Below are 142,815 nucleotides of genomic sequence, written 5' to 3'. Positions count from 1 at the left end.
GGTATCAAGTTATTCAACATATCTCTGGAAATTAACTGGCCCCATGTCATCACAAGTGACAAGAATAAACCCCTCTGTGGGGGAAATGTGGTACCTGCAGGCAGGATATCTTGTGCCTTCAATGAGCTTACAGACTGTCATTTTGAACTTTGTCTCACTCTGGAAGCATAAAATGGTGGAATGGTTTTGGCAAGCCACCTTCTTAGGAGAAGTGCAAATGCTATTGATATTTCGAGGCCTCTCATGGATGAAGACGTGTTCCTTTTTGCAGGTGTTGTCAAGTTCCTTGATGATTCTTTGCAAGATCATGTAGTTGCAGTACCTTACAGGAATGTCACTCTGAGGGTAGTCCACATGCAACTGCTCTAAAGTCGACGCCACTCCTTCATCCTCCAGCTCGTTTTCCCAGAACAGAAGCAGCAGGAAAATTATCACCATTAGTATCATCAGGGGTAAGATTCCCTTCGCATCTTTTGCTCTAACTCCTATAGAGTAAGAGGAGACAGAAAGTAGCAGAGGGTAATCAGATTTCTCCAGCCCCACCCCCTGACTTTGCTCCCCTATCCTTGGGATATTTTATTTCCTTCTCTCTGCTAATTAAAATCCTGCTGCCCCTGCAAGATCCAGCTAGAGGTACAGATCCCCAAGAAAGCCCTTTCTGACAATTTCACCTCTCAGAGTTGGGCACTGAACAGTTCTCGAATTATTCCCTTGTGTTGTGTTTGTTTTGCTTCCACAAGCTCCTTGATAGCAGGTATCTCTTCTCCTATTTCTCCTGAATCTGTCAGAGTGCTTAACACAGAGCTGAATATACAGAAGATGCTCGAAAGTACCCATGCCTGATTGTTTTATTCCTATTGCTGAATGCCTTCCTTTCCCACAATGGTCTCAACCCTAAGTCCACCCAATTCCACGTGCCTTTAGTACTGTCTACTAATCCATTCTTCCCAATTCCTTCCCAATCTCTCCTCCTGTCGATCCTCCTTGGCTCTGTGCTAGCTCCTCTCACCTTTCCTTTTTGCTCTAGCTCTCACAGGTAACATTTCCTTGTGCTCACGGATCTGAGAAAGTCCTTTGTGTCTCGCTCTTCCCTGACAATACCTGGTAGGGAGCCAGCTGGATGTGGGGAGGGCCAAAGTGGATAGAGCAGGAAGGGAGGGGCCTGTAGGGGAGTGTGTTTGGGTGTCAGTGGGAAGGAAGAGAAGTTACCTTCAGAGGGAGAGTAGGGTACAGCAGGTCCTGAATGTGTCCTCATTAAACATGCATGGACTTTTCAAAACATTTATTAAAGTCCTGATGTGTGCCAGACACAATATTGTCTATTTTCCAAATTTTCAGTCAGTCCTTACTACAAACCTGTGAAGTAGCTATGATTTCCATTTCATTAATGAAGAAATGAGTTGCAGAAAGGTTCAGGTGGAGATGGGGGATGACAAGAGTAGTAAGAGTCTCACTTTCTCAGTGCTTAACACTTGAACTCCAGGTTCAGCAGTTTCATTCTCACGTGGTGTCCAGGACAGGGCAGAAACAATTCTCTGACATAAACATTAGTCTTCATAAAGCCCTGGACTCTTGGAGAGTATGGCAATCGTTCCCAAACTCTGCTGAACGCTGGAATCACGTGGGCATTTTTAAATGCCACCTTGAGACATTCTGTTTTAATTAGTATTGGGTGTGACTTGTGTTTGGGGATTATTAAATGATTAAATGATCCTAATATGCAGCAAAATTTGGGAACCACTGAACTATGATATACTTTGGGAATCTACATGGAAAATTAGTGGATGAAGGTTGGGTAAAAGACAATGACTCAAGGTATTGAGATATTAGAATCCTTTTTGTTGCTGTCATCTCCTGGTCATTTGACATAAGAATGGGAACACGGACTTAATTTTACTACTTGTTATCCTGAAATGATTTCTTTTTTGAAGAGACAGCTACATAGTCTCCTCTGTGTTTATCTGTGTCTTTCTAATTGGTATGAAGAAAACTATTTTGAGGTGAAAAATGGTCTAGGAGGGACAGAGAATCCTGGAAAAGGCTTCAAAGAACATGTGTCTTTTTATATACAACAACAACAAAAGCGTAATTCCAGACCATGAAAATGAACAACCAGGAGGTTGTTATTTACTTTCTGAAACTTTCATTCTGGCTCTCCTGTCAGAATTCAAACTGTTCTGCTTTGGATATGTGCTGCATAATGCCACAAAGGTATACATGCATAATTAATTGTTGACAAATTTTCCAATTAACAAATTTTGATTTGTACACCATCTTGCAGAAACATTTCCACTGTATAAAGAGAAATATATCTACATATTGTAAAATGTTCATTATTTCCTCCCAGGACCTCCAAGTAGCTGAATTAGAGATGTTATACTAAGTGTACAGGCAGGAGGCAACCCTTGTTACAAAATTTATCTTCATCTGAGGCAACTAGACCTGTCCCTACATTTCAGAGTATTACCCTCCAGAAATAGAATTGAGATTGGGTTCATATGTTAAATAGTGCTGGCAGCCATGGAGAAAATATTTGTAATGCCTAAAACCAACTAAGGATTAACTCTAGATACATCACATTATACGTGATACATCACTCCCTCATATCAGCAATAAAAAGATAGGAAATTCTAGAGGAGAAAAAATTGTCAAAAATTATGAAAAGCCAGTTTCAGAAGAGGAAGCCAAAATGGGTGATAAACAATACTCAATTTCATTAGTAATCAAATAAATGGAAATAAAAATAACAAAGAGATATCAGTTTATAATCATCAGATTACCAAAGATTAGAAAATCTAATATCAAGTGCTGGCAAAAATGTTAGTAGGCATGGAAATTGGTGTGGCGAAACTGGAAAGCAATCTGGAAGCATTTGGTGAAATTAAGAATGGGCAAAACCTGAGACCTTGCAAGCCCTTCCTGGGTATAGACTCCAACAGAGTTCCTCCAGATGGAGTATGCGCAAGGGTGTTCATCACGGCATGATTGGTGGTAGAAAAGAGCTGGAGGCAACTTAAATGTCCCTCATGAAGGGAATGGATAGGTAAAGGTGTGTGAGATACGTAAAATAAAATAGTATAAAGCAGTTTCAAATAATGCACTAGATTTACAAACAGCAACATCATTAGAACTCAAAAACATGGTGTTGTGTGAAAAAAAGTAAGAAACAGAAAAAACAATATTTTCAGTTTGTTTAAATTTAAAACAGGCACGCTCCACAAAAATTCAACGTATTTTCCAAGGATACACAATATCTAAACAGGATGGAAGAACATGGATTAAATACTCTAGGAAAGATGCCCATGAGGATAAGAGAAATAGAAGCAGGGATAAGGAATAAAAGGAAAAAATAGTAAAAATCGAATAAAACAAAAGAGAAGCCTAGCATGGGCCATAAACAGAATATGATAAACTCAATTCTGTGCATCTGAAGAAGGAAAGGAGGAGGGAAAGAAGGAAGAAAGGAGAGAGGATGGGTGGTAGTAGGAGGAGCAAGAGGAAGAAGAGGAGGGAGAGGAGGGGGAGGCAGAGGAGGAGGGGGAAGAAAGGAAGGAAAGGGAGAGAGAAACTGGGTCTATTTTCAGATTATCGCATTTGTCCTAAAGCTCCTAGAACCCTCCCTTTGCTGAACTTTAGGTCAACTCACAGAAGGAGACTACAGGAGGGAGATAGCTGCTGGAAACTAAAGTTGGTGTCAGAATGTAAAACACTGTTTAGTAATTCCTCTGATTACTCATATTCTACAGGATTGCTAGAGACCTACCCAGCTCCAATATTGTCTGATACTAGGCGATGGCCTCAAAGTGACAGCAGAGGAAGTGAACACTTACCCTGGGTGCCTTCCGCTGCCATGTATGAAGTTTGACTATGTTGAGGCCACCACATGGAGAGGACACATGGATAGAGAGAGATGCCCAGAGACCTTCAGCTGTTTCAGCTCTCCTACAGGATACTGTGGAGGTTAGTCATGTCCTACGGATGTGCTTGGCTACCCTTGCAAGACATCTGTAATTGCCCTTTGCCATGCTCACCTTAAGGCAATATAGCAGATTGCATTTTCCAAAAAATGGCCACAAAATATTTTCCATCGCATAGTCTTTTCCTGAATCTTGCCACTCCCCTAGCAAGAAGTAGAGTCTACGTCCTTTCCTGAGAACCTAGGTGGGCCTTTATGCTTGATCCCACTAATATAGTGTGGTGGAAGTGACCCTATGGGACTTCTGAGACTAGGTCATACAGCTTCCACCTGGCAGTGGTTCTCTTGGGACATTTACTCCAGGTGCCTTCAACTGCCATGAGCACAGTGTGACTGTGTTGAGGCCACCACATGGAGAGACCACATGGAGAGAGAGAGATGACCAGATTGCTGCACCTGTTTCAGTTCCCTGAGGCTTGAATCTTCTCAGCCCAGGTGCCAGATCAGTGAGTGAGAAAGCCTATGAGATGACCCAGCTCCAGCCACCACGTGAGAAAAACCACAGGCGAGAACTTGGGCGGGCACTGCCCAGCTGAGCTCAGTCAACCTCCAGATTCAGGATCAAAATAAATGTTGTTATTGTTTCCAGCCGCCATTTTGGGGTGATTTGTAAAGCAGCAATAGATAAACAGAATAGAGGGCTCGCCACTTTGCCAAATCTCCCAAAGCAAATCCAATTCCACAAAGTTTTAGCAAGTGATAGATACCACTCAAGTTTTGTTGGATATAGAGTATAGGTCATCACACAAATGATAATGCAAAACTAGTTTTAAAAATATTCATCTGCTGTAAAACCCCCAAAAGTTCCTTTTTAACTCCCCCATCTCTCTCCATAACCACCCTGAGAGACTCCCTTGCTCGGTGGTGCCAGCTCTTCTGTGTCTCCTGGATTCCACTTGCCCCTCCATGCCCCTACCTTCACAGCAAACAACCTGTGACCAAATAAAGACCCTTCCATCCATTCACTTAAAAAAATCAGTGAAGTATTGTAAGTAACAAATATTTTGCTATCATGCGGGTATAAATCTTATTCTACAAACTTGGGCAAGAAAATTTGCATTGCTTTATTGCTTCTCTATCAAATTAAAACTAATTCTGAGTCTTCTGCCCTATTAAGCTGTGGAGAAATTCAACTTATGCCATTATTAAAGTTTCCTTTTCCTCCCTAGCTAGGGGCCAAGGAGAATGTGGAGGGCATATTATTCTTGTTCCTTTTGACTATGGGACCTGTATTGGCCAACAGCACTAACCAAGGGACAAACATTCTTATTAGCTTCCCTTATAAAAACTCCTGGAGTACAGGGTTTAGATCCAGAATCTTGATTCATGGTTGTATTAAGACTTGATTTCTTCATTCATCTACTATATAAGATTTTTGTCAACCTCTGTAAAAATTTTTTATTTTTCACATATTATTCCCTTCAACAAATATTTATTGAACGCTTACCTGTGCCAGACACCATTTTAGACACTTGGACACATTAATGAAAAGACAAAGATCCCTATCCCCCTACTGGCTCTCAATCAATCCCTTAATATGAAAATTGGTAATTAAAATATAAGAATTATGCATTTATTCTTCCTTGCCTGTAGGAACTATGTTTCAGGGTAATCAAATAGCTTTCATGTGATGAGGGAAAGATCTTCTTTAGAGAAGAATAATAACTAATAGATATGGACAGAATGATAAAATTAGAAAAATCACCATTTTATAATCATTAATGGAATTATTAAGTTGGGCAAAAATTATTTGGCAGGTGGTAGAACTATTAGGAGAGAGACTAATGGGAAACTGCGATGGAAGATGTGGCTGCCATCACCCAACCATTACTAGAAGTGGAAAACTAGTTATTACACGCCTCTTAATATGACGCCATAGGAAGAACACAGCACTGGGGAAGTATCCTTGCCCAAAAATTGAGCCTAAATTTGTTAAGCCTTAGATTTAACTTCCAGTTTATAGGAAATAAAGGGAAATGAAGCACAAGTTAAATAATATCACGAGGAAGCAAGACAAATCCAGAACATGAGACACTCTACAGGATAACTCACCAGTTTTCTCAAAAAGTCAGTGGCACAAAAACAGAGGGTTGAACTGTTACCGATTAAAAGAATCTTCAGATTTTGATTCTTATTTGAATTTGAATACAGACCGGGCATTAGATTCTATATTTTTTTTATAATTTTATTTATTTATTTATTTTTCCCCCAAAGCCCCAGTAGATAGTTGTATGTCATAGCTGCACATCCTTCTAGCTGCTGTATGTGGGACGCGGCCTCAGCATGGCCGGAGAAGCGGTGCGTCGGTGCGCGCCCAGGATCCGAACCCAGGCCGCCGGCAGTGGAGCATGCGCACTTAACCACCAAGCCATGGGGCCGGCCCAGATTGTATATTAAGAACATATTTTTACTTTTGTAAGGTACAATAATTATAATTATGTAGAAAAAGACTGTTTTCTTAGATATGTTCAAAAATGTATGATTGAAATCACATAATGTCAAGTATTTTCTTCCAAGAAATAAGCAAAAAAAGAAAGAAGGAAGGAAGAGGAAGAAGGAAAGTAGGCAGAGAAAGAGAGAAAGCAAATGTGGCAAATTTTTGATAATTATTGCCTTTAGGAAGATAAGTGTAATGGGACCCATTAAATTTATTCTCTCTGTTTTTGTGTATACTTGCAGACAGTTATATAAAAATTTCAAAATTCTTTCTCTCATGGAGCTTACATCTAGTGACGGGAGATAGACAATGAAAAATAAACATAATCAACCAATCAATACTTTAGTGTTTTAGAAGATAATAAGTGCTATGCAATGTTAAACAGGATGATCAGAGTAGGCCTAGCCATTATAGGTTTCCCTTTCTTCCTTTCTAACCAAACCCCAATATTATTTAATAGTTGGGCATGGATTCCAGTGAGTATCAGTCAATCTGGGTAATCCTCTTCAAGTGAAGCCAATGAGAAAGGAGGAGTGTTCAGCTAGAAGTTTTGGAAAGAGTCTGCATAGAGTAAGGATGGGCTGCTGTAACAAAGACATCATCAATAATTCAGTGACTTAAAGAAGTTAAGTTATTTCTCTCTTAGGTAACAGTTCAAGGTGAGCACTCCAGGTTCTGTTCACACAGTAACTGAGGAACTCAGAGTCCTTCAAACAAACCTTTCCAAAACAAAACACTTTTTAAAAGAAATTATCTAAGAATTAATTCAACTATATCGTGTGGCAAATACCTATTAGGTTATCTACTCAGCCATTTTCTGATGTGGCTTTTCCTCTCTGGCCATAGCTTGGTCCGTAGATATATTCCTGATCTAACCTGACCAAATTCTCTTGTGACATGAATTTGTAACTCTGAACTGAGAGGCACAGAAACTGGAGTTGATAAGAGCCACATTAATGATGGTTTCATACCCTAATCCATATCTGCTCCAGCCTCGTGTGCTCTGAATAGGTCAGGCAGGCTCCTGCCTTAGGGTGTCTGCTCTGGTTGAGCCCTCTGCCGGGAACGCTCTTCCCTCCCAAATGCCGTGGCTCATTCCCGCCCCTCCTCCAAGTCTTTGCTCAGTGAGGCCCACCCAGACCAACTCATCTGAAATTGCAACCCCCTCACACACGTCTGACCCACACTTCCCTGTTCTACTTTTTCTCTTCTATTTCATTTTTACATTCTAATATATTATATAATTTACATTTTTATTTTGTTTGTTATCGTCTGTCTCCCCTTCCCTCACCATCACCCTAAAAGTACGCTCTTCAAGGGCAGTACTCTGAATGAGCAGTGTGCTCACCCGGGGGAAGAAAACATTTTCAGCTCCTTGGTCCCATCCCGGGATTCTGACTCACAACAGCAGTGAAGAATGCATTATGGTGTAACACTAAGTGCTGGTGTTTAAATGCCTTCCAAATAAGAACGCAGGAAGCTTGTCTCAAGATTATTAAGAAATGGGGAGATGGGCGAAGGAGGAATGAGGATAAGAGGTAACTCTGTTCACCTTATTGACTGGCTGTAGCTTAAGCAGTTGCTGAACATATGTTCTGAGCCATTCTGGACTCTGGTAACCAGAATTCTTGTGGTTGCCTTGATTGTACAGTGTGGCGCCTGAGAGCCAACAGCCTTGGGGATTATTTATAGTACTGTATTTGTCTTTGAAAAATGAAGATTATCAAAAGAAAAGCAGTTTATTATATTAAAATATATAAATCCCCTGGATCTACTGATAAGGGAAAGAGATCAAAGTTATATGTGTATATATGGAAACTTTAGACAAATACCTTCAAATAACCCAATTTATTATAATTAGCATACTTATTGTTAGAATATATGTATTGATGCTAAATGCTCTTAATCAGCCAAAGCCCTCACTTTATTCCAAGTGTCCTTTCTAAATATCCTTTATTATTTTTGTTGACTTCTATGTGAATTCCTAGGGTATGTGTATCCTGATACACAACTGGTTTTGAAAAAAGAAAAAGCAAATCTAAAGAGATTATCATCACGCATTTCCTAAATGGCTGCTAATGACAGAAAATTTAAAGTAACAGTAGTTTAAACAAGATGGAAGCTTATTTCTCAGGTAAAAGAAAGTCCAGGATTGGTGAGGTGCTCGAAGGTGCTGACTTCTTCTGTCTTGGCATATGGCTTCCACATCATGGTCCAGATGGCTGCTCCAGCCCTAGCCATCACATCTGCATTCCAGCCAGCAGAGAGAAGAAAGATACAAAAAGCGCATGGCACTGCCTTCTAAGGACACAACCCAAAGTTCCACACACCATTTCCACTTACATAGCATTGGCAATAAATTGGTCACATAGTCACATCCACCTGCAAGGGACACTGGCAAATGTGGGGTTTATTCTGGGTGGGCATGTGCCCAGCTAAAATCCTGGCTTCCTATTACTAAGGAAAGAGGGGAGAATCAACACTGGAGGACAACCAGCTACATTTTTCCTACTTGCCTTCAGGCAGACATTGTTCTGGAAAATGATAATGAGTGTCCTTCAAGTAAAAATTTTCATGATCAAAAGTTTGAGAAACGTTGTTAATTATATTCCTTCCCTTGTTGTTAATTATATTCCTTCCCTTGGAGAGTCACAAGATACACAAAGCACGAGATTCTGAGAAGCCCAGCCACAGAGAAGCTTGACTAATTTCATTTAATTCAGGATCTTACAAATTGATACATGCATGGAGCTTCATTTCAGGGACACCACTATTAACATCCACAGGAACAGGGTTCTATGGAATATCGGTGTGAAAAACACTGCAAGGGACTAGGAGCTATAGATAGAAAACTAGGATCCAGGCATCTGAGTGGGAGAAAAGGAAACAGTTAGCAAAGGAAATGTAACCTAAATAGCCCCTGTGTTTTAGATTTGGGGGATTGCCCTCCTTTTAGTATCCATATAACGTTAATCCAGGCCCCATCCTTCATTACTACTAGAATCCTAGTCCCCTTCCCCACGTTTTAGAAGCCCTCTGAGGAGTGCTTTTCTCTCTTGTCCAAAACTGAGCCTCCAGACTCCCTCTCTTTTCATCCCCGGCTTCTCATAAGTGGTTCTCCCTGGGGCTGCGGCTGTCTCTGGCCTGCTCACCCTCCTCCCAAACCTGGATGCAGGCCCCGCCTTTTATTCTATAATGCACACTACACGCAAGGATATGGGGTTTAACAGACTTTCAAAAAAATTTTAATTACGGAAGAGAAAAAAAAATCTTAACACTGATTCACATATTTACTGCTCCTAGCACCCGTCAGCAGGCCCTTCAGAAGGAGTCCCTTTCGGATTGTTCATTTCCTTGGCCATTCTGATGTGGGGTTTGCTTATTCGCCTTATTATCCTCTGCTTTATATCTCCTCTTCCTCAAGTCCTGGGCCCCCTGCCCATCTATCCTGGTCACCACAGAGCTTCCATAGATGAGGGCCTGGGAGGCCGTGGTCGTGCCACAAGAGGGCGCTAGGGGCACTCTTCTTAAAGATACATCTTCTGAGTGCTTTACATAAAACCGAGGAAACATGAATTGCCCATATCAAAAAATGGGAATGGAATATTGAGCTTACTGGGGGAGAGCTAATGACTCTACCACCAGCCCTTGACCACTCCCTAGTCTGCCACTGCCTGACTCCCACAGATTAAAAAAAAAAGGTGGGGAAGTTGGTTTCTAAGTGAAATCCATCAGAGTCTTCAGCTACTAATTAAAAATACAGAAACTTAGGCCTTACCCCAGACCTATTGAATCAAAGTCTCTGGAAGTGAGGCCCTGGAATCTGCATTGTAATCAGTAGCCCGACTCTGGTGATTATAATGCACACTGATGTTTAAGGATCGCCACAATAAATGAGCCCCGACCTGGTAAACAGCATAATAATTTCTAAAGAATTGCACCCATCCCACAACAAAGCTGACTTCTACATTATTATATGGAACACTCAGTACCCCAATATGAAACCGCTGTATCAGGATTACCGCCCTGGTTCAGAGCTCCCACAAGACAAAGGTATGCACCTGCCTTACATCACATGACCAAAGCAGATCCTCAGAGGGCTCCCTCCCTGGACACCAGGAGGACCTGCCTCCCAAACAACCACTGAAAGAGGAAGAGTTGGTCTGTATTTCTCAGTTACGGTCCTTAATTCCCTGTGTTCTTTCAGAAATTCTGGAAACCAGTTCATAGGAGATCCTAGAGATGAGCTGGAGTGATCTGGGTTCCACCAGGGAGAGAGGTTCCAGGGTCAGGCAGGAGGAAGGGGGAAGTGAGACTATCTCAGTAGGTTGGAAGCAGGGCCAAGGCAGGGATGACGGGCAGTGAAGAAGCTGGGAATACCTTGGATTCAGGAAGGTCGTTTAAAGCAGAGAGTGGTCTCCTTCCTCCACCATTCTCTAACCTTCTCTTCCTACTTCTCTACCACTCAGATGCCAACTTTTAGCACCTCTCTCAAGACTAAAAGGTTGGAAGTACTGAGTTGAGATCTGATTTCTTTCCTCCCTATTCATTTTCACTAAGGAGCCCCCTCCCAACCAATTTTCACCTCCTATCCTGGTGTGGAGAATAGTCATATGATATCTTGAGTTTCTTTCTAAACCTGGAGGTGGGCCTCGCCCATGAGGAAATCTATGCTGGTCTCCACAAATTCTCAGGCAACCAGCGTAAGCCCACATGCAAGAAATATCTCTAAGTGCAGTGCAGAGGCCATGGGACTTGATCAACTCCTCCAGGAATCCTTCTTCAAATTAACCACCTCCATCTCCTCCTTGAGTCTCCATAAGAAGCCCTCCTCCATGCTTCCTGCACACAACTCGGTCTTAGGGATTTCTATGTGGGGCGGCAAAGGGTTTATCTGGCCTTCTCTCCGCATACTGTGTGCTTCTGGAAAGCCAGAACATTGTACTTGTTTGCTCCAGCACACCGCCGGGTGCTCACAGGAGATGAAAAACATTTGAGGAGTGGATGAAAGGGTAAAGACTTCGGATCTTATCCTTCTTCTTCCATTAACCAGCTGTGTGATCTTGGGACTTGTCAGAGTCCCAGTTCCTTCATCTCTAAAATGGAAGTGGCCAAAAAGAATAAAGAAAGAATTTGGCTATCTATAGGGTCCCTCTGATGTCATAAACTAAGGTTCTGAGCTAAATTAAAATGATCCCAATGGCTATTAAGATGACAATTCTCTGGCTACCACTTCTATTTCCCCCCACACTGGGGGAGTAGGGAGGTGGTCTCTGCCTCCCAGCTGGAGTCAAGGTGAGCCATGGGGAAGAGGGGGGCTGGATGCCAGACACCGGGCCCAGAAGTGGGGAGGTGGAGCAGCCCTGTGAAATAGCCTAGGGAAGTGGCATTCTGGTCAAAGGGACACCTCCCTAAGTCAAGAAAACTTACTATTATAAAAAAGGCATGAAGCATCCCTATCCTGGCGGGGTTCACTGGCTACCTTGGGCAACTGCAGAGCTGTTTCCTAGACAAGCTGTTAACTGCAGGATGCGTGCAATACCTTCACAAGCCTCAGGGCACTCTTCCAGCTGCCCTCCCACTACCTCACCTGTCTCCTTGTCCAGGTGAGGTAGACAGACTGGGACAAGCTGCTCCTGATTTGTGCAGGACATGTTCAGAATCAGAGGCTATCAGTCTCAGCCTTGCAGTTACAGCCCCAGGCCATGCAGATGGAAGGTTCTGTTCTCCCTTGGGGACAAACCAAGCCATTTCTTTTTTTGTAACTTTACTTATATCTCTGAAAAGACTGCCACCAGGTGATAGCCCAGGGGGAGGCAGGTTGAGGGGAGGTGGACCTAAGTGTGTCTGTCTAACAGCCCCTGTCCCTTCGGTTTTCCATTTCTGAGAATGCTTTGATCATAGCATATCTGGTTCCTCATGTGTGTCCCCAGGCTGAGCCCTCAATAGTTTCCTTTGAATCTTCATTGAGGAAGGACCATTAACCCAGCCTACAGCACCTCCCAGGACATTCAAATCTTTCATACCACACTGAGGCTCTGCTCTCCTCTCCTGGCCAGTTCCAGCTTCCCTGAAAATCAGATAAGATCCCTTGAAAGAAGATGAATGATTGTCCCCTGACCCCAAATAATCACCAAGGCCCTAAAGAATTCAGATGCTTAAAAAAAACCCTCCCTTTTTAGAAGCACCTAGCTAGAGCAGAATGAGCAGTGGCCTGGGAGTCAGGAAAGCTGGGTTCCTGTCTTGACACTGGCTCTGCCACTGACGAGCTCTGTGACCCTGCGCTTAATTCCATGAGCCTCACTGACCTTCTTTAAAAGTGGCTGAGAGCTGGCAGAGTTGGTGGAATGCACGAGGTGAAAACAACTTACAACTTGAGAGTTGATAAAAAACATCCAGCCACAGCATCCCCTGATGCAGGGCTCTGTGCTTGCTTATTAGAAAGCTGAGACGGGGCTCCCATGACTTTTGTCAACCCTGCTGCACCACAGTAATCTCTGTAAAACACAGATCTAGTTCTGTGCCTGTGCTATCCACCCCCATCCCACTAAAATGTGTCAGTGGCTTTTCTTAAGTCTTGAAATAATGACCCCAGTCTGTACCTCTGTCTACCAGGCCTTGCATAGAGACCCCCACCTCAGACTACTCTCCCTTTCTATATCCTTCCATGCACTCTCATTTTCAGTTCCCTGAACTCATCAGGCTTCCTTCCAACTCAAGGTTTTAACATCTAGTTCTCTCATTATGGGGTGTTCCTTACTCCACTCACCCCTCCCATTCTGCCTGGTTAAATGCCATATGTTCCTCCTTTCCTTAGCCAAGCCTTCCCAGAAATCCCCGAGTCAGTGAACAGCCTCTGTTTTGCTTGCATAACAGTCTGTACTTTTCCTCTGTGGCCCTTATCACCAGCATAATGAAGTAATCATATTTCTTGTTTTTTAAAAACTAGCCAATTGTTTCATGAGGGCTGAGGGCACATCTGTCTGGTTCCCTGAGGTAATCTCTGTTCCAGGCACAGCGCCTGGAATACCACAGACGTCCATCCCACGTTTGCTCAATGAATATTTGGTAAATATTGACTGAATGGAAGAATGCATGAGTGAATGACCTAAAAGAACTATGTTTTGCTCTTTAACGATAGTATCAAAGAGCTATTCTTTGTAAAGCTCAATCCTTTTTGATACTTTTGGTGGGACCCTGTAGCACCATACAGACATCGGTTCAGAAAGATCATTGAAAGGAATAAAAAATGTTGATTCACTTCTAATCACTACTCAAGGCCTTAACTCTATGATTGACCCTCTGAACCCCTCACTTCAGCTGTTAAAGGCCAACTCCAGAATTTCTAGTGAGTACTAGCTCTGTTTTCTGCTTTCCCTCCACATCTATGGGATCCATTTACCTTAAGTAGTTCGGCTTAATTCCATGAACACCATCTCCCTGGACAGTACACGACTCTCTTCCCTATGAGTTCCACCTCCATATCATGCGCACAGAAGGATCAGCAAAAAGTCGTCAGGGCCCTAGAAATTAATATTTAATCTACAATCTCTCCTTTAAGACGTTAAAAGGAAGATCCATGGTAGTACCTGCTTTGTCCACAGGGGGCAGGTTTAATCTCAGAGCTCCCCGCGGGGCAGAGACACTGGCTATTCGTGTATGTTCTGTGACCAGCAGAGGTTCTCACGCCCCGCTCCGTATAATCTTCTTGGCATCCCCTCACATCCCAGCAATGTTTCCTTAGGACTCATACTTGCAGGGATCCCTCATCACAAAACCTAGTCAAGTGAGGTTGATGAAGTCCTGTTGGTTATCCAGGTCATTCCCTAACCTTAGTTTTCCTCTTATTTCCGGTCTTCCTGTTGTGGACTTCTGTTCCTCAGCTCATTAAATCAGTTCTGTTACAGACTCTCACAGAATGGCCCTGCTATGTGCAACCCTACAATGTGATCCCAAACACTATCTGGGTCAGAATTTTCTCAAAGCCAGAAAAGCCTGAAGCAGCCCTGTACTTAAGCAGCTCTGCCTGAAGCCAGTTTGCAACAGGAGCGGATGGCACTGATGCCCAGTTTACAGCTCCCAAGAGCCTACTCTTTGCCTTCCTTTATGTCCAGTTGGAAGAACTTTTCAGTGCTTCTTTAAAGCATTTAGAGGTCCTCACTGTGGCCCAGAAGGAGAGCTGCCCCAGAATATTTTCCAGACATGGACCCCTCAGCCCTACCCAGAGGATGGCACACTCCCCACACTGCAAGAGCACCCTGTTCACGCCCCCAGTACCTCCAGGCTCCTTATCTCCCTCAGTGTCACAAGGTCAGGTATTCCTTAAAAGCCCGTATAGAGCCGGCCCTGATGGCCTAGCGGTTCATGTTCCCTGCGCTCCACTTCGAAGCCCAGACAGGTTCAGTTCCCCGCGCAGAAGTACGCCACTTGTCTGTCGGGAGCCGTGCTGTGCTAGCGGCTCACATAGGAGAACCAGAAGAACTTACAACTATACATAACTATGTACTTGGGCTTTGTGGGGGCGGGGGGAGGAAATAAAAAAAATAAAAGGAGGAAGATTGGCAACAGATGTTAGCTTAGGGCAAGTCTTCCCCTGCAAAAATAATAACTTTTTGATTTAAAACAATTCATACAATTCATTAACCAAATATTTATTGAGTATCTATTAGGTGTTAAGAACTGTTCCAGCCTCTGAGACTTTGGCAGTAAAAACGCCTTGTTTTCATGGGGCCTCCATTCTAGTGATGGGGGAGGGAGAATTAATAAAAACAACAGCAGCAGCAAAAGTTAGTTGGTGGTATGTGCAAAGAAGAAAATTTAAGTAAAGAAAGGGGGATAGAGAGCAAAGGGGTGGGTGCTATTGCACATGGAGTGTTCAGAGAAGTCCTCTCTGATAGGTAACATCTGAGCAGAGATCTTAAAAGCAGTGAGGACTGAGCCATGCAGGTATGAGGGAGATAAACTCAAGGCAGAGAGAAGAGTAGGTACAAAGGCACTGAGGTGGGAATTTCTGAGGAGCACTCAAGGCTAATGTATTGGAATGCAGCCAGCAAAGAGAGAGAGTGGTAGAAGATGAGGTCAGAGAAGTGAGGGGAATCCAAGAAGTGGCAAAATCATGTAGGGATTTTTAAAGCCATAGCAAGGAGTTCTGATTTTATGCTGAATGAAATGGAGATGCACAGAGAGTTTTAAGCAGAGCAATGACCAGCTCTGACCTAGGTTTCTACAGGATTGTTCTGTCTGCTCTGTTAAGAATAGACTGAAGGGGCAGATGGGCTGACCAGGGAGACCTGCTCAGGGGGCTACTGCAACAGCACAGGTGGGAAATGGTGGTGCCTTGGACTGCAACAGAGGAGGGGAGAAGTGTTTGGATTCTGGAAACAGTCTAAAGGTACAGACAACATCGTTCGTTAAAGGATTGAATGTGGGTTAGAAGAGAGAGGACTAAAGGATGATTCCAAGATTATTTGTTCACAGTTCTTCCAAATATCTGAAGAGGTTCTAGAGGTCAAATATTCATCAACATGGCTAAGAGTGAAGTGAAAAATACCTGTGGCTTCTAGCTCTTGTTCCTACCATGGTGAATACCCAGCAGGGAGGGAGAGGGTGGTGGTGAAGGTCATGATCCCAGGGTCTAGCCCTTGAGTAGGGAATAAAAGTCACCTCCCCCTAAAACGCACATATCCACATATCCCCCTCAAATAAAGCAACTGAACCACTGGGCTGTCTCTTTTTTCTTGGAGTTTCCTGCTTTTAGTGCAGTCCATTTCTGTGGCTTGAGGAAGTAAGGAGGACCACAGAGACAAACTCAGTTTGGGACATGGTTGGACCCAGAACTAAACTTAACTGGGGAAGATGAAGTACCAGCCGGAAGGGGGTGATTCTGCGGAGGGCAGGGTGGGATCCAGGATGCCTCTAGTTGCTGGGAGCTGGGCATGGTCTTCATCTGTGGCCTGTAGAGCAACTGGGTAGCATCTGTAGCTCCCAGACCAACCCTAGTTACACCCGGGGAGCTTTTAAAAAAGAACCATGCCCCATGCTCAAAGAATCCAGTTTAATTGCTTTGGGGTTGAACCGCGCAGTGAATGATTAAAAAGCTTCGCTGGTGAGTCTAATACGCAGGCACACTTGAGCATCCCTGTTGAGAAGTTCGTTCCCAAAGAGCTACACCACCTGAGCCTCCCCTACTCCCACGCGCGCACACAGGGCCCGGCAAAGTCAGGCTTGAATGAGGGAGGGAGTCCAGGCTTTATGCGACAAGACGCCTCGCCACATTTGCTGGCCCACAGAGGTCCCAGAAGCCAAAGGGCCCCCATACTTACAGTGGAGGAAAATTGAGGGTTATGTGAAAATGTTGATATGAAATATGCTTCCCTAAGTTCTTAATGAACAATTCCTGGATAATAACAAAAACTGCAAAAGAGAAATGATAGTTGATTTTAGAAATAATGATTTTGTAGAAGAAATACTATATAAATTATACGTAATAACATATGTAATAACGTTTTTCCTTGTGATTTAATAACATGACAAGAAGTATTAGTCTAAAGATTAAGTAGATAAGTCTGAAATACTGGAGTAGAAAATGGTGCTCATACGGTAACATTAGCTACAGAACGCGTATAACATCAATAAATCTGAGGTTTTATTGGCAGCGCGAGGATGACAACTGAGTAGGTGACAAAAACAGGGCTCGTCCGGGATTTGAACCCGGGACCTCTCGCATCCTAAGCGAGAATCATACCCCTAGACCAACGAGCCTTCCTTAATATAGTTCAGATTTCTAAACTTTAGTAAAGAAAGTTTTAGCCACGTCCACAGTTGGATGAAAAGTTTTCTTTCAACAACTACGGGCACGGGGTGACCCCTAGTGGACAAACAAATCACTGCCGTCTCCGTCGCCTAAATTCAGGAAGGCGGAGCTCCTAGACTACAGATGCTTTTGGAAAAAATTTCAGGCATCAAGGAGAATAATTTCGCTGCACGTTTTCACTTCCGAGTGGGCCAAAGATGCTACGGGGATGGTGGGAGGCAATCGCATCAGGGGCAGTCACGGGCTGAGCATGATCCCGTGGCCGTGGGGAGGGGAGAGGACGCGCCTTTCCGGGAGGGCGTCTCCTTGGCCCGTAACCACCGCTTTGCCCGGGGCCGCCGGAGAGCGGGGCCGGTGGGGAAGCTTCTTTCGGCTTTGGCACTTTACTGCCCGGGTCCTGGGCTCGGCCAGGCTGAGATGTCTCTGGCCCTGCCTTGGACTCCGTGGAACTCACCGCCCAGAAAGCTTCCCCGTCTCCGCCCGGCAGATCCAGGCGCCCTCCTGCCGGCCCACCCCAGACTCAGCATGTTTCTCGTAGCGAAAGCTCTCGCCGCGTGGCGCCCTCCATGAGGAGACCCCCAGGCAGGAGAGACCCCCGACTGTCCCGGGTGACCAGCCTGTGCCCGGGTCAGGGCAGGCGCTCCGTACACGTTAGAGCCAACAAAGGTTGTCCTGTCTCTCGGGACGCCCGGCAAGACGTGTGTTACGGCTCTTTCCGCCAATCTCAAGTACTGTGGCTTAAAAGAAGAAAGCAAGCAATACAAACCTGGAAGAAGAGGGGAAAAAAGAGATGCGAAGGATCCGATAAAACTACAAATGTATGAGCCATGGGGTGAGGAGAGGAGGAGAAGACAGCGGAGAGTACAGAAGATGGTTAGGAAGCGCCATCAGCCGGGTAGCGTGGCCGAGCGGTCTAAGGCGCTGGATTAAGGCTCCAGTCTCTTCGGGGGCGTGGGTTCGAATCCCACCGCTGCCAGGTGTACTTTTAAAACCGTTTGTATCCGACAAGTGAAGATTGCACTGCTACTGCCACCTTAGGACACTGAGTATCTTCCTTTTCCTTTCGCGCCCAACTGCTTGTCTCTAGCTGGCAGAGAATCTGGATATAAACTGTTTTGTGACCTCTCATATTTTTGAGTCTTTCATAATTCAAAGTTCTCAATGAAAGACAATAACACCATCGCAAGATCGTAATGAGGCGTTTGAATCCATCATTTCCCAGAGGCAAAGTGCTAGGACTTCAATTTCATAAACCTGTCAGCTTTGCTTTGCCTTTCTTCACTCAGCCAAAGAGCCTATTTTGAGCACTTGTCTTGTTAGTGGCACTGTTGACTGTTGAGGAGTACAGAAAAAATGAATAAAACACAATGCCTGCCCACACCAGACGCTCACAGACCAAACTGCAAAAGTAAGCCATACAATTACAAAACCGCCTTAAAACATTGTAAGACATCATCAAGCAGAAAATAAATGCAGGATAAGGAAGGCAGTGCAGTGATGTGGGGAGGATGGTGAGGGCACGGTGTGCTCCGCTGTTAGAATATCGGAGTTCCAGTTCTCACGTTACTAGCTCTGTGGCCTTAACGCAAAGTTGCTTATCTTCTGTGTGCCTCAATTTCCTCATGTGTAAAATGGAGGTAATAACAGAATATACCTCGGAAGTATTATGAAAATTAGTTCACACATGTAAGGTGCTTAGAACACAGTCTGGCAGTCAAAAAATGTTAAGTGTTTTCATTACTTAAATACATATTTTGCCACATTTAAAACCATAGGACCTACCCTTTCTTTTCTCCCATCTGCATTGAAATTCCACTAGAGATTAGAACATAAAAGATCAAACATTGTCTACAGAAAGCTACAGTAAAAATATATACATGTGAAAGTCCTACTATTATCAATATAGATATTTGTAATTCTTGTGCCCACAGATAAGCAGTGTGGTAGTTTCTTATTGAGGAGAAGCCTGAATTGGCTACTTGGGCCAAAGTGGAGAGATGAAGATCAATTAAGGCTTTCCATTTGTAATGTAAGTCCATAGCCATGGCTTCTATCCTTTGGGAAGATTCCAATCTGAGTCTCCAGAAGCCAGAAATAAATATTGTTTAATTGTGGCTACTGGAGACTAGCAGGTGTGTCCAGGAATATGGTAATATTCATTCATTCATTCATTTATTCATCTACTACACATCATACACAGTGCTAATTGCTGAAGGTACAGCAGCGACCACAACAAAATCTTTGGCCTTCTGGCGCTTATACACTAACAGGAGAAAAAAAGAAGAAAAAAAGAGAGAAATAAGTGTATTTAACAAAGTCAAGTAGTGATAGGTAATGTGAAGAAAAATAAAGTAGGTATAAGGAATAGTGACAATTGAGGGCTATTTTGGAAAGGGTGGCCAAGTAAGACGTCTCTAAAAAGGTGACATTTGAGCATGGAAGGAACGAGAGAGGAAGTTATACAAATATCCTAGGAAATAATATTGCAGGAACAGGAAACAGCAAGTGAAAGTTCCAGAACAGGAAACAAAGTCCATGCATTTGAGGAACAGTAAGGCGGCCAGTGTAGCCAGAACAGAATGAGTGAGAAGGCGGAGGAGGGGGCAGAAGTTGAGATCAGAGAGACACCTGCAAGGGAAAGATCATGGATTTTATTCTAAGTGTGAGAAGTTATTAGATGTTTTTGAACTGAAGAGAATATGATTTTATTTATATTTTAATAGGATAACTCTGGCTGCTCTCTAGAACAGGGAGTAGAGAGGGAGTAGGAAGATGAGTTAGAAGGCCACTGTGGGAGTCCAGGCAAAAGGTGAAGGAGAGTTTAGACTCGAGTAGTAGTAGTGAATGTGTTGGGAAATGGAAAAGCTAGACCCAACAGGGCTCGTTGGTGGATTGGCTGTGATGTATGGGGGAGCTGGATGAATGGTGGATCTATTTCCTGAGACGTGCATGGTGGTGGAAGGACAGTCGGAAGAGAAGTGGCAGGAGAACAAGAGTACTATTTGAGACGTGTTAAATTTGAGATAGCTATAACTGTTCCATGGGGGGCAAGCAGGTGGCTATATGTACAAACCCAGGTCAAGGCTTGGGGCATAAATTTAGGGATCATCAGCATATGGATGATATTTAAAGCTGTATGATGGGATGAGTAAGTGTAGACAGAACCAAAAAGGAAGGCAAGAGGACATTTGAAAATTGTGAGGTCAGGAAGGAAGGAGCCAGCAAAGCAGACTAAAAAGTAGCCTCCTGAAGTGAGGAGTGTATTATCCCTAATCTGCTAAAAAGTCAAGTAAGATGAAGAATGAGAACTGACCTTTAGATTTGTAAACATCAAAGTAATTGGTGACCTTGACGAGAGCCATTTCAGTGGAGTGGTGGAGACAAAAGCCTGGTTATGATCTTAAAGGACTGGAGATACCATGTTTGTATGCTGATGGGAATGATCTTGCACAGTGGGAGAAACAGCTGTTGTGTGTGTTGGAGGCTGTGGAAGGGAATGTTGATTGCAGAAATCAAGTCCTTGACTAGGGGAGAGCAAATGGGATTCATCTGATGTGAAACTGGAGGACTGCCCTTAAACAGAAGAGAAAGATGGGCCTTGAAACAGGAGGGCAGACAGAATATGTGTCAACGAGGATAAATTGGTGGATCTGCCGCCAGGAAGGGTATATTTCTAATGAGTCATTCTTTTCTGTAGTAGTTATTCACTCAATAAAGAGACTTGCTAAGGGTCCACAAAACGTTTCTGTTTTTTCGTTTGTTTTTAAATTTAGCGTTTTAAAATTGCCTTTGGAGTTTTACATCCCCTCATCACTCTATTGCTCCACTAGAAGGAACAGAATTCATTGCCGACCTCATAGGGATGTTGATTTAAAAAAAAGAAGCAGAGAGAGAGTAAGGAGGAGGGAGAGAGAGAGAAAGAGAAAAAAGAAAAGAAAGACAACACTATGTGATAACTAGTAAAAACTCTTCAAGGATAACGCATCACACAGTTATGAAATGGTGATACTGTTAGTGTGTATCAGCTCCCAGTTCCTTCTGATAACTAGTAAAAACTCTTCAAGGATAACGCATCACACAGTTATGAAATGGTGATACTGTTAGTGTGTATCAGCTCCCAGTTCCTTCTGAGGAAAGAAAACAGCTCCTTATATTTACCACTATTTAAAGTTTCCAAGCAATTTCCTATACGCTGTTTTATTTGACTGAATGGGATCCCTGGATGTGGCAGGTGAAGGGAACATGTTACCATCTTCATTTCACAACAGATGCGCCGAGAGGACAAGAGAACTGGCTGCTCTCCCACCTGCCTGGCCCGCCCCGGGGAGTGGGGAAAGACTTGGTCAGCAAGAATTCAAAGATAACTTCCTTAGGGCTGTCTCTACTTTGCTATTTCACATCTTTAATGAGGCTTTCCTTGCAACTTTTCAAAGCAGAGTACAGAAAACAAAACGCAGTGAACAGAAATATTGTAAACAAGTTCTTAGAAGCAAAGAGCGGGCTCGTCCGGGATTTGAACCCGGGACCTCTCGCACCCTAAGCGAGAATCATACCCCTAGACCAACGAGCCACGCTTCCAGTTGTTTTTAATTTTGCCTCAAGGCTCACCCACGTCACTAGGCGTTTCCTGAAAAACTGTGTATCCGAGTGCCTTCTATTGGCAGGAATGCGTGTGCTTGTTTGCCCAACAAGCGTAAGCCTCACGCCGCAAGAGTCATTTATCAGCTGCTATGGTTGATCCAGACCCGGAGAGTAGCAGAGAAAGTCTATCTGCGTTACCTGAACGGCTTCTTCGGTGGTATGGAGGATAAGGGAGATCTGTCGAGCACAGCGGAGTTGGCACGCTCGTCTGGCCACGCCCGTCTATATCGTGAGGCGTCTGGAAGGAGGAAAAAAAAAAAAAAAGGCGTGAAAGGCCCCAGCGAGATTTGAACTCGCGACCCCTGGTTTACAAGACCAGTGCTCTAACCCCTGAGCTATGGAGCCCTCGCTTATAAGATGTTGCTCTACTTCTCACCTTACAGATCCGTACAGTAAACCCAGCATCCCGAATTATTAAACAGAATTTTGACACGAGCAAAAATCCTGGATGCTCTCCTACAAAATTGAAACCGTTTCAGATCCTGTCAACCCTTCCAAAAGACTGCGTTTTGAGCAGACCCACTACCAAACTGTCTTCTCGTCCCTCATCTTGATGCTCTGCTGAGACATGGCCTCTGGTGCCCAGAAAGGGTGCAGATATAAGAATTCCAGATATTTGGGTACAACAGGAGACCCTCTTGAGAAATGAGGCGCATATAAAGGGTGTCTGATGGGCAGGGAGATTACAGTGCACTCCTTTCCCTTAATACGGTGGTAAACTCTGGGGAAGAAGGTGAGAAGAGATTTACCACGGTTTTGTTCTTGCTGAATCCAGAGCCCCAAAGCCTTAAGTTCGCTTTTTTGGAGTTAATGCGTCTCTCTCAAAGGTCCAGGGGTGGGAGCAAGCAGGGAAAACGGGTGGTGGAGAGGAAGAGTTTAATCCTTCCTTAAGGATATATACAGATTTACAGACGTCTTTGGTGTGATGATAACACAATTTTTTTAAAGCGTTGTGTTTTCACTTTTTAGAAACCTTGTTTATATAAGCTAGTAAGCAGGAACTAACAATTTATTTAACTAAGAATAATCTTGTACCTATTTCTTACTGCAAATACAGCCATAGATGAGAACATTGGGAAAAAACACTGATTCACCCAACCCCAAGAAGTGAGCCAATTCTGCTTAGACCCTCTGACCACAGGCCTGCTCTTGTACCCACTATTTTTTTAATGTTTTCATTTGTCCAAGATCATAAAGTCTGTAAAATAATCTGTAAGCTTATGACTCAAGTCCTTTCATTTTCATTGTGTGACTGTAAAAACATGGTGCCACTGACTTTACAAATTATTAAAGAGAAATCTCTGTTTAGATAGATAAAGTAAAAAAATTATGGCAAATATTCTTGTTTCAGGGATGAGTAATGGAGACGCCTCACAATGTTGTGCTAAGATGAGATGAACATGTACAACCGTCCATGGCAAAGAAGGTAGTAGGATCTCCTGTAGCTTGACAAGAGCGGCTCCTTCCAATACTCCCATGGTGTTCAACCTTCAGTCATTCTACCCCAGACAGTCTCCTTCATGCCTCCAATAGAACTACAAGACTGTGTTAACTGACTGCTCTGCCTCCAAGAGTCAGCAATCCGGTCTCTGTACCCCATTTGCCTACACAAGGCATTTCAGTGGAAGAAACCTACAATGTGATCAGCATGGCAATCTCTTTGGACCGAAAGACAGGCATCAGAATTCTTAAGGAAATGGCAGGGTGCCTGACTTTTTTTTCTGGACAGAAAAATCAAATCAAAACAACTTTGAATCCTAGGTGATGTGTTATGTTGTTGTGTGTAGACACTGAGTATGTAGTGTCGTGGTTAGAAAACACCTGGGTTGGTTCTTTAACCTTGCAGAGTGAAGTGTCCTTGTTTTGGAAATGAGGGTTAGTTATTAGCAGCATTGTTGTTATCATCTTTATTATTATTATTGTTTTCAGAGAGTCTGGCCTTAGGCAAATTGATAAACATGCAAAACTATCCCTCCAAAAGCTTTTTCATCCCCTCCTCACTTGCTGTTTCTCTTCCTCTCTTGATTTGTTATTCTCTGGTTGAATTCTTGGCTCCTCTTACCTTTTCCTGGAATCTGTTCCCTCATTCTCATCCTGTCGCAATTCAGCAAGCTCACTTCTATTCCCTATATGGGCTGATTTCTTCTCTTTAACGATAGACTGCTTGTAATGCATCTAAAAGGAATTTAAAACATTCAAAGGAGCATTCCAAGAAGGGGAGCAAGGGCAACAGCCATAGGCCTGATTTTGTCTCTCCTAGACAAATGTTGGCTTCAGGGGTCAGGGTCCTCACTCCTCTAACAGGACATATAAACCTTTGACCAATAGACCCTATCTGCATTCAGCCTATCTCCTACCCCTGAAGGTTGTGCCAGGACCTCCCGTAATCTCTCTCATTCTTCCAGCCACTCACTGCCCATGGCTCACGGGGTTGGCCTGTCTGACTCCTGGAGGTTCCAAGAGCCTTCCCACTAGTTCATTAGACCCAGAGAGCAACATCAAAAGTGGGCAAGTTCCAGAGTGCTCTGATCCAGAGTGCTCTCGTCCATCCTGTTCTTCTCTGGAACAACTTGACCTGTAATAGGAATCTCAGGAGTATTTTTAATTGCTTTTTTGTTCATTTGTCCGCATTTCTTCCATTTTCCCTCAACTTTTTATTTTGTAAAATTTCAATCCTAGTGTGGAAATAAATGAAGGCCAACTAAATGAGAACAGGCAAGGGCTATTTCTTCAGAGGTGGATGTAGCAAAGGAGTCAGCCATCATCGTTTGAGTTCAGAGACTCAAAGGCAGACAGAAGAGTGGGAAAGCTTTAGAGTGAAAAAAGGAGAAGGCTTCGGGTGTGCCCTGATTGGAGGCTGTTGGCCTGGGGTAGCTGTAGGCAGGCTAACCAGGAGCTGGGCACCCCATGTGGTTGGTTAGGGGTGCATATTTGGCTTTCTCTAGTTGGTCCTAAGTTGGAAGGGGGAACAAATATTAGGAAAGCTCGGTTACTAACCAAGTCCCAGCCATCTGGGACTGATTGTTACAGGGGTTATTACTAGAGATGGTGATCTGAGTTCCTGTAAGTCTGACTTGGAGATAGTAGGCTTGCTTCTTGAGCTGGTTACTACAGATAACAGGTTGATTTCCTGAGCTGGTTGCTGCAGGTTGCAGGCCAGAGTTCTATTGTTATTTATGGTCTGGCCATCGTCCATTTGTGTATTCAGCCTTTCACTAGAGAAAAGTTGAAACAACAATACAATAATACCTGCATATCCCTTGGCTAAAATCCCTATTTATTAACATTTGCCACGTTTACTGCTTGTGTTGCCACCTAACCATAGTGTGTGTGTGTGTATTCATTCTTCTAGGTTTATATTGTATGTATTACAAAAGGAGAAGAAGATACTTTCTTTTATTCAACTGCAAGCTCTCAATGAGCAGGGATAATAACATTGTTTGTTTCCCACACCTCCCCAAATCTGACCAAATGGTGAGCACCGATTTATCTCATGGACGTGAAATGGGTTGTGTGCTACCTTGAAGAGCCAAAGGAAGATCCAATTTCCCAATCCCAAAAGGCCTCCTGGCAGATACTCCCCACTAGCCTAACTGCAAGTGCCCAAATCCATTATAAACACTCTTGTGAATTCACTGAGAAGTTGATCAAGATTTGAACACTTGGCACTCTGTGGAATTGGAGTCAGGGGCTGGGAAAGGTAGTAGGGAAATCAAATGAGAAATTCAATTGTGCATCAGATTTGATCTTCTTAAGCCCAAAACAGCCAGACTATTATAATATTTTGTGGGGAATGAGTCGGGGTGGTGAACGAGGATGTTGATACCAGCAGGATGAACAGAAATAAAGAATGTCTCATATCCTTCCCTTTTCCATTCCTACTGGCCGTGACCTAGTTCAGGGTTGCATTTCTTTTCACCCAAAGCTTGCAGAGACAAGCAACCTGGTGAGACTGTTTCATGAAGTCCCTTTTGTCCCACCTCTTCCATAAAGTCCAGTGAACATTGTAAGGACAAATTAAAAATAAGAGGCTTAGTTCTCCCTGTTGAAAATAAGGAAAGAGATTTCCCTCCCACCTTTTTTCTTTGAACATTTATTTTAGAAAACTTGTAAGTATAAGGGCGTCACAGTACTTTGCAATGCTGTGATGATCAATGTGATAAACATATGAGAACATATAAAGCCTAAATATTTAAGTAGGGGCTCCATAAATGCTGAAAGGACTATCGGATACATCCATCAAACGGAATATATTATTTACCAATACTTAATTTTCAACAAGATTATGCAGAAGGGGGCCTCAGGCCAATACTTCGATGGCTCTCTACTGGAGCTAGGGACAGAGCTTTACATGGCAATGTAGTCCAAGTCTTCTGCTGATCCAGAAAGATTCTGGCGGAAACTTTCAAATGTGCTAAATTGAACACAGAACAGTTGACACATAGATTGGAACATAGAGTACTTCTCAAAATTCTCTAACCTGTAGGGAGCTTGTTAAGACTCTGATTCAATAGGCCTGAGATTCTGCATTTCTAATAAGTTACCAGGAAATGTTGATGCTGCTAGTCCCTGGACCGCACTTTGAGTATCAAGGCCTTGAAGTAAATTTCTTGCTTGTATATACATTTTCATCATCTGGGCTATTAACAAGATATGGATAGCAGGAAATTCAAGGTTAAACTCTCCGGTAATATTGCAGAATGCTAAAGCCTAGAATACTAAAATTCTGCACTGAAGACTGAAGAATAGCCGTGTGCCAGACAAACACATTGCATTTACCTGTATCAGGCATTTTCCCAAAGGGATGGTTATCTATTTGCTTCAGATACCGGACAATTAAGTGTGCAGCAAAGTTGGCATTCCACTATGAAACCTGAGACACCTGGCTTGTGGGTGCCTAAGCACTTCTTGTTGGAACCGCGCGGTCCAACATGGGATCCACTTCTTGGGGGGAATAGACCAAGGCTCCTCCTTCCATTGAAGGATCCAGTGAATTTAAGGCAGGCAATGAGTGCTCAGGAAACACCCGGTGATTTCGAATAGGAGAAGCCATGCACACTGGTTAGTTAGTAAAGGAACTTCACTTACTTAGGGACATGAGAGTGTGGTACTCTCTCTCCTGATAACAAAGTGCTTTCAAGTCTGTCTATTTGGGGAACCTGAACCTGCGGTATCCCAGGATCAAGGGAGCTCTTCTGTAGTGACTGGGTTATTTCCCGTTGACTGGCCGCTTTTATTGCCTAATCGAGCACTAAAAAAGATCAAGAAGGGCTCAGGTCACTTCTATCTTATGAGAATCACCATATTTTTTAAAAAGAAGTCAAAACATAGTTACAGAAACTGCGGTTTATTTAAGTGTGTATGTTTACCAAATGATCCCTAACACACAGAGACATAAATGTGACTGTATAATCTCATTTGGAGATCGCCTCAAAACCCTCAGTAGGTGACTTCCCCTGACCTGTCAACAGACCATGAGCCTCTTGTCTGGCTCAGTAGTAGGCATAATAGCTCACTAGATCTTCTGAATGTTTGTTCTCTCCCCTCCATCCCCTCCCCTTTCAAGTGATAAAAAGCCCCAAGCTTCTCTTTCAAACTGATGCTTCCTTATCTCACACAAGGTTGCTGCACGTGATTTCTAGGTTCTCTCCAATTTGAGATTAACATCAGTCTCTCCCCTGCTGTGGACTGTGGCAAAGACTCGGGTGCAGTGCTGAAGGCAGTAAGCTCACACTCGGTTTTTTTCTGAGGATTCTCAAAAAGCTTGAAAATACAAAATGAAATTTCTTAGAAGTCATCCACTTCAGTCCCAGGGGCTGGCGACAGATGTTTGAATCCTTCCGCCTCCAGTGATGTAGGGCATAGCAGCCACACTTTGGACCGTTTCGCTAGACTCGGTGGTGCCCACTGGCCTTCGCTGCCGGCCACCTCCGCGTGCGCCTCGCTCCTGACTCCGGTAGCTTCTGGAGAGAAAGAGAACTTGGTTGAAGCCAACGAGTGGACACCCAGCTCCGCCCGGGGAGCTCAGATTGCACGTGAACTGGGACTAGAGGGAGGAGAGGAGAGGGCGAAAAGGAGAGACCAAGAGGCTCACAACAAGGTGTCGGCGGGGCGTTGGGGGTAAGGGGGACCCGGCCCAGCGGGCGGCCGGGACTGGCGGGGTGGGGTGCCGGTAGGGCGCCCGAGAAGATCCCGCCTCCGGCCTCGGACTCTCTGGGCCCCTCGCTTCGCCGACCCCAGTCTTCTCCTGCCCTTGCTTCCCTGCCTCAGTTCTACGTTCACCCGGTGTTCCCTGAGCCCTGTTTCCAAGCAGCTTTTCTAAAACTAATTCTCTGTTCGTTGCCCCCAGCCCTGGCAGCGACGAAGGGAAAGTAGCGGGACCTTCGCCGCGTGAAGATACAGTGAAGAACAACTTCGTCTCTCTACGCACCCGCACCCGGGCCGCTGAGGCCCCCGGGGCCTGGGGAAAGACCTTGGATGGGCTTGGACAAGGTGGGCAAGAGGGGGTGTGTTTTTTGGCGTGATCGAGGCAGGGAGAAGGAGGGGGCACTTGAAGTTAGAACGCTTTAATTAGACTCCTAGGAGAGTTTCTGGATCCAGGGACCCAGATATGGCCAATCGAAAGGATATAAATACATAACCCAGGGCTATGAGCGCAGTAGAGTTCACTGACAAGCACGAGACCCCCCTTCGGGTGCGGGAGACCGCAGGTACCGCTTCTGAAACTTTTTCCTAGCTTTCCCTCGACTCCTTTCGAAAGAAACGGTACGGAGCTAGCGGCGCCGGGACCCACCCTTTCTGGGCTGGGGGTGCTCTTGGAATGCAACCTCCCTCCGGAGTCCCTTTGGTCCCCATATAGGGTTCAGGGGCTACAGCAGTGCGGTAGTTACTGACCAAGGAGGCTGGCAATTAGACCCTACCTCTCCATTCTGACTGACCCTGGAGGAGGAGGCGACCGAAGAGTTTCCTTGGGACACGGTGGCAGGTTTGCCAGGTCTGTGAAGGAAAGGGCGCTTCCTACTGGATGTGAACTCCGACCCCATTCGCACTGTGAGTGAGATTCACAGCCACAGACCAACCACCCCAGCAAGGAGCTCCTTGTTCAGTCTTCTCTAAGCACCTGCGACAAGTCGCCAGTGGGATTTTTTTTTTTTCTTTCTGCATCTTATTGCCTAGATTAAAGAGAAGGTAGAAGTTTTCCAAGGACGTTCACGCTAATAATCGTTGACTACCTTGTAGCTCACTTCCCAGGCGTGTGAGAATGCGGTGATTCCTCCTCTCCCCGGTTTTGTTCAGATCCCTAAAAATGAATGAAAACGCTACGGGGAACCCCACTAACGGTAAAGCAAATTCAGAATTTTGAGCCAGTGCGCTGGGGTAAACAGAGATGAGAAAAGAGGTGCTTACGTGTGGTAGTGTGGCCGAGCGGTCTAAGGCGCTGGATTTAGGCTCCAGTCTCTTCGGGGGCGTGGGTTCGAATCCCATCACTGCCAACGGTGTGTTTTCGTCCAGCTTCAAATCTGGTGTACCACAGTCCTCTTTAGAAGAAGAGTTCTAAGTCTGTGTGTGTACAGAACATCTGAATTCTTTCCGATCACCGCGTATCACTTCTGAGGTTTCTATTCTATTTGCAAAGCAAACCACCTCAGTTTCCTGCTCCAAGTGCCCCTCATCTCCTGGCACCCTCTGCCCAGGCTTGCTATTTGCACCCGACTTTTCTTATGTCCAAGCATTTGCACAGCTTTTGTGTGCCCGTAACGGGGAATGCTTTCGGTCCTCCTCTTCTAAAACTCACGCTCACACTGAATCATTCTCATGACCTGGTTTAGGCATGATCCAGTCAGGAAGGCTTCCCAGAAACTGCCCCATGGCCATCAGCCCTTACAGGCCCTGTTACCTACTGTGGTACTCATAGATTTGGCCAGGCAGCTCCCTCAAGGAGGTAGAGAATTTCCCTGCAGTGTCATGAAAAATGAATGAGAGAAACAGAGCAGAGAACTAGGACTCTGTTCAAGAACCAGGGTCTCGGATTTTTTCGTGCCACTTTTTGATTCTGCCTTCCTTTTTATGTCTTTCCCCCTCCTCATTCAAAATCTCCTTCCGTGTTCTCCCAGGCCCCCTCCCACTTCACTTTGATGACTCCTCCAGACCACTTCCCTTCCTTTTCACCCACTTCTCACCAAGAAATAGCTTGGTCCCCTGAGGTCTTCACACAAGAGGCCATACTTTTCTCAGAAATTGAGAAATCGGGCTTGCTTTCCCCCAGTGCCTTGTGTGTGTGTGTGTTGGGGGGGGGAACTCTATACTTGTGGTATATCTTTATATTTCTATAAAATTTCCTCTTTGTATAATACCCACATCACTGTCTTTCTTTTCTTCACAGGGCAATCGTTCTGTCTTCTTCAGTGTTTGCTTTTCCTTCTTCCTGAGATTTGATTCTGTGCATTATCCTGAGACTCGTTTAATTTTTATATTTCTTTTCATCTCCCTCTAATGACTCCCAGAAACCTGATCTCTCTAGCTGTACATTTTCAGCTGCCTAGAGAATGTCTCTGTTAGGCCATCATCTTCATTCAAAAAAGAGATAGCCCAAAACCCCTTCCCTCCCCTCTCCCACTCAGCTCCTCCCCAATGAGACCCTTCTCCAGCATTCTCCACATTCACCAATGACACTAGCACGCCCCAGGTTCTCTAGCGCTCCACCTTGGGACGTTTTCATTTGTATTGTTTTACTCCTTTGCCTCTTTTGTCTGTAGCACTCTCACTAGCCCTTAGTTCCAGTCAATTCCATCTCCTAGTTGATGGAAAAATGCTTGCTTCTGTCGCCATTGCCTCATGCCACTCACCACCCCCTTCCCTTTTTCTGCCCACATCACCTCTGCTGCCGCCAAACTGTTCCTGAATCCCATCCTTCCCTCAGTCCCCTTGTCACCCCTCCTCTTATTCCTCTAGATATCCTCTGGCACTCCTCCAGCCACACCCTTCACTCCTGCCACACCTCCTCCCCCACTCTGCTCTGACACTCTTTCTGCCACCCCTCCTGACACACCTGCCACTCTTGATAACTTTTTTTATCACTCCACTACACATACATACCTAAAAGCTCCCTCACTCACTTAATCAATATTTCCGTCAAATTCTAGCTCAAAACTCAACTTTCTTAAGCTCTCTCCAGTCTGTCCTTCCTCTCCATTCTGATGGCGCCTTTTCTTTGTCCTGAATGTGCTCCCATATTGTTTTTAAATGTTTACTAGCAGTATCAATATATCGACACAGCTTTATCTATTTTGTTCCTTCAACTAAACTGTGAATTACTAAAGCATTGTGTGTGTGTGTGTGTGTGTGTGTGTGTGTGTGTGTGTTTAATTAATAGACTATTTTTTTAGAGCAGTGCTGTGGACTGAATTTTTATGTGTCCCCCTCCCCCTAAGAGTCATATGTTGAAGCCCTAACCCCCACAGTGATAGTATTTGGAGGTGAGACCCTCGGGAGGTAATTAGGTCATGAGGGTGGAGCCCTCATAAATGGGGTTACTGCCCTTATAAGAAGAGGCATGAGAGAGATGATTTCTCTCTTGACCATGTGAGGATACAGAGAGAACGCAGCAGTCTACAAGCAGAGCAGGCCCTCATCAGACACTGCGTCTGCTGGTACCTTAATCTTGAACTTCCCATGTCCAGAACGGGGAGCAATAAATGTTTGGCTTAAGCCACCCAGTCTTTGGTATTTTTGTTCTAGCAGCCTGAACTGATTAAGAAAAGCAGTTTTAGGTTTACAGCAAAATTGAGTGGAAAATACATGCAGAGAGTTCCTACATACCCTCTCTCCTCCTCCCAGTCCCCACAGCCTCCCTACCATCAATATCCTGTGCTAGTGTGATACATTTGTCACCGTGAATGAACCAACGTTGATACATCATTATCAACTAAAGTCCATGGTTTACATTAGGGTTTACTCTTTGTGTTGTACATTCTATGGGTTTTGACAAATGTGTAATGACTTGTATCCACCATTACAGTATCATACAGAATGGTTTCCCTGCCTAAAAATCCTCCGTGCTCTGCTAGTGCATCCCCCCCCTCCCCTCTAACCCCTAGCAACCTCTGAGCTTTCTACTGTCTCCATAGTTTTGCCTTTTCCAGAACGTCTCTTATTTGGAATCATACAGTGTGTAGCCTTTTCATATTGGCTTCTTTCACTTAGTAATATGCATTTAAAGTTCTTCCATATCATTTCACGGCTTATATCTCATTTCTTCTTGGTGCTGAATAATATTGCATTCTATGGATATACCACAGTTTACTTATCTATTCACCTATTGAAGGACATCTTTATTGCTTCCAACTTTTGGCAATTATAAATAAAGCTGCTATAAACATTCATGGGCAGGTTTTTGTGTGGACATAAGTTTTCAACTCATTTGGGTAAGTACCTAGGAACATTATTCCTGAATTATGTGGTAAGTGTATTTAGTTTTATAAGAAACTGGCAAACTGTCTTCCATAGTGGCACAGGGTATTTTTAAACTTCATTTTGTATTATTAAAGCATTTAAAAAAAAACGTAATGTACACACGTGGCATACTTTGAAAAACATACATAAAAGTGTAAAGAATACAAATCCCCCACAGATAAACATATTTTGGCATCTTTCCTTTTTTCATATGTGAATGATAAATTTCTAGAAGTAGAAATAGAATAATTTGATTAAACACAATGTTTTCTAAGGTTCCTGATTTATAATGCCCATCTGTCTTCCAGAAAGTAGTCACATTCTACAAGAATGTCCTTGTCACTGCATCCTTGTCAGTATTAAATATTAATCAACATTTTCTAATTTGGTGGTGAAATAATATCTCCTTGTTTTAATTATTAAGTATTTCTTTCTTATTAGTGAAGGAAAATCTCCATGTGCATATTTAGCCTTTTGCATTGTTTATTCTCTGTATTGTTTGTTTACATCCTTTTGAAGGACCAGCCTTTCTACAGTATTTCTCCTTAAAGCCTGAATTGCCTAGTATAAATTATTCAAAGTGATGAAAAAGTGTAGGGAAGGTGGGGTTGAGGGATATTATTCAATATTCAGTCAACTCTAGCTGGTCTTAAAGATTAGGAGATAACAGATTCAAATCTAAAATAAAAGCCATTAATTCACATCTCCTGAGTAAATCGAACCACATCTACTGCATGATCACAAAGAAGAGACGTAAAATTATGTTTCATGGTGGGCAAAAAGCTGTTCTCTTGTTGCCTGAAAATAAAATTAAAATAAATGTTTCACAGTCGTTGGGTTAGGAGGATAAAACCTTCAGGAAGTTGAGTAAGGGGACTTTTTAGCAAAAGCTCGCGCACTTCCTTCGAGCCGGAATCGAACCAGCGACCTAAGGATGACAGTAATTAGGTGCCTCTACAGTCCTCCGCTCTACCAACTGAGCTATCGAAGGGTGCAACATACTGCACTTAGTGTAGATTTTTGTATAAATAGTAACAGCTAGTTAGAGGCCTGGCTTCATTGCATTCGAGGTTCCAACTCAGATTGAAGGTCAAGAAGTCTCCAGAGAGTCGAGTCTATGGTAAACCAAATCTCGGGAGTGGCCTGGACTTGTAGGACGCGGAGTCTGAGTCCAAGAAGTGAGATTGGAAGCAGAGCAGAAGCCTGGATTGGAGTGTGTCTGGGTAGCTTCTGGGCTGGGCTGCCCCAGAGAACTCTGCGAACCAGTTCTCGTTCCAGGCACGCAGGAAAAACTGTGGACAGGCAAGCTGCAAGCCGGGCAGTGCGCTTGGCTTCACGGTCCAGCGGCCACAGGAGGGTCATGGCTATCAGTGGGCCAAGGCAAATTTGCTCTCTGCCGCAATCACAGAGGTGCGTGTGGACTCTACCAATTCGGGGAGTTTTCTCGCAGACACCTGAGTAATCCAGTTTCTCCTCTCTTTACTGAAGGGTACAAACACCTAGCTCTTTTCTCGGGATCATTAGGAGGTCCGATTCTAGAATCTTTCGTCCCAAATGTCCAGGGTCTGATTTTCCCTCAAAGATCACACAGTGCTTCCTTTCTTCAACGTCTGTTTCAACAGTGGACAAAAATGGAAAACGCCATTCTTTTCGTAACCTAGGGGAAAAGAGTAGCATTCGGCTAGGCTCCAGCGAGATTTGAACTCGCGACCCCTGGTTTACAAGACCAGTGCTCTAACCCCTGAGCTATAGAGCCACCCTACTGTTCGCAAGAGGAGGGTGAAAGCCGAATCCCTTCAGTTTCACTTCAGCCAAATGGCCTTTAAATCTAAACAAAATTTAACAAATAATTTCAAGTTAAAAGGAATTTATTTTGAAGGAAATACCTTTTTACACATGAGAAATAAAGGTGTTTTGACCAGGCCCAAACTGGATATGAGTCACTGGAAGGGTAGCTCCCCAAGTGCATGCTCCTCACCCTCAGGCCTGACAAGTCACCGAGTTAGGGCAACACCTGGGGTAAAGTGGGATGGGGTGGGGTGCAGGTGCCTTACAGAAGAGAAGGATGCGAGACATCAGCGTCATTGTCTCCAATCTATTTGGACGCATAAAAAAGTAACAGCTCCAACTCTCATAGACTAAGTTGGGGTTGCTTTTTGTTTTGTTTTTTAAAGGGAAGCGGCTTTCTCCAAGCACAGGACGTACCCCTCGGACCCTCAGTATTTGGGAGCCGAGGCAGTGAGGGCGTGAAGGCATCCAGGCCTCCTCCTGGCCTTTCCGCGGAGTCGGTCTCCGTCACAGTCAGTCTGGGCCTGAGGTTCCTCCAGGTTTCCTGAAGCGGAAGCCGGCTAGAGCAACCCTTTCCTCGGTCTTTCAACGCTCTTTGCTAACAACTTGGAGTCCGAGAGGCAGCTCCTTCTCCCTGGGCCTCCGGGCTCTTCTAAATGCCCACCATGAAGTCCAGAATAAACAGAAAGTGGCGACGCATAGGAGGGTTGGGAAGGGAGCGCTCCTCTTCTCTTTTCTCTTCTCTGGTCTCAGCCCCCCCAGGAGTCTGGCGCCTAGTCCAGGAGATTGAGCCATTCATTCAACAGCTATTTGCCGAGTTTCTCCCCTGTGCCAGGAGCGTGCTCGTTACAGGGTGGACGGTGGGACCAAGGCAGACAAGCTAGAGCCCAAGGGCTTCGATCCCCAAGCAGAAGGGATTGCAGGGTAAGGACAACGCTGTCCCTTCCCATTCCATCTGCCACTTTCTGGGTGATAGAGAAGCGGGTGGGTGCAGGCTTCTATAGAAGAGGGTATTGGAAGCAGGCAACTCTTCCCGGGTGCCACCTTCTGCGCGCCCTAGAAGGGTGCCTTAAATCTAGACGTATAGTACAAACTTCATTAAATAAAGCTGGAAGAAAATAGCAAAAGCATATTTGCAAGGTGTGAAACACTGTACCCAAGGGGGCTAAGGCAATGGTTCTAGGATTCGACCTCTGTGGGCGTAGTATCGAGTTTCTTCGCTGCCGGTGCTGGGGGGTAACCTTTGCCTCTTGGTGAAATCGATGGTTCTTATTTTTCCTTGGTCCTCTAACCCCAGGCTGTTTGCGATGGTTCTGGTCCCATCCCTGTAACTACCTAGATTCTCTTAGGAGAGTCCAAGACAGACTCGCAGCTCAGCCTGAGTCCCTTACAGAACATTCCTATCTCTGGAGCTCTATGGTTCAGGTTCCTCCGAATCCTCATGCTGATGCTCTTGGGGTCTGGAGAAAATCGCTGGGCTTAGAGAGAGATCAAAAATGGTCCTCAAGTATTGTGATACAGCTAACTGGATGAATGAATATTCTTAAAGAGGAAAGTTTGTTGCCAGAGGCGGCTCGTTGGTCTAGTGGTATGATTCTCGCTTTGGGTGCGAGAGGTCCCGGGTTCAAACCCCGGACGAGCCCTGCTTTTTTTTTCCTTTCCTCATTCACAGCCAAATGAAACCAACACTGCCGAGCCTTGGTCCCCCCGAGGCTGAAGTCCCGTTCAACATCCACCTGTCTCTGAATCAGCTTGTGAGCAAGTTGGCCGCTTCTGTTGACCGATTCAGGGACAACGAAGATGCTACCGTGGACCAAAGGATTCCTTGGAGACGGAGGGGCCCTAGTTCAGCTCCTACAGGCTCTTTTGTCAGGAATAGCTTCTTCGGGCAGCTCTTACCCCGGCACTTGGGGCGGAAAAAACCAGTGCACTTATCACTAGAGCATTTCACATGAAAAGAGTGGTACCTGGAGGTGTGTTGCGGTCGCGATGCGGGGACAGAACCCTCTTCCTGAGGCCCTGGTCCGCTGTGCTGACCCGCCGGGGTGTGGAATCTAGCCCCGGTCGCAGAGCCCCGGCCGGGTTAGCAGCGCGCGGTTGCACTTTTGGTTCCCGAGACCGTCTACCGCACAGTCGCAAGTGCGGTGGCAGCCTTCCACGACAAACTGCGGCCCCGGGAACCCTAGGCTTAAAGGGCGCAGACGTCCATTCCGTCCAAAGGGAGCGCGAGTGAATTATTTCGAGTAGTTAATTCTCCAAAACGCAATATAACAGTGCCGGTCGTCTTGCCGTTTCTGGCAAGAATCCACTAGCCCCTTTAGTGTTCTTTGATTGCTCACCTGGAAAACCAGAGGGCTGTAGCTGAGGTGTCTAACTGAAAGCTTAGAGTGTGGTTGACTCCGGTTTGTAGAAGTTGCCCAGACTTACGAAGTGCTGGAATGACAGGCCTTCAAACTTGCTTACCTTCCTGGACTGCTTGTACACGGGGATCTTCGATCGGCTTTCTGTCTGATCCGATCATATTTATCCTTTCCGAGGTTCTTCTCTTGAAAAAGTTACTTGGCCAGGCAAGAATCAAGAGTTTTGTGATTGGTGATTGGAGGGAGGGAAGAGAGAGGGTAGAATCAGCTATTATGCCTTGACTTCCAGGTTGGTTGCCCCGTCAGAAAGGTGATATATGTAGCCTGATCTTTGATGTGTTTGCTGAACAACTACTGGTGGAGATGCGCAGGAGGAAGCTGGATATAAAGACCTGGGGTTCAGGAGAAAGATCCAAACTAAAGAAATAATTTTAAGAATAAAAAACACAGAGTGGTGGCTAACACTGGTTTGGGTAAGAACCCACAGGGAAGAGTATTCATAGAGAAAGAATTTAAACTGGTGATCCCCAGTGTTTAAAAAGTTGAGAAGGGAATAGCAATGAGGGAAGGAACCAGCAAAGGAAGCCTCATGGCCATCACTTGCTCTGATGGCTGATCTGTTACTCAGGGGCTGTTGATGTCTTCACCAGCATTTAAAGCAGAAAGTTTAGGGAAGATGACAGCACTGGACCAGTTGAAGAATGAAGGGAAGTTGTGGACACATTGGTAAATAATTCTTTTAAGGGTTTGGCTGTGAAGGGGAAGACCTGAATAGTACACGTGTCTGGTCCGGAGGTCTTAGGGTAGCGCCAGGATTATTTAGTGGGTCCTTTCTTTCCCTGCCCTGAAACCTGGGCAAAGGGGCATTGGGTTACCAACAGTATGCCCCTTAGCCTAGTACGTTCTGACTCCTAAGGGCTTTTATGATCAGCACAGATGAAAGTGGCGCCATTACTCCTTCTACCCCCATGGTAAGAGGTTGAAATACCTGCTGGGCTCTACAATCAAGACAGAGGGAACTCAGCAGCATTTGAGCAAAGGCACAAAGGAGCAAATTAAAAATGAATAGCTCATGGCCTGAGGAGGGAGGTGAAAGAAGGAAAACTAGTTCTAAAAAGCATAAATAGGTTTAAGAGGATCTTAGGTGGGGTTTCAAAACCCAAGCAAGATCTTTTGACCTTTAAGAAAATCGTGTCCATTGGGAACCAGAAAAAGGGCATCAGGCTGAAGATGCAGCAGGCACTGCTTCTCTGGAGTGGCAGGAGTTGGGACTTGACCCTCTGGGCTCTACTTGAGAGGAGCAGCACCAGCTCCACAGCTATGAGTCTGAGCTCACAGTTTGTTTTACTGCTAACACTTCTGACATGTAATTCTGTTGGTTCTTGTGGCTGAGAACCACCAGTTCATCCTCATTGACAGGGGAATGGCAGGGGTCATAGAGAAGATCTGGGCCCTGGAAAACCTTACCGTTTGCCAGAGTCCTTATACTTTTCTGCATTGTCAGATCTTGAAACGTTTCAGATATCTGCATGCAGAAAAAAAGGGAACCCAAGGGAGACATCCATATGCAAAGTTTCACAAAGTCATAGTTTTCCTAGTGTAAGGGTCTTTAAAGAGGGACTTGACTGTGACTAGCTATGGGACTTATCTGCTCCAAGCCCACTAAGGAGGTCGGTCAGTAGAGTCAGGACCCGTACTGTCTCAGCTAGAGCTGTTAGACTGTGCCTTCCTCACCTCCTGAGTAATAACTATGGCACTTCTATGCCAATGTGGGTCTCTACTACTCTCCACTATTATCAACATGACCCCCCTTGAATCATGCAAAAGTGTTCCCAGCAAATCACCAGGGACCATGGCTATTTGACACTTTTTCATCCCTTATGTCATTTGTCCCTTCAAAAAACAATGTGGTGAGACTGTTGCTATGCTCCAAATTACCAGGTACTCTTCTGGAAGATATGGAAACACACAAAGGGAAGACCCAGTCCCTGTCTTCAAGGGGTTTGCAAAATAATGGGGAAAGAGGGGAAATGGTGCAGCTTATTATTGCAAGAGAAAGTATATCATTTAGGATTCAGTCAAAGTGGAACCACTATAAGTGATGAAGAATAAGAGATTCATTATAGAAATTGGCCCTTACATGATTGTGGGAACCGGTAAGGAAGTCTATGTAAGGTTCTTGCCTCTATGACTAGTGTTGGGCCTGAAGTCTCTATAGCTCAGCAGCGTGAGCAGTTGAGAAGGACAGGTGGACATGAAGTGAGAAGAGCAAGTGCAAACTGAAACCATGAAATCCACGAAGAGAAACTGGAATCAAAAAGCAAACTGGAATCTGCATCTCTCTCTCTCTCTCACTGTCTCCAACCTTGTTGATGTGGGAGACCTGCAGGAGAAGCTGGCACCCTTCATCGTGGAACTGCCCATGCACTTGGCCCAGGAGTTAGAGGAGCTGAAGGAGCACATCCATGGGTGCCAGAGGAGTTGTGAGCCCAACTGAAGCCCCATGCCAACAAGTGAGCGAGCAGACCAGTATCAAAAATACAAGCTGCAACAGAGGCTGGTATCCTATGCCAAACTTCAGGACGCAGTGGCTGCCATGTGAGACGTTTTCACCTTCCAAATCTCACTATGAATTTCTCCATGTCTATAGAGAAAATTTAGATCCATACAGAAAACAAAATTCTGGAAAATGTAGTTCCAGCTTAGACAAATCGACACAGTATGAAGTCACCACTTAATCTACCCTCTTTTCTAGTTTCTCCTTATGAAACTTGTATTGGAGAATCTTGTAGCCTCTTTTAAATGTTTCCTATGTCTTTTTCTTTCTATGCTGCATTTTGTGTATTTCCTTAAGATCTATCATAGTTTACGAAACATCTCTTTGCCCCTCTAAACTTCTGTGCAAGATATTGAGTCTTTAATTTCAATGATAATATTTTTCATCTTAGACTTTTTATCGTTTTATTTGAAATCTATCTCTATTTTTATTTCATCATGCTGTTGATCTTATATTTCTAACATTCTTAATTTACAGTCTATATCTAATTGTTATATTATCTGACGTTCTTAAAGGTCTAAGTCTGCTTCTTATTGTTTGTCTGCTGACTCCTGTTCTTAAAGTTCTGATTGCCTGTGTGTTTTGTAATATAACAGCTTTACTGATATAATTCACCCATTTAAAGTGTACATTTAAATGGTTTTAGTATATTTGCATAGTCCTACCAGCATCACCACAATCAATTTTAGAACATTTTTATCACTCCAAAAAAGAAACTCTGTACCTCATTAAAAGTCACTCCTCATTTCCTCCCAACCCTCTCCTGCAGCCCTGGGAAACCACTAATCTACTTTCTCTATATATAGATTTGCCTATTCTGGATGTTTCATATAAGTGGAATCATACAATGTATGATCTTTTATGACTGCTTCTTTCATTTGGCTTTATGTTTTTAAGGTGCATCCATGTTGTGGCATGTATCAGTACTTTATTGCTCTTTATTGCCAAATAATATTCTCTTGCACGGATATGCCGCATTTTATTTATCCATTCATCAGTTGGTGGGCATTTGAGTTGTTTCCACTTTTTGTGTGTGTGTGTGTGTGTGAGGAAGATTAGCCCTGAGCTAACATCTGTGGCCAATCCTCCTCTTTTTGCTGAGGAAGATTGGCCTTGGGCTAACATCCGTGCCCACCTCCCTCTACTTTACATGTGGGACGCCTGCCACAGCATGGCTTGATGATCGGGGCATAGGTCTGTGCCCGGGATCCAAACCTGCGAACCCCAGGAAGCCAAAGTGGACAGGGCAAACTTAACCTCTACGCCACCAGGCCAGCCCTGAGTTGTTTCCAATTTTTGGAATTATAATGCTGCTCTGAACATCATGTACAAGATTTTGTCTGGATGCTAAAGTTTTCATTTCTCTTGGGTATATACCTAGGCGTGGAATTAATGGGTATATGGTAACTCTATGTTTAAACTTTTGAGGAACTGCCAGATTGTTTTCTCAAGTAGCTGCATCATTTCGCATTCTCACTAGCAATGTATGACGCTTCCAATTTCTTCATATCTGCATCAATACTTGTTATTGTCTGTCTTTTCCATCATAGTCCTCCTGGTGGGTGTGAAGTGGTATCTCATTGTGGTTTGATTTGATTTCCCTGATGACTAATGATGTTGAGCTTCTTGTGCTTGTTGACCGTTTGTATAACTTCTTTGGAGAAATGTGTATTCAGATCCTTTGCCAATTTTTTAATTGGGTTATTTTCTTTGTATTATTGAAACATAGGTGTTCTTATATATTCTAGATACAAGTCCCTTATCAGATCTATGGTTCGCAAATATTTCCTGTCTTTTTGTGGCATGTCTTCTTCACTTTCTTGGTAGTATGCTTTGAAGCACAAAAGTTTTTAATTTTGAAAAGTTCCTTGTGTGTGTTTTTATTTTAAGGATTATGAGCTTATGTTCAAGAAGGCTATATCTAAGGGAGTCTTGTGCTATCTTTGTTGAGGGTGAGACCCTCTTGAATGAGCATTTTGTATTCATTCTGCCTATGGGTATTATCTACTGGGGACAATGTTTATATTAATATATTAGCTTGGGGTTTCCCAGATGACGCAATTTTGTGTATGAAGTTAGAGCTTCAATAAAGAATTCTCAAAGAAGACTTTTGTCTTGTGTGGAAAAAACTTGTTAATTGTCTTCCTTTTCTGCAAGGGAAATTTTTTCTAGCCTCCTTTCACTGACAATAGCCCTCCAAGAGTTCTCGCTGTATGTGGGAGGTTCCATTTCAAATAGTCACCAGAGTAGGTCTAATGTGAGAATGATTACTACATTCAAGCTGCTGGTTACTTGAGTTTAGCAATATCTATCAGGGCAGTGGCTATCATCTGCTCATCAGTCTTTCATTCATTCAACAAATGAATTCTTGGGCACCTTCTATGTACCAGGCTCTGTTCTAGGTGTTTGAAATACATTTTTATTTTCAGCTTCCTCTTAATTTGTGATCTCTGGGACTAGCCTTTATTTTCTTGACATCTTGGCTAGTATTTAATGGCTTTATTGAAGAAGATACACCTGCAAAACAAAAAAAATGGCAATTGGAAATGTAGCAAGAAAAGCAGGCAAGTGTGGCTCCAGGGAAGCCACACAAAAAGACTATTTCAAATTAGAGGCTGAGATCAGTTGTGCCAAGTGCTGCTGAGATTAAGATGAAGAGTAAAAAATTCCTTATGGAACAGGAATTTTAAAATAAGATTGAAAAAGTAAAATCACAGATTACTGCCTGGTACAATTTTTATTGTGATATTTCTACTCCTAATCACTTTCAATTACCTAATATTTGCTCTTATGCTTTATTAGTAAAACATCATCTTGTTAGACACACTTTTAAATTTTACAAATAAAAGGGTCTTATTACATTTTGACCCACAGTGAGATATATCTCACCCAAAGGTCTGGGAGCTCCTTAATTGCCGGGACTATGTATTTGTACCTCTCAACACCAACTTTCTTCCCAGAACATGGTCTTCAATAAATTTTTATTGAATTAAACTGAGTCCAAAGTAATTTCCCACAATAAGTAATTAATAAAATAATGTTGAAAACAGATGGTTTAACATGCTTTATTGCCAAAATATGGGGATGATTCCTTCCAGAAATGCTATAAACTGTTACATGAATTCCTCTTTTTGGCCAGTGTCTGGGATTGCCTTCAGGTTTTTATGCTCCATGAAATTGGGTAGTATTTAAGGCAATACTTCATCTGCTTTCTGGGCAACACTTCTAGATCACTCCAGAAGAGTTCTTTTCCCCCTCTAATCACCAATCATTCTTTTCATTCCTATAGTTCTCACTCAGAAATCTTTCAGGAAAGAAATATTTAGTGTGTGTTTGTGTGTAATACTAATAGAACTGGATTAAAGCATTACTATTTCCAATGCCCACTGAAGCTTTATGTTCAGTTTGTCAATTTCGCAGGACTATTTTGAGGTTGATGTGCTGTCCATATCTTGATATTTAATTTTTTTAACCTTGTCTCTATGTATACAAACATATTCCAACATGGAATTAATTCTTGTTCAATGAGTGATAGCCTCTGAAAACTTCTCTAACAAGAAAATACCGGAAAAGATAAATCAATTTTTATGTGATCTCCAATGTCATTTTATAAACCCCCTTATCATCCCCATTCCTCTGAATTATTGTTTGTCTCTGTCTTCCTCTCTAAAATCAAAGCTGCTTGAGAAACACTTCCTGTTCATCTGAGCATGCATTAATATATTACAGTATCCAACAAAGATGCTTAACAGAGCTTTGTTGAATAAATGAATAAATAAATGAATAAATGAATGAATACTTGTCCAAGATTTCCAAGGGCACCACAAGTAGGAATCCCCATTCCCTTTCAAATATCGAATGAGGTAGATAAAAATCTACCACAAACTCTGGTTCTTGATAGGTACAATAATAGTTGGCATTCTTAGCTCTTTGATATTACAGGTCCTCATCCTAATCCCAATTTTACTAAAAATAAAAGAAGATTGAAGACAACAGATAAAAGAATGTAAAAAGATGAACAAATGAAAGGAACACAACCCAGTGACAAAACAAGTAGAAATGTCTTTAATTCATCTTTGTAATAAAGTGCAAATTAGAAAAACACATTAAATGCTATTATACATGAAATGTCTCATTGATCTGCTTTTTCAAAGGCACCTGGGATTGCTGTGGAGAAGTGAATAAATCGCTTGTTAAATTTGCTTTACCTCTTTTCCATCTAACAGTAAATGCATTTTGGGGGGAAAGTGTATACAAAAGTATCCAGATAATCTATTTTATTTTTATGATTATAAGTAAATTTTTCTTAAAATTCTTGATTTTCATAAACAGTTGGAAGGCTGAACTGAAAACTTTAACCAGTTTTTAACTTTTGGCAAAAGTCGCACATAGATCCCTCTAAGAATTGGACTGAAGCTATGAATTATCTTCCTAAACAAATGCATATAGGCTCAAATACATAAAATTTACATACTATTGGGGTTTATAAATTTTCTGAGCCCACCCTTAGACTCCCTGGTGACCGTAGACCCTTAGGTTAAGATCTCACAGGTTGGAAGGTCTTAAGATGTAATGATGGTATTGATTACGACATATCAATAATAATATGGATTTATGTATGAGATAGAATCAAAGAATTTTGTCTGAAAGGGAAGAAAGATACACTTGATAACTTTGGAGCTCTTTAGTGGTTCCAGAACTCAGTCATTTGATGATGTCCGTGATGATGATAGGAAAGAAAATGACAATGGAGAAAACTTGGACTTAAGACTAGTTATTACATTCCCTCACTTTCACCCCACTGTTTCCTTACTGAAATTCTTAGCAAGTAAAAGATCCCCCCAAAAGCCTGCTACCACTTTCCTAAACACATCTTTCAAAGCTTCCTTGACTTGCTCATTGCGCAAGGCATAGATGAATGGATTCAGCAGTGGTGTCACAAATGTTGTTACCACTGTCACCGCCCAGTTAGTACCCACAGAGCCACTCTGTGATGGCCTCACATAGAGAAAAATGGCACTTCCATAGAAGAGAGTCACCACCATCAAGTGGGAGGTACAGGTAGAGAAGGCCTTCTGACAACCTGAAGCAGACGGGATGCGCAGGACAGCCAGGACTATGTGGCTATAGGACACAGCAGTAATCATCAGTGAGGATACAATGACAAGAGAGGCAAGGACAAAGTCAGTTTCCTCCAGCTTCTTGGTGTTGGTGCATGCCAGGCGGAGCAGTGGGCCACTATCACAAAAGAAGTGCTGCACCACAGCATCCTGTTCACAGAAGGGAAGCAAGGCCACAACCACTGTGGGGCCAAGAACAGGGAGGAGTCCCCCCATCCAGCAGGCCAAGGCCACCTGAAAGCACACAGTACCATTCATGAGCAAGGGGTACTGCAGGGGATGACAGATGGCCAGGTAGCGATCCACAGACATGACAGCCAACAGCAGGAACTCAGAGGCCCCAAGAAAGAAGTAGAAATAGAATTGGGTAATGCACGCAGCAAAAGAAATAGTGTGTTGCCTTGAGAGGAAATTGCTCAGAATCTTGGGAATGATGACAGAAGTGAGCAGGATCTCTAAGCAGGACAGATTACCCAGAAAGAAATACATGGGAGTCTGCAGGCGAGTATCAGCTCCTACCACCCCGACAATCAACACATTGCCTGTTAGAGTCAGCAGATAGACAAGGAGGAAGACAGAAAATAATTCTGCTTTTGTGCTGTTGAGATTCGGGAAACCTGCCAGGATGAACTCAGTCACACCACTGCTCTGGTTCCCAGCAGGAGCCATTATCTTTCCCACCTGTACAACAACATGAACATGATCCTGGTGAGGACAGGTCTTCTCCAGAACAATCCTGAAAATTATTTTACCATTATATGACACACATACTCCCTTTTTCCAATCACACAACCGATTAATATCTGAAGGACCTGATGTCCCCATCTAACTGATTTTAGAGCTGGGGAAGATTTTCCATAAAGGGTAGCTAAAACTTAGGTATGAAGATGCCAGGAGCCTCCATCTTCACATCTCCTATTCTCACATTTTAACTTGCAATACCTCATTATTATAATAACTGTATCATTGAGCATCTGAGTTGGGCAGAAATGTCCGAAAAATGATTTTGTGAAGAATATGATACCCGTTTAACCAGGATCAGAACCTGAGCCAGACTGCCTAGCTTTGAATCCCAGCAACTCCACTTACTAGCCAAGTAGCCTTAGAAAAGTTGCTTAACCTCTCTGTGCTCCTCCACTGTAAAATGCTAGAAGGAGCAAGTGAAACAATAGTGCAAAAAGTTTAAAAGAGTTTGCATCACCTAGCTGACAAATGACGTGGTAGAGACAGCCCTGGACTGTAAGTTAGGGCACCAGACTCTAGACTTGGCCTGCCATTTCCCTTGGAAGACTATCAGTGAATCCAGCTCCTGTTTGTCCTTCAACTGCTCTGCTGTAGAATGAGTCATAAGAATCTAGGCCATTAGTGCACCTATTATATGAAATTACCCTTTTCATGGAGAATTCCCCAGCAACCTAAGAGTCTAACTGAACTCAGCTTGTCACAAAGTGCTTGCCTGTCTAAACCAAGTTATGCCATATTTAAAAGGGATAATAGGGATAAGTTACATTGATTCAATCAATCAGGTATCCACATCTATTTATTTAATGTCACCTTCAAGCTAAGTATTCTGGGTAATATTAAGATGAGTGTCTCAATCTTTTTCAATCCGTGATACCAATCCAAGGCCCTTTCACAAACTTGGGTTCTATTAGATGACTTGCCAGAGACACAATTATGAGTTCCTGGCTGTAATTAGTAATAAAAACAGAAATTAAGTCCTTACCATTTGATCCAAGTCCTTCCAGTTCTGAAGACCACCACCACAAGAATCAAACACATGATATTCTGAAACTTTGTTAAAAAATGCCTCAGATGTGAGAATACTGATCCCCTTCAGCCACACAAAGCATGAGAACTGACCTTAAGGCCTCGGTTCCTTGTCAGCCCTGTTGTTCTCTAGGACACCACAGCAGTCTTTGTTCCTAGCAAACATTAGGCTCTTAACAATTTCTCACCTGTGAATCTCACCTGAGTAGGAAAATTTTTGTACCTTTTGTCAAGGATAAAGCAATTCTCTGGTCTTTCTCCCTAGGTATTCCAATTCAGAGCCTCATCTCCCTCTAGCTTTTATGGAAATTGCTTTACTATCAGTAAAATAATTCAACTTTTGCTCTGTGTTGACTATGTATCACGTGCTATTTTTGGTGATTCAGAGATAAAGGAGACATTGTCACTATCTTCGTGTAGCTCACTGCCTAATGAGACTGACAGAAAAGTTAACATGTGTCACAGGTGGAATGTCACACGTAAGCATGGGGTCTAAGGGAGCACACAGAAAGGGAACCAAACAGACTTAGAGAGACGAGAAGTATTCAGGCGGAAGCTGATGCCTAAAATAGATAATAAAAAATTAGTATGGATTTGATAGGAGAGAAGAGAGGGTTTTTAATGGAAAGGAGCAGCATGTGAACATAGTACATTTGAGCCGAAGCACAGAATATAAGGTGTGGAGTGGAATGGGATGGTACTGGTCACCTCAAAGGGGACTCTTTCTGCCTCTCTGTGAAATACTTCTATTGAACTGAACCTAACCTAACTACATATTAAGTGAGAGGAAGATGAGTCCCAACCCCAGATATGGAAGGCATTCCTCCTACCTACCTCTGAATGACCTTGATGTTTCCATGAGGGTGGAGATCACCCTACAAGAATTCTCTTTCCCTTTTTATGACTCAATGTCTTGCTCCATCCTGGAGTCCTTCCCATTCCCTGTACTGTGAGGCTGACAATAGCCTAGAATCCTTGGAGTTCCTGAGGATGGGCAAAGCACTTGGGAGAACAGGTAGCAGTTGGATAATCTGCTTCTTCTCTGTGCTTTCCTCCCAGGTAGAATTTCTCAGATGCTGTTCTTCTGCCTTGTCAACAAAGGGGCTTTCTGATCCTAAGGAGGCTACATCATACTGCTCCTTTTTATGGCCATGGTCAGGTCAGGGATCAGGGCCCACCTTTCCCTCCCTGTAGAAAGAGTGTCTTCTGCAATGCGATCACCGCCTTAGGCTTGAACAGGCACACTTCAAGCGAAGGGCAATGATCTCACAATGCTCCAAGGTATGTCACTACAAGAATAACAAGGGGCTGGAAAGCAAAGGGTGAATATGGAGGGGTTAAACCATTCATCTATCTATGAAAAGACTTAATGTACTTACTTACTTATGGTTCCTTTTGTCTTTAATGGTTGAAAAATGATCCATTTAAAGCCAAGTCTTCACTTTTCTGCTGATGAATTTTAAGCACAAACTGGGAGTTTTCCTGTTTTAGACCACATCCTCTGTGGCTCCTGGCATTAGCCTTAGTGCAGGGAAGGATAATGCTGAAGAAGTCATTGGTTTCTAAGCAGTCTTTCTGTTGAAGGGTAGGATCCTTCACACACAACTTCAGTTTTCAATAGAGATGCCCCCAAATGAAGATTAACTGATCCAGACATCAGGAGCCTAGCTAGCAGCAGTGCCTGCTAGGGAAAAGAGACCCAAATGGTGAGGAGATAAAACTGTAAGAGAGAGAGAAGGAGAGAAGATAATTCCTGCAAGACCCAAGGGAGATTTGCAAATCAATGGAAATTTCCCAGACCCCGTGCCTGATGAATCTGAAAGAGAGGCTGACCTTTCATTCAACAAGGGGTGATTGGGAACTTTTCTGCCTTCATCTGTCAACCACCTCAAGCCAGGCAGCTGCAAAAGTCTGGGCAATACAGTAGGAATGAGAGAAAGGATGGAGTTTGACCAGCTGTGGAAGGCCATAGTCATCATCCAACTTTCTCCTGCATGGCATTCAGAGGAAATGCTTATTTCCCAAATAACACAAACACTGTGTCTTCTCCCTAAGGACTTAAAACGATATTGGGAATTCCTCCCCTGGCTTCTGGGTTGGAAAGTGGTAGGATCCCCAAGGATGTGATGAGATAGGGGATGATTCCCTGTGTTATCCGTAGCTTCTTCTGCTTCTCCCAGCCTTATACTTCATCCTCTAGTAATAGCATATATCATACCACACACTCAAAACATTCTTTAGAATTATGGACCATTGTTCACATTTTTCCATTTGTGTCCACTCTATGGCTCTTATTAAAGACTTGACTAACTCGTATTCATCCTCAATTTACTCTGGTGCATATCAGTTCTTCTGAGAAGCCTCCTCTCTCCACCCATCACTCTGCCCACTCTCCAACCTGAACTGTGGCACATTCTGCTGACCTCAATCTCAGTACTTAACACCTTGTATTGTAACTCTTTCTCACCTGTGTCCCCTGCCAGACTCTGACCTTCTAGGGCAGAAATTATATTTTCATCTCTGTATTTCCAGCACCAAGCATAGTGTCTGGCACACATTAGGTGCTTAATAAATGGTATGTGAACTAAACTGCTCTGAACCCCAGACTTGAGGAGCAACTGCTCTTGTGAGATGAGCATCAGTTGAGTCTTGAGCTGAGAGGAAGAGTACACAGGTCTCCCTGGGACTCACTTTGCCTGAATTCCATCCTTCTGGACATGCTCCTTTTTAGACCCCATCAACAATACCTAAATAGAATCATGGATGAGACATGAGAAGTGTTATCACTTTAGATTCTGGGGAAGAAGCGGGAACAGAAACTGGTAGAACTGGCTGAGCTAAGCCGAGCAAACAAAACTGGAAACTGAAGCTCTTGTTTGTTGAGCTGTGGGAAGGAGAGGTCTGAGCAAAAAGAGAGACCATAAAGTCTGAGAGCTAGCAAGGCGCACTTAAGCCATACATGTTTTTAAATTTTAATTGCACTATAACGATTAAACCTACAGCAGAAAGAGATGAGATCAAAGGCAGGTAATTTTTAAAAATTACTTAGCTATTTGTCCAATTGACAACGGTTTTGGTTTTCAGCTTATAATACTTTCAAACTGACTTGATCATAGGAATATCCTATATCCTTTGATATATAGATATCAAATATCTTTGCATGAAATAGCATTTTAGAAGAAAATATTCTATTTATTTTTAAAACATAAAACACAGATGACCCGAAAATAAAAATATAAGAATGTATAGATTAAAAAATCCTAGTCCTTTCCCTCCCCGTCCACCCCATATCCCTTCCATAATTAACCATTTTCATTATCTTATTGTGCATCCTTCCAGTGTTTTGTGCATATGCAAGCAAATGTCAAAATGCTTACTTACTTGTGACTTTCTTACACTGTCCTGCACCTTGTTTCTTGCTTTTAAGATAACCTGGGAAACTTTCCTTGTCTGTACATAGAGAACAGAAGGAAAATGTTTAAACTAAGGAGACCACTAGCTTGACAAATCTGTTGCATGAATGGATTGCAATATTCTTGAATTATACTTCTGCTTTAAATCATCGCTTGATTATCTCTTTGACTTCAGTTTTCTTCATCAGTAAAAATCCTATTGTGATGGAAATTGCATCAAAAAATTTAATTATTACTTTGTAAGTAAAAGTAAGTTATAGCAAAATGATATGATATCTGGGATTTGCTTCAAAATAAAGTGAGTGGGGATATAGATGGAATTAGCTTGGCCATGAATTGGTAATTCATGGAACCATGCATTGGTTACACTGGGACTTATTATACTATTCTATTTTTGTATGTTTGAAATTTTTCCTAATAAAAAAGCTTCAGAAACATGTAGTGACAATCAGGTATCTATTTAAAGAAAACTTTAAGTTTTTAGAAATACAAGATTTCTTCAGTTAAAAATTAATGAATGTCTGCAATACTTCCCTAAAGATAGTAACCCTAATTCCACAAAATTAGCCAACCAACCACTGGGGAATGTCAAATACCATGTGGGCTACTCAGGAAATGTCAAACTATAACGAACTTACCAACTCCAAGAGGAATTCAACCCTCTTGGCAAGAGCCTGCTTTCTGATCCAAAAGTAGTAGAGGCAATATAGAAACACAGAATCACAGGTCAGAATGGGGATACTGGATTAAAATAATACATTGATTACAGTAACCTATCTTTTTCATTATGACAAATTCCTTAAAATGAAATAAAAATTACTTTTTCTCTTCCTTCTTTTCTTCCCTTTCCATTTTTTAAAAGGGTAAGTACATAACAACACAGAAAAACAAGACAGAGTGCCATTACCAAATCTTTATATAAAAGGAATTTTCCCTTTTCTGTTGCGGGTTGCGTAGAGTCAGCTCGTGGGTCTCTGAAACCTGAAGATTGAGAGCTTCTTCACATCCCAAGGTCTGCACCTGGCAGCTCAGCAGCTGTCACCATGCCACAAAATGAATATAATGAGTTATACAGTAAGCACTGTGGATATCGTTTGGATTACCATGAGAAAAAGAGAAAGAAGGAAGGTTGAGAGGCTCGTGAACCTTCAAAGAAGGCAAAAAAGATGACTGGTCCAAAAGTTATGCTCTACCATAAACAGCACCATGATGAGAAAACACAAATGAAAAAGACCGTAAAAGAGAAACACCAAACAAAAAAAAGATGAAAAGACTCCACAAGGAGCAGTACCTGCATATCTACTGGACAGAGAGGGACAGTCCTGAGCTAAAGTATTTTCAAATATGATTAAACAAAAACAAAAAGAAAAATCGGGAAAATAGAAAGTCCCTCTGCCCAAAGTTTGTGCCCAGGGAGAAACAGAAGTATGAAAAGCCGTTCAAACAGGAAAGACAAAGAAGAAAGCATAGAAAAGGTGTGTTACCAATGTCTGCTTTACTGGAAATGGCTTTACTCGAAAACCACCCAAATATGAAAGATTCATTAGGCGAGTACGCTTAGGTTTTAAGAAGGGCCATGTGACACATCCTGAACTGAAAGCCAACTTTTGCCTGTGAATACTTGGTGTAAAGAAGAATCATCCCCACTGTACACAATTTTGGGTATTATTAACAAAGGTACTATCACTGAGGTGAACATATGCAAGTTGGGCCTTGTGACACAAGGAGGCAAGGTTATTTGGGGAAAATATACCCAGGTTACAAACAATCCTGAAAATGATGGGTTAGTAAATGCAGTCTTACTGGTTTGACAGCAATTTCGTACAAGTCACACCTTATAATTATTGAAGACTACACACAAATCAGGAAAACCACATTACTGTGATGTTTCTGAATACTACCAAACAGCCTTACATGTCTGCAATCATCAAGAGAACTATTTATTCTATTGTAAAAAACATTAAAATGGCGCGATTTTACAAACTGAAGAAAAAATAAAACAAAAATAAAAGGAACTTCCAAGAGAAGAAAAAATAGCAGATAGAACTGAATTAAAAATAACGGAGAAATACAATGAAAATCTAAAATACAAACAGGAGATATCTACTCCATAGTCCTTAATTCATACACTTTAACTGATACCCAAATACCACCTAATATACTGTATACTATACCTATATACTAATATATTAGTACAACTACAGTGTGAAGAAGGATAAAATAGGACAAGTGACCTTAGAGGAAATAGGTATTTAAAAGAATAGAAATAAATCTTTAAATTTTCAAATTTGTTTTAATAATATAATTTAAGTGTTCATAAATCAAGAACAGGTTGTTATAAAAATTAGATTCTAAGAACCAAAGGTTTCTTCAATTCACAATGACATTATCAAAATTAACACAACGTATACATGTATCAATTATATGAGGGATTTGGCTGAAGATAATATTTTAGAACATAGAACTAAGAAACGAAATATATGAGAGAAATGTTAAGTGACATAAAGGTAGACAAATATCTATGATACAGAATAGAGGGTGCAGAAATAGACCCACATATATATGGCCACTTGATTTTCAATAAGAGGAAAAGAACATTTAATGGAATAAGAATAGTCTTTTCAACAAATGTTTTGGGAACATTTGGATAGCCACATGCATAAATGGTCTTTGATCTACACTTTAGACTATACACGAAAATTAAGTCAAATGGATCATAGAATTTAATACTGAAAAATTTAAAACTTCTAAAACACAAAATAGGATGATTTTTTAAATGGACAAAAGATTTGAACAGTCCTACAATAATAATTGGAGATTTCAACACCCCACTCTCAATAATGGATAGAACAACTCAACAAAAAATAAACAAAAAAATAGAAGACTTCAACACTGCAAGCCAACTGGACCCAATAGACATATAAAGAACACTCCACCCAAAAACAGCAGAATACGTATTCTTCACAAGTACACATGGAACCTTCTCCAGGATAGACCATATATTAAGCCACAAAACTAGTCACAATAAATTTAAAATATTGAAATCACACCAAGTGTCTTTTCTAATCACAATGGAATGAAACTACAAATCAGTAACGGAAGGAAATATGGAAAACCCACAAATATGTGGAAATTAAATAACACATTCTTAAGCAACCAATTCGTCAAATTAGCTATCAAAAGGAAATCAGAAAATACCTTGAGATGAATGAAAACAAAATCACAACATACCAAAACATGAAATGCAGCAAAAGCAATGCTCAGAAGGAAATTTAGAGCTATAAACGGCCTACATTAAAAAAGATCACAAATCAATAACCTAACTTTCAACCTTAAGGTTGAAGAAAAAGTTTAAAAAGAAAAGTTTTAAGAAAAAAGAAGAGCAAACTAAACACAAAGCAAGCAGATGGAAGAAAATAATAAAGATTAGAATGGAGATAACGAAAAAGAGACTAGAAAAATAATAGAATAAAAAAACCACAGGTTGGTTTTTAAAAAAATGAATAAAATTTAGCTTGACTGGCAAAGAAAAAAAGAAAGAAAACCCAAATTACTAAAATCAGGAATTAAAGTGGAGATGTTACTACTGACTTTATAGAATTAAAAAGGGTTATAAAAGAATACTATGTACAATGGTATGCCAACAAATTAGATAACCTAGATGAAATGAACAAATTTCTAGAAACACATAAACTATCAAAACGTACTCAAAACTTTTCCAAAAAGAAATAGAATATCTGAACATAGCTATAGTAAGTAAAGAGATGGAATCAGTAATTGAAAAACTTACAAAGAAAAGTCCAGAACCAGATGGCTTAACTGGTGAATTATACCAAACATTTAAGGAAGAATTAACACCAATCCTTCTCAAATTGTTTCAAAAAATAGAGGAGAAGGGAACACTTCATAACTCATTCGATAAGGCCAGTATTATCCTCATACCAAACCCAGGCAAAGATATCGCAAGAAAAGAAAATGACACACCATTATCCTTTATGAATATAAATGCAAAGATCCTTAACAAAATACCAGCAAATCTAATTCAGCAGCATAGAAAAAGGATTATACAAGACCAAGTGAGATTCATCCCAGGAATGCAAGGGTGGTTCAACATTTGAAAATTGATATAATACACCATATCAATAGAATATAGGGAGAAAACACCTGATCATCTCAATTGTTAAACAGAAAAACATTAGACAAATTTGACATCCTTTCATGATAAACACACTCAACATCTAGGAATAGAAGGGATCTTTCTTAATATGATAAAGGGCATCTATGAAAAACCCACAGCTAATAATCTTAATGATGAAAGACTGAAAACTTTTCCCCTAAAATCAGGAACAAGACACTACTTCTATTCAACATTGTACTGGCCAGGGCATTTAGGCAAACAGAATAGAACAGAATGGAATGCAATGAAATAAAATGAAATGAAACTAATATAATATAATGCATCCAAATTGGAAAGGAAGAAGTAAAACTATCCCTACTAAAAGATTATATGATTTTACTCACAGAAAATCCTAAAGAATCCACACCAAAAAAAAAAAAAAAAAAAAAAAAACCATTAGAGCAAATATATGAGTTCAGCAATGTTGTAGGAAACAAAATCAACATACAAAAGTCATTTGTATTTCCATACACTAACAATGAACAATCCAAAAATTCTCAAATTAAGAAAACAATCCCACCATTACAATAGCGTCATAAAGAATAAAATACTTAGAAATAAACTTAACCAAGGTAATGTAGGACTTACACACTAAAAACTATAAGGCGTTGTTGAAAGAAATTAAAGAAGTCCTAAATAAATGGAAAGTCAAAGCAATCTACAGATTCAACAATTCGATCTTTATCAAAATGCCAACTACACTTTTTGCAGAAATGGACATGCTGATTCTAAAATTTTTACGGCATTGCAAGAGACCTCAAGTAGCCAAAACAGTATTGAAAAATAAAAATAAAGTTAGAAGACTCACATTTCCCGATTTAAAAATCTTCTACAAATCTACAGTAATCAAAAAAGTGTGGCATTGGCATAAGGATAGACATAAAGTTCAATGAAATAGAATTGAGCACCCAGAAATGAACTCATATATCTATGGTCCATTGATTTTCAACAAGAGTGACAAGATCATTCAATGGGGAAAGAATAGTCTTTTCAACAAACGGTGCTGGAACAATTGGATATTCATGTGCAAAAAATGTTGGAATCTTAGCTCACACTATATACAAAAATGAACTCAAAATGTATCAAAAACCCAAATGTTAGAGCTAAAACTGTTAAAAGAGAACATAGGAGTAAATCTTCATGACCTTGGATTTGGCAATAGACTCTTAGCTATAACACCAAAAGCATAAGCATCAAAATAAAAAAAATAGATACATTGGACTTCATCAAAATTAAAAACTTTTGTACATCAAACAACACCATTAAGAAACTAATGCCCTTAAAATATAAGTTTTCAGAAATTATTTTAGCAATGTCCATTTATCTCCATTTTTTTCTCTGTCTCTTTTATTGATTGAAAATACAACCTCCTTTATCGATCCTCAAATGTTCTTATCTTTTCTGTCCTATTTCCTATTAGTAACCATTTGCTTTACTTTCTGGGTGCTTTCCTTGGCTTTATGTTATAACACATTTTAAAAATCTCTACTATCCTATTTTTTAATTCCTAAGAGCTCTTTTTTGTGCTGAGTGGTTTTTTTCTACAACATCCCTTTTTGTCCTATGATGGCAACATATTATCATGCAGAACTTTAGAGACATTTTAAAAAACTAAAATTATCTCCTCCCTATATGGTCACTGTTTCCTCTAAGTTACCTTTTCCTGCTTATTTGTTTCAGACAAATAATATCACATTAGGTGATTTTTTTCCAGCAATTGGCTGATCCTTGGTTAAATGTTTATATTTAGGAGAGAGACACCAAGTAGCTGCTTGGAAGCTCTGAGTGCATGGATGGTACTTGATGACTCCAGGCCTCACTCTGTGGTGACACGGCTGGCTTGTTTTGTAGGAAACACCAATGCCAGTATCTTCAGGTCTTTCAATTTGCACTTGTCAGATAACACAAAGAAAATTCTTCAGTTTCCTGTCTAGCTGTCAAATTTGTGGAGGCTAAGCAAGCATCTCAGCAACAAGTATACACACATTTATTTAATCCCCTAGTTTCAGAGGTACAAGACCCTCTTTTTGACCTGTTCCAGAGACAAACCATCCGGTCTCCTGTTGGAGTGGGAGAGGAACAACAGTCAGCCTGGGTAATAAAGAAAGTATGTAGAATCAAACTGCTTCTTAAACATTTTTCAATCAATCCTTCTTAACTTAGCCTTCCATTCACCCCACCTCCAAAAATGTAGAGGGACTCTGGAATAAATTGAACTAATTCTTGGTTTTTCTCACTGCCTGAATAGAATTCATCATTTTCAGTCCATCTTTCTACGCCAGTTACTACTAAATTATCTGCTTCCCATCTTCCAAAATATTGTTGCTATTGTTTCATTTCCCATGCTATAGCTTAGTGGAGCTTCAGGAGGGAGTGAATATAGATGTGTGTATTCAATCCACCATATTTATTTATGCTCATGTTGACCAATTTCTTTGTTGACCTTTCCTTCTTGCATCTCAGTCTCTAGGTTCACTTTCTGTCTTCCTGAAGTATGTCTTTTAGATATTCCTTTAATAAAGACCTGTTGGTCATTAACCCTCCCAGTTTTTATCAGAAGATGTCTATTTCACCCTTGTTCTTGATAGTTTTTCTACATACATGATTCTAAGGGTTATTTTCTCTCAACACTGTCTTCAAGTTTCCATGACTAATAGTGTTGGGAAGTCAGATATCATCTTAATTGTTACTCCTTGTAGGTAATGTCTTTTCCTGTGGCTGCTTATAAGATATTCTCTTTGCCATTGATATGCTAGAGTTTCACTACAATGCAGTGACACTTAGATTTTTTTTAATTTCTGCACCATTCCACATGTCAACATTGTGCTTCCTGTATCTGGAATTCAACTCTTTTATCGGTTGTCTGACTTCATCACCTATTATCTCTTCAAGTGTTCTCTCTTCTTCGTTCTGTTTTCTTCTCTAGGATATTATATCTTATGTATTTTTCATCTGCTTGTCCCTGTTAAATTCTGGGCAACATCTTCAGGTGTTTATTTACGTTTACTAATCCTCTCTTGGTGTGTGTAATCTACTCGTTAAATCATTCATTGAGAGTTTTATTTCAACAGTTATATATTTAAAGGTTTTAAATTTTAAAGGTTATGAGTATTTTTTTCTTTTGCAAATCTGCATGATCATTTTTATAGTTTAATATTGCTTATATATATAACCCCACCTTTTATATCTTTAAATATTTCATACTTAATGATTTTGCATTGTTTAGCTGAAAACTCCAATATCTGAGGGCCTCCTAGGTTTAAGGGTTTTTTCCTGCTGCTTTGTTCCTGTGTGTTTGGCAGCTTTTTAATAAGAGTTCTTTTCTGGTTTATCTTTATCTGTGGAAATACTGAGGACCTAAACTGAAGGTGCTCTCCTTCTGATAGTATTGCCTTTGATTCTGCCTGCAGCCAGGGGTCATTGTCTGCACACACTTCAGACTGCTCGAAGGACCACAGCTTAATGAAGACTCAGGTTAAATTCCTACTTTGCCACCAGGTCTAAGCCTAGTCTCCTATTCCCAGTCACACTCATCCAAGCATACCGGCACCTGTCCTCAGGGAAATGGTGCCATGAAGTGTGCTCAATACCACATTACAGCTCACTTTATTGGGGGAAATGGTAAGGGAGCTTGGAGATTTCCCTTATTTTCTAAAAGCCCATAATTGCAATAAAGATTCGCTTTATGCAGAATCTACTTATTTGTAGCAGAAGTATCTCTCCCCCAATAGAAGCTGAGCAAATGTTCCAATGATAGTATAGCTGTGGAGACTCTAAAACAGTTTCCGGCTCAGCACTATTGACAATTTGGGCTCGATAATTCATTATTGTAGGGAGCTGTCGTCAGCACTGTGGAAAGTTCAGCAGCATCCCCCGCCTCTACCCACCAGCTGTCAGTGGCACCCCCCCCCCAGTTGTCACAACCAAAAATGGATCCAGATATTTCCAAATGTCCTGGGGACAAATTTGCCCCTCGTTGAGAACCACTATGTGCAGAGAACTTAGTCTCTTTTGCGGTGGAATCAATTTAGTGATCTAAGAGGTCTTCGCTCCACCAGCGATGTCAGAGGGCACATCAATTGGCTGCAGGACTTGTTTCTTCTTAGTGGAGATGCAAACACCAACTAAGGCATTTTATATTACAAGACTAAGTGGAGAAATCCGAGTTTCTGGAACTACCTGGGAAGGTGGCTTGTGGAGCAGCATGTCCTATCTTGGATGTTCTAGATAGCTTGAAATCATTGGAGTCTAAACTCAGCCTTAGAGTCACCTGGGGAATTAAGAAAAAAAAAAATCTCAATTCAGACATTCTGATTAAATATGTCCTGCTCAAGAGCCTTTTCCAGGTGATTAAGAGGTGCTTTGGGGGTACCAAGTGAGGGCTATGGGGGTGCCAGCTGTGATCCTCTTCCCTTCCTTCAGTGTTCCTGCTTCCAGGCCCCGCACCTGACCTGGCTCTGGCCCAGGGCGCCGGAGAAGCGGCGCCGCCGCCCGGCAGAGGACGCCGCGCACCACGACCCGCTCTCTCGCCGGCAGGACCGCGCCCCCAACTCCTGCGTCACAATCGCTGAATCCCCCCGGCACCCTGGGCGCTGGCGCTGCCTCCGCCGTGCAGGGGGCCCAGGGATCTCCGCAGACGGGCAGGGGCTGTGAGGGGCTCGCTTCCTTCAGGCGGGGAGTCGGAGCCGGTCACCGCGGACACCGCCCCGCGCCCAGGCAGGCGTCGCTTTCCGACCTCTCCGATGGCAGCTGCCCTTACAAATCCCGGACAGCCCCGGGCGCGCTCTCTGTCCTCTCCGCCGCCGTCCTCATTCTGCCCGCTTCTTTCCCTCGTAATTGGTCTCCGTTTTGTGAGTCTCCAGTATCTCAGGTCCGTCTGAAAAGTGCACGAAACCTTGGTCTTGACCGTCTTCCTGGCAGGAGGTAGACGCCACCCACCCGCAACTCAGGACTCCATATGTTTAGTAGCAAAAGCGCGGCGACCTGCGGGAGTCAAGGTTCGTTCAAGAATGTGCGGAGAGTTACTGCTTTGACCCTCAGAGGAACCTCAGTCAAGAGCGCGTCTGGGCGACAAGCGGTGGGCGCGGTAAGAAGCCTGACCTGGGACTCAGCCGAGTCCACAGCCAGCGCTCCAAAGCCAGGCCTCTGCGGGTCGTCCAGGTCAGGAGAGGCAGTGTGACCCCAAGGACTCGCGGATTCCAGCGTCCTGCGGGAAAGACGCAGCTGCCAGGGTCGGTCTGCCACAGCTGTGGGGCCTTGGCCAACTGTCACGGCAGAGCTGGCAACGACTGTTTTTGAGGGCTTTGAGTGGTTCTCACAATCTGCCCTTTCACCTCGCGGCAAACTCTGCCTTTTAACTGTGGTTGGTCTTGGGTGGGGGTGTCCGGTCGCTCCTCCAGACTTCGCCACACAATCTGTGTAGGATCTTGGGCCCCAGACAGATTCCTGCCCTTCCCCCGGGGTTTTTTGTTTACACGTTCCTCAACAGGTCTTCTGCGTCTTGAGAGCAAGACTCCTCCTACAGAGGCAGCCGGGCTTTGCTTCTCCTTCCCCAGAAGCTAAGTATCCTTGCCTGTGCCCTAGGGATGAGAGGGCTTGCTGCCCTCCCCTAGTGACCTAAGGCTTTTTCTTGGAAGGAGACAAGGGTCTGGGGGCTTTGTGTTTGTCCCCCAGCAGCAGCAGGTTCACCTTCGGCACACCTGAACCACCACCATGTGCTCCAGATTCCTACCATGTCCTCAATCTTTCGAAACGTTGAGAATCCAGTGGAGGCCATTGGAAATGAGCTTGCTAGAGAGCGAAAGCTCCCTTTGTACCGGGCCCCCAGCTATTCCAAACTGACGTGCTAGCCTGCCCTTGGCCTTTAAGAATTCCTTAAATTTTAGCTGATTTCCTCTTACTGGCTTTTATGGCTGCCATTTCTTTTTCTTGAGCTCTGCCAAAGGTGAAACAGTTTGCGTGTTCATTTCTCTTTGGAGGAATCTGGCCCTCTCTTGAATTGAGTTTACCTGGTTCTCTTTAAACCTCACCTTTCTGATGGGCCAAAGTTATGATTTTGTAAATTATTTGTTTTTTCTTGTTTTTAGGCAGAAGTGATGTTCTTTGCCTTTTTTTACTTAAGCCTCATAATCTATTTTTAAAAGTTATTTTTCATTTATTAAATATAGTCCATGACAGGCATCCCTTTCCATGTGTAGATGTCAAGGCCATTTGAGTCATTTTAACTAAGACTCAGGATGCAGGAAGAACTACGTTGTGTAACAGCACCAAAGGATTTCTCCATCAGGTCAGAGCACATGTTTATGGACTCCAGTTTTCACCATCAAACGTTGTTAAAAGCTTGCTCAAAAGATGCATGGAGAGAGGAGAGAGGGGCATGTTTCTTGCTCAGTGATGGATGAGGCATTTCCCTGTAGACAGCCAGAAGAGTCTAGGATTTGAAGTAGAGATTTCCCGCATCCACAATGAGAATCCTGCCTCTAGCTAAACAGTGTTCTGGAGAAAAATCCACTTTTACTGATTCTTAAAGTTAACTTTCCTTTCTCCCCTCTCCAACATGGTGCTCATCTCCCTTTCGTGAGTGCCAGCATCTTGCTGGCTCACATGCTGCTGGGGGCTCAGCTCCGGTGTTCTTTCTAAGGCTGATACTAAGCCTTCTGCCTCTGTGATTAGAAGCAGCAACAGTGCCATCATAAGCCAGATAGGTCTGAGCCAACAGGAGAAATCAGAACCAATCTTCACGCTCCTGGAAATGAAACTTGCCATTGTCTCAGACCCCTGAAGAATGATGGAATTCTGAAAATTTGGAGATGTCTGGATGGATGCCATGACTTCTTCACAGCCAAGCTCCTAGAAGAGGTTGGATGTAACCTCCCACATGCTCTTCAAGCCTTCACACTCTGAAACCTGCAGTAAGATCCCTGAGGAAAGTAATCTGATCATAGTCTCCAAGAACCCTCAATTCTCAAATCACAGGGACTCCTTTTGGTCCTTGGACTATGTGACTGTTGTGGCACTTCTCCAATCCTTTCACAGACTTCAGTGTCTCTGCCCACTCTTTAAATATTGGTGATCTCTGGGGCTTTGTCTTTTTCGCTCTCTACATGTTCTCCTTGGAAAATCTCAACCCCTACCAGGTTAAAATACAACCAGTCCTGCCTTAAGGTTGCAGGTGAAATACAAGATGAATTTCAGAATTCCAGTTGAATTTCAGATAAACAATAAATTATTTCTTAACATAAGTATATCCCATGGAATATTTATCTGAAATTCAAATTTAACTGGGTATCCTGTATCTTTATTTGCTAAATCTAGCAACTCTAACCCCATCCACCCTCCTCACCCACACCAATGCTGAGGACTTTCAAATCGGTATTTCCAGTCCCATCTCCCCAGCCTCAATTCCGGGCCTGTGCAATCAATCTCTGTGGACATCTCACGGGCTGGTTCCCCAGAGGCTGCAAACTCAACCTGTCCCAAGCCAAACACCACCCTTGCCACAAACCTGCTCCTCCTCATGTGTTCTCCATGTGCAGGAATGGCAGCACCAGTGGCTATACCAGGTCCTCTTCCCAGATTCTCCCCTCTTCCTCCCACTTCCCACCCGGTGGTATACATATTAATTCTGCTGTACTGATCCAATCCTTCCTCTCCATCTCCAGCTTTAGAGCCCTCATTAATTCTCACCTGGTCCATAGTTCTCTGTGCTTCCAGCCAGACCCCCAAACCACTCTTTCACACTGCTGGGAACCAGCAAAAATTTGCCAACAGGCTGATCAGATCAGGTCGAGTTCCTTTAATTTAAAAGCCCAACTTTGGAGTAGCTCCACGTGTAAAAACTGAACCTGTGCAACTCCTTCGAGCCGGAATCGAACCAGCGACCTAAGGATTCCTAGAGAGACCAAACTACAGTCCTCCGCTCTACCAGCTGAGCTATCGAAGGGTGCTTGTCCAGTGTTTTGGGCAAATACTTTGTTTACCGCAGACAGGAGCCTCGTTTGGAGAGGATGTTTGGAAGGGTTTTCATCACGCGCTCCTAGAGGGCGACAGACTTCCCATGCCCTTTGAGTCCCACTGTGCAGCGTCTTTAGATCCCTGGCCTAACGCTATGATCATCAGCCACCCAAAGACCTTTTTTTAAAGCGACTCTAGATTTGAAGAGCACAGACGGTGGACAAAAAGGTCGAGGAGAGCCCGAGCTCTGCGAGATCACGGCTACGGTCACCACTCAGCGGGCGTTGTCCTCCGGAAGGGGTTTAATTGCAACGGTCCCTTCTCAACAGTCTTCGCCTAGGGCTGCTTTTTCTCTTTGGTGCTTATTGTTCAGACTTGGTGAAAACGACCGAGAAAACAATTCTTGGCCCTGAAGGAGCAGAGAAGCTGTATGCCGAGGCCGCCCCGGGTCAGAGCCCGGCTCCCGGCCACGATCCCCGCCGCAGTCCTGCCCTCGCCCCGCGGGCTCCTCGCTCACTCACTTTTCTGCCGGAGGTGTCGTCATCTTGCAGCGGGGTAAAGTGCAATGGCCCTGGAAGGAGTGATTGAGACGGCAACTTGGACTTCTAGGCGGAGAGGATAATGGTGGCGGGATTTGTTGATTTGACCCAGAAGGCCTTTTGCAAAATGTCTTGTGCTTCACCCCGGGTCTTATGGCACCCCGAGCTCAGAAACGAACCCACATCAATGACCACTCGACAGAGCTGCTGCATTTGTTACTTCTAAGAGCATCCACTAGTCCTGCTGGTCGCATCAGGAACCCTTGAACCAGCGGCGGTCTGTCTTGGACCCTCAGTGCTCCTTTTTTTCCCGGAGGTCAACAGAGGGTTCTCCTAGCCCCTCCGCGACCCGCGAGCCAAAGCGCTCTGAGCTCTGAGGTTGCCTGTAAAGGCGTTTCTCCGACGTTGCCTTCTCTTTCTGCTTTCCTTGAGTCTTAAAACTATGCTCACCCAGGATTTGACCTGGGTCCTTTCACATCCAACGCGAGAATTATTGACCATAAACCTACAGGGACAGAAACAGGTCCGCTCCTTCAAGGAGTCAGCTCCGCCCGTGCACTCTGTACGTACCCAACCGCCGCCCCCCACACACACCTTTCTTCGACTCTTTACGTCGCTCTAGCCTTCAGTATTATTTGTTCTCGAATCCACTTTGCTGGTCGTTGAGACCGTAGCTCCTTCTGCAGACCGTATCTGACCCACGGTCTCCACCGGTCACACCTGACGGGAGCGAGAAGCCCCCATCCCTTACCGGAAGCCTTTACAGCTAGAAGCAAAAATGCTTGGGATTACTCTACCCAAGGAAATGTTATCTCTTTCATGAATGTGCGGACTCTTTCTCGTTGATCCCCAGAGGCCGACTCGGTCCCTGTACTCGAGGTTGGGCCTCCCACGTAGGAACTGTAGATAATGGAAGAATGAAGACTTGCAGGAGTGCGTCTGTTCCCCAAGCCGGTATGTGGGAATCCAAGCGGGTGTGCACGGCAGGGATTCCTGGAGAAGGTTTGGTCGGCTCAAGGCAATTCACCCAAACACTACTTGCCAAGTTGCCACCTTGTAGGTCTTGCATTCTCAGAGGGAAAGAGCGATCGCTGTGACCTGCTGGTTCCCAGTGTCATGCAGGAGTCTTGCCTGGCAGGCTGGGGCTTCTTTCAGATCCAGCTGTCTCTGTGCTCTAAATCTGGAGTTGCAGTTGTTTGCACATGGTGGGCAAGTCTCCAAGTTGGATTTACCCTATCCTAATAATTTGTTGTGAATCTCCCAGTTTAGAACCTCTGCCAAACCACGCTGGTAGTGAGGCTGCATGCTCAGGAGGTAGTGCACTGTAAATCAGGGCTCACCGCTTCAAATCTCCAGGGGGACTTTGGGGCTGAATTGTGCATGAACTGCCTGATGCTTTCAGCTTCTTCATAACATTCTCCTTCAGTGGATCCCACAGAGCAGAGTAAACTTCCTTACTGAAAAGGATTTTGCAATTTAGGATTTTGGCTGGGAAAAAAAATCATTCTAGTGCTCTCTCCTTGCTGCAGTGATGTAAGTTGATTTTGGTTGGTGATGTAAGAAATCTCTATCTTGCAATTATTTTTTAAATATTTGCGGTGTAGAGAGTCAGGGTCCTTGGTGCAGATGTAAATGAAATTTTTTACATTCTTTTTTTGAGTGTGTGTGAGGAAGATCAGCCCTGAGCTAACATCTATGCTAATCCTCCTCTTTTTGCTGAGAAAGACCAGCTCTGAACTAACATCTGTTGCCAGTCCTCCTCCTTTTTCTCCCCAAAGCCCCAGTAGATAGTTGTATGTCATAGTTGCACATCCTTCTAGTTGCTGTATGTGGGACGTGGCCTCAGCATGGCCGGAGAAGTGGTGCGCCAGTGCACGCCCGGGATCCGAACCCTGGGCCACCGGTAGCGGAGCGCACGCACTTAACCGTAGGGGCCAGCCCTCCTACCTTCTTAAGAGGAAAAAGTGAGATACAGGGAAACTAAATTGACATAATTTAATTAAAAGGTCAAATAGGGTAGAAGATACCACGTTCTTGACAAGAAAGGACTCAGAGCAGTCCACTACTGCCATAGTTAAAGCCTTGCTTAATATGAATGAAGAATTGAAACAAACTAGAAAAGCACTTGATGGGAAAACAATGTGTTTTGGCACCTTTTCTACTTTCTGAAGTCTTTTTACTGTCTGGGACAATCATATATAGCAACTGCATTTTCTAGCTTATTAAAACTTATGTGAAATATTTAAAGTGTTGAAAGAAAAAAACCCCACCAGCCTAGAATTCTGTATTCAGCAAAGTTATCTTAAAAAGTGAAAAAGAAATAAAAACATTCTCAGACAAACAAAACTTCAGGGAATTTGTAGCCGTAGAATTGCCTTGCAAGAAATGGTAAAAGAAGTTCTCCAGGAAGTTCTTCCTAGGTCAGAAACTTGGATCTACATAAAGAAAGGAAGAGCATTAGAAAAGGAATAAATGAAGGTAACATCTTTTATTTTTCTTCTTCTTAATTGATATAACAGGTAAGAATTTTCTTAAAATAATAATAGCAATAAGATAGTGGATCATCATAGCTTATGGATAACAAGTGAGTGATAGCAATGTTATAAGGGATGAGGGAGAAACTGGGAATACTATGTTATAAGCAGTATATGGTTATTTAAAAGAAGACATAGATTAGTCGGAAATGTATAATTGCAAACTCTAAGGCAACCGTTAAAAATTTTTTAAATTTTTAATGAAAGAAGTATAAGTATAATTGATTTACTGAGAGGAGGGAAAATGGAATCATGCAAATGCTCAGTTAGAACCAGAGAAGGCAGAAGGAGTAGAAGACAAAAAAAGAAACAAAGAACAAGGGCAACAAATATAAAACAGTTACAAATATGGTAGATATTAACCCAACTACATCAATCATTATTTTAATTGTGAATGGTCTAAATACACTAATTAAAAGACAGAGACTGTCAGAGTGATTAAGGAAACCACTATCCAACTATGTGTTATCTACAAGAAGCTCATATTAAGTATAAAGACATAGACAGATGAAAAGTAAAGGGATGGAGTGAGATATCCCATGCTAACACTAATTAGAAGAAAGATGGAGTAGCTATGTTAATTTCAGACAAAACAAACTTCAGAGTACAGAAAATTATCACAGATAAAGGGGGCATTAGATAATGATAAAGAAGTCAATTTTCCAAGAAGAGATAGCAATCCTTTATGTGGATGTACCTAACAACAGTGTGTCAAAATACACGTGGCAAAAACTGACAGAACTGCAAAGAGAAGTGGACAAATCCACTACGATAGTTGGAGACTTCAACAGACTTCTATCAGTAACTGACAGATCTAGCAGGCAGCAAATCAGTAAAGATGTAGATGAACTCAACAACGCCATCAACCAACTGGATCAATATGGACATTTATAGATTACTTCATACAACAACAGCAGAATACACGTTATTCTCAAGCTCACTTGGAATATTCACCAAAATAGACTTCATTCTGGACCATAAAACACATGTTAACAACTTTAAAAGAACAGAAACTATACAAATTATGCTCTCAGACCACAATGAAATTAAACCAGAAAACAATAACAGAAAGGTAGTTGGAAAATCCCAAAATATTTGGAGATTAAACATCACATTTCTAAGTAACTCAGGGGTCAAAAAAGAAACCTGAAAGGAAATTTTAAAATATTTTTCACTAAATTAAAATGAAAATACAGCTTATCAGAATTTGTTGGATGCAGCGAAAGCAGCAACTAGAGGGAAATTTATAACATTGAATACATACATTAGAAAAGAAGAAAGATCTAATGTCAATAATCTAAGCTTTCACCTTAGGAAACTAGAGAAAGAAGAGCAAATTAGATCCAAATAAGCAGAAGACAAGAAATAATAAAAATTAGAGCAGATATCAATGAAATTGAAAAGAGGAAACTGGTAGAGAAAATCAGTTAAAGCAAAGGCTGATTCTTTGAAAAGATCAATAACATTTATAAACCTCCACATGGGCTAACCAAGATAAAAATAGAAAAGACACAAATTACTAACATCAGAAATGAAAGAGAAGTATTACTACTAATCTCATGAACATTAAAAAGATAATCAAGGAATATTATGAACAGCACTATGCCCATAAATTTGATAACTTAGGTAAAATGGGCCAATTCCTTGAAAGACACATTTTAACAAAACTCACACAAAGAAAGGTAGGTCATGTGAGTAGGCCTTTATATATTAAAGAAATTGAATCAAAAATTTATAACCTTCCAAAAAAGAAAGCACCAGGCCTGGATGGTTTCACTGGTGAGTTCTACCAAACATTTAAGAAAAAAAAATTATAACCAATTCTCTACAATCTCTTACAGAAAATAGAAGCAGAAGGAACACTTCCTAACTCATTCTATGAGGCCAATATTACTATCAAAACCAGACAAAGCCATTACAAGAAAGAAAATTACAGACCAATATCTCTTATGAACACAAATCTTTCAATATATATTAGCAAATCAAATCCCACAATGTGTAACAAAAATTACACATCATGACCGAGGTTTATTATAGGTATGTAAGGCTGCTTAAATGTTCAAAAATCAATTGATATAATCCATTACATCAACGGGCTAAAGAAGAATCATGTAATCATATCAATTGATGCAGAAAAAGCACTTGACATATCCAACATGAATTCATGATAAAAACTCTCTGTAAACTAGGAATAGAGGGGAACGTCCTCAACTTGATAAAGAACATCTACAAAAAACCTACAGCTAACATCATACTTAATTGTGAGAAACTAGATGCTTTCCCCCTATGATCAGGAACAAAACAATGATGCCTCCTCTCACCACTCCTATTCAACATCATACTGGAAGTCCTAGTTAATGCAATCAGACAAGATAATAAAGGTATACAGATAGAGAAGGAAGAAATAAAACTGCCTTTGTTCACAGATAATATATGGTTTATGTAGAAATTTCCAAAGAATGGACAAAAAAAAACCTCCTGTAAACTAATGAGCAATTACAGCAAGGTTGCAGAATACAAGTTTAATAAACAAAAGTCAGTTGTGTTCTTATATACCAGCTAGTATATAGGAACAATTGGAATTTGAAATTTAAAACACAGTACCATTTATATTAACACCCCCCCAAGAAATCTTTTGGATATAATTCCAATAAAATATATATAAGATCTATGTGAGGAAGACTATAAAATGCTGATGAAATAAATCAAAAAACTAAATAAATGAAGAGATATTCCACGTACATGGATAGGAAGACCCAATATTGTTAAGATGTCAGTTCTTCCTGACTTAATCTATAGAATCAACACAATCCCAATCAAAATGCCAGCAAATTATTTTGTGATATCAACAAACTAGGGTTTATATGGAAAGGCAAAAGATCCGTAATAAAGACCCACAAGTCACACAATACTGAAGAACAAAGTTGGAGAACTGACACCACCCAACTTCAAGACTTACTATAAAGTTATAGTGATCAACACAGTATGGTATTGGCAAAAGAATAGACAAACAGATCAATGGAACAGAATAGAAAACCCAGAAATAGACCCCCATAAATACAGTGAATTTATCTTTGAAGAAGTAGCGAGGGCAATTCAATAGAGAAAGGATAGTCCTTTCAACGAACGGTGCTGAAAAAACTGCACATCCACATACAAAAAAAAAAAAAAAGAATTTAGACACAGACCTTACACCTTTCACAAAAATTATCTCAAAATGGATCATAGACCTAAATGTAAAACACAAAACTATAAAATTTCTAGAAGATAACATAAGAGAAAATCTAGATGACCTTTCATTTGGCAAGGACTTTTTGGGTATAACACTGAAAGCATAATCCATGAAAGAAAATATTGATAAGTTGGACTTCATTCAAATTACAAGCTTCTGCTCTGTGAAAGACACTGTTAAAAGGATGAAAAGACAAGCCATAGACTGGGAGAAAATATCTGCAAAACATGTCTGTGATACAGAACTCGTATCCAAAATATGAAAAGAACTCTTAAAACTCAACAATAAAATAACAAGCAACCCAGTTAAAAAAAATTGGGTGACAGATCTGAATAGACACCTCAGCAGAGAAACCATACAGATGGCAAACAAGCGTATGAAAAGACACTCAACCTCATATATCATTAGGGAATTGTAAATGAAAACAACGAGATACCACTACACACTCATTAGAATGGCTAAAATCCAAAACACTGACAACACCAAATGCTGACAAGGATGTGGAGCAACATGAACTCTCATTTATTGCTGGTGGGAATGCGAAAAGGTACCGCCACTTTGGAAGACAGTCAGTCAGTATTTTACAAAGCTAAACATAGACTTTCCATGTGATCTAGTGATCATGCTCCTAGGTATTTACCCAAACGAGTTGAAAACTTATGTCTATACAAAAATCTGCATATGAATGTTTATAGCAGCTTTATTCATAACTGCCAAACCTTGGAATCAACCAGATATCCTTCAGTAGGTGAGTGGGTAAATAAACTGGTACATACAGACAATGGAATATTATTTAGTGCTAAAAAGAAATGAGCCATCAAGCCAAGAAAAGACATGAAGGAAACTTAAATGCATATTGTTAAGTGAAGGAAGCTAGTCTGAACAGGATACATACTGTCTGATTCCAACTATATGACATTCTGGAAAAGGCAAAACTATTGGGAAAGTAAAAAGATCAGTGGTTGCCAGAGGTTCAGGGGAGGGAGTGATGACTAAGTGGAGCACAGGGCATTTTCAGGGTGGTAAAACTATTCTATATGTTGTTGTAATGGTAGATACATGAAATTATGCATTTGTCGAGTCCATAATACTGTACAACACAGAGTGATCCCTAATGTAAACTATAGACTTTAGTTATATAATAATGTGTCAATATTGGTTCATCAATTGTAGCAAATATGTCACACTAATGCCATATGTTAATAATAGGGGAAACTGGGGGGATATGGTAGCTATATTTTCTGCACAATTTTTCTATAAACCTAAAACTGCTATAAAAAGTAAAGTCAATTAAAATTTTTTTAAAAAGCTTCTTAAGCTTCCAATATCTAACAATGTAACTGAAATGTGGAGAAATAACTAAATTTCCAGACCATTATCATGTGTTGGATTTTAAAAGTGGTACTTTTTAATTGCCTGTCTTTATAATATCATGCTTGAATTATGTGTGGGATTTCAATGACCTCACAGAACTTCAAATATCCTGCAAACCATGCAATTCCTTCTGACTTTTGACTATCTAGAAGGAGTAGTACTTATGTGTTATTGGCTTTTCAAGCCATTGAAAGCTATAAGGTAGTTCTTTAATGTGTGAAATCTAACACTTTTGACCACAGGATAGTTGAGAAATGTGATTCAAGTAATTTCAAGTTTTTAGAGAGCAGTAGTTTGAAAGTTTGTTAAAGATAGTGAAATAGTTTGTGTTTCTCTTAGGTAGAAGGTGATAAAGACAAGCACATTCCTTTGCATGAGCATTCATCTATGTTTAAAAATGATTGAAAGGGGTAGAAGAATGCATTTGTATGGTGACTGACCACCAATAATGTACAACAAAAATTTCACAATAAAAAATAATAATAATAATTGATTTTAGTATCCTTTTCTTTGGATATTAAAAGTTATTTTCCTGAAGAAGCTAAATATTTCATATAAAGACTCTAGGATTTTTTAAGTCTTTTAAATTTTTTTATTTAAGACCTTTGGAACTTAGACATATTATTTGCTAAGTTTTAGGAGAACTCATTTTCGTATTTCCTCAAAGAATGATTTAAGTAGCAGGAATGACATCGCTTTAAAAACTGATGAAAGAAAAACCATTTGGGATGCTTGTTAATTGTTTTTCTTATTAATTTGTAGGCATTCTTTATATATTTGGGATGTGAATCTTTTGTTGGACGTACAAACACATTCTCCCTTGTCACTTAATGAAATTTTTTAAATGAGAAGATCTTAATTTTAATGTAGCCCCATTTATCAGTTTTATGTCTCTATATTTGTTTTTTGTATTTTGTTTAAGAAATATTTGCCTAACTCAAAGTCATCAAGGTATTCTCTCATTTTTTTTAAAGAAGCTTTACTGTTTTACATTTCACAATTAGATTTATAATTCATCATTTTCGTACGTGATATGTGCTTTGCATCAAGATTCATTTTCCCCCATTGTATTAGCTAAATGATTCATCACCATTTATTGAAAACACAATTCTCTCCCCTACTGCACTGCGACATAATCTTTATCATAAACCTATGGCCAAGTATGGGTCTATTTCTAAATGCTGTACTGTTCCATTGGTGTATTTGCCTATCCTGTATCACTACCACTCTAACTAAATGGTTGTGTCTTTATAACAATTCTTGATATCTGGTACAGAAAGTCCTCCCTATTTGTCCTTTCTAAGAGTCTATTAACTAGTTTTTTACTTTGCATGTCCATGTATACTTTAGAATTGTCCTGTCAAGTTGCCCTGCCCAATTGTGGAATTTTGATTGGATTTTTAAGATTATGGATTATTTTGGGGAGATTTGACATTTTTACAATATTGAGTTTTCCAGTCCAAAACATAGACTGTCTTTCCATTTATGTAGATTTTCTTTAATTCTCCAATAATATTTTGTATTTTGTGCCTTGAGATTTTGCACATTTTAAAAGATGTGTTTCTAGGTATTTCATTTCATTGTCTGATGCTATTATAAAGGTAACTTTTCCAAAATTTAACATTCTAACTGATGATGACATATAGAAATATAAGTAATCTTTGCATATTGACCATTGATACTGCAAAATTTTTTAAATCACTTTTTCTTTCCAGTAATATATCTGTAGATATATTTTTTTGGCTTTACACAGTGAAGGTTTATTTTTCACTCATATCACAGTCTTGTGGGCTGCAGCAATGGCTTGGAGATCCAGGCTCTTCAACGTGAGCCCTGCGTGGTCACCAATGATAAGGAGGAGAGTGAGGGACAGGCACATGTGGACAATTATACCACTTGTGCTCACACATCTCTGGCTAAGACTGATCACCTGATCAGCCTAACTGCAAGGGAGGCATGGGGGGCCATGGCATTGGTGAGCATCATAGACTCACCATAGAGACAAGGGAAAAGAGAAGGTGCTTGAGCCCACCACCCTTATTATCAAAAGCTATCCCACCCACCGAGAAGGACAAACACCTAGGAGTTCATTTATTATCAGTCATTGTATCTTAAATCCTACAAATGGTGTCAACAGCATTCTTACTTTGTAGATGCTTTAAATTTTCTTTTTACACAATCCTTCATTTTCATTTCTTCTAATGAAAACCTTCAGTATAACGTTGAATAGGAGACAGTGGCCGTCCTAATTTTGTTTCAGTCTCAAACGGAAATCTATCACCATTTCACCAGTAAATATGTTGTTTGATATGACATATAATGAGATCATTTTTTGTAGATACACTTCATCAAACTAAGAATATTACCTTCTATTCCTAGTTTACTAATAATTTTTGTCATGAAAGATATTGAATTTTATTAAATGAATTTCCCGCATCTATTAAAATAGTCTTATTGTTTTTCTCCTTTGATCCATTAGTGTGGTGAATTACATTGATTTTTCTAATGTTAAATCAATCCTACCTTTATTCAATAGCTACAAATTTTGTCAGATATGCTATAATTTTTGTATACAGCTCTATTCGTCTTGCTCATTTTTTGTTTAGAATTTTTATATCCATGTTCACGAATGAGATTGGCCAAAATAATTCTTTCTCTTAATGTCCTTGTCTGCTTAATATAAAATTCATACTGTCTTCAGGGGCGGGCCCCGTGGTGTAGTGGTTAAGTTTGGCGTGCTCTGCATTGGCAGTCTGGGTTTGGATCCTGGGCGCAGACCTATACCACTCATCAGCCATGCTGTGGCAGCAACCCATATACAAAATAGAGGAAGACTGGCCCAGATGTTAGCTCAAGGTGAATCTTCCTCAGGAAAAAAAATATCATGCTGGCTTCATAAACTTAGTTATTTCCTTATATGTGGGGATATTCTAGTTATTATCACCATGGTTTTTTACTTCTCCTATATTTTGGCTGAGTAACTCTTCTCACATTTATCTCTCAAATGTCATCAAGCAGATGTTTTCATATATTTTTTCAACTTCCAGATTTCCTCAGTAGTAGGGTTAATTTGCATATCTTACTACATAATTCCCAGAAACTTCCTCATTTGCTTTTCACCATAGAAAGCCCTGAGCTCTTGGAATATGTCACCTCTGGTTGTTATCTTAGAAATCGTTGTGGGCCTTTTTTGTTTTCCAATAAAGCAGGTCTCTAGTCATTACTCCAGGATGTAATGATTCAGTCAGAGCCTCATCTTTCTTGAACTGATGTTGACATGCCTTATGTCAGTAAATAATTTAACATGTGCTGGATGTCTATTCTGTGCACGGCACTACGCAAGGGGCTGATGATACCAAAATGAATACGGCATTGCTCCAGACTTCAAGGAGCTCACTCCTAAAGAGGATGTTGAAGTATAATATCAGTATAGTGTAATAGGTGGAAAGCTGAAAATAATCGAGGAGTACCAAAGAGACAAAGAGGAGGACAACCAAACCAAACCAAAAGATTCTGGTAAAAGACGATCCTGAAGTGAGTAGGAGAGAATGAGAAGGAATTTGATAGGTGAGGAGGCAGAGGGACCAAAGCAGAGTAAGCACATTGTTATCACCTGGTGTTTGTAAACCCAGGAAACACGGCACATTTTGACTGAGTCAGAGAGTTTGGGTGGAGGTGGAAGTGGTGGTAATGGAATTGATTACACTGGTTACTTCAAAGGTGACTCCTTATGGGCCTCCAGTATTTTCAGTAAAATATAAAGGTGAGAGGAAGAAAAAGTCCACCTGTATAAAGAGTAGCACTTCCTATCTTCTGGGACAGTGCAGAGCTCCCATCAAGGGTGGGTCATGCCACAGGACATAGAGGTAGGAACTCACCTGCCCTTTCTGTGACTCCGATTCCTGCCCTATTATCTGACATATGGTGAGAGACAACAAGGCTGCAACAATGGGAAAAGCACAGCGGGAAACAAGGAGCAGTGCCTAGTGAGAAATTGCTTGTTTTCAGGCTTTCATCCCAGGCATGGCTTCTCAGACGCTGTTCTTCTGCCTTGTAAAAAAGAAAGGAGTGCCTTCTGATCCTGAAGAGGCTGAGTCACCATGTTATTTCTTGTGGCTACCAGCCTCTAGGACTCCACCCTCCCCTCTTTTAGAGAGTTTTATTTATCTGCAAAGTGTTCGATGATTTTGGCTTGAGCAGGCTCTGATATTTAAACAAGGAGAATTTGCCATAAAATGCCCCATGATATTTCAGTCTGTGTACAATATGGGACTGGGAGGCAAAAGGTGGACCTGAAAGGATTACACTTATTATCTTCCATCTTGAAAAGACTGTGAAATTTATCCACACTCCCTTTATCCACTACTGATTGAAAAACGCTTCATTTGAGGCCAGGTCTTAGGTTTCTTGCTTATGTATTTTATGTGCAAACAGTTATTTTACCAGTCTTGGACCACATCCTTCTTGATTGCCGGTATTAACATGAGTACAGAGATGGAAGAGAGTGATTGATTTGGTTTCTAATCAATCCCACCATTGAAAGTAAGCATTTTCATTTATAACCTATTTATAAGCATTTATTACCACTGGGGATGGCCTCCACAGAGGATTATATTGATCCAGGCATCAGGAACCCAGCTCAAGGCAATAATTGCCGAGAAAGTCTAAGATGATGAAGAGATGAGATGATGAGGTTTGAGAAAGAGAGAAGACAATTTTAAAAGATCTTGAATGGAAATTGCCCAATTCCCCCTTCCTGCCAAATCTGAAAAGTAGGCAAACCCTTCATCCAACATAAGATTTTCCTCTCTTGGCATCAGCAATGTTTCTGCCTTCATCTGTCAGCTGATCCAAGCCAGGTAGCTGCAAAAACTATGTGCAGAGAAAAGGACAGAGGGAGTGGAAATGAACAGAGGTGAATGTAGAAGTACACAGACATTATCGACTTTTCTTCTGCTGGTCACGCTGGTAGAATAATATACATATCAAGTGATAAAGCGTGGTGTCTTCTCTATGAGGACTCACAAGAGATGTTGAGAAATCTTCCCCTTGCTTCTGGGGTGAGCAGCAATTGGAACCCCAGGGAGATGATGAGATAGGATAAAATTCCATGCACAATTATTTGTATCTTCCTTTCCCGCTAGTCCTGGACTTGTATGTATGCTCTAGTGATACCATATATAGTTACACACTAAATCAACAGTCTTCAAGTTTCTTTTTTCTTTTTTTTTTTTTTGAGGAGATCAGCCCTGTGCTAACATCTGCCAATTCTCCTCTTTTTTTTTGCTGAGGAAGACTGGCCCTGGGCTAACATCCATGCCCATCTTCCTCCACTTTATATGGGACGCCGCCACAGCTTGGCTTGCCAAGCGGTCCGTCGGTGCGCGCCTGGGATCTGAACCAGCGAACCCCGGGCCTACGCAGAGGAACACATGCACCCAAGTGCTTGTGCCACCGGGCCAGCCCCAAGTTTCTTTTTATATTTTAAAATTGTTCTGTGTCCACTCCACTCTCTGATCACAGATGTACCACTGCTCCTGATCTAAAACTCAGCTGACTCCAGGGCATGGTTGTCAGGAGACCTCCCATATTTTCTACTCTGCCTGCCACCCCAGCCTGAATTAGAACTTCTCAAGATTGATTTTAGCTTTAGATTTGCATGGAATGTTCTATTTACTTCTATTGCAGTTTCCAGCACGTTGTATTGTAACTGTCTCCTTCCAATCTCTGTGTCCCCTACAGATAAGGAAATATTGAAGGGCAAGAACTGTATTTTAATCTTTATATCCCTGGCACAAGCACAAGACATGGGGAAGATTAGGTGCTTGTTGAGTGGTTTGTGGACAGAACATACCTGAATGCCAACCCTAAGGAGCGGTAGCTTTTGTGAGCAAACACGACCTGGGTTCATGAGATAAGAAAAGGATGCAGGACTGACTAGGCCCCGTTTTGATGGATACCTGCCTCTGTTAACAATTCTAAGGGCACATTTCTTAGTAAATAGGGAAAAACACCTAAATATAATGGCGGAAGCATTAGCCCAGTGCATGAAGGGGTAGAATTCTAGGATGTGCAGGAAAGGCCTAAGAATCCATCATCGATCCCACTATAATTTCTGCATACGGTGACATTCAAAGCTGGGGTCTCTTTGTAGCAGCGGAGCTGTAGAACCCTCAGGTAGAACCCTCAGGTAGACCACCTGTCTGTGCCGTGAGCAAGGTTGGAAAGATCATGCTTTTACAATAAGAGCCAAAGCCTCCAGGGGCAACAAATACAAGTAAAAGATGAACAAAACCTGAGGCTCCAAGGAGCAACACCCAGACACCACACTAACAGGCCACCTAAGCAGGCCACTGAGAGTTATAATTGTCCCTCTCTATACACCGATAAATGGTGGTATTTTTATCGTAAAAATTCAGATAAAGTCCAATACAGAATTGGCAAATACTTAGAGTGTCCCAAAGGTAATTCTGTACATATACTATGCTAAGTAGGCAGAAACGATCGTTTTTCTTTCACTCTAGCTTAAAATATTTATACAGCATCAGAATCAGAAAAATGAAAATACACACAGACAAAAAAAGAAAAAGATGCAGAGAGTAGGGTGCAGAGAGACACAGAGAATGACAGAGGAGAAAGTGTTGCAGGATGAGCGGATTCCCCCTGCCCATGTGATGGCCTGTATGCTGATTGGCCTGCAGAGTTTGCCTTGGACAGCTCCCCACCGCCCACCTGTCTGGCAAGAAACTGTCCACGTGGAGCAAAGCGGTGGTGCCAGAACTGGCGCTCCGGAGCGGGAGCAGGAGCGGGAGCTCTGGGTGAATAAAAGTGGAAAGGGGGCAGGATGTCGAGGTGGCTGCGCAATAAGGCAAGAGCAACCAAGACTGTTTTGCGCTGAAGGGCACGGGTGTGTGTGTGTGTGGACTCCGCGCAGAAGGCGCGGGTGTGATCCCTGGCGACAGCAGGCACGCCCGTCCTCCTGGCTCTGTAGGGGTGAGGGAAAGGCTTTCTGCGCTTTGGCATGTGAGAGGGAGGCTGCTGCGATGCTGCTAGGGGCCCAAGGCTAGGCAGAGGTGGGGCTGGGTGTGCTGGGCGCTGGGCACTGGCACTCTTGGTGATGGGGCAAAAGCTGTGAGGCACCTCCTTCGAGCCGGAATCGAACCAGCGACCTAAGGATGTCCACACGAGTCCCGTCTACAGTCCTCCGCTCTACCAGCTGAGCTATCGAAGGGTGCACACTGCCAACCCTGGGTCATTACCTTTTCTGGAACTGACGGAGGCCAAGACACTGGACCGCCCCAGGGCCACCGTGCCTTGGGGTGGTTGGAAGTCCCTTTGGTTGGAAGAGAGCCGCGCACAAGCCTGGGCTTGCTAGTGGCCAGGCATCCCATCCCAAGGCGGCCTTTTGCAAGATGCCTGAGCCCGGACTCTCACCTCCTGCCTCATTTCCCCTCCCTGCCCCCCTCTCTCCAGGTGGGGAGGACAGCCAGGGGTGGCCGGAGAGCCAGTTACGGAGTGAGGGGAGAGGGGCGTTGGCGAAACTGATGCGTGTGACCGCTAGAGGAGGGCTTGCTGAGGAAAGGAAAACAGGAGGAACCCACCGGAACAGGCACCGGGTGAGCGGCTGCGAACAGCAGGCGCACGGTCCGGTAGAGGTCCCTTAAGGAGTGCCTCCAAGCGCAGCGTCCACCTGCATTCTGTCCTGGTGCGCCCCGCCCCCCACCAAATCCGCGCCGCCTCCCTCTGGCTCCGGTCCTGGCGCCCAGGTTTCTGACTTGCCCCCAACCCCTACCCGGCCCTGCTGCCCACCACGACCTAGGCTCACTTTTCCACGCAGTGAGGCTTACTGGGAAGCGATGCAGGAAGGATATCGGGCTGGGGGGGAGGCCACGCCCATACAGACCCAGCCATCGCGGCCAATCTACGGCTTCGGCTCCTCTCCTCTGCCCAGTGACCTGGATTCCTTAGGCAGAGGCGGCTGCTCCCTGGAGTAGCTCTAGGTTCCGTGGGCTTCCTGGAGAGGACCAGAGCCAAAGGGAAAGCGGCAGAGAATACTGGTGTCCGGACTGGACCTCTTGTGCTGGCTCCAGGTATTCTACGAACCTTTCAGATCCCACCTGGTGTTTGCCAGCCATCCCCAGACTGCTCACTCAGCCATCGAAAACCCCAGAGAGGCATGGCAAGTCACATCTAAGTGGCATTCCATGGAATGGGTGTGTCACAACCCTCTGCCTGGGAGACGTGCATGTCTACACCCACGAAGATGAGGGCCACTGCCCAGGAGGCCCCCTGCTACTCTCTGTGATGCCACAAACTGGAAGAGTCGGCAGTGCTGGGACTCACCCTCAGGTGTGCCGGTCACCAGAGCCCACAGCCACTGTCCCCCACCTCCTGCCGCTATTCCCCCAAAGCACCAAAGCTGCGGTCCCAAAGATTCGGCACCTCCACGGCCATCAAGGGGCATTTCCCAGGAACGCCTAAGGTTCTGTCTTTGGTCCCTGTCTGCTAGTCTACTCAGATGGTGACCTTCAAGGCTGGGGACTCTCTGTGGCTGCAGAGCAAAAGGTTCTTCCTGAAGGTCACCTGTGGGAGCGAAATGTCACAGCCTCCTGGTCACAGACCTGTGGAGAATCCATAGCCTCGGGATCAGCCCATCTCAGTTACCAGTGGAACAGTAGGGAAAGTTGAGACTGCCTGAGCGAGAATGAGAGCAGTGTGCTCAGAGAGGAAGACGCCGAGGAAAATCCCATCTCCAGCTCAAGAGGTGGAATCAGAACCCTCTGGGCTCAGGGGTCAGGGGAGGGTGGTGGATAGGAGCCAGGGGCTTAATCTCCAGTAAGCTAGGAGTCCTCTCTACGATGGGCAGCAGCTGTCCATGGAGACTCGGGAGTTTCCTTTCTGCAGGAAGGAAGAGAGAAAGGGCCATTTCCTGAGGTTTCCCAGGTGCTGCAGCCCAGTCCTCAGAATGACAGAAAAGTTGAAAACGCACACCCCAGTGCTAACACTGACTGTCAAGACACGACACTTCTGTCTGTCAGTGTACGAGTGTCTAGGTGTAAGGAAAACGCTTTCCAGTCTTTGGCCTGTGAGAGGGAGGCTGCTGCGATGCTGCTGGGGGCCCAAGGCCAGGCAGAGGCGGGGCTGGGTATGCTGGACGCTGGGCACTGGCACTCTTGGTGATGGGGCAAAAGCTGTGAGGCACCTCCTTCGAGCCGGAATCGAACCAGCGACCTAAGGATGTCCACACGAGTCCCGTCTACAGTCCTCCGCTCTACCAGCTGAGCTATCGAAGGGTGCACACTGCCAACCCTGGGTCATTACCTTTTCTGGAACTGACGGAGGCCAAGACACTGGACCGCCCCAGGGCCACTGTGCCTTTGGGGTGGTTGGAAGCCCTTTTGGTTGGAAGAGAGCTGTGCACAAGCCTGAGCTTGTTAGTGGCGGGATATCCCATTCCCAGGGCAGCCCTTTGCAAGATGCCTGAGCCCGGGCTCTCACCTCCTGCCTCATTTCCCCTCCCTTCGCCTCACTCTAAGCTGGTGGGGGTGGCAGGAGAGGAGGAGAAAAGACAGCCTTCGGTGGCCAGAGAGCCGGTAACAGGGTGAGAGGAGGGGGTCATTGGCGAAACGGATGCCAGGAGTCCTCTCCGTGATGAGCTGCAACTGTCCGTGCAGTTTCTGGAGTTTCCTTCCCACAGGAGGGAAGAGAGCAAGGGTCACTCCCTGGCCTCCTTCTGTGCGCCCACACCCCCCGCCACTCCCACCTCCACCCCCGAGACCCGGCTCTGTCTCCAAGGTGAAGCCCCCTCCTTCTTGGTGACAGCCCAGCCCAAGCCCTCCTGGGTGCTCTCTGATCGGGGCTCAGCATCTTTCTCTTTGGGGCCATGCCAAGTGAGCCTTCAGAGCCCAGCGCCCAGGTGAGCCAGCTGGGCGCAACCCGCAGGCCAGTGGCCTGCCAGAGGAGGTGGATCTGTGGGCTTCTCTGTGATCGCAGCTGCCCACCTCCCACTTCTGGACACCAACCCACACTCCCTGGACACCTCTGCTCCCTGCCTTCTGCCCCCATTGCCGCTCTCCGGATGCGCTCAGAGACGACCCTGAGTCCTGTGTAAGTCTGCGTTTTTGCTCTCCAACTCCCTTTATCTGTCTGCTTGCCTGTCTGTTTGTCTGTCTTTGTCTCTGTCTCTCTGTCTCTCTCTAGCTCTTTCTCTCTCTCTCTCTCTCTCTCCCTCTCTCTCTCTCTCTCTCTCTCTCTCTGTCTCTCTCTCTCTCTGTCTCCTTCGCTTTCTATTTCTCTATCTCCAGGTCAGAAGAAGCAGGGGCATCGATGCGGGGGGTTGTGCCACCACTGAGCAGAGCATGAGCAATCACTGCTCCCTCAGAGGGAACTCTAACCCTCCTGTGGCGACAGGAACAGGTGTGAAGTCACGTGAAAGTTGAGGTACGCGAGGGCCGCAGCCCTGTCCTCAGACTGCCAGGAAAGTTGAACTTCCTGCCCAAGTGCTCACCCCGACTGCCAAGGTCCAGCAAGGGCCCTGCCGCCTTGTGCTCCTGCGGACGTCAGCCTCCCTCGATGCAGGCGCACAATGGGCAACGGCTTGCCATGTCTCAGGGTGGCACTTGTGTGACACGAGCAGGTGAAGTGGGGAGGGGAAGAGGGTTTTCTGTCTCTGTAGGTCTACATATTGACGGAGCCTTCGAGAGAGATCGAGAAAGAGCAGTAGAGAGAGAGAGATACAGAGAGACGGAGAGAGAGCTTGAAGTTGAGCTAGAGAGAAGAGAGCCAGTGAGCATCCCAGGAGGAGGCAGAACAGGAGACCGAGAATGAGAGGGAGAGTGTTCCAGAAGGCTGCCCCAGGGTGCTGGGTGCCCAGTGCGATGGTGCGACGGCATGCACTCTGGTCGGCCTCCGGGGCTTGCGGTGGACAGCTCCCGTCGGCCCACCGGTCTGGCAGGGAGCTGTCCACGTGCGTGGAGCAAAGCGGGGGTGGCAGAGCCGGCGCAAGGAAGCAGAAGCGGAAGTGCCGGCTGAATAAAAGTGGAAACGGCGCGAGACGCGTTGGGGGCTGCACGGTATGGCGGGAGCGAGGGAGAGCGTTTTGCGCTGAAGGGCACCTGTGCATGTGCGTCTCTGTGTGTTGTGTGTGTGTGCGCGCGCGCGCGCGCTGACTGCAGATTGGAGGGTCGGGTGTGTCCCCCTGGCTCTGTAGGGGTGAGAGAAAGGCTTTCCGGGCTTTGGCCTGTGAGAGGGAGGCTGCTGCGATGCTGCTAGGGGCCCAAGGCCGGGCAGAGGCGGGGCTGGGCGTGCTGGGCGCTGGGCACTGGCACTCTTGGTGATGGGGCAAAAGCTGTGAGGCACCTCCTTCGAGCCGGAATCGAACCAGCGACCTAAGGATGTCCACACGAGTCCCGTCTACAGTCCTCCGCTCTACCAGCTGAGCTATCGAAGGGTGCACACTGCCAACCCTGGGTCATTACCTTTTCTGGAACTGACGGAGGCCAAGACACTGGACCGCCGCAGGGCGACCGTGCCTTGGGGTGGTTGGAAGCCCCTTTGGTTGGAAGAGAGCTGTGCACAAGCCTGGGCTTGCTAGTGGTCAGGCATCCCATCCCTGGGCAGCTATTTGCAAGATGCCTTGGCCCCGGGCTCTCATCTCCTGCCTCATCTACAATGCCTCAAGGCTCAGCATCTTCCTCTTGGAGGCCATGCCAAGTGAGCCTCCACAGCCCACTGCCCAAATTTGCCAGCTGTTAGGAACCCACAAGCCAGTGGCTTGCTACTGGAGGTGGATTGGTTGACCTGTCTGTGATCACAGCTGCCCGCCTGCCACTTTCGGCCCCCGACCCATACTCCTGGACACTTTTGGTCTCTGCCTTTTGCCCCCAGTGCCGCCCTCCCTCCATGAGCTCAGTGTAGACTCTGTGCCCTGTCTAAGTGTCTGCTTTTTCTCTCAAACTCCCTTTGTCTGTCTGTCCGTCTTTTTCTTCTCTCTTTCTGCCCGTTTCTTTTTCTATCTGTCTGGTCAGAATGAACAGGGGCGTCTCCTGCTCTGCAGGTGGTTGTGCCACCACTGAACAGTGTGAGCAATCACTGCTCTCTCAGAAGGAACTGAAACTTTCTTCCATTTCCAAGTACCATGTAACAGGAAATGAATTCCATCTAACATGTAGTATGAGAAAAAGTGGTTGTGTAGAATGAAAAATCAGTTACCAAAAAGTAGGTTATTGTGATCCTCGTTGTATTTATAGTTATTCATTATATGGGCCATCGGGGGGTTTTGGTGCCACTGTTTTTTCTCACCATGTTTGCAGAAATCTTCAATGGCGAGCAAAACTGTTATTCTAGAGTGAATCTTCACATCTCTATGGATTTTTATTTCTAGTAAAGCATTAAGATTGGCTCATCAATTTTAATAAAATGTACATACCAGTGCAAGTTTTCATTGTAAGGAAAAATGTTGGAATCAGAGCAGTGAGAATGTGTCTGAGAACCTTCTGTATTCTGTGCTCAATTTTATTTTAACATAAAACTCGCCCTGAACAGAAAGTGTCACAGCTGAAAAATTAATAAAATGATTTTATTTATGTGTACATATGACTTATTTACTAATCTTTAAGTAGAAAACTCTTTCCCAGAACATTAAGAAAAACAAGATATAAAATACAAAAGGTAAATGTTAAAATAAGTGGTCAATCCTGAATATCTAACGTTTATCTTACAGGTGTTCTAATAGGCAGTACAAAGGAAACTTAGTTAAAGACAGTAACAGTCATCTGAACTAACAAGAGTCAATCTCCGGAACGAAATAGCCCAGTTGTAGATGAGCAGGATGAATATAAAATGAACAACACCTATACAATCTGGATAATTATCAGGAAACAAATCATTGAATAATAAGTCTTTATTGGTTCTATAGAATAAAAATATTTTTACCTACAAAAAGAGAAGTTCGTCTTTCACATCAGACTTTCGTAAATACTAAGTACAAAACACACAAGATTATGTTCAAAAGCCTGAGAGAAATTCACTTTTATCTTCATTTTGTCAATTTTCATATAATGTAAGTGGTGGTATAAAATCATAATTGTTATCCAGATTTAACAATTATCAGGATTTTGCCAATTCTTTATTTATCCCTTTTTTAAAATTTTTATCTCTTTTTATATGAAGTATGTTAAAGTAAATCTAGATATCATGGAACATCACCATTATGTTTCAATATGATTCCCTAATAACAGGAAAAATTATTACATGTCCACAAATTTATACCTAACAAAATTTATGTTCATCTTTTGTAACATCTAATACATAGCATATACTGAAATTTCCCTGATTTTCTCAAAATAGCACTTAATAGTTTTCTTCATCTAATGAGGATTGAAATATAGCTTACACATCTATTTGATCACTTTGTCTTTAAGACTGTCTTCTGTCTTCAATCATTCTCTTTCTTTCCGTGTCTTTTTGTCTCTGTCTCTCTCTCTCCTAGTGAGACATTAAAGAAATGGAGTTAGTTGTTTTGGACAATGTTGTACATTCTCCATTGGTCTGATGCTTCCTTTTGTTGAATTTAACTTATGCAGCTCTCTTATTTCTTGAAAATAGAACATTAACTGTAAAGGCTTCACTAAGTTCAGGTTAGAATTTTTACAAAAGTACTTCACAAGCAGTCCTACGTACTTCATATATTGAGCATTACGGCAGAAGGCATATAACATTTCAATTTTAAATGCTAATATTGATTAGTGGGTTCATATATATATATAACTGTATCCCTCAATTGTAAATTCCCCCATCAACCTATGAATCAATATCATCACTGTTTGAATCAATTTTTTGGGGGTTGCTAAATTGTGATTTCTAATTCTCTATTTCTTCCGTATTTACTAGCTATTTTTCCTCTTTCAAGAACTTTTATGTATCAACTAGAGCTACGTGATTATCTTAAATAGAATTTACACATAAATTTCAGAGGAAATCATTTTCTCCCTAGTGGTGATTCCCACTGGTGATCAATGAGTTGTTTTTCTTTCTGCATTTAAAAGATTATATGTTCTTATATTCAATGTATTGTGATCAATTGCAGCAAGCATTTCCTTTAGTCATCTTTTAGTTTGTTCCATCTTTGGCCAGTGGAAACTTGTTGTCATTGGCTCCTGCAAACTTTTGACATGACCCAGTAGTTTGCAGAAATTCTTGCTTTCTTGCCAGCTCTTCGTGTATGTTTCCTGCCCCAAACCTGAAATCAGCCACTCCCCTAAGAAGCCCTGGTTTTAATCAGAATGGTTTTTAGGGACCACAATGTTTCAGTGATTTCATGAGAGAGCAGCAATTCTCTTTTCTCTGCAAATTATAGAATAGGAATAATTACATGTCTTCACACTGGGGGATCAGTAACGTATGTACCCAGCTAGATTGTGAGGTTCTACCTCATGAATCATACATCCGCTGTTGATCCCAATTTTCTGTACCCATTTTTAATACATTAGAAAAATTTAAAGGGTGGATTTTAGAGGATTGTTTATTTAAAAGACACCAAACCATTGGCAGTGGTGGGATTCGATCCCACATCCCCAGAGGGACTGGAGCCTAAATCCAGCACCTTGGACCACTCGGCCACACTAGCTCACAATCAAGTCTTTCCTCAATTACTCTCCTCACATTTTATAGACTAAATGGAAAGTTATTGGACTGAGTGTCACCATTTGCTTGAGAAAAGTTCTTCACATTTTAGAAATGAACTTCTTGAGGACTTGGCCTTGCCTCCTAGACACAAGCTCAGGCAAATAATAGGCACTCACTGACTTGCTGAAGGCATGTACATCTTGATCTACATCACCTCCTAGGAGTGTTGGAGGGAAAAGAGGTTAAGGAAGGAAAAGATATGTCCTCTCCCACACACCACCCACGCACCAAAACGTCAGCTCTTTACAGGACTTGTTAGCATGTTACTCAGAGACCTAGAAATTGCCAACCGAAGCCTCGGAGTAACCACAGGTGTGAGGCGAGCCTTGTACCCTCTCCCCTTCTTGCTCCCAGAACCTGCGATTTTTGTTTGATAATGGGAGCGAAAAAGCAGCTTACTGGTAGGCTGTTGGGAGTGATCCAGCAAAAGAGAGAAGAAACAACTGTTGGAAAGAATGTTCTTGGGGAAGCAATCAAGCATGGCATCTATTGCCCAGATCTGGGATAGGTCATCTATGGTAACAGGAGGCATAAATGTAGTCAGATGCAGGTAGATGGGGACCTTGCAGAAGTTCTCCTGTGACTGCTTCTGCTTTCTCAGTAAAATGGAAAGAACACATGAGGTGTTTTGAGAATAGAGAAGGGATGAAAGAGTAGTCTTTAAGAATGGTATAGTGGAGGAATTGAGAAAAATAGTAAGATTGTCATGCAGATGCACTTGAGATTACTGTCATGGATTTAAATTGAGACCAGTTCAGTATCATTATGTTTCTCTCCATTCTAGTTCAGCTAGGTGAGTGCAGGGACTGAAGGCTTTCTTTAAGTAAGGATTGTGATTTTAAGTGAGTATGCCTGAGCAAAAGAGGGACAACCATATTCAGACCCCTAGATTGAGAAGCCGGCCAGGAACTTGAATGATTCTTAGTGATTCTTCTAAGGACACGGGCCACCTCCGTTCCTTCACCACCTCCTGAAATGAGATTTCTCCCCTTTGCCTAAAGTTGCTCTCTCCTTCATGATCTGTACGAAGAGACCCTGAGAAGGGGACAACACTTAGATTCAACCTCGGTTGCAGTGGACACCAAATTCCACCCATTTGCTCTCCAGGACCGCCAACCATGTGCACCAATCTGAAAATACACTGTACTTACAGTTAAAGAGATGAAAATGTCTAATAGGAGTTCAAATTATGGGTTGAAACATTCTCGGGCTCTTTGAGAGCAAGCGTGCAGGGGCAGTGAGCTAATTTCCCAAGATGATTGTCAAGGAACCTTGACTCAACTCTGTAAGAATTGAAACACCTCCCTTCTCTTGTGGGCGTTGCCTCCTCACTGAGTCACATCTCTGGACAGTCTCCCTCAGACCTTCTCTTTCCTTCTAGCTTCCTTGTAGAGAAAGACGCGGAGGGAAGGGGAAATGCTGCATTGGGAGACCAGAATTGTGGCTTGGGAGTGGGGAAGCAGAAACCATCCAGACCAAGCAGGCCAATGGGGAGCCAAGGACCCGAGGAGCCCGCTCTAAAGTTACTAACATGTGGAGGCAACAGTATAGACCCAAGGGTCTGTGCCCTGTGCTCTTGCCAAAGGAGTTGCCTCTTGAAGTTTGCTCGTAGACCGCCTGGAAAGCCTCTGTGAGTTTCCATTTATGATGCAGAAAATGTAAAACAGAAACAAACAAAAAACCACCCCCTATCCATGCCCAGCCCTTATATCAATCCTCCTGCCACATGTAACAGCGTCTTTTTCTGAGGTCACGCCTGCCACTCTCAGATCTTAAAACTTGTTTCTTCCCAACACCTACCCTCCTAGCGAACTTCTTCTTTGCAGACTTGTCAAAATGTTACAAATTGGCAAAACTTCACGAGCGCTAACTGGCCAGAAAACAGGCACCCACTGGATTTGAATGGTCTGACTGGAAGCTCACTGTCTACACTCCTCCACTCGTCTCAGCTCCAATCCAGTACTGCTAGCCTCTCACGACATTCGTGTGATATTCGTCATCTTTGATCTTGGTTTTGCCACTGGTAAGGCAAAAAAAAAAACCAAAAAAGCTCAGTGGCAGTGGTGGGATTCGAACCCACGCCTCCGAAGAGACTGGAGCCTTAATCCAGCGCCTTAGACCGCTCGGCCACACTACCAGATGATATATGCAGCCTTGCCTATCCCTTCTGATGGTAACTACCTTCCTCTACATCTCAGTTCTGTTCTACACATTGTGTTCTTGAACTTCCAACTCTAACAAGAGGATTTTTTTCTTTTTCAGAAATTGACCAGCTAATTCCAAAATTCTTATGGAAATTCAAAGACACAGCACGCCCAAAACAACTTTGTAAAGAAGCACAAAGTTGGAGGACTCACTCTGCCTGACGTCAAGACTTAAAAGCTGCTATAATCAAGACTGTGGTATTGACATTAAGATATAAAAAATAGATCTACGGAACAGCAATACAGAGATAGAACCATATTTACATCATCAGTTGATTGTTGGAAAAGTTTTAAAGGCAATTCAGTAGAGAAAGGTAGTCTTTTCAACAAATGATGTTTAAAAAAATAATAATTTTGATCCCCACTTCACACCGTATAAAAAATTAACTCAAATGGATTGTAAACCAAAACTATAAAATATTTAGAATGGAATCTTCGTCAACTTGTGTTGGGGAAAGATTTCTTAGATACAACACCAAAAGCATGATCCATAAAAAGAAAACATGATTTATTGTACTTCATCAAAATTAAGAACCTCCTTCCTTCAAAAGACACTGTTAAGAGATTGAGAAGATAAGCCACACACTGGGAGATGGTAGTTGCACCCTCAGTTTCTAGGGATGATATTTGCCTCCTAAGGGACATTATCTGGAGACATTTTCAGTTGTCACAACTGGGACAGTACTACTGGTATCTAGTAGGTAAAGGGCAGGGATGCTGCTAAGCATCCTGCAATACACATGACAGACCTCCACAGTAAGGAATCATCCAGTCCAAAATGTCACTACTGTCGCGGTTGATTGGAGTAACAAGCCACGTGGACAAATTTATCTCTTGCCTCCTTTAGGGCACAGGCCAGTCAGGTTCCATCATCACCTACTAAAATGAATCGATGACTCCTTCTCAAAGCCTTGAGGAAGGGACAACCCTGGATTCAAACCTGGATGTGGTGCGTGCCAAACTATGCCCAATCACCCTCTGGGTACCAAAGGCTGTGCACATGGGGCAGGAAAGGCACTGTCCTCAAAGGTCAGAAAGTGAGAATCTTCCGCAAAGGGCTCAAATTCTGACTTGGAACCCATCCTAGGACTTGTTGCCGGCCAGGTGGGGGTCAGGGTGGTCTTCCTTGGCTGGCTCAAGCCTGCAAGTTGAATCAATTCCCTTGACAATTGCCTCCCTTGATGATTCTCTTCCTGCTTAACCCATCTCCTTTACTATCCTGATGGTGGACCTGGAAGGAGAGACGGGAAGAGAGAGGGTGGGTGAGGGAGGGGGTGCGGTTGTAGCGGGGAGATCAGCTGCAGGTGGAGAAATAGGAGATAATGTCCTGTAGGAAATGCAGTAGGGGTCCTAGAGGCAGTCAATAGCAGGGACATTTTTGGCGCTGTGTGCAACTGCCGGAAGTTTTCCGAGATAACACTCAGGAGCAAATGATGAGACAAACGCTCACTTCACTCTCTGCTCCCCTCCGTGTCCCAGCCCACCCGTTTACAAGACACACCCTGCACTTTCAAGGTTATCTCTAAGTTCCAAGACTCTCTACCTCTCTTCTCTCGACTTGAGCGCCGAGCTTAAATGTCAGCCCTTTGGCAAAACCTTATCGGGCCCCTTCCAAACAGAACGCGAGGATCGGGAGGAGTGGGTCTTTCAGTAGTCTGAGTATCCTACTTACCTGTGAGCTCCCCGCAGGTAAACCGGGAGTCATTCATCCATTGGTCTCATTCCCCGAGTCCAGAGCTCAATGTTCAGAAAATTCAGGTATTAGGTCAAACCCCGCATGGATTCACAGAACTTTTATCCGGAGTGAGGACACGGAGCAGAGATCACTTAAGAAACAAAATCTTGGCAGCGGTGGGATTCGAACCCACGCCTCCGAAGAGACTGGAGCCTAAATCCAGCGCCTTAGACCGCTCGGCCACGCTACCACACTCGCGGCAAGGATCTGCCCCTTTTTCCTAGTAATACCTTTCTGTCCTTGTTTCAGCTTTGTCCTCTGGCCCCCTGACCTGAGGCTATGATTCTAGGTACCATCAAAGGATGCCAAGGAAGAAGTTTTTCCCTCCCTCCTCCACTCCACTAGAACTAGAACCTGCATCCGCCCACCTCGAACAGCTCTTCTCACTCCAGGAACTAAAGGGAAAGATCTTCAAAACACACTATCCGCTCCGGAAGTGAAGCTCTTGGGATCCAGAACGTAACAGCTTTCCGAAGGCAGGGGTCACGTCAGCTTCCGTCTGGCGTCCAGGAAGCGCTCAGAAACTATTTATTGAACGGACGAAGGAACTCCTTGATTTAGACTCCGGATCGCTTCGCGGTGGAGGGTGGTGGAGGAGGTGGTGGTAGTGGAGGAAGAGGAGGAGAAGGAGGAGGTGGAGGTGGTGGTGGAGGAGGAGGCGTTGGTAGTGGAGGAGGAGGTCGTGAGGTGGAGGTGATGGTGGAGCTAGTGGAGATGGTGGAGGTGGAGTAAAGAAAAGCAAAGCTGTCTTTCCCTGCCACCTTCGGGCACGGTGACTTCAGTTCTTTGCTGAAATTTGAGTTTGATACGAGTCTGGGAGCCTCCAGGAAGTGTAGGCCATGAGTTAAAGCTTGTCTCCTAGTTCCCTTTTGCTCCTTGAGACCCAACTCACGTATAGCCGCCACAATCAGTGCCTGCTCCCTAGTCTCGGCTTGAGCAGTCTGCAGAGTCTTCCTCTCCCAATTCTGTGCTCCGGAAGAGAAGGCTCTCTTTCAGGTTGGATGGGTTCCTGCTGCTGGGAAGCCTCGGGTCCCTTTCTTTGGAACATATGATACCTGCTCAAGACAAGGTTGACATAGGGAAGCCATATCGTAGAAAAGAAAAACTCTATTGTAACTTTGAATGACCTCAGATAAACTAACCCAGCTGGATGTGCACCCTCCAGGAGATCTAACTGCTCTGTAGATTTTATGACCCCTGCTTCTGCATGTACCTCCCAGCTGGGATAAGATGATAACTTCGTTGTTTTTTTTCAGTTCCTTTGGAATGTGATGACCCCCAAACAGAGAATCTATGCTGATAGCCATCATCAGTGAAGACTGAAAGATCTGGTGTGGCACTCCCTGTCTGTAACACCAGAAGGTCAACATTCCTAACCCCCTCCCCAATAACACAATGGCCTATATAACTGCTGTAAGATTTCATGCCCTCTTAAGATGGTTCTTTTGGACATGAGTCGGCCATCTTCCCTCTTGCTAGCAAGCTGTAATAAAAAAGTCCTTTCTCTCCTACCACCTTGCCTCTTGACTATTGGCATGTCTTGTGGCGAGCAGAAGGCCCCACGTTGGGTGGTAACACGTATATCTCTGCATCTTCCAGAGAGGTCCCCTTTCTGCTGAACAGTTATAGCCATGTGGTGGTTATTGTTACTGGCGGCTGGGGAAGGAGATGGCGGGAGACACCCTCCCTAGGGGCTGAGCCCAGGCTGGTTTTGCAGGCACCCAGGATTCCTGAGAGCTCAGCATGCTCTGGTTCCTGAGCCTCCCCAGAAGCCCAAGCCTGCAGGCCTCAGGTGAGGAGCCTGGGAGCAGGGCAAGAAAAATAGATTCATACCGCCATTCCTCTTGACACAGGGAAGAGTAGCCACACCTCAGTTCCCCAAACATTAGAGTTTCTGTCTTAGGTCCACCAAACTTGGGTTTCCATGCTCCGTATATGAAAAGGAATGAAGTCAGGTACCTGAGAGTTACTGTAAATATTCTATAAGAACACGATTAGCCTTCAACCTTGTTCCCAACACAGACACAGATGAAAAGAAGTTAATCCATCATTATAAGCTTGTTAATTTGCCATTTTCTTGTTTAACCTGAGAGGTGACTCAAGGTCACAAGGGTTTGTGAGCTTGTTTTGCAAAAAAAAAAAGAAAAAACAATAGAATGCCTTTAAGGAAGTTACAACCACCAGAGAAGCAGCCCCCAGCTGCCATTGACACCCAGCAGTCTGGTTGCCCACAGGCCTATCTGGAGTGAAAGAAACACAGACTTCCCCTTTGTTTCTCCAAAAATCCTCCTGCCAAGCCCTTTAGCTCTATAAAACCCCCTGCTTTCTTCTCTTGTTAAGGCAGATTTGAGAGAACCTATCCTCTCACCTTCTCATTTTGGCCAATTCGAATAAACTTTTCTCTACCTCTAAGTGCTGGTGTCTGAGTGATTGGCTTACTGTGCATCAGGCACATAAATGTGAGATTAAGAGGTTCCGTATCAGGAACTCTTGCTCCTTTTGATTACAACAAAGTGGAATTACAGAACACCAATAGGCTGATGTGTCTCTTTTGCTAGTGTGTGGCAGTAGCAGAGGAATTAATTCATAATTACTGCCTAGACTTGCAGAGAAAAACAAGTGACTGTCTTAGCAAAAGGCTGGGGGATGGAATTGGGGGATGTTTGGGCTGATTTTCTGACTTCTAAGGGCAGAAATTGTGGCTTCCTGGTGACATCCAATCACATTCTTTATTTGATAAAATTAAGGATATATGCGGGCAAATTTCCACAAAGAGCTTTAAATAGGGAAGTTGTATATGTTCATGTTCTGTTTCCCTCTCTATTGCAAAGACACAGTTTACATCAAGAAAGAAGCACCCAGACCTGGCTTACTTCCTTGACAATAGACAATAGTCACTATCTCTTAATCAGTTATGCTTCCCAAGAGAAGGGAAAATTAATCTCATGGTAATGTTGGAAGTTCTCAGGACACATAAAGATTTTCCCAGGAGCTTCCCATAAAACTCCATGGTCTTTGTTATGGGTGGAATTGTGTCTCCCTCAAAAAGATATACAGAAGTCCTCATCCCTAGTACCACAAAATGTGACCTTATTTGAAAATAAAGTCTTTACAGAGGTAATCAAGTTAAAATGAGGTCTTTCATATGGGCCCTAATCCAATATGACTGGTGTCCTTATGAAAAAGGGAAATTTGGGCTCAGAAACAGAGATCTTTTCCTGAAATCCCACAAGTTTCAACATAAAAGTGCAGGGGACTGGGATGGGAGGAAGAGTGCTAACTCTGAGATCTTCTGTGGGATCTTTGAAAAAGAACTGAAATGCATTTTGCAGGGTATAGGCATAGGCACATTGGGGCTGGAACTCCCTGCCTGTGTGGAGACATATTACTAGAGAGGGAGGGGCCAGGTTTTAAGTGGTAGAGCGATGGTTCTCAAACTTTAGCATGCATCACAATCACCTGCAGGGCTTGTTAGAAAGACAGATTGCTGGACTCACTCCCTGGAATTTCTGATTTAGTAAACCTGGGGCCTGAAAATTTGCATTTCTAAAATTTGCATTTCTGACAGGTTGCTAGGTGGTGCTGATGCTACTGATCCAGGGACCACACTTGGAGAACCATTACAGTAGAGATCAATTTTGTATTTTGGAATTCTAACAGAAGTGAGGAAGAAGAGTGGAAGGAGTCAAAGACCTGCAGACCTCTTGAGAGCAGTGTCCAAGGAAGAGATGTGTGTTCAATGTGGAAGCAGTGGGAATAAATGAGAGGCCTCATTTATAAATGAGAGGGAAAAGCCTGGCAGGATAGTGAAGACTACCATTAAGGACAGCGAAAGCGGCCTTCCAATATTGGGGAATGGTAGCAGCCACTTTACCACCCTTAGATATGAATAGAACTTCGACCCAAGGATGCCCGCCTCTAGAAACACAAGAGGTTTCAGATGAACTACACAAAATGGAATCAAATGGTTCTATCTTCTGAGGTCTCTGGCCATGTTTATTTGTCCTGCTGGGCATGACATAATGATAAGTGAGTGTGCAAGAGAAACTAGAAGAAATGCTTGCAGCCTTACCCTCACCTGAGCCACTTGAGAAGCTCTGCAAGTGTCCAAAATAACCACCCAAGGTCACCCAGGAAACTGGCTGCCAGGGATCTTCCTCATCTGTGAAAGAACTTCAGAGACTTAAAGTCTAGGAAGTCTGGGTCCAAAGACAATGTGCCTACAAGATCTCAGCTCAAGAACAGGGAATCTCATCCACTACCATGTGGCTTCTTTCTTGACTAACTCTCAAAAGTAGAATACTTTGACTCCCAATTTCAGAGACTTACCATAGACCTCTGTATGACTCTGGGGGTAGAGATCCTGCAACTGAGCTCAGTATTCAGAGAAACCAAACAAATAATAAACACAGTTTATATTTACAGTCTATTTCACTTGATCTTCTAAATCCAAGTATATTTTTTATCATGTCCATTTACAGGCTTAGACAAGGTGGAGTGTACACTCTTGACTTTTCAGTACGCAAAATACCTGCATTTTCTACCTGCATTTTCTTTTGGGCCTTAATCAGAGACCTAAGGATGTTTACCAGAATATGCATCCTACTGTCCTCTACTCTATCAACTGAGCTATTGAAGGATGCATAGTAAACTTTATGCAAAATTTCTTTTTTAGGAATCTATCCAATTATCTCTCAGTACCAGGTATTTGTTTCTGTGTTGATTACACCTTCAATGTCTTTCCTGATTTTTCGTCTACTTTTTTAACATTTACTGAGAGAGGATTGTTAAACTATCCAATGACCATTGTGTATTTTTCTGTTTGTCCTCTTAGTTCTATCAACTTTTGCTTTTTATATTTTGAAGTTATTTTATTAGATACATGGAAATTCAGGACTATTGTGGGGTTTTTAAATAGAATTTATTTTTAGAGCACTTTTAGGTTCGCAGCAAAATTGAATAGAAAGTATAGAGAGTTCCCATATACCTCCTGCCCCCACACATGCAAAGCCTCCTTCACCATCAACATCTCATACCAGAGTGATAAATTTGTTACAACTGATGAACCAACATTGACATATCATTATCACCCAAAACCATAGTTTACATTAGAGTTCACTCTTGGTGTTGCATATTCTATGGGTTTTGACAAATGTATAATGATGCGTCCACCATACCAAATAGAATAGTTTCACTGCTATAAAAATCCTCTGTGCTTTACCTATTCATCTCTCCCTCCCCACTAACCCCTGGAAACCACTGACCTTTTTACTGTGTCCATAGTTTTGCTTTTGTCTGGAATGTCAGATAGTTGGAATCATACAGTGTGTAGCCTTTTCAAATTGGCTTCTTTCACTTAGTAATACGCATTTAAGTTTCCTCTCTTAGTCAGCTCAGGCTGCCATACAAAATACCATAGACTGGGTGACTTAATCAACAGAAATTTATTTTCTCACAGTTCTGGAGGCTAGGGGTCTAAGATCAGGCGGGCAGCATGGTCAAGTTCTAGTGAGAGCTCTCTTCCGGACTTGCAGACAGCCACTTTCTCACTGTGTCTTCACATGGTGGAGAGAAAGGAAGAGAAAACGAGCTCTCTAGTGTCTCTTCTTATAAGGAGACTAATCCCATCATGAGGGCCCCGCCCACATGACCTCATCTAATCCTAATTACCTTTCAAAGGCCCCACCTCCAAATACCATCACATTGAGTGTTGGGGCTTCAACATATGAATTTGGGGGAGACATAGGCATTCAGTCCATAACAGTTCTTCCAAGTCTTTTCATGGCTTGATAGCTCATTTCTTCTTAGTGCTGAATAACAGTCGACTGTATGGGTGTACCACAAGGAATATTGTGCTTTCATGTTGAATTGACCCTTTTATCATTATAAAATATTCTTCAATATCTCATATAGTAATTGTCATCTTAAAGAATCTGTTGTCTGATATTGATATTGCTACATCAGCTGGTTTTTTCTTTTTTTGAGCTTTCATGGTATGCTTTTTTCCATTTTTTACTTTCAGCCTGTGTCTTTACATTTAAAAATGTGTTTCCTATAAACAGCATAGAGTTGAGTCTTATTTTTGTTCAATCTGGCAATTTTTGCTTTTAACTACAATATTTGGTCCATTTAAATTAAATTTAAGTTCGAATACAGATGAGATTAAGTCTACCATCTTGCTATTTATTTTCTATTAGTCCCATGAATACTTTTTAGAAACAATTTTATTGAGGTATAATTTACAGAGCTAAAATTCATCCTTGCAAGTGTACCATTCAACGATTACTTTAGTAAATTTACCAAGTTGTACAACCGTCACTATTATCAAGTTTTAAAACATTTGCATCATCACAAGATCCCTCTTTATCTGTTCTTTGTTTTTTATTCCTTCTTTTCTTCATTTGTATTAAACAAGCACTTTTATCATTCCATTTATCTCCTTTATTAACTATTTTGTTTTACTTTTGTTACCAAGCAATGGGCTCGCAGTGATCAGAGGCAATTAATCACAACAAGTTAGGGATTGACAAATGATGTTTTAGTTCAATTAGCCAGCATAAGCAGGAAGATGGCAGACTAATGTCTCAAAAAACTGTCTTCCAAGATTACAGAATCTTGAGGCAGTTATATGGGGAAAATGGGCAATAAGGAGGGGGGTCCAAGGATTTTTGTCTCCAGGCATGACAGGCCCCAGGCATCACGTCGTTCCATTCTTCTGTCAGCTGTGATGGATATCTTGTAGGTGTGTTTCCCGCCTGTGGTCAGCCTGTTCCTGGAGAGAAACTCATAGAACAAAGTTTTTAATTTATCAAGCTATTGAGGAGTACATATGTAAGCGGAGGCCATAAATCAGGAGAGCATGTGAATTTTTTGGAGTATGTGCAGAGTAGTCACACAGAGGAGGGGCTGGGGCCATTTAGTGTAACGAGATGGCCTCACTAATGCTCATTTACACTTTTAGTTATCATTCTTTAAGTTTTTAACCTTAAATTTACAAAATACATCATTTTCTTCTTACAGTCTACCTGAAATTAACATTTTTATCATATCCCAGACAATGCAAGAAACTTATAATGCAAGAAACATGTTGCAAATGGCAGGATTCTTTTCTAAGGCTGAATAATATTCCATTGTATATATCTACACCACATTTTCTTTATCCATTTACCCATCTACAGACATTTAGGTTGTTTCCATATCTTGTCTACTGTGAATAATGCTGCATGAACACCGGAGTGCAGATATCTCTTTGAGGTACTGATTTCGTTTCCTTTGGATATATACCCAGAAATAGAATTGCTGGGTCATAAGGTAGTTCTATTTTTAATTTTTTGAAGAAACTCCGTACTGTTTTTCATAATCGTTGTACCAATTTACAGTCCAACCAACAGTATACAAGAGTTCCCCATTCTCCACATCCTCGCCAACACTTGTTATCATTTGTCTTTTTGATAATAGCCATTCCAGCAACTGTGAGGTGATATCTCATTGTGGTTTTGATTTGCATTTCCCAGATGGTTAGTGATGTTGAGCACTTTTCATATATCTGATGGCCATTTGTATGTCTTCTATTAAGAAGTGTTGGGGCCAGCCTGGTGGCGCAAGCGGTTGGGTGCTCACGCTCCACTGCGGCAGCCCGGGGTTCGCCGGTTCAGATCCAGGGCATGCACTGACACACTGCTTGTCGAGCCAGGCTGTGGCAGCGTCCCATGTAAAGTAGGGAAAGGTGGGCACGGATGTTAGCCCAGGGCCAGTCTTCCTTAGAAAAAAGAAGGGGATTGGCATCAGATGTTAGCTCAGGGCTGATCTTCCTCACAAAAAAAAAAAAAGAAAAGAAATGTCTACTCAGATTCTTTACCCATTTTTTTTTTTAATCAGGTCATTTGTTTTTTTGCTATTGAGTTATAAGAGTTCCATATATATTTTGGATATTAACCCCTTATTAGATATATGGTTTGCAAACATTTTCTCCAATTCAGTAGGTTGCTTTGCACTCTGTTGATTGTTTCCTTTGATGTACAGAAGGTTTTTAGTTAGATGCAATCCCACTTATCTGTTTTTGTTTTTGTTGCCTGTGCTTTTGGTGTCATATCCAAAAAATTGTTGCCCAAACCAATGTTAAGAAGCTTTTCCCTATTTTTTTTCTAGAAGTTTTATGGTTTCATGTCTTACATTTAAGTCTTTAATCCATTTTGAGTTGATTTTTGCATATGATATGAGATAAGGGTCTAATTTCATTCTTTTGCATGTGGATATCTGATTTTCCCAACACCATTTATTGAAGAGACTATCCTTTCCTGATTGTGTGTTCTTGGCAACCTTGTCAAAGATCAGTTGAACAGGGACTAGCCCCATGGCCTAGTGGTTAAGTTCAGCGTGCTCCACCTTGGTGGTCTGGGCCTGGTTCCTGGGCACAGACCTTCACCACTTGTCAGCCATGCTGTGGCAGTGACCCACACACAAAATAGAGGAAGACTGGCACAAATGTTAGTGCAGGGTGAATCTTCCTCAAGCAAAAAGAGGAAGATTGGCAACAGATGTTAGCTTAGGGTGAATCTTCCTCGGCAAAAACAAAAAAGAAAGAAACAAAGATCAGTTGAACATAGACGTGTGAATTTATTTCTGGGTTCTCTATTCTGTTTCGTTGATCTATATCTGCTTGTATGCCAGTACCACATTGTTTTGATTACTGTAGCTTTGTAATATATTTTGAAATCAGGAAGTGTGATGCCTCCAGCTTTGTTCTTCTTGCTTAAGATTGCTTTGGCTAAAGGGGGACTTTTGTGTATCCATATAAATTTTAGGATTGTTTTTTCTATTTCCATAAAGAATTCCATTAGGATTTTGATAGGGATTGCATTGAATCTGTAGATCACTTGAGGTAGTTTGAATATTTAACAATATTAATTCTTCCAATCCATGGACACAGAGTGTCTTTCCATTTATCTATGTCTTCTTTAGTTTCCTTCATTAATGTTTTATAATTTTCAGTGTATAAGTTTTTCACATCTTTAGTTAGGTTTATTCTTAAATATTTTATTCTTTTTTGTTGCTATTGTGAATGGGATTGTTTTCTTAATTTCCTTTTTGCACTGTTCATTGTGCACAGAAATGTGACTGATTTTTCTAAGCTGATTTTGTATTCTGCAACTTAACTGAGTTCATTTATTAATTCTAACAATTTTTTTGTTGAGTTGTTAGGATTTTCTACATATTTGATCATGTCATCTGCAAACAGAGATAATTTTACTTCTTCCCTTCCAGTTTGGATTCTTTTTATTTCTTTTTCTTTTCTAATTGCTCTGGGTAGGACTTCTAGTACTATGTTGAATAGAAATGTGAGAGTGGGCATATTTGCCTTGTACCAGATCTTAGAGGGAAAGCTTTCAGTCTTTCCCCATTGAGTATAATGTTAACTGTGAGCTTTTCATATACGGCCTTTATTGTGTTGACATAAATTCCTCCTATACCTGTTTTGTTGAGAGTTTTTACATGAATAGACATTGAATTTTATCAAATGCTTTTTCTGCATCTATTGAGATGATGGTTTTTTGCTTTCATTCTGTTAATGTGGTGTATCATATCGATTGATTTTCATATGTTGAAACATCTTTGCATCCCAGGGTTAAACCCCACTTGGTCATTGTGTATCATCCTTTTAATATACTGTTGAATTCAGTTTGCTAGTATTTTATTGGGGATTTTTGCATGAATACTTGTCAGAGATACTGGCCTGTAGTTTTCTTTGTTGTGTCTTGGTCTGGCATTGGTATCTGCATGATGCTGGCCTCATAAAATGAGTTTGTCAGTGTTCCCTCTTTTTCCATTTTTGGGAAGAGTTTGAAAAGGATGAGTATTAATTCTTCTTTGAATGTTTGGTAGAATTCACCTGTGAAGCCATCTTGTTCTGGGTTTTCTTTCTTGGGAGGTTTTTGATTACTGACTCACTCTCTTTATTTGTTATTGATCTGTCCAGGCTTTCTATTTCTTCTTCTTCTCTCTCTCTCTCTCTTTTTTTTTTATGTTTTGTGCTGGGGCTAGGGGTCTATTTATTCTTGATTTCGTTTTGGTAAATTGTATGTTTGTAGGAATTTATCCATTTCTTTTAGGTTATCCAATTTGCTGCTATATAACTGTTGGTAATAGTTCTTTATGATCCTTTTTATTTTTGAGGCATCCATTGTAATTTCCCCTCTTTCATTTTTTATTTTATTTGAGTCTTCTCTCTTTTTTTCTTAGTCTAGCTAGGAGTTTGTTGATTTTGTTTATCTTTTCAAATAACCAATGTGTGTAGAGTGGAAAGAAAATTACTACCCATGGAGATATGGAACACTGTGAAATTCTTTAGTTCCTTGTTCCTGAAATTCCCAAGTAATCTCAAACCTCCCTCCACCTCTGATATTGTAATGTATGAGTACGAATTCCAGGAAACAGGTCTGAATCCATGTACCAGTTCTCATTTTTCTGTTGGTAGTCACTAAAAGGTGTAACCAAAACTAGAACAGAGTTATCCTGCCCTTGCCCAATGCATGAACATTCACACTTACACACACACACACAGAGTATACTTACAGAAAAACAGGAAAATAAATACATGGCTACATATTGAGGGTGCCTACCTTGAAGGCAATTCTTCTCTCTAAAACACCTCCTGAAAGTAGTTAAATATAGTCGAGCCTGCTAGGGCAGATTTCCTTTGAGAAATGTCTGACTTCTCTTCTCAGTCTAATGTTTGAGGCTAAACCCTCAAGAAGACATATTTCCACTGAGAGAAGCCCCACTCTGTCCTGCTGAATAGGTGACCAATTCCCTCTTCCCGTTGGCTTTTCTTGGCCAAGGTCCATGGCTATGCTGATTGTGGTCATTATTCTAACCCCATGAGCTCTTGAGCCACAAAAGTAGAGCGGCTCCAGAGGGGAGGCAAAGGGAAGATTCCTTGCATTTCAGCTTGTTGAGAGTTCTGCTTGCCCAAGGTCTAGCTGTAATGCTTTCCCATCCTTAGAGGTTGAGCTCACTTTCAGAACTTGAGGAAAAGAGACATCAAACGTTTAGCTCTAAGTGTGAAAATAATAAGGTTGCACTACATTGGAAGAAGAAAGAATAAACAGTGGAGAGGAGAATACCGCAAGACTTCCAACAAAAATTGCATCATGTGAGTGGGAGTGTAAATGCATGTACTTTTAAAAGACTAAGATTTAACTAGTGCTTAGCACTTTGGTTCTTTGGTCTAAGGTAATGATTCTCATTTAAAGTGTGAGATTCCCCCATACTCCCATCCCCATTCAAATCCCAGATGAACTCTCCTTTAAAAAAAAAAAAAAGCCTTATTGAAGAGTAATTGGCACACAATAAACTGAATACATTTAAAGTGTACAATTTGATAAGTTTTGATATATGTGTACAACTGTGAAACTATCATCACAATCAAGATAATCATCATCCATAAAAGTCTCCTCTTGCCCTTCTGTAATTTCTTCTTTCCATCCCTCCCTGTCCTCTCCTCCAATCCCTAGGCATTTTCTGTATTTTAATACAGATGGAATCATACACTATGTACTCTTTTTTATCTGATTTCTTTCACTCAGCATAATTATTTTGATACTCATCCATGCTGTTTCATGTATCAATAGTTTGTTTTTATTGTGGAGTAGTGTACCACTGTATGGATATACCACGATTTGTTAACCCATTCATTTGATAAACAGTTGGGTTGTTTCCAGTTTGGGGCTGTTACAATAAAGCTGCTAAAAACCTTTATGCACATGTCTTTCTATGGACATATGCTTTCATTTCTCTTGAGTTAATATCTAAGAGTGAAATGGCTGGATTATATGTATGTTTAACTTTTTAGGAAACTGGCCAATTGTTTTCTGAAGTGGTTGTATCATTTCACATTTCCATCAGTAGTGAATGACTCTTAGTATGGTCAGTCTTTTAAATTTTAGCCATTCTTAATAGCTATGTAGTGGTATCACATTGTGGTTTTAATTTGCATTTCCCTAATTGGAAGTAAATATAAGTAAGGCCATCTTGCAAGTGAACATAACTCATGCCATCTTGTTACACTAAATAGCCCTTTCTTAGTTGAAACTTTTCTAGCATGTGATCGTTATAAATTGCTACACAGTTTCATGATTTTCTGGCCCTGATTCTGTGCACAAACTCCTGCTGGCATACTCCGATAGCTTTGTTCTTAACAATTTTAATGAATTTTCCCAGGGAATAAGAAAGCCTCCAGAAAGCAAGAACACCTGTAGAATATTCATCATCACTGAGAGAAGAAAAGAACAATGAGAGATCCTGGAGTCTGTCATGTACATTTCTAAAACCCCTTCTTAATGCGCATAGCTGCCTCAAGATTCTGTAATCCTTGAAGATGAGTTTTTGAGACATTAGTCACCCATCTTCCAATTTTCCAGCTAATCAAATCTAATTAAACTTTCTTTCTCAGTTCCTAACTCATTGTGATTAATTGGCTCAGATCACTGTGGGCAGAGCCCATTGCTCAGTATTGTAATGACTAATGATGTTGAGAATCTCTTCATGTGCTGATTTTCCATTCATATATCTTTTTTGGTGAAGTATCTGTTCAAATATTTTGCCCACTTTTCAAATGGGTTGTTTGTTTTCTTATTATTCAGTTTTGAGAATTTTTTAAAATATGTATTCTGGTTACAAGTCCTTTTTCAGATTTGTGATTTCTGAATGTTTTCTCCCAGTCAGTGGTTATCATTTCAGTCTCTGAAACATATCTTTAGAAGAGTGGAAAATTTTAATTTTAATGAAGTTTAATTTATCAATTTTTTTCTTTTATGGGTTATGTTTTTGATATCATAGCTGAAAACTCTTTACCTCTTCTCAGCTCTCAAGGATTTTTCCTATGTTTTCTTTTAGAAGTTTTATAGTTGTAGGCTTTACCATTAGGTCTACAATGCATTTTGAGTTAATTTTTATATATGGTATGAGGCATGTATTGAAGTTCATTTTTTGCATATGGATATCTAATTGTTCCAGCACCATTTGTTGAAAGATTGGACTTTCTTCATTGAATTTCTTTGCACCTGTGTTAGAAATTGGTTTCCATATATGAATGGGTCTATTTCTGGACTCTCTATTCTCTTCTTTGATCTATTTGTCTATATTTACCCCAACATCACATTGTTTGGATTACTATAATTGATACTGAACCTCTTAATTGATACTGAACCTCTTAATCTCAAGTTTATGTGCCCAATGCACAATAAGACAATCACTAAGACACTGGTGCTTAGAGATGGAGAAAGGTTTATTTAAATTGACCCAAATGAGAAGGCAGGAGGATAGGTTCTCTCAAATCCACCTTAATGAAAGAAGAAAGCAGGGGGTCTTTATAGAGCTAAGAGGCTTGGGATAAGGAGTTTCAAAGAAACAAAGGGGAAGTCTGTGTTTCTTTCACTCCATATAAGCCCTCGGGCAACCAGACTTCGGGGCATCAATGGCAGCTGCAGGCTGGTTATCTGGTAGTGGTAACTTCCTTAAAGGCATTCTTTTACTTCTGCAAAACAAGCTCATAAATCCTTGTGACCCTTGAGTCACTCCTCAGGTTAAACAAGAAAACAGCAAATTAACAAGCTTACAATGATGTGTGGACTAACTTCCTTTCACCTGTATCTGTGTTGGGAACAAGGTCAAAGGGTAATCATGCTGTTATTGAATATTTACAGTAACCTTCAGGTATCTGGCTTCATAGCTTTACAATAAAGTTTGAAATCAAGTAATATTAGTCCTCTACTTTGTTCTTTTCAATGTTGTCTTAGCTATTCAAGGCCCTTTGCTTTTCCATATGAATTTTAGAATTAATTTATCAATTTCTACAAAAAAATCCTTTGGGGATTTTGATTGAGATTGCATTGAATCTATAGATCAATGGAAAGGAATTGACATTTTGACAATATTAAATCTTCTGACTAATGAACACAGTGTATACCTTTTCAATTGTTTATATCTTCTTTAATTTCAGAAATATTTTGTGATTGTCAGTGTATATGTCTTGCACATATTTGTCAGATTTGTCCCTAAGTATTTCACATTTCTGATGCTATTGTAAATGGAATTTTTTATTCTCTATTTTTGATTGATAGTTTTGACAAGAGATTTTTCACATATTGGGGTATATGGGGTAGCTATTCTGGTTCAAAATGGATTTGGCTTGAACTAAAGAAGCCTGATTTATGGCCTGTCAAACATACATTGTACAACTGATTTAACCATAAAAACAAAAAGTGCATTAAACATTACCTCAAAGTAAAAGAATGTACTCTCTTAAGATAAGAATGCATGCTTCCTCTCCTATGATGCCAGTATTGGTAATGCTGTATAGGTAATGCCCATATTAGTACTCCTGAGGAGAAGTTCCCTTTCCCAGACATCAGGGTCATGTTGACGTGCTAATTTGCAACTGAATACTTCTTTGAAACTTTGATGAAGACGTATGCTGGGCATGTTTAATGAATGTTCTTTGTTCCAAAAAAGTATAAGACTGTACTGAAAACCATGCTTCTCCAGAATACTTTCTTTCTTTGTGGAAACTGCCTTCCCAGGTTATAATCCTCATCCTGGCTCAAGTAAAACTCACTTTACCTCTCTTATCTATGGAATGGTTATTGGATATTTTGCATCAACAGTTGTTAGCATATAAAAATACAATTGATTTTCACACGTTGATCTTGCATCTTTCAATTTTGTTAAACTCACTTGATCTCTCAAAAACTGGCAGCTTCCCAAGTCTTCCTCTCTACTTTTGGTTAGTCCACACTTTAGGGCCCAATAACCACGGTGACCTCTAGTCTCCCAATTCCTTTGCTTGAGAAATCTCACTTTAACCTCTCTAGTTCAAGAGAATGTCTGGACTCCAATCAACTTAAACACTTTGCCCCAAGGCAAAGGCAAAGTCATTCTGGAGAGAATAAACAACCCTCCCATACCCACCCAAATGTTCTTGAAAACTTCTTTTCAGTCCATTTTGGGTACTGCTCAAGCCCTCCAGACATATCAGGTCTTTCTGATCATTTCTTATATTTAAGGCTGTCCTTGAGGCCAAAGAGAAAGTCAGCAGAAGGAAGTAATTAAAAATCCTCTCAATTCAAATGAGTTGGGGTGGGGAGAAGCAAGAAGTGGAATATCAAACCACTTAGTTTGGCTCTGAGCCTACAGTGTGGCTGACATTCACCTCTAGGGACTTGGCATAGAGTACAGTGAGAATATATACATGTGCATGATATATAGATTCATATATATCATATATAAATATGCATATACACACATATACATATTTGCGTATATGCATATACATATATACGCATATATGTATATATAATAATTTCCTGTAACGTGAGGAGTTCGTTCTCTTTTATCACAGAGAATAATTCTATTTCCTCTTTCCTCATGGCAGCATATCAAATATTTGAGGATGGTAATGATGTCCTTCAAGTTTTCTCTTATGGATATATAAGATCTTCAGTTCCATCAATAAATATTCTTCCTCTAATGAGATATGCAGCCAGCCAGCAATTCAATCAGTCCTCTGCATTCCTGGTTGTTCATCTTGGAGTATGCTTCATTTGCTTGGCAGCAGTGCATTCAAAATGATCCTGATAAAAAGAAAGGTGGACAGCTGTGAGTGGTGCAGGCAGGAAGAAATCAAAGGTAAGAGAACAATAATGGAAGGTCTGAACCGAGGGAGCAGAAGAAATATTTCCAGAGACCAAAGTAATCTGTGGGTGACATTTAAAGGGGCTATAGAAAGCAGAATAAGTCAGCAAGAATTCCTGGACACCAGGCAAGTGTTTGTAGGGTAGGGCTTAACTTTTCAATTCTTAAAAGAATTCCTTTAAAACACAAGCAATCAGCTTTTGTAGAAAGTCAGTTGAAACCCATCCCCACCTTGTTAATGGAACAAGCAGCCCAAGAAAAGCTACACCATAAGCACTACTGTCCTCCCTTCTTATGGCTGAGATATCTAAGGATATATGCCACATTTCTCCATTGTATGTTTAGGATACTGCAAAGTTTGAATCTCTTAAGAAAACGGGACAGGACAGTCCTACAAGGTGATTGTGTTCAAAAGAGGGGGACTAATGAAATACAGCGATGAAGACTTGGGAAGTCACCACTGTGTTTTGTACATTTCACAAGGTGGGATCATATAGGTCTGAACCCTGGCCCTCTGATGCCCAAAGTAAGAATCATATCCTTATCATGAGCCAAAGGGCTGAACAGCACATCTTTTAGAGGACATGCATTTCCACTGCCACATTCAGCACTGCCCTGGTCTGCAGAAAAGCCAAGAGGTGGGTGGCACTGGTCATCCACTTAGCAGGACAGAATGGGGTCTCTCTCACTGGAAAGTAGGTCTCCTGGAGAGTCTGAAACCATGCATTGGCCTGAGAAAGGAGGTCAGACATTTTCAGAGGAAACCTGCCCCAGCAGTGCTGAATGTATATGCTGTGTTAAACTGGTTCTACCCACTGTCTTGTTCAGGACATTGCCTTAGAGATTCTCACTCTCAATAGGTAACCATACATTTATTTTTAGGGAACTTCCTCCCTTTTCTGTAAGGATACTCTCTGTGAGTGTGTGTGTGTGTGTGTGTGTGTGTGTGTTGGGTGGGTGGGGCATTCATCTCTGTGCTGGTGTCTGGTATACCATTTAGTGACCGTATGAATATGAAAACTGGCGCCTAAATTCAGACTAGTTTCCTAGAACTTAAACTGGGTGAGAGCTGGAAGGCCTTTAGAGATTTTTAGTGCTTGTTTTACCAAGAATTCCACGAAGAGGAAACTAAAAGATCCTATGGTGTTCCAGATTTCTGTGGGTAGTAATTTCCTTTTTTCTCTGCACATGCCTATGCACTTGTTTGCTCTCCATTTCAAGTATTTATTAAAGCCTAATATGTGCTGGTCACTTTGCTAGGTATTTTAGAGACCCAGAAGTATGCACCATACAATTTCCCCTCGAGGAGCAGAGGTCTAAGCTGAGGATGCCGTACTAGAGCATATGATTCTACAAACAAAATGAGGCAGTCTCTAACTAAGTGCCGTAGAGTCTCTTTCCCTTTTTCTTTGCCTTCTTATTCAGTTCTTTCTTTGTATCTTTTGTAGCATTTTCAAAAAGATGGACATGGGGATAGAGAGGAAACCACAATTCAAAAGTAGTTCTGGAAGATTAAAAAATAAAATTAAAACATGCATATTCTTTCGAGAATCTTTCATACAAGATAAAGAAATATGGGAAGGAGAACAGAACAATTTGACATTTTCATAACTGATTAAATTTATGTCAAATGGGTAATGTCAGTGTGGATGCTTACTTCTGGATGCCATGGGTCACCTCTGTTACATGCGTCCTGTTCAGATTCTTGAGAGTGGGAGTGAAGAGGAAGGAAGAGCAAGGATAAAAGCATGTCATGGGTTTCAGAGGAGAGAAGAGATGAAATCTATTTGGTAAACAGCAAAGGCATTATGAATTAGAAAAACATTGAGATGGTCTTTCCAGGGTAAGTAGTGTTTGATAAATATGGAGAAATGGGAAATCATTCTAGTTGAAGAAATAATAAGAAAATGATCACAACTGAAAAAGGTGTGAGTTGTATTTGAGGAATTACACGTGGACCAAGTTGACTGGAACAAAGATCTGTACAGGGCAATCTGTTGCCAATATGCAACTGTCATTTGATAAATGTTGGCCTGACTATTGGGAGACAAAAGTAGTAAGATAGAGAGGCACATTCTGAGAGTACCTTCAGTGTTAGTTAAGAGTCTTTGAAATTGAAAATAATTTTTGCTAAAATAAAAAAGGAAGGTTTCTGTAAGGATTCAGGGAAATCTCAAAGATTCCAAGAGTGGAAGACAGTGAAGCCTCTGGAGTGGGCCACAGCTAGAGACTTGGAAGGTATCTAGGCTCCCCTTCTCACTATAATCTCCCCTCTTTTTTGTGCCTTGGCACTCTCTCCCTTATGCTCTTTCTATAGTAATGCTTTCTCTGCTTCTCCGTCCATGTGGCAGAATATGTCTGATGTTACAGCTCCTCCAACTCCAATTTCCTTTCTAGTAATTGTGGGCTAATTAATTTGGACCAACCTCCTACAGGAAAAACTATAAAAATATTGGATAAGATTTTACCAGATCTCCTTAAAACCATCAAAGTAGGATATGGTAGTAAGCAACAACCAGGCCAGAACCTAAGAGAAAGGTGGAATCCAACACATAAGGGAAGCATTGATCTTTGTAGCTCTGAAGACATTTGCTAATTATTTCACAATTGGGCAATAGTTTTGGCAGCATCTTTGGGTGGAAGAAACAAGACGGAGAGATGTCAGGACCCAGTACCCACCAAAGGTGGAAAGTCTAGTAAGACATTCTCCCAAATATTAAGTTGTGACTCCAAAGTGCTAGTCCCATAAGGTAAGGAGGAACAAGAAGCAAACCTACCTCTATCCTCCCACTTCCAATAATTGCTGTGGAGCTCAGCAGAAGTCAGCTGAGCTTAACAAGGAAAAATAGGATGAGCTTTCAACTTTTCCTGAGAAGCTGTGACCACAGGCCTGCCTTCTCCCCAATTTGCAGCTTGGGTTTACATCATCTTGGAGGCCCAGGGAATGTCTGACCATGAACTTTTTTTAGAGTCCTTTTGGGTTGATATGCTCCAGGTGCCTATGAGAAACAAAAGCAATATATTTTTTTTCAGGAAGACACCTTCATTTTGGCCTCAAAAATTCACTGCGTATAATTTTGCAAAGATATTGAGCAGTACACATTCAAAGATGACCAATTACACAAGCAAACATAGTGACATGAGTAAGAATCAACAAAACAACAGATAGAATACTATTGGGATTATCAGTTATAGATATTAAAACAACTATAATTACTATGTTTAAAGAAATAAAAGACAAGCTCGCACATATCTGCAAGGAATAGGAAATTACAAAATTTAGCCTAATTATTGGTGGGATTGTAAACTGGTACAGCCACTATGGAAGACAGTATAGAGTATCCTCAAAAAATTAAAAATAGAACTCCCATATGATCCAGCAATTCCACTTCTGGAATATCTAAAGGAAACAAAAACACTCACTTCAAAAGATGTCTGCATCCCTATGTTCATAGCAGTATTATTTACAATAACCAAGACATGGAAACAACCTAAGTTTCCACTGATGGATGAATGGATAAAGTTGTTGTATACACATATAATGGAATACTACACAGCTATAGAAAACAAGGAAATCCTGCCATCTGTAACAACATGGATGGACCTTGAGGGCATTACGCTAAGTGAAATAAGTCAGACAGAGGAAGACAAATACAAATACTGTATGATCTCACATATTTGTGGAATATTAAATTTAAAAAAATAAACGCAACTCATAGAAAAAGGGATCAGATTTGTTGTTAACAGAGGCGGGGGTTGGGGGAGGAGGAATTAGAGAAAGGTAGTCAAAGGGTACAAACTTCCAGTTACAAGATAAATAAGAACTTAAGTACATGTCATGTACAGCATGATGACTACAGTAAACACGCTGTATGATATACATGAAAATTGTTAAGAGAGTAAATCCTAAGAATTCTCATCACAAAGAAATAAATATTTTTTCTTTTCTTTTTTTGCTTTCTCTTTTTATTGTATCTGTATGAGATGATGGATGCTAACTAAACTTGTAGTGGTAATCATTCCACAACATATGTAAGTCAAACCATCATGCTGTACACCTTAAACTTACACAGTGATGTATATCAATTATATTTCAATAAAACTGGAAAAAAATTTGGCCTAGTAGTTTTGAAAAAGAATCAAATAGAACTTCTAGAATTGAAAATGACAATTTATAATTACAATTGACTCAGTGAGTAGATTTAACAGCTGATTAAACAAAGCTATAGAGACAATTAGTGGATTATGGGTAAGAACATGTTATCCAGAATGCAACATGGAGAGACAAAAAGACAGAAAATATGGAAGAAAGGTTAAAAGAAATGGAAGACAGGGTGTGAAGGTCTACTATGTGTTTAATTCCAGTTTTATAAATGGAGAAAGAAAAATAAAGCAAAAACAACATTTGAAAAGATAATGCCTGAGAATTTTCCAGAACTAAAGAAAGACAACAACCTATTGATTTAAGAAATCCCATACCCAAGAGCCTGACCCCTTCACCATCGGAAAAACATGAGATTTCCTTATGGGATCATTTATTCCTGTTTACACTTCTAAATTGAAATCTTCCCTGGATGCATCTGATTGGTGGAACCCAGGTCACATGCTTACTCCCAGCTGCTAGCTGGGAAAGCAGATTTTCTAGGACAGACTTACTTATAATATGTGAAATTACCACATGTAAGGAGAATGTTTTAAAAATGTTGGACACTCTCTCACCACAAATGCCTGCAACAGGGCTATTCAGAAAGCTCATGTTCAGGCCTCTGCTCTTTTCTTTGGGGACGCTCTTCCTCCAAGAGTACATAACTCTTAGAGGCTCTAACTCAATGCGTGATTTATGTAATTTGATCTAACCTTGACCTATCGATCTAAGGAACTCTATAGACACAACAGTATTCTAGCTATTGTACAGTTCCCCTAAACTCCTCCATCCTCACCTCAAATTTGGCCTACCTAATCCTAGCACTTCACCCCTCTGCCCTCTCCACACACCCATCTCTCCTTTAGACTTGTTGTTTTTTTTTTCTGCAACTATCATCTTGCTTCTGCAAGGTATAATATTTGAGAGTCTTCCCTCCTTCCTCTTTATTGTCCCTTACTTCCTCTTTATTCATATCTGACTCCAGCAGAATCTGCCTTCCCTGTATCTCTCTCATTCATTCCTTCCTTTCCAGTCTCATAAATGTGACCCTCCTGCAGCTTTACTGTTTGAGCATCTGAGCACCTGCACGGTGACCAATCTCTGACGTTCCTTTGACTCTGGTTTCTCTTCCCTTCAATTCATTCTGCATATCCATGCCTGGTGAGTTTCCATTTTCAATTTTTAAAAGGGCATAACTTCATTCTAGAAATCTGTGTCTCCTACTAACCTGTCCTCTTACCTTCCCTCAATTCCAGGAGGGCGGACATCTGCCCCAGCCAGTGTTCTCCCCCGGCCCCTTGAATGCCTGTCTTTCTCTTAGACTTTGCTCATAAATTTTCTTTTACCAGAGATCACCCCGCCCCCAAACTTGTGTAAATCTTAACCCCCCTTAAAGCGCACCTCAAGCCCCATCCCCTCCTGAAGGCCCGCCTCTGTGATGGCTCCCTGTAAGTTGGTGAACCTTGGCACTGTCCTCCACTCCCTTACATCTGGCACAGCTATTTTTCATTGTTCTCTTTCATGAAAACTAGAGTTCTTTTATTTCACAAGACTATAACAGTGACTTCAAGGTAAAGACTGTATCTGGATGCCTTCTTCCTAGTGGAGAGCCTGACTCAGAATTGGGGTTTAGTGTTTGTTGAACGAAGGGATGAATTAAATAGAGAGTTAAGGAAGACCTGCTCTGACGCTGAGATTCGAGCTGTGAGAAAGGTCCCTACGTCTAAGGAACTTGAGGCAGGCGGTTGCAGGTCGGTGGAGGTCCTGAGTCAAGGACAAAACCCAGTGCAGACGTCCCAGTTTCAGCTCAGAGACCTGTGGCAGGCAACTTCCTGTATGCCGGGTTTTCCTTCTTAATTTTCACAATCGGGGCGGGCTGGGGGGTAGTGAATGCGGGGGACGACAACGACACGACGACGACAACGACAACATGGGGAGCTTTCACTGTGTTAGACTGTGTTGTGCTGGACAGATTTCTCCAATCTTAAGATAGTGGTGGTCCCTGTCACTGCCCCCTACATTATGCTATTCCCAGCAAGAGCCTGCAGACTGAGTTCCAATAGTCGGGAAACAGATTGAAACGACGTCCAGGTTTTGTTTGCTTCTTACAACTCAATTACGCTAATAAAGGCCCAGCATAAACCCCTTCTTTTTCTGAGCAAGAAGGAAACCGCTTGCCCAGGCGGCCCTATAGCTCAGGGGTTAGAGCACTGGTCTTGTAAACCAGGGGTCGCGAGTTCAAATCTCGCTGGGGCCTATAAAGCATCGCTTACTCTTTTGTGTTCTTCTCAGCCCTCGCCCCCTCCCAATGATAACTTTAACCCCTGCGGAAATCCAGCTCTTTGTATCTTCTCGCCGCAGTGACCTCTGCGCCCGCTGAGCAGAACGGCTTCCTCGTAGGTCCCCGTGTTAGTGCGCAAGTGCTGCTTTGCTGCCCGGGAGGTGGCGGAGTCCATTTCGACGGCGGGAGGCACTGCAAGCCTGCGCGGACGGCTTGGGTGTGCGGCCCGGCGGCGAGTGCCCGGAGGCGGCTGCCACGCGAGCGTGGAGGAGGGCGGCGGGAGAAGAGAATGGGATGGAGCCTGCAGCACCCGCTCTGGGCAGGTTTGGAGCCCAGAGCAAGGTCCTCCTCGCCAAAGGGAGGAGCCGCAGTCAGCCGCCCGGGGTAGGCGTCCGGGAGAGCGCAGGCGGTCCGGCGAGCTTTGAGGTTTCCGTGGGTTTTCCAACACTTCGTTATCTCGGCGGGCAAAATGAAGGGCGAGACTTGGGTCACTAAAATTGTTATGCTCAAAGAAATTGCGGCTTCCTCTTTGAAAAACCTTAAAATATTTTCTCCAAAAGTCAGTTCTCACAGAAACATTGGGCTTGCCCATACGTATTATACTCCCCCTCCTCTCCCTCCGCGAGTCTGGGGACAAAGAGGCGGAAGAGGATCGCGCCCGCCGGCGCAGACGCGCCCGGATTCCGAGCGAGCGCAGGAAGTGAGGCCAGGAGGAGAGGCCCAGGGCTGCGCCCCGAGGCCCGCTCCTCTCCCTGGCGCGCCGTCGCGCGGTCCGAATTGTGTGTCCCACCGCCTCAGGCCTCAGTTCCCCCATGCCTGGGTGGTCGCTCGCAGTCTAGACGCACACCGTGCCAGAGAGGCCCTCGCGCTAGAGCACAACAGCCCCCGGGCGAACAGAACTCCCCCCACCAACCCCCGTCCCCCGCCCCCCCGCCGCCGCGGGAGGCCTCGGGATGCACGGGTTCTAGGTGCGCCTGGGAAGAGCCCACGGGGTGGCCCTGCTTGGAGGCCCCTCAGTGAAGGAGACTCCAGCTCTAGAAGGGTTGTTCCCAGAACTGCGGGCGCAGGACTTTGTCGCACGCTGGCTGCTCCGCGGTGTCCACTCACCAGCAACTAGAGGATTATCTCGCATCCGCCTCTGTTTATCTCTGTCCTGAATAGGGGATTCTAGAGAAGGTCTTGATGTGCTCCCTTCGATAGCTCAGCTGGTAGAGCGGAGGACTGTAGTGCTGTTCATCATGTAGTCATCCTTAGGTCGCTGGTTCGATTCCGGCTCGAAGGAAAAGCTGCTGTTTTGGGGTTTCACAACCACCCGGCGAGCTGTTGTTCACCGGTTTCTTGCACCGTTCTCTGTCTTCTGGAGGTTCCTTTCTCCAGACCTTACCCCTGTCCCAAAGAATAATTCCGCTTAGTCGAGAATTTGAACTCATAACGCATCTTTAAAAAATTGGTTCTACTGTACAATGTTCTTAAAACAGTGAGGAGGGGAATGTGAACCAACTCTTCCAACCAGATTGGAAAGGTTCTGAGTTACCTAAGGTGTTCTTTCTTTTGGCTTCTAGTGGATCCTACGTTGCTGCCTGAGACCCAAAGTTCAGAGACCCAAGACCACTCGTTGGCAAGAACCATATATACATACATACATACGTATGTGCGGGGCTTTAATGTGCTGAACAAAGCCCCTGAGACCTTCAGCCCAAGTGTTCGCCCTCACTCTTCAGACATTCATTCATAGGCCGTTACGAGACAGTTTTAATTCATTTAGCTATTCATATATTTTTATAGTTCCACAAACAGGATTTTGAGCCGGAGCAGGAAAGAGGAATAGGATTTGACGTGAGTTAGGATGAGACTGAGAGAGAGAATTCAAGACCAAGGAAACAACTGAAGCAAATGTGGGGAGATGGAAAACTTCATTCTCATTCGGGGAAACTGCGAGACGTCTGGACTATCCGAACACGCGCCAGACTGGGTCGCCTGCAACCGACTCCGGCTCCCGTACTATGGTGCCCACCAGTCCTGCCCCTAGGATTTTATGCTCGCGCGAGGTAGTAGCAGCCCGACAGATACACTTCCTGCGCGTGCGTCCTGGCCTCGGGACCCTACAGCCTCGCAGCCGAGCTCCGCTCGGGCCCTCGGGCTCCAACCCGATTCCCTCCAGGCTCTCTTCAGGCTCGAGCTCGCGGCTAGACCCGTCCCGGCCGGGCTGGGTGGATCTCAGACACGTGGCCTGAAGTCTGAAAAGCTGCCTCCTCTCACCCCACTTGGCGTCTGGAGGGGTCCAGGACGTGGATCGGGGAGAATAAGCGAAACTAGGGCCAGAGTCAGATGTGAGACTTTATGAAGATGGGAAGAAGAACTAAGCAAGGCAAAAGGTAAATGTCACAAAGGGGAACAAAACCATTGAATGGTGTAGCCAATCGCCGACGGGAAAGTGAAGTTCAGAAGATACGTAGGGAAAACTGTTACACGGCGGCTCGTTGGTCTAGGGGTATGATTCTCGCTTTGGGTGCGAGAGGTCCCGGGTTCAAATCCCGGACGAGCCCGGATCCTCCAGTGTCCTGGTTTTTTTCCCCCCCCCCCCCCTCCTTCTTTGGAAACTACTCATGGAAAAATTGAGCTCTGTACAAACTTTCTCGCGTTCCTAACTGTTCTGCAAAAGAGAGGTGCACTGAATGAACACATGGGAGATGGGGCTGAGGACCTGTGCGGGATGAAACTGCCTGGCTTCCTGGACTCTTCGCCTGCGGACGCCTCGGGGGGGCTGCCTCGCTTCTGGGAGCAGGGGCCGGTATCCCGTGGTCGGCTGTCCTCGGGGGCGGTGTCCCCGCAGCTGCTGCGCGTCGGACTCGCTCCTGGCCCAGGCTGGGACCCGCCCGCCGCGCCTGGGGCGGGGGCTGCTGTGGCGCCTGCTCCAAAGGCGGGTCCAGGCGGAAGGGGCCTCCTCGGGGAAGCCAGGCGGGGTCCCAACAACACAGAGAGGCTCGCACGCCAGGCGTCCACTCCTCGCCAGACCCCTATCCCGTCCGTGTACACACACACGCACGCTGACCCCACGCAGGATCCAAAGCAAGCTTCAAAAGAACATCTTTGCGTTTTCTGCCAGCTCCCCATCATCATATAAGCGAGGAAGAAGCGGCTGAGAAACAAAAACTTCTCTTTCCGCTGTCCTGCCCGTTTCTGCAGCCTTGTTCCGAGGCCGAGGTGGGTTCACACTCCTGCTCCTCCTTCTCCCTGTCGATGGCTTTATCAAGAGTGTTTTGCCTGAGGGAGTCCCTTCTTAGCACAGGCAGTGTGGGGCTCCTCCGGGAGGCTTTTGTGGGACAAGACTGGGGGAGATGAGGAATGGGAAGGAAGGTAAAAGTCCAGTAATAGTACGAGTTCGCGATTCTGCATTCCCACCCCATGTTTACTTCCCGCAGCTGAGCAGAGTTGGCAGCGTCAACGCCCACTGCCTGGAACCTAGGCTCAGAGCGGAGACCACAGAATTGGCGGACTGAAGGGAGACCCGAGGAGGCCTGCACAGGCTCAAAACTAAGGATTCTTTGCTTGGTACCCAGGTTGATCTCCAGGTTTATGAAGCAGGTCTTGTCCAGTTTGTGCCAGCGTAACCGACATTTGGGGCCTGGTGTTTTCGTTTCTTGTTTACTTTCCTCTGTCTCCCCACCCTTAACCCACCCTCAGCCAATGTTGTGAAATTCTTGGAGACTCTTTGCCAACAGACTCGTCTCTAAGCTTTCTTACTGGAACGTTGGGATCCTCAGCTTTCTTCCTCTGAAACAGCACATCAAATGGTGACAACACGAAGGCAAAACAGAACATCTTTCTTTAGGAAGGACAGTAGAAACAGTTTCAGCACGGTTCTGGGGACTAGGGAAATCTCAAATGAGCCAAGACCCTCCCTCTGTGTCATTAAGAACCTTATAATGGAGTCATAAATGTAATCACTAGAAACCCAAGTGACATAATTATCTGAGCAGCACATGGCCAGTTTGCCAGAAGCAGCCTCAGGTATTCCAAGAGCTACTTAACTACACAGTTACTAACTAGTTAGTGCAGAAGGATAATTTGGTTTCAGACGATTTATTTCAAGCAGCTCTTTTACAAATAAAAGGGAGAGTGAAATATTTTTGAACTTTATGGAAATATTCAATGTAGGTTTCCCTTAAACAGCAATTTTCAGTGGCACCTTTAAAATTAGCTTTGATTTTCTAGAAATTACTAGTATGGAATACAAAAGCTGTGTGGTGCATTGGAAAGATTCTAGTCCCAGGAACACTAGATGTTCCTTGGGCAATACATATTCTCTTTCTCTTTCTCTGTTGCTCATCCGTAAAATGAGGGATTGACAGATGGTCCCTGAAGTCCATCTCTTTCTTATTCTATGACTGCGTTGGGTGGCAGGGTGTTAGTAACATGACTCTTATACAAAAGAAGGTACTCCAGTAATGTGGGGAAGAACTATAGTTTAGTAGAGAGGATGGGCAAAACCATTCCAGGAAGGGGAATGGCTCTGGCTATTGTTGAAAGAGCAGATGTCAGGTTATAAGCAGGTAACAGAGATTTGTCAAGTTATTGTTGGAAACATTTGCCAGTGTGATTCATAAATTAAAATAGATAGATAAGAAAGTAGATCAAAGCAGGCCAGCGAAACCCCTCTTTAGAAGTTTGTATTTAATCTGTATTTGAGCAAAGAGCAATTTCTGTAAATAGTTACTCTCAGAAGAACACCTCAAAATACCTAGGAAAGAAAGAATGGGCACAAAGCCCAGAATTTGTTGAAAAGTGAATGTTTAATTTTTATCTTTGTTTGGAAATATAGGCATGTCAGCAGGACTTTGTCCCGATTCTCTCTCAATAAATAGTGCCCCCCCTTCCTGGAGGCTGAGGCATGATCCTTCTTTTCACGTGAGCTTCATCCTCTTTTAACCATTACTTCTGTCACTAAATAAGTTTCATGTTTATAGACCTAAATGTTAGAGTTATAAAGGAACTTAGAGATTAGGCACTTCCCTCCATCACCTAATTTTATAATTAGTCTTAAGGACAGAATTAAACATGTGTCCTCAGTATAAAGGGGGAAAGTACACCAGCAGTAGAGCCTTAGAAGGAGAACTCATGCTTTCTGTGTCTGTGTGCAGGGAGACTAGTGGCTTGAAGAAGAGACATAGAAAAACATTTCAGGAGAAGGGGAATGACTTTTAAGTTCAGGCCGTCAGAACATTTTTTTAAATATATGAGCACTTTTTTTCAATTGGCAATTGCTTCATACGTATTAAAATTACCGACAGAGATATGATGTTCATTAATCATAGACTATAATTCCTTGTTGTATTTTGAAACACAAATGCCTAAGCACTTAGATGCATTTTAATGAAAGAGTAAAACTTTTTTCCCCCAAACCTTATTTTCTATTTCGTCATAACCTCATTGTGCCAAGCTGAAAAGAAAAACAATTAGAACAAAAGCAGCCATTCACCATTCACCTACCTGAGTTTTTGCATTGTCAACTGTGTGGGCCGGTTGTGAAATCTCCAGAGGTTGTCGGGTGAGATCCCAGAGGCAGAGGGGGGACCTGGCTGTGTTCAGAGGCTGGAGGCTGCTCCCCAGCATCACTGTGTAACTCCCACATCAGAGACTGGTCTGTTTGTGTGAGTTGGTGCTTGAACCGTGTTCCAGGCCATGGGACTCTGTGTGTGTGTGTGCGTGCGTGCTCACGCACAAGCACGCATGTGATGTTGGAGTGGAGTACCTTATCTCTGCTTTTAGGCAATTTATCAGAGAAGGGTCATGTTGATCAAGTCATCTTGATCCCCATAGACTGCGGGGGTTGAATGCTGCTTCCATCATCCAGGACTGCTGAGGCAATGGGGGTGTTGCAATGGACCTGGCAGATGTCCTCCCGACCTAATGACTGGTTGATAACTTTTTAGAACTCAGTTCTTCAGCATCTGTTTAAAAGATGATGTGTGATTAATTTAAAATAGGCACCACTCTCAAATAGTGTGTTTGCCCACAAAAGGAAAGTGAGCATTTGGGTGTTCTGTTAGATGCAGTAGAGGCCCCACTCTCTGGGCCCCATGTCCCCTTAATTCTCTTTGCAACTAAAGGGCTTTGAACTTTGGTGGTTGGTGTTTGGCAGAACAAAGGTCAGAGGCATGCCTATCCCTGCCTTTCCAGAGACTTCAGTAACCCTGAGGCACTAGGTACTGAGGGTAAAGCTGTTTGTGGCAGTTTGCTTGTTCCTCTTCTCACTACCTCTGACATTTTTTTTTTCCTTTTAGCTCAGGCTAAAAGGGAAAAAGATATGGCAAAAAAAAAAGTGAAGCTCAGGCAGGACTGTGCCCACCACAGCTGAAAAGCACATGAAGTGTGTCCTTTTTCAGGTTTTCCATGCTGCCCACTTTTCTTCCTCCTTAAATCCTCAGGCCCTTCCAGTTACCAAAAACTGTTCTTAAAATAAGCTCGAAAGCACATGCCCAAGGATGTTTAAATCACCCACAGCTGTTTAAAGAGTTAACCCTCCTAGAGATTTTTGCATTGGAATGGGGACCGATCCCTAAAGATAAAGGAATATTAGTGGGCCTTCGGGATTTATCAGTGAGCTAGAAGCAGAGCTTTCCCAGGAAGCTTGGAAGTCTTCCTACTCTACCTGGGAATCAGGCCTGCCTTGTTTGGTAACTGCTACCAAACCCAATTGTGTCTGTCAACCTTAAGAGAAGTGTCAACCTACAAAAACAGAATCCAGTTTAAGAGGCAAAGCGTTTATTTGGGATCAAAGAATTGCAATTCAGGGAGCACAGATTAAGGTAGAAACTCAAATAGTGTCCCAATTACAGCAGAGGGGCTTAGGGTTTTTATGGGAAAAAGGGACGATGAGGTGAGTTATGTTAAAGGAGAGTTCATTGGTGCTAGACGAGGTAACGCTCAGTTTGTACTTCATAGATTAGGCTTGAGATGCAATCATCAAGCAAAAGGCTAGACTTGTAATTCATTGATTGGTTAGCAATCTGGTCATCAGCAAAGTCCAGCTCCATCAGTCCTTACAGACAGGAAATTCTTGTCCTTACTGACTGCTTGGAATGTTAGCAGTTTGGTCCAGTTTGGAAGATAAAGAAAATAAGACATGCAAGGCAGTTCCTCTCAAATGGCTGCTCTGGCTGTTTTAATATGGCTCCACTCATGTCATCTTTCACAGAAGCCGGGAGAGTTTGCATGGGTGGGGTCTCCAGAGTGAGATCAGATGGTGCATTCCTAGAAGCAATGAGGGATAACAAAAAGAACTTGGGGCCTAGGAGTCAGTGACTGTTTCAGACGCTAAGGATGTAGAGGTGAATAAGACAATTCTTCTCTCAAAGGGTTCCATCTAATGGAAAGATTATGAAGTCAATTAATCATCAAAGGAGTGATGGTTAACAGCCTGTTTCCCAGGTTATACTAACCTGAAGTAAAACCAGATGCATCCCACCCATGTTATAAGAACTCCAGATCAGCTCACGTTCTTCTCTGAGCATTCCTGAAGTTCCCAAGGGGTGTACACATGCTTGCAAACTCGCCTTTTCAACCTACACGATGAGGCTGCAATTTACTTCTTTCTTGGTCCAGCTCCCTGGGGAGGTCTATCCCTGCCATACAAAGGGACCTACGCTGCTGAGAATGTCTGAAGGTGCCTACATGCAGTGTCCTCTTCCTTTTTGGCAGAGCAAATGGTCTGATCTGATGTTCTAGCTCTTGTCTAGACTTGCCTCAAATTTGTCCTAACAGAATCCTCAGGTGGGGGAAGGTACTTCCCCTCCTGCCCCACGCCCTACACCACCCCTGTAACCATGTAGTGACCTTCTTTACACCAGCTTGCTGTGTACTTTCTGAATCTTAGAGGTATTTCACAAAACAACCTTTATTTTTATTCGAGTTTTTATTGCAGTGGCCTCTCCCTAGGCCCCGGGAATCTGGGTCAGAAGGGAATGTGACTCGCACATACTGTACTCCTTGCCCAACACTGCTCCATGGCCTTTTCATCTTTCTCCTGCCTCTCATCGTGTTCTTCTCTTGGGATGAATCCTTTCCCAGGGGCATCACAGACTCTTACACAAATAAGCTCAGCTGGGGCTGACTTACTAGCTTTTCAGACACCTCGGGAGACATATCAAGTCTACAGTCAATGCAACTTTAGCTGTCAACTTGGGACATGCTGCATGCTTGCCTCAATGGAAGTGTGTACAATGGCGGTACAGTAAATCCACAGAGAAAGAAGTGGGCAACTCCTCCTGGGATGGAGTGGGATTGAGGCAGGTCAGTCAGGACTCAGAGGAGGCGTTGCTCGGGCTGGGTCTGGAAAGATGAGAAGATTCTCGCCCTGCAGATAAGGGGTTTGAAGTCTGACTGCACCATTCATCTGCCGTGTGATCTTGGAGTTTCCTCATAAGAAGACTGACTTGCATAATGCCTCACGCAGTGCTGGTGATGGTTAAATGTAATCAAGTATGTGAGAGCTGCATAAAATGAAAGGTAACACTGATTATTATAATGAAGATGATGATTTCAAGGGCAGTTGTTTTACGGGCGGGTAGCCTATCTTTAGTTGACAGCTTCTCAAAAACAGGCAGACTGAAAACTTGGAGGTGGGTGGATGATAACAGAGGGTGGAGGATTTTTAAAAACATAACACTGTCCCAGGTCCAACACCAGTGTAGGTGGTTGCTGGGGGTCTGTGAAACAGTCGGTGTCCTGCTGCTGCCTGATATTTGAAACTGTAGGATCTATAAGTGATCCTGGTGACCTATGGCTCACTGTTTCTTTGCAAGCGATGAATCCACTTTGTGATTAGATGCAATATCAATGTTGCATTGATGGTGGAGATAATCAATTTTGCAACTGTGTTACAAGGAACAGAAGATTGAGTGCTCAGGGTTAGTCTCTTGTAGAACAGGTAAGGATGAAGAGAAGGAGAAGTCTAGAATATATGGCAAGGATATTTCTGAGGGTTAGTAGCTGGGAGGTTGAGGGCAGGGGCAGGGTGCTAATAGCTGTCACATAACCTTCTCTAGAAGTGCTTTCCTGGTTCTATGAAATCTATGGAATAACCTACTCAGCATCCTTGCATGAAACCAAATTCTGTGGGTAAAAAGAAGTACAGTGCAACAGTATCCTGCTGGAGGATCACATCTTACTCTGCAGGCTTCTTCCAAGGCAGTTCTTGGAGGTGGCTCGCAATATCAGAAACGCCGTCTTCTGGATCCAGATCATTGCATGTGATCAATGAAACCTCGCTCCTGTCATGGGCAAGAGTGAGAATGACAGACATCAGAAAAAGGCAGCATTGAGGCAAAAGGTCATGTTTATCAAACTTTGCCTTCCAGAACAAATCTCTAATCCATTTAGATGGGTTAATATTTGATCCAGTCATGCCCAGGGAAGAGGTGAATGACTCTCCTCGTTTGTCCAAGAGCAGTGTCCTTGGTTTTCATGTCTCTGCCAGGATTGGGGGTCTTTAGATCTAGTCTCCCCACCCTGTTTGTCTGATCACTATATAATTAGAACTGGGAGAGACTTCCATGTTCACACAGCTGGAACCCACCTGCAGGAACAAACAGCTGGAACCCATCTTCAGTTGGAGGGAAACTTCCAGATTTTTGTAAGATTCTTCCTCCTGGGTAATCTACTGTCCTATTTGTTTATCTATGTACTATTTCTAGCCATCGATCCATTTCAATGAAACCATTTTCTCCCTTTTAAAGTCTCTGGGCCCAAGCTCATGAATGAAGAAGAAAATGAATCAGATTCTAAAGTTTAAAATGAAAACAAATTTCTTTTGGGATAGTCTGTATGTGAATAAAGGGAAATTAATGAGACTGGGAGGTTTAGGAGGGATTCTTCAATTGTGATAAAATCCCCAAAGACCTGGGGAAGCCATTTGCTGAAGGGCATCTGGGGCGCCCCTGGATACAGGCATTGTATGTGGCTTGACAAGGAAAGAAACAGAAAGTATGCTTTTATCTCTGTTTTCTCGTAACCTTGCCTGCTAATTTCTTTCCTTAAGAAAGTTTTGCATGGTCTTTGAAAGCAAAGTGGAACACATCCCAAGATCAAAAGAAGGTACTGCCAGTGTACCAGAAAGAAGATAAAGAGAGGAATATGCATTGAGTGTCCATGCTCTCACTTTGGGGGATATAGCCCTAGAACATATAAAAATGTGAAACTATGTTGTAATTGTAACCATAGGTACTCATCATAAGCTGTCAAATTAACTCCATAGTGCATAAAGTCTGATGGATCTCTTGAATACAAGATATTGCCTGAGGAGAGAAGAGGAGAATATTAATTTTTGTGAAGACTAAGGGATTGCTTTGAGACAGAGGTTAGTTAGTCTAAAGAACAGTTGGGACAAATTCCACTGACAATAAGCTGACTGACAGTTATGTGCTTGGAGGTAGAAGGATATATGTGAATGAGTCTGACCACCAGATGTGAGGCTCTGCACCTTGGCCTAGGCAGATTCACTTCTGCACCCAAAATAATATGTCTCTTACTTATTTTCTTCCAGTTCCACTTTACCTGTCTTTGGGGGGAATTTAGAATTGAGTATATGAGTGAGGAAGTTGTGAGTAGGGGAGCAGACGTTAGACACTGGTGGCCATGGTATGTGCTTGCTGGGATTTCGTTTCTGGATGTCTTAGGGAGTCAAGATTACAATAAGCCTGAGCAAATCTTAGCTGAGTTGTTACAGAATGAGTGTGCAAATTCTGAAAATCAGAAACAAAGATACTCCCTTACCTTTCCAGACTGGGACGTGAGGGCCTTCAACCTACAATGAGCAAGTGGCTTTTTAGGATGTGAAGCCCCTATGTGGTGTCGGTCCTGTGCCTTAACTAGAGGTGGTCTGTGGGCTTGGCTTATATGCCAAGCCTTAAGGGATGATGCATTTCAGTGAGATTGGGCCACAGGTCAGCCTGTCATCTATTTCTTCCAGCTGGTGCCCTATACCACCAACTAAACTTATACAAACTTGTCTCTGCAATTCCATGGTCACTGGACTTTTTCCAGTGAAAGCAGAAAAGGCTCTCTTATGCTTAATGAGAACCATGGAATTGCAGACTTTTAGAGTTAGCAAATCTCTCTTTTTATAGATGAACAAATTTAGGCCTGGAGAGGAAAATGGAATCAGTCATTAAAAAATAATATTGAGGGTCTCCCATGAGGCAGACACTGTGATTAAAGGTGAATAATATGGGTTCTGCTTTCCTGTAGATTATACACCAGTAGGAAACACTGACAAGTAAACAGGTAATTGTTTGCCCAAGATCATGCAGATGATGGCTTGGAAATGGCATCTGTGAAAACTGACAACAGGGAAATCTTTATTTTGTGATATTCTTGTGGGCAGATTCTGAGCTTTATGACTTTGCTTTGACACTTGTATCTAGTGAGGTGTCCTTGGTTTTAATATCTAAAGCATAGAGTATTTGGACAGAGACTCTAGACAGACCTGCCAGCTCACTCTCCCTTCCGTAAACAGCAATGTCCCCACCACCTGTACAGCACTGGGATGTCCTACAAAGGACCCACTCTCTTCTCTGCAATATGGAAGACGTTGGCAACCTTACTATCCACCACTGCCACCTACTGACTCTTTTGAGTACCGCCAGCTCTAGTTCTATTTCCTAGTGTTTAGACTCTGGGATTCTGGCCTTGTTTGGAAGAGAGGTGTTTACTGTGTGACCTCTAAGGTCCCTTCCGATCTTGAAAACCCGCGATTCTACAATTGTCTTTGACATTAGAAGGCAATATTTGCCCATTGCAGAGAAAGAGATTTAATTGATTTCAAATCAATAAAACTTTGATGAGATTTTCCAAAAAACTAGAAAGAAAACACATCCAGGAGACTGAAAAGCACAATGTAAATGTAAAGAGCGTGACAAATGGGTAGCACGGCAGCCCAGCAGCTGTGTTGGAGCAGCAGACATGTAGGAATGCTTGTCATTCTTTTAGGGGTGGCTCTCCCCTCTGCAATCATGTACCACGTTCTTGCTAAACTCCCAAGAACACACTTTCACTTGATTCTATTATAAATTATACTCTGTGCTTAATGGAAAACTTTTCATCTGCTATTTATTTCAGTTTTGTGGAATGACCAAAAAATTTTTTAATGTGTAGTTTGGTATTCTTCAGCAGTGTACCAAATTTGTCTACAGTTATTATGAAACAGACAAGGTGGATCAATACCAAATGCTGATGAGAAAGAGCGCTCCCTTTGCTCAGTGTCACATGCCTTCCCATGTAACCAGCAGAACCCTGGATTCCTCTGTCTTTCTAGATTCACCATCATACGCCCAGGGCTGTTGAGCAACACTACAGGCTTAGTACTAGGACCCATGACCTCTTTAAGGGCTGAAAAAACATTTGATGTGAAAATAATGTTTATTGACTTACACACAAGGAAAGCTCAAAATAAAAAAATTGATAATAATTAATCAAATGTTTATGAAAATATATCATTTATTTTTAAATTTAGGATTCATAAGAATTATATTACATTTGAGAATATTTTGAGGGTCAAATTTTTCTCCCATTTTAAGAATTTCTCAGTATGGACAATGATTGCCAAGAAATCATAGGCAATCATGAATTAAATGAATTACTCATAGACAAATAATTTGAAAAACAAAAATCAGTGTCAAATTTATAGTGAAAAGTCATTTTTACTGCTGGATGTGGGCACATTCATATATATTTGATATAATGTGGGGCAGGACTTTGTGGTTTTTAAAGGCTCTGCATGTTCTTTAAAGTTTTCTCCAAAGAACTAAAGATGTAGTTAGAAACTGCCTGCTGCAAACACCAAATATATTTCAATTCTAAAGTCTTCAAATTTCTTAAGAAATAAAATCTTAAAAGTTTATAAGAATTTTTTTTCTATTTTGTTGTAATCTGTACTTGTTTAATTCTATTTTTAATTATCCATTAAGTTAAAATCATGCTCCAGGAAGAGGCACCATATTTACCCTATCAATGTGTCTGAATGTCTGTGACACGCCACCCCTGGGATGTGTGAGTTCTACAGTTTCAGATTGACAGCTCTTGAGAGATGATGGCAGCAATCTTTTTTTTCTCTTTCTTCTTCGTCTTTTGAGAAAGATGTTAAGAAATCATTACAGCAAATTGTAAGGTCTTTCATTTGATGAAAAGATCTAAGGAGTTTTTTGTTTGTTTGTTTGTTTACCACATAGTAACATCATTTGCCTGTTGTCTAACAGTCTATGTACATCTGCTGGGAGAACTAGAAAATATTCTCTGAGAATAATCCAAATTGTTCCCAATTCAAGAAGCTCCTAAGAATAAGCTTGAATTCCCCTTCCTCCAGTCCTCTGTAAGAGTTGACCCCAGACCCACTTTCAAGCATTACATGGATTCTTCCATGTTCCTCCCTGTTCTTTCTAAATAATACATCCTAATTCCACCTTTGGCCACGAACCACCTACTTCTTGGGGAAGAAGGTCTGCCTCCCTTCACCTCCAGGTGAAACTGCTCTCAGTGCTCTCCTCACAGCCAGCTGCCTAACTGACTTGAGTACCTGGAATCCTGTCTTCAACAATCCTCTGATTTACCCTTCCCTGGGTTCAGGGTTCCCTACAAGTCCCTCTTCTTCATAGCTCCCAGCTCCTATCTTACGGTCTCATCTCAGTAAATGAGAGCTCCCTCCTCTTCCCCATGGATGCTACATCCTCTTTTAGGGAGGCATTTGGTGTGTCTTAATGGTCTTTGTGTTCTAGCACAGTACCTGGTACCCAGTAGGGGCTTATGTTTGTTATTAAATTAATTAATAAATGAATTAAAGAACGTGAGTGGATTTTGTAATACTATGACTGATAGGTAAATACTCAGTGATCCTTAAGGGATAGGAAAGAATGGTTGGGGCTGGAAGTTGTGTTCAGGAAACTTTTAAATAGGCTTTCCAAAGGAATGGGCTGACAAGAGGTATGAGATTAACGGGAAGGGAAAAGAAAAGATGTAATTAGGTGACTGAGGATACCTGACTCCTGATACCCTGTCAGAGAGAAAAGTCCCTGTCGTTTTAGCCTCATTTGGCAATGCTGTTCTTTGCCCCTACCATGCCTCCTTTTGCCCTTGGCAGGAGCCTTTGTTGGAAGAGATGGTGATGGGCCTGGGCCCGCTGTTGTTGGTCTTCGTGCTGGGTCTGGGTCTGACCCCACTGACCCTGGCTCAGGGTGACTTCAGGTACAGAGATTTCCTGACCAAGCACTATGATGCCAAACCAACGGGCCGGAATGACAGATACTGTGACAGCATGATGGTGAGACGAGGCCTGACCACACCCTGCAAAGACACCAACACCTTTATTCATGGCAAGAAGACAAGCATCAAGGCCATCTGTGGAGATAAGAATGGAGAGACTTATAATGGAAATTTGAGAATAAGCAAGACTCCTTTCCAGGTCACCACTTGCAAGCATGTAGGAGGGTCCCCCCGGCCTCCATGCCGGTACAGAGCCACACCAGGGTACAGAAACATTGTTGTGGCCTGTGAAAATGGCTTGCCTGTCCACTTTGACGAGTCCTTTTTTCGTCCATAACTTGCACGACACTGCCCAGAGCTGGCTCTGCTCTCCTTTCCTTGCCGTTTCCCTTCCCCACCCCAGAACAGTGGCGGCAACATTCATTGCCAGGGGCCCAGAAAATGAGCTGCTCGGATCTTTTGCTGTTTTACAATATGTTTAATAAATAAAAATGTCTCTGAAATTGGTAAGAATCAAAGTCTTCTCACTGATTCTTGGCCTATTGATCTTTCCCCATTTTCTCTACTCAGCTGTCTCCTGAGAGGATTGGATGGAATAGAAATGCCTTTTTCTTTATCAGTCAGTTCCTTATCAGTCAGTGGGGAGGTGGACTTCACTTTCTGTGAAGGTAAGGATGTTAAATTCATCTTACAAAGAGAGCTGGCAAAATTCCAGGACTCGTGGCCCCTAAGAAGAGTTTTCACGAGGGGCAAATTATTTTTGCTGTCAAATAATAAGCCAATATTGCTTTTACAAATGTTAAACCTTAAGGAGAAGAGTTTAGAACTTAATAGCAACAGATTAATTACACTCTCACTGTCTCTGTCTCCCTCTGTCACACACATGCACACACAAACATGCACACATGCAAACACATGCACACACATGTAATCCTGCATGAATACCAAAATCCATTCAGGGTGGACACCTCTTGTCTTAAGCAGGAGGTAATTTTCGTGTTGCTTTGAATGGAATGCTCCCAGGATATTCTCGTGGTTATTTTATATAAAGATCAAAAAATTTGATTACTTGACATTATTTTCTCTAATCTTTTACTTTATCAACTGATGTCTGGCAACCGCGAGATCTTAGAGAAGTCATAGAGACACTCCAAGCTTATCCCGCATTCTTCTTCAACTGGATTTATTTTCAAGTAAACATAAACTTAGGTTAACAGACACTCTCTTTGTAAAATATACTAACCAAAGCACAGGTTCAGTGGTTAACTTCCTGTTACCCAATTCCCATCAACAGGAGCCTGGATATTTTATTTAGAATGTAGTTAAAAATTACAATTATAAATCACTAGTTTTGCCGTCTCGTGAATATATGTCTGTATGATTACAGTATTCCCACGGTGGCCTCTCCTGCTGCTCACATTGCCCTGAAATGGGCCAAAAGCCCTGGTTCCTCAATACCTGGGTTATAGACCAGTGTCCAGGTGCCACCTGGGAGCCCAGCCTCACTGAAAGTACTCAAATTTATGGAGGAAGGGATGGAGAAGTGGCTTACTGCTGCACACTCAGCATGTGAATCTGTCCACCTTGAGTTAATCTATTTCAAAGTTGAAAACACCGTCATTTCCTAAGAAAGTAAGCAAAAGAGTTTTCCAAACCTCTCGTATTAGAAAATCTGCCTTATAAAATCTCAAAACCCCTTAGGAAGTGAGAAAGTTTCAGTTTTTGGTAGAGTGTTTGGACCCTTTTCTCAGGTTCTCCCACCAGTACTACCTCCCTGATATGAGGCAAAGTGACTTCATACAGATCATTGCCCCACTCAAAGTCTTGATGGGGAAGGTCAAAGGCAGGGACTGTTATTATATTGATCATGCCATAGCTGTGAAAACTCACATCTTCTCCAAACACCTGCTTAGAGCATTATCATTGCATACGCTGCTCTGGTGTTAAGGCAAATGACGATTTCCTAAGAAGTCACATAGCAGTGGGGTGGGGGTGCTTCCCAGCCTGCTGATGGAGCTAGCAGCTGGGTAGCCAATCTGAGTGCTTTTTGTGCTGGGTCTCTTTTTCTCTCACAACCAAAAGCTGTTTAGAATGAAATGTCAAGTCACAGACAAGTCATTTTATCTCAAGCGAATCATTTGTGGAATTGAAGTTCTGGTCATCTGTGCTTTGTTGACTTTGCGAGGAAAAGAGAAGAAAAACCCTAAAATGTCAAGTCCTTTGAAGAGTGGTGAAATGCAAGGCAGAAAATTCCATGCAATTTGGAGAGAAAAAATTTCTCTAGGGACACAGCATAAATCCTAGTAGCTGAGATATTTCAGCTTAGTAACAGCCTTCTAATTTTTGAGGAATACAGGTACTCTACAAAATAAAGTGGGGGTCAATAATATATGCAATTTGGTGTAGTCATTCATTATTTTATCAGACTGAAGGATGCAAAGGAAACCAATAAAAATGAAAATTATAAAAATGATAACTGCCAACATTTACTGAACACTTACCATGGGCTAAGCATTGTGATCAGCACTTCGCATTGATTTTATCGTTTATTCTTCATAACATCCCTAAAAGGTAGGTATTATTATTATGCTCATTTTACTTATGAGGAAATATGCCAAGAGACGTTAAGTAATTTTCCCAAGGTCACAAATTTAGTGTGGCAGAGCTAGGTCTTTGGGATCACAGTATCATAAGAAGTTCTTATTGAGTGTGAATGTGGTGCAATGGAGAAAGCCTTTGGGGCAAGCTCTGACCAAAAAGTATGTGTTAGGTTGATTAAGGAATCGTTTCATTTTCTGCTATAGCTGGAGCCTTGAGATGCACCCATTGATGTCTACATTGGACTTTTCTTTTTGCAAATATTTTTCCATGTCTTGTTAAATCAGTTGGTAAGTGTGGCTGAAGCCATGGGTTTGCTCTGCATGAATAGTTTAAGTCTCCTCTGTAGCCAGTTATCTTGCTAAACCACATTCTTGGTCACAAAGAACCAGGATGCGAAAAAGTAGACAGAACTGTGCAAGATTAGAGGTGCAAGATTAGATTTGGGAAAAACAACCTGAAGGACATTGTTGTAGTGAAGCTATTACCTAAGTGCTAAGTGTACCTTCAGAAGGTGTATCCATTGGTCTTGGGGTGAGGAGTAAGTCAAGCATCATTTCTCCCTGCCACCCTTCTTTGCATAACCCCTTCACTTCCCTCTCTTCCTAACTCCACATCTTGTATCTACAGCTGCAGTCACAGGAATGTGACATAGAGCTTTATATCTTTCTGTGCGCAGGCAAAAGGTGGCTGTGAATGTAGGAGGTGGTATTTAAAATAATCAAGTTTTTTTTGATACTGGTCATTATCACCAACCAAAGGATAGGCTTTAGGTGGAACAAATTGCAGTCCCTCATCAGCCATTTCAGTCACTCAGTGTGATCTGATATTATGAAGCCACATCTTTGAAAACAAAGGAACGTAGTAGCCATAGACATCAAACCCAAGAGTTCAGCTGGGGCCAGCCGTTGGACTGCACATGTAGGTATGGGCCTGTCTGACTCTCAAAAAATTCTCCTTGCTGCACGTTGGGTTGCTCACTTCCTGTCGAATCAGGGTGATAGTTTTCTTTGCTCTAGTGAGTTAGCCCTGCCTCACTCAAGAGGCAGGTGGATTCAGTTCATTAGTTCACGTCAATCCCAGGAGTGGCAGCCAGATGGCAGCATCTGGCTAGTTGGTGTTGGTGAGTGATCCACCTCCACTGCCACTCTGTTCTGCCCCTGGTTAAACTCTGATGCTAGAGAAGCAACTCTGAGCATAGACGTCTTTAATAGCCTGGATATTTGGGAAAGAGGGATGAGAGAGGCAGCAGAGGAAGTGAAAGGAGCACAGATTTTAGCAGATAGGCCTGGATTCCTTTCTTCAGTCAACAAAAGCAGTGTTCTGAATGTACATGACAATGCTTTCTTTGTTGTTGCTCTGGAAGTTTTTTGTTTCTTTGTTTTTTAACTCTGTTAAACATATGTTTATTTTCTACTGCCAAGAGGTGCCAACACAATGATCCTGCAACTAGAGAAGACAGACAACTACCGACAGCCATTGGCAAGACAGGCAGAGCATCGAGGATAGATGATGACAATGGAATATATCACCAGGGCCTGGTTTTTTAGGTTGTGCATAGAAACAGCAAGGAAAAAAGACACAGTCCAAGTCTTCTGTTGTGGAGATTGTGCTGCTTAGATTTATTTTTTAAATGTTTCTTAGCTTTTCTTATCAGTCAACTCCACAAGCCTGGGAAACACCTTCACTCTCTGTACCCATTTCATTTCATTTGTTCATTAGCCTGCTTAGTGCATTTATTATCTCCTTCAACCAATATTTACTATCTTCAAAGCACTGTGGTGGGTGCTCTGTTTTTGGTTTTGTTTTTTATGAGATTAACAAGATTTCCAAAAGGGCTTGATTTTAATACCTTTAGAAGAATAGCCACATGAGAGGAAAGGCTGAATGTTATTCTATCCTCTTTGTGCTGCCTTCCTCAATTCCCAGATATAAGGAATTAAAATGAGTTCCTAAGCTTTCTTTGACAGAGTCTATCCAAACTTTTGGGAATCTGAGTCTCCAGAGAAGCAAACATTCTCCAAAGATCACATGACTGGAGAATTATCTCAAGAGACAGACAACTCCAGTTTCATTTAGATTTTCCTTTTCTCCCCTTTTCAAACCCTGACCATATAGGCCATATATACCTGGACAGCCAACCAGTCAGTCTCTGCCCTGGGTCATTGGCTATAGCAACTTCTCTAGAAAAGAGAAAGGCTCTTGCTTTCAGAGAAGACCATATTTGCAAACTATTCACTCTTGGGCAAGCAAGAGTGGGAAAAGTTGTGAGCAGAAAAGAGTGGGGAGATGGTACATATAAGAAGGAGGAAAGAGGAGACTACAGAGCTGAGAAATGTCAGCTTGCCATTCTCAACACCTCTCTGCAGTGCCCAATTCTTACCTTCCTTTCTCCTGCCCCTTGGTTTCTTCCTAGGCACCTCCAAGGTAGCAATGTCTCTCCAGAGGACCCATTCATTGCTTCTGCTCTTGCTGCTGACCCTGCTGGGGCTGGTGCTGGTACAGCCATCCTATGGCCAGGATGACATGTACCAACGATTCCTGCGGCAACACGTGGACCCTGGGGTGAGAGATGGCAGTGATCGCTACTGCAACTTGATGATGCAAAGACGGAAGATGACTCTCTATCAGTGCAAGCCCTTCAACACCTTCATCCATGAAGACATCTGGAACATTCGTAGTATCTGCAGCACCACCAGTATCCAGTGCAAGAATGGCAGGATGAACTGCCATGAGCGTGTAATGAAGGTCACAGACTGCAGGGAGACAGGAAGTTCCAGGGCTCCCAATTGTAGATATCGGGCCATCGCCAGAACTAGGCGTATTGTCGTTGCCTGTGACGGTAACCCAGAGGTGCCTGTGCACTTTGATAGATAGACGCCACCTGTCAGGGGTTATGGCCCAGCAGTTGGCCTTTCACTTACTCCTTGAATAGCAATGAGTAAAGCATTTGAGCTGTCCAGGCTCTGTCTCCTCTGCTTATTTCTTATTCTTTTTCTCTATATACCCATTCTGTTAAATAAAATCACAGAGAAGTGGAGACATAAACCTATAAGAAGTCTGGGCTTTTCTATAATAAGCTTCCTTTTATAATACTAGTCAACTTAGCTCTCTCAAATCCTTTCCTTTGGAATTTAGTCATTATTTGTATTTCTATAGCATTTCAAGCAATTCAAAGTGCTTTCGTCTAAATTTTTTCATTTTAACGCCACAGTACCCCTGTAACGCTGCTGCTGATATTGTTATATATACTAACCTGAAGTCAAGGGATCTGCTAAAGACCATGAAGTTAGTGGATGTGCTGAGACAAAAATCCAGTTTAACTGGCTACTAATCTAGGGTATTTTCCACTTCATTACAAGGAGTATTTTGAAACTATCTTTTTTTTTGTTATGCCCAAAACTCAGCTGTTGGGGGAAACATTAAAAATTTGGAAATATGTACTGGCAAAACAAGAGCTCTATCTGTATAATTTGGCAATTTTGTTGTGTTTGGATCTAATAAGATCAAGAAATGATACAAGGAATTTTCTTTTTCTCTTCTCAAACTGTTGAATCACCCTCGTAAGTCAAAGTATTAAAAATATACTAGATCATTAAGAATCATTCCCTCTTCCTGAATGAAAGATATTTCATGTTTTCCTTATAGTAAAGGACTTAAACTGCACATATCTGAGAAAACTGTGCTAAGGTTCTTGTGTGGGGGATTATTTCTTTTTCTCCTATTCTTTTTCGTTCTCCTATCCTCTTTTAATTCTTCTCTAGTTTATAAACATGCATACACCTTAATATCCTCATAAATTCTGGTCCAAGACTAATGCCCATCAGATCGATGGACATGACACAGAAAACTTTGTCTCATTTACTCCAGAGGGAATGATTCCTCTCAAAGATAATTCTCACACCTTCCCTTCTCTCTTTGAATATTTACAAGCAAATTGGACAACAGAGATGTATGAAGATGCTAGCTGCTAAAGAAGGAAAGTGTGTGTGAATGTTTGTGTGTGATTAAACCAAAAACCTTTCAATTACAGCAGATATCTATTATTTGTGTATGACTTGATTTGGTATACATATACATTGTAAAATAATCACTATAATCAAGCTAATTAACATACCTATCACCTCCTAGGTTTACCCTTCTATGTGTGGTGAAACACTTAGGGTTTACCCTGTGAGCTAATTTCAAGTATACAGGACTACATTGCTACCTATTAAAAAACAAAATTCAACTGAGTAAATTTTTAAGATCTTATTGGCCTTATTCAATGGTTCATGAATCAGGCAGCATCAAATCTAGCAGATAAAAAGAAGCTCCAAGGAGCTGTACAAAATGAAAGACTTCTACAGGCAGAAGGGAGTAGGAGCAAGGAAGTTATGCTAGGCAAAAAAGTGGATTTGTTATGGCAAGGTCACTTTCCTTTAGGGGATGGCAGGGGTCTATCAGGCAGATTACCTAGCTAGTGCTGATCAGGGGATTCCTGATTGACTGGTTAAGATTCCATTTCTTGGAGAGCTAAAACTGTAATTAAGTTAAGCTGCTTCTTGGTGATGTGGGGCTTAGCATAAGCAGCTCTATTTGGGTCCTGTTATCTTGTTTTAACATGCCTATAGTCACTATGTTATACATTAGATCTCCAGTACTTATTCAGTTGTGTTACCAAACCAGGTTCGTTTTTGGCCGTCACCCGGAAAGCCAAACACCAAGACGACGAGATTGCAGCAGAAAGAAGGTTTAATCACAAGGCAGCCAAGTGAGGAAAACGGGAGAACAAGTCTCAAATCTGCCTCCCCAATAATGGGGTCTCAGGGATATTTATGGGGTAGGGAACAAGGTGGTCTGAAATATGGAGATAGACGATTGGAGGTGAGGAGAGGTGAGGTGATGATCTGCACAAGCGTAGTCAGACTCCATGCCTCTTCATAGGACGAATGTTCACAAAATGGCAGCGTCAGCGTGACCTGAGGGTGGAGTTTTTAGCCTCTTGATGTCAACAGTATCTTATTGGACAGCTGTGTGGACCCAGTTGATGGGTTGGTGGTCTCAACTGGCCTGAAGTGGACAAGGGGTTCTAGTTCCTGAAAAACAGCTCAAACACCCATTACCCTGGTGATCCAGGCTCCAGAGAGATGTTATTTACAGGGAGTCAGATAGCATATTGCCTAAAGAGCACAGTTAACAATGGGTGGGTAAACAGCTAAAAGCTGTAACCAATAATTGCAAAAAGGAAAAACAAAACTTTATTTCTTAGCTACTTAATCACCAATAGCTAAATGCCGGTTTCAGTTGCATAACTGAAACTTCGTACCCCTTGACCAACATTTCCGCGTTTCCCCTCCCTCCAGCCCCTAGTTACCACCATTGTACTCTGCTTCTATGAGTTTGATTATTTTAGATTCCACATATAAGTGAAATCAGACAGTATTTGTCCTTCTCTGTCTGGCTTATTTTACTTAGCATAATGTTCTGCAGGTCCATTCATGTTGTCACAAATAGCAAGATTTCTTTCTTTTTAATGGCTGAATAACATGCCATTGTATGTATATACCACACTTTCTTTATCCATTCAAAATTACTAATTGTCAGGGAAAAGCAAATCAAAGCCACAATGAGATATCACCTCTCATCTGTTAAGATAGCTATCATTAAAAAAATAATAATCAGTGTTGGCAAGTGTAATGTAAGTTCCTGACAATTAGCTTTTTTGATTGTAATGTAAGTGCTGACATTAAAATTTTGATTACCAAGGCATCCATTTCAAAGACATCTCAATTAAACACATTGCCAGCCACACGCTAGATAAAGATTCAAGCCACCCAACCTATGAAATTCCCCTTTTAGTCCTGGGTGACCTAGACAACTGACCATTTGAATGACTCTGCTTTTTCTTTCTTGCACTTTCTCATTCTTGTGTTTTAAATTCACCAACAAAGAATGAACCCTCGAAACTCTAGGCATCCCACCCTTGACCCCAATAAAGGCATAACCCCAGATCTATGTTCTTACCCCCATACTTCACTGTGCGGCCCCAGGCATTCCGTGTACCATCTAAGTAATGTGAGTAATAAACCTTGATTTTTCAAAGTTCCCTGATGGTTGTTGCTGAGATGTATCTTGCAATCATAATAAAAACCACAAGGGCCAGTCCAACATTGGCTCTGGTTGGGGAAATGTCTATAGGGGCTCCCCACAAGTAGTACAAACCCAGATGAGTGTCCCCAGACATTTCTAGCTGATAGCATCACTATCGATAGGCTGAGACTAACACAAACAGCAAGGATGGCTTTATTCAACAATTCACGAATCCAGCAGCAGCCGATTTAGCAAATAGAAAGGAGATCCCAGGAGCTGTACAAAATGAAAGACTTTTATAGGCAGAAAGGATTCATGAATGGTTGAATAAAGCCAATAAGATCTTTAAAATTTACTCAGTTGAATTCTGGTTTGTTTTTTGTTTTTTTTGTTTTATTTACTTATTTTTTCCCCCAAGGCCCGAGTAGATAGTTGTATGTCATAGCTGCACATGCTTCTATTTGCTGTATGTGAGACACGGCCTCAGCATGGCCGGAGAAGCGGTGCGTCAGTGCGCGACCAAGATCCAGACCCGGGCCGCCAGCAGCAGAGTGGGCGCACTTAACCGCTAAGCCATGGGGCCAGCCCATGAATTCTCGTTTTTAACACCCGTCATTCCTACCGTAATGCAGATAGCATAACTGAAACTCTTAGGTGTTCCTTATTATGTTTGATTGCCTGGTGGTATTTTGATTATACATGATTGTTCTGGGAATTCTCTCAATATGTAACTTCCAGAGAAAGTCTACTGTCATGTCCTTTCCTTAACTTCCTCGCAAGTGTTGGACCTCCCTGAGAGAAAGAGAGCGAGAGTGAGCAAGAGAGACCATTAGAACTAGACTTAGGAATTGGAGAATTATGAGGGTGCAAGTGTATTTATGCCTAAATGTGGCTTTACTGGGACTTCAGAAATTAATCCAAAGCCAGTTGTCTAAAAGTAACTAATACATTGTCTTTTTTGTTCTTTGAAATACTTATATTCCATTTCTCTCTGGTTGAAATAGTTAAGGCAGGTTTGAATTATGTTATTAATAATAAAAGATAACATTTATCACAACTCTCCAGGCAATCAAAATGGGTTAGTTAGGGAAAGGCTAAGTTATGAAAATACTACAGTAGTTTAAGAACAAAGAATTTTACTTCCTTCTCATTTAAGAATTCCTAGGTAAGTGATACAAGTTATTCAGGAATCCATTTCTTCCACTGTGTTCCTGTGCTATCCCCTAGGGGAGAGGTGCTAAGCTTGTAGTGTCATGCACCCCTTTGGCACTCTGGTAAAGCCCAAGGATAATTAAGAACAATAATGACAATTGACAAGAAGAGAACAATAGTATTAAATGCACAAAATAAAATGGATTATAAAGGAAGTCAAATTAACATTTAAAGTTTGTGATATAGCAATATATGTGTTTATGAATGCATTAAATAATAAGATCTAAATGTAAGTCTAATTACTACCGTAATTTCGAAGTAGTTATCCATGTAAAAGATTTTGAGATATTTGCTAAACTGTAAACTGATATGAAAGTATCTGTGATTTCTATTGTTTTCTACATCCATAAGTGATGGAATTGCTAAATTTCAGTTGCAGGTTAATGAAAATAAAGATGTAGTTTTTTTCCCCATACCAGTTCACGGACCCTATGAATTCCCTCCTTGGAATGCTTGGAAGCCCAAGGATCCCAGGTTAAGACACCCTGAGACATTATCATCATCTGCATGACGAAATCTTTCACTATTACGGTTTTGAGAAACAATTGTACCAAAAAATTAAAGAATTGAATAATGGTTAATGAAAGGAAATAGCAAGGAATTAATAGAAAGGAGTTAAAATCAAGGAAAATGTTTAAAGCAAGAATATGATTAGCAAATGATTTTAAATTTGTATTCAAAGGATAATATCTCCTTGGGAACCCAGATCAGAAGCCACAACCCAAGCAGCTTCTGTTACAAAAGCTGGTAGGCAGAGCTATAGGAAGCAGACCCAATAAACAGCTTCCAGAAACAATGGTTAACTTACCCTCATGGGCTACTGTGGCAGTTGCTCATTTCTGCAGATATAAAGGGATACTGTTCTCTCAGTTTAGTTTAGGTTGCTTCCTAATTGGCTTCATGTAAGAGAGGTGTTAGAAGTTTTGGCTTAGTTCATAGCAGGTTTCATGGTTGTATGCTTTGGGTTAAGAATAATTTTTTTCCACATTGAAAGTAGAATATGATGTTTATTTGAGAAACACTGGATTAACAAGTTGACACTGAAAATAAATGGGCTAGAACAACCTTATGATATTATCAACAAGTGATATCAGCATAACACTTTATCATTTAAAAAACTACTTTCACATACATTGCTTCTTATAATTCTCAAAATTACTCACTGATGTTCTAAAACAAGATAAGATGCCTTGAAAAACTATGGATTTCTTTCTTAGCCTGCCCCTTCACACATTAGCCCTGGTAGCTTCTCCCTCCTGCCTCTCTCTACATTCACTGTGTCACTACTTGATCTAAGTCTTCAGTAGACAACACAAACTTGTTAGGAAGGGCTCTGGATGTATAGGCATGTGACGGCTACCTCATTTTTTCTCAGAGTCATCTCTCAAGTCTTCCAAACCCAGGTGCCCAGAATTCCTGCCTTTTTATTCTCCCTCTTCATCCAAAGAATTAGATAGTAGTTGGATTTACAGAGTGTTCTCTGAGACAACACCCATCCAGTCTATCAGCACAAGATTACCTGCTATCCAAGGAATGTTTGACGTGAGCTGGGGTTTAAAGTGCACTGGAGTTTCTGTAAATACCAACATGTCCCTTAAAATGCCAGTGGAGGGGAGGAAAATTTTTTCCTCTACCCTTCTAGGTTCTTTTGGCTGGTCTAATAATTAAATTGACACAAGAGAGAGTAACAGGAAAAAACAAATTTAATTTTGTATGTGTGGGGAGCCCATGAGAGGTTCTCTAACAGTCAAGTGTTGAGGCAGGGAAAATCCCCTTTCTTTGTTTCTTGTGTTCTGTATGGGAGGAAGACAATTCCTCTACCCTCTCTAGGTCCTTCTGGCTGCGCTATGAATTAAACTGACATGAGACAGAATAACAAGAGAAAAATCAAACAAATCTTTGTAACATGTATACATGGGAGAAACCCAGGAAAACTGAGTAACTCAGCCAGAATGGCTGAAGCTGCCACCTTAAATAGCATCTTTAGCTAAAGACAAAAGAAGGTGTTTGGGGTAGTGGCATGGGACTTCAAGCAGGAGGAAGGCAATTTATGTGGATATGGAAATGCAGATGGGCCAACTATAGACAATGTGACCTGAGAGACACATTTTATGTTACATTACAGTCATCTTGGTATTAGCTCCTTCCTGAAACAGGCCTTTCTATTTTACATTCTTTTTGGCAGTGGGGGGGAGGTCAAAGTTTCTGTCAGAGTCTTTTGTTCTTAAAAATAATTGGGCCAAAGAGACACATTTTGGGGTGGCCGATTCTGATCACCCAAAGTTCTTATGGATAGACTAATAGTAAAATTGACACAAGACCGAATTAACAGCAGAAAAACCCAGTTTAATATGTACATATTGGAGATCATAAAGAAATGATGCTTGGAGAGTGAAGAAAGCAGGCAGTATACATATCTTTTATGCAAAGAAACATAAATTTGTGCAGAATTGACAGGACAAAGAAATTAAGGTTTGGTGTATGTAATTAGTGAGGAATTTAAGCAGAGTTTGGGCTTGAGGTAGTAAATTAGCAAGGTTTGTTTGTGCAGGCTTCTCAGCCCAGAATTCCCTAGCTCTGGTGATAAGGATGCAAGGAGAACACCTTTCACATGGGAGATTTATGTCTTGTACTCAAGAGGAACACAGACAGGAGGGTCAGAATGCCCTTTTTGCCTCTCAAGTAACTTTAATTCAAAATAATCAATGTGCTATTGTGGGATATTTTGGAGTGACCTGCCCTGGGCCCCAACACAAGCAACTGAGTCTTGTATTCCATTTTGAGCTTAGGAGAAGGGGTTAAGGGTCTGGGGCTTCAAAGGGAAGTAAGACAATTCATAGGAAGGTGGGAAGAGCAAATATTTGATAAACAAATGTTTGCCATGCCTTGCAGAGACAATGGGGCACAGAGAGGACTTTGAACAAACAGGCCCAGCCAAGCTCCCCGCAGCTTACCACAGCTACCCAATACTCTTTGTAGTTATCTCTCGTGATAGTTCTCTTCCTGGACCAGGGCCTCTATTTAAATTCTTTGAGGCAGTTAAGGGTGAGTAAAAAGGTCTTCCTGAGTCTTTTGGACCTTGATTGACTTCAGCTCAAAGTAATCCACATTTTGGGGAGACTCATTCTGAGCTCCTTCACCAACATGTCCCTAATCCAGATGATGTATTTCCCACCCAAAGAGAAGATCATGAGATTATAAAACGGGATGGCATGCTAATAACATGCTTTGAAGATAAGTTCTGGATACAAACTAAACATTCTGAGTGTAGGATAAGATAAATAATTTTCCCTCTACCCTTCTAGGTTCTTGGCTGAGACCCCCCTGTAATAAAAAACGGATTAACAAGATTAAAACAAACAGAAGTTTAACAACATGTATATCTCCTGTATACATGGGATATACCCAGAAAAACTGAGTAAAACTCCCCCAAATGGCCCAAGCTACCACCTTAAATACCATCTTCAGCTAAAAACAAAAGAAAGATGGTGGGGGCAGGGAGACCAGTTATGAAAGATGCCCAGGAAAAACACAGCAAACAAGGGCAAGAATGTTATGTAAATTTAAGTCCTTGCCTTCTCCATTGGTAAGAGTTTCTTGTGACTTAAAGTCATCCTCTTCCTGGTACTGAGAGGGAGGTACTCTTACAGATGGAAATTCCTCTTATAAATGTAAGTGCCCCTTACAAAAGGGTACCTTCTATTAGATTTTCAGAGCTTCTCCTGTGTCTGCTGTTTCTCAAAAGTAGCCAGCTCAAAATAATCCTTATGCCAATGAGGCGTATTTTGGGGTGGCATATTCTGCTACTCTTCATGACATTCTGATAACAAGGTGGCCCATTGAGAAACTCAACCAAGGTGGCTTAGCTAGGAGCAGCCCTTGAGAAATATGTTGATAGAAAACACATTCAAGGATCTCTCTTTATCCACAAATTGCACCTTCAACCAGATATTTTCACCTCTCAATGAAGGTCCCAGAGTTCATAACTCTAGAGGTGGTTATCCCCACTGAAGTTCCTACAGAACATAGCCTAGCCATTCAGGGACTTTCCCCCAGAAGTTTGCTGGGAAGTAAGTTTAGGAGCCAGATCTCTGGTTGTCTCCACATAACTCCAGATAACCCTTCTCTGGGGTTATCTCTCCTCAGGGCCTTGCAATTTGTTTGTGCCCAGAAGTCAGTCTTTGATGTTGAGCACCTTTGCTCCAGGCTATTCTCAGAGTGAACCCAAGTGTTCAAGATGAGAAGATATAGGAACAGGTTCACATAGTAAGGCAGTCCCCTCTCCCCAACCACCACTGCCAATCAGTTGGAGCACTGTGCCAACCACTGCTACTCCTTTCTCCACTGCTGCAGACTTCTTGGTTCTAAGAAAACGGGAAGGACACAGACTCTCTGTTCTTCAGATTCCCATACTGATCCCCACTGTCATCAGTGACATGAGTGCTGGATCTGAATAGGTTGAGTTAGAAGGGTTGGTGCTGAGGATGCTTGGGGGAAAGGCCTAAGAACACTTGAAGGGACTTGATTGAACCTCTAGATGGTAGAGTTAAGAATGGAACATGATTGGGCCAGCCCTGGTGGCCTAGTGGTTAGGTTCAGAGTGCTCCACTTTGGCAGTCCAGGTTTGGTTCCCAAGTGTGAACCTATACCACTCTGTAAGCAGCCGTGCTGTGCTAGTGGTCCACATACTAAAAAATAGGGTAAGATTGGCAGGGATGTTAGCTCAGGGCAAATTTCCCTCAGCAAAAAAAAAAGAATGGAACGTGATCCAATTTGTAGGAAGCAAAGGTCTCAGTTCAACTCAGCATTAATCTCACTGATACAGTCCCTCCTCCCCTGCCATCCCTCAACCCCCTCACCAGACTTCCTCCCCAATCTTCCCCAACATAATACACTGAAGCAGCTTGAATCATGGTCTTCTCATCCTGTTTAAGCCTTTTAGACCAGGGATAGGGTGCCACAAATGAGAAAGTCCCTACCCCTTGTGCTGTGCCTGATGCAGCACTTGTCACCCTCAGAGGTGCTTTCACACACGTATCTCACTAGACACAAACAGGTCTGTGAGGGAGCTATTACTAGGCCCATTTGAGGACACCAATGCTCAGAGAATTGAGAACCAGCTTAGAGGTTCAGTAGGGCCCACTATATCCCTCACAGTGAGTGAGGACAGAGAGCTGGTTTAAAGGGAAGCCTTTTTCAAACAACTCTACACCCTAACTTTTGACCAGAGTAGCTCCTGTGAGGGCAGTTTCAATCTTGGTACTTGAGCAATGTTTCAAAACTGGAGTTCCTTTACGACAGCGTTCTTAATGACAAATCAAGATCATTTATAATGATGGTAGTTAGGGAAATGGCCTGTGAGAAGAGATGTGGGTAGAGAAGTGAGAAGTGTTTCACGCAGGCTTTGGGGAAGTGTTAGAAGGAAGTCAAGACCAGATAAGCACCATCTGCAGAGTCAGCGTTATTGCAGCCTGGGATTTTAGGGAACCAAAGACTTCTTGTTTGGAAAAAACCTCCCAAGTCTTTATTCATCTTCTACATTCCCTTGAAAGGTGACAACTCTTTCCATTCACAGACATGAAGCTTAAAATATTCATTCTCTTTTGGATACGTGCTCTTCTGAGAACTGTCCTGGACTGTAAAACAGAGCTAGCTATATGGTGACTGGTTCCTCAGTTTGGATGGAAGAGAGGGCAGACAGGAGGTGTTGGAAATTCTCAAAGTAAACTTCACCCATTTCTTACAATTTGGTGCTTGTATCACTCAGGCTTTAGTATATTTTCAGTTCTTATAAACTTTATTATCTAATGAGACTTATCATCTTCTAGTCTGGGAACCAAATGGTAAAATTGGGCCCAAGTGCCTACATTGGCAGGGAAAGGAATTTGAAGGTGGAGCTCAGCTCTTAGGGCAGTGTCAAGATAATGCTTTCTTCTCTCTTCCCTGTGGACTTATAGGTAGCCCTGGTGACTGAGATGGCATCTTCTCCAAAGGTCTTAGGCCCTCTCCTGACCCTAGTGTTCTCCCTATGTGGGCTCCTTGTACACAGCCAGAGTCTTTCCTGGAAGGAATTTATGAAACAGCAGCACTTGAGCACAAGCTTGGAATTCAGTCAGCACAGATGCAATGATCTCGTGAGTGTAAGAGAAACTCTCAGAAGCAAAAACTCTCACATCTTCATCTATACACCTTGGCACAAAATTGAGCATGTATGCAGCAGGAACTGGGGAGATCACTACAGAAATGTATATATATGAACCTGGAAGCCCCTCAAAATACTCAAGTACTACCAGAGGAATAACGAAAACAGCTACAAAGAGCACAGGAGCTACAGCTACATTGAATTCCATTGTGGTATGAATGGGTTTGTTGATAGCATAGAGGACATCCAGTTGTTAGAGATTATCAGAAACTAGGATGTCTACCCACATCCCCAGGTTTCTAGCAGAGTGTTCAGTGCTTCCTGAGTAGTGGCCCCTGCCTGCATCAATAGCCCTTGCTACTCCTCACTTTGCATTTATGGCCAATGTTTTCCAACTACTTAGAGTTGTGTACCACATGGTTTCTTGATATCATAACTTTGCCTATGTTTTATTTTTACATTTTTTTTAAAGATTCACCTCATCTGGCATCTCTTTTTGACTAACCGAGGAATTTTCCTGCTATTGACTCTCTTTGTACCCACCCAAGCTGAATGATCTTCCGTTTCCTAAATAAACTAAATCATTCCAATGTATGTGACGTTTATATTTGTTATGTGTGCAGAGTATGTGTTGTGTGATTGGTATAGGCATTATAAGTGTGTGTGACATAGATTACGCTTGGATGTGATTTGTACTGTGCATAGGTTTAAGGTGTGCATTATGTGTGTGTGTCTAATGTGTGTAATATGCATATGTGTATGATGACAGTGTAAATGTTTATGTGCTAAGCTGGGGAAGAGTTGTGACCTAGGCTCGATTGTGGTGACATGCTGAGTTCCAGTCAGGTTGAGGGGCGTGGGCAGAGTTAACTGGGTATAAAACATGTAGCATTTTCCTGGCTCATAGTAGATGCTCAGTCAATATTGGTTTTCTTCCTTTCCTGTCTTTTGGCTGGTACTTTAATTTTGACTTTGATAAAACAAACATGACCAGTGCCCATCAATCATCTCCTCTTCCTGGCTCCAGAAGATGGGGATTTCTAATGTAAAAATACAGTAGCTGTCATCTGTATGGAAGCTGTAAATTCCCAGGATTAAAAAGGACCTTCTCCATCAGCCACAGACTGACAGAGGTCCCTACTGGACTCATTCATTAAGAATGTCTCTAAGGAGGCTAATGCATTTTAGATAGGTTAAGGCACTATATTTCCCGAGAAACAACACAGTTAAGTAGAAGATATTAGCACAAATGAGTTTATCTGATAGTAACCGTTTTCACTTGGCAGAGAAATAGGGTGAGGTTAGAGAAGTTTAAAATGCAACTCTCCTCAAGAATGGGGCTTAAGAGATATTTTGTAGGAAGGAAGAGGAAGTGAATTGGAGAAGGAAATGTTGAGGACACAAGTAAGTAGAGTCCATGAGAATTCTGTTTGCTAAGTAGGGGAGAGAGATACAGAGTAAGAGAAATGTTCACTTCACATTAATTTACCTAGGGCAGGTATGGGGAGGAAGAAATACTAAACATTAAAATACGTTGTGTTCTTCAGCCTCCTGCATTGTTGAATGACTCCAGCCTTGAAACAATTAGAGAAAAGACCAAGGTAGCATCATTTTCAATTAGGTGACCGCACACCTCCCTAGAACTCTGGCCTCAATGAGAAGCCAATGAATCTAGGTTGCTCATTACATTCCAAGGACAGCTCCTTAGCTTTGCAATTTTTCAGTGCACCTGGGAACAAGCAGACACCTGGGAGACGATGACCTATACCAACCAAACTCACAAGAGATTAGTGTTAAACCACTAGTTCTTCATCAATGATCAATTTACATAGAGGGAATACTGATTTTTTTTCTCACTTGATAAATGCTGCTTCAAAATGTAGTGTAGGACAGGAAAAAAATCTTTTTCTTCTGCTCTTCCAGGTTCTAGAGCAGAGAGCAGGAGAACAGTGAGACAGCAGATTTGAAGTTTTCTAACTGAATTTACTCTTCAATTATATCAATTTTGGTACAATTATAACATAATTTAACAATTATAATAGAATTCAATGGGAGTGCTAGTAGAATCCGAACAAATTAAGGCTGGAACAGTTGTTCTGTGCCTAGAGAGAGGGAGAAGGATGAGGGAAAGCTCAGAGGAGAGGACAGTTGAGCACAGCCTTGCAAGATGGGTAAGAAACCAAGCTGACTAGGTTAGACAGACTATTCCAGGTGAAGGAAATAACACTTGTAAAAGTATAAAGTGTTAAAGTATAATTTTTTCTGAAAGTTAAGAATGTGGCTATCATGAAAGTTTTAAAAAATAAACACATGACTTTGAATAAACTTATAAATAAACCCGTTTTATTCAACTCATTCATTAATGAGGAAATCAGTAACATGTTAAAACTAGTACAAATGTAATTTTGGTTTACAGAAATTTATATTCTCTGCCAGACGGAATTCATTTGCATTGCTATGAACAGGAAACATCTGGGTTGTTATCAGTTTTGTACAATTTCATTTCTATCTTGCAAGTCAATCAAAGGTATACTCCTCAACTGTGTCTGCTCATCCCCAGTGGGTCGACTAGACAACTCCAGTGCTCCAATGAAAGGACACCTGATCATCTCTTTTGTCTATTTCCAAATTCTTGGACAATTTTTCCCATCAGATGATATGGA

At 42.4% G+C, this 142,815-nt stretch overlaps 4 protein-coding genes, 18 non-coding genes and 1 pseudogene across 22 annotated transcripts; 9 read left to right on the top strand and 14 right to left on the bottom strand.

Moving 5' to 3' along the window:
- Window positions 1–9: 9 nt before the first annotated feature.
- RNASE12 (ribonuclease A family member 12 (inactive)) lies at window positions 10–447 on the bottom strand. Its single transcript, XM_058540388.1, has one exon. The coding sequence runs from the start codon at window positions 445–447 to the stop codon at window positions 10–12; it is 438 nt and encodes a 145-aa protein (XP_058396371.1).
- A 16,655-nt stretch (window positions 448–17,102) lies between these two features.
- On the bottom strand, window positions 17,103–17,174 carry TRNAP-AGG (transfer RNA proline (anticodon AGG)). The gene has a single exon. It is a non-coding gene; the product is annotated as a tRNA-Pro (tRNA).
- A 946-nt stretch (window positions 17,175–18,120) lies between these two features.
- On the top strand, window positions 18,121–18,202 carry TRNAL-AAG (transfer RNA leucine (anticodon AAG)). Its single transcript has one exon. It is a non-coding gene; the product is annotated as a tRNA-Leu (tRNA).
- A 3,522-nt stretch (window positions 18,203–21,724) lies between these two features.
- TRNAP-AGG (transfer RNA proline (anticodon AGG)) lies at window positions 21,725–21,796 on the bottom strand. The gene has a single exon. It is a non-coding gene; the product is annotated as a tRNA-Pro (tRNA).
- A 343-nt stretch (window positions 21,797–22,139) lies between these two features.
- Window positions 22,140–22,212, bottom strand: TRNAT-UGU (transfer RNA threonine (anticodon UGU)). Its single transcript has one exon. It is a non-coding gene; the product is annotated as a tRNA-Thr (tRNA).
- Window positions 22,213–29,278: 7,066 nt separating this feature from the next.
- Window positions 29,279–29,360, top strand: TRNAL-UAG (transfer RNA leucine (anticodon UAG)). The gene has a single exon. It is a non-coding gene; the product is annotated as a tRNA-Leu (tRNA).
- Window positions 29,361–33,219: 3,859 nt separating this feature from the next.
- TRNAY-GUA (transfer RNA tyrosine (anticodon GUA)) lies at window positions 33,220–33,310 on the bottom strand. Its single transcript is given in 2 exon segments — window positions 33,220–33,255; window positions 33,274–33,310. It is a non-coding gene; the product is annotated as a tRNA-Tyr (tRNA).
- Window positions 33,311–34,002: 692 nt separating this feature from the next.
- On the bottom strand, window positions 34,003–34,075 carry TRNAT-UGU (transfer RNA threonine (anticodon UGU)). The gene has a single exon. It is a non-coding gene; the product is annotated as a tRNA-Thr (tRNA).
- A 1,603-nt stretch (window positions 34,076–35,678) lies between these two features.
- Window positions 35,679–35,750, top strand: TRNAP-UGG (transfer RNA proline (anticodon UGG)). Its single transcript has one exon. It is a non-coding gene; the product is annotated as a tRNA-Pro (tRNA).
- An 8,067-nt stretch (window positions 35,751–43,817) lies between these two features.
- LOC131405523 (olfactory receptor 6S1) lies at window positions 43,818–44,813 on the bottom strand. The gene has a single exon (XM_058540504.1). It carries the CDS (start codon window positions 44,811–44,813, stop codon window positions 43,818–43,820), a length of 996 nt encoding a protein of 331 aa, XP_058396487.1.
- Window positions 44,814–50,370: 5,557 nt separating this feature from the next.
- On the top strand, window positions 50,371–51,127 carry LOC131405329 (ribosome biogenesis protein NSA2 homolog; annotated as a pseudogene).
- Window positions 51,128–61,357: 10,230 nt separating this feature from the next.
- TRNAY-GUA (transfer RNA tyrosine (anticodon GUA)) lies at window positions 61,358–61,446 on the bottom strand. The gene is given in 2 exon segments: window positions 61,358–61,393; window positions 61,410–61,446. It is a non-coding gene; the product is annotated as a tRNA-Tyr (tRNA).
- A 14,831-nt stretch (window positions 61,447–76,277) lies between these two features.
- Window positions 76,278–76,367, bottom strand: TRNAY-GUA (transfer RNA tyrosine (anticodon GUA)). The gene is given in 2 exon segments: window positions 76,278–76,313; window positions 76,331–76,367. It is a non-coding gene; the product is annotated as a tRNA-Tyr (tRNA).
- Window positions 76,368–78,339: 1,972 nt separating this feature from the next.
- On the bottom strand, window positions 78,340–78,429 carry TRNAY-GUA (transfer RNA tyrosine (anticodon GUA)). Its single transcript is given in 2 exon segments — window positions 78,340–78,375; window positions 78,393–78,429. It is a non-coding gene; the product is annotated as a tRNA-Tyr (tRNA).
- Window positions 78,430–80,495: 2,066 nt separating this feature from the next.
- Window positions 80,496–80,585, bottom strand: TRNAY-GUA (transfer RNA tyrosine (anticodon GUA)). Its single transcript is given in 2 exon segments — window positions 80,496–80,531; window positions 80,549–80,585. It is a non-coding gene; the product is annotated as a tRNA-Tyr (tRNA).
- A 3,095-nt stretch (window positions 80,586–83,680) lies between these two features.
- Window positions 83,681–83,762, bottom strand: TRNAL-UAG (transfer RNA leucine (anticodon UAG)). Its single transcript has one exon. It is a non-coding gene; the product is annotated as a tRNA-Leu (tRNA).
- A 2,114-nt stretch (window positions 83,763–85,876) lies between these two features.
- On the bottom strand, window positions 85,877–85,958 carry TRNAL-AAG (transfer RNA leucine (anticodon AAG)). The gene has a single exon. It is a non-coding gene; the product is annotated as a tRNA-Leu (tRNA).
- Window positions 85,959–87,868: 1,910 nt separating this feature from the next.
- Window positions 87,869–87,950, bottom strand: TRNAL-UAG (transfer RNA leucine (anticodon UAG)). Its single transcript has one exon. It is a non-coding gene; the product is annotated as a tRNA-Leu (tRNA).
- Window positions 87,951–109,778: 21,828 nt separating this feature from the next.
- Window positions 109,779–109,851, top strand: TRNAT-UGU (transfer RNA threonine (anticodon UGU)). The gene has a single exon. It is a non-coding gene; the product is annotated as a tRNA-Thr (tRNA).
- A 1,214-nt stretch (window positions 109,852–111,065) lies between these two features.
- On the top strand, window positions 111,066–111,157 carry TRNAY-GUA (transfer RNA tyrosine (anticodon GUA)). Its single transcript is given in 2 exon segments — window positions 111,066–111,102; window positions 111,122–111,157. It is a non-coding gene; the product is annotated as a tRNA-Tyr (tRNA).
- Window positions 111,158–112,349: 1,192 nt separating this feature from the next.
- Window positions 112,350–112,421, top strand: TRNAP-UGG (transfer RNA proline (anticodon UGG)). Its single transcript has one exon. It is a non-coding gene; the product is annotated as a tRNA-Pro (tRNA).
- Window positions 112,422–112,990: 569 nt separating this feature from the next.
- On the top strand, window positions 112,991–130,778 carry RNASE4 (ribonuclease A family member 4). Its single transcript, XM_058541062.1, has 2 exons — window positions 112,991–113,079; window positions 129,143–130,778. Exon 2 carries the CDS (start codon window positions 129,160–129,162, stop codon window positions 129,601–129,603), a length of 444 nt encoding a protein of 147 aa, XP_058397045.1. The 5' UTR covers window positions 112,991–113,079; window positions 129,143–129,159; the 3' UTR covers window positions 129,604–130,778.
- ANG (angiogenin) lies at window positions 113,001–124,698 on the top strand. Its single transcript, XM_058541063.1, has 2 exons — window positions 113,001–113,079; window positions 124,007–124,698. Exon 2 carries the CDS (start codon window positions 124,025–124,027, stop codon window positions 124,463–124,465), a length of 441 nt encoding a protein of 146 aa, XP_058397046.1. The 5' UTR covers window positions 113,001–113,079; window positions 124,007–124,024; the 3' UTR covers window positions 124,466–124,698.
- Window positions 130,779–142,815: the final 12,037 nt, after the last annotated feature.

The sequence above is a fragment of the Diceros bicornis genome, chromosome 5, assembly GCF_020826845.1.
Source record: "Diceros bicornis minor isolate mBicDic1 chromosome 5, mDicBic1.mat.cur, whole genome shotgun sequence".
In the NCBI taxonomy this organism is placed as follows: Eukaryota; Metazoa; Chordata; class Mammalia; order Perissodactyla; family Rhinocerotidae; genus Diceros; species Diceros bicornis.
This window is presented reverse-complemented; position numbering and strand designations above follow the sequence as displayed.

Bases quoted from the DNA above. Each gene is read 5' to 3' on its own strand.
- RNASE4 (XM_058541062.1), top strand. From the start codon at position 129,160: ATGTCTCTCCAGAGGACCCATTCATTGCTTCTGCTCTTGCTGCTGACC.
- RNASE12 (XM_058540388.1), bottom strand. From the start codon at position 447: ATGATACTAATGGTGATAATTTTCCTGCTGCTTCTGTTCTGGGAAAAC.
- ANG (XM_058541063.1), top strand. From the start codon at position 124,025: ATGGTGATGGGCCTGGGCCCGCTGTTGTTGGTCTTCGTGCTGGGTCTG.
- LOC131405523 (XM_058540504.1), bottom strand. From the start codon at position 44,813: ATGGCTCCTGCTGGGAACCAGAGCAGTGGTGTGACTGAGTTCATCCTG.